General features: G+C 40.7%; 2 protein-coding genes across 7 annotated transcripts; both read right to left on the bottom strand.

Annotated features, from left to right (window-relative positions):
• Positions 1–23832: 23832 nt before the first annotated feature.
• LOC121519340 (hexokinase-2-like) lies at positions 23833–91595 on the bottom strand. 2 transcript variants are annotated; one of them, XM_041802241.1, is made up of 12 exons: positions 91383–91595; positions 59010–59117; positions 43697–43859; positions 39528–39676; positions 39071–39190; positions 38850–38945; positions 37008–37107; positions 36270–36453; positions 36012–36167; positions 28066–28299; positions 24378–24615; positions 23833–24233 (listed from the first exon to the last, which is right to left on the bottom strand). In XM_041802241.1, exons 2-11 carry the CDS (start codon positions 59115–59117, stop codon positions 24423–24425), a joined length of 1503 nt encoding a protein of 500 aa, XP_041658175.1. In that variant the 5' UTR covers positions 91383–91595; the 3' UTR covers positions 23833–24233; positions 24378–24422. The 2 variants fall into 2 exon arrangements, with proteins under 2 accessions (XP_041658175.1, XP_041658174.1); XM_041802240.1 differs by having other exon boundaries at positions 23833–24615; positions 91383–91594.
• Positions 91596–98708: 7113 nt separating this feature from the next.
• uimc1 (ubiquitin interaction motif containing 1) lies at positions 98709–134035 on the bottom strand. 5 transcript variants are annotated; one of them, XM_041802143.1, is made up of 23 exons: positions 133994–134035; positions 133569–133682; positions 131138–131262; positions 130661–130745; positions 130410–130528; positions 129721–129880; positions 129442–129602; positions 126791–127465; positions 125502–125553; positions 123876–123988; positions 122311–122435; positions 122014–122179; positions 120891–120995; positions 119009–119067; positions 112877–113052; positions 112550–112623; positions 111960–112074; positions 109104–109415; positions 104406–104487; positions 103425–103527; positions 99733–99781; positions 99372–99405; positions 98709–99257 (listed from the first exon to the last, which is right to left on the bottom strand). In XM_041802143.1, the coding sequence occupies exons 2-23, from the start codon at positions 133624–133626 to the stop codon at positions 99068–99070; spliced, it is 3138 nt and encodes a 1045-aa protein (XP_041658077.1). In that variant the 5' UTR covers positions 133627–133682; positions 133994–134035; the 3' UTR covers positions 98709–99067. The 5 variants fall into 5 exon arrangements, 4 of the variants coding, with proteins under 4 accessions (XP_041658077.1, XP_041658078.1, XP_041658079.1 ...); XM_041802144.1 differs by having other exon boundaries at positions 122311–122432; XM_041802145.1 differs by having other exon boundaries at positions 131138–131266; positions 133579–133682.
• Positions 134036–140468: the final 6433 nt, after the last annotated feature.

Here is a 140468-nt window from a genome sequence, read left to right as displayed (position 1 = left end):
CGTGAGACAAAGTTGAAGTTAAAACTATGAAACTATACATTTTTATTTTATTTTGCTCAGATGAGCGTTGGTTTGTTCTACGTGATGACAGACGAAGCTGTAGAGAATACAAATGTCTTCACAGCAATGCTAAAATAAAATCGATTATCAATCGTGGACCAAAGATGGTCCAAAGGTCGCCACACACCGTCTCCTCACTCTTCACTGCACTTTAATCCATCCTTATCTTTCACGTTGTAATTTAATTTGGGCACGTACGTTTCCTACCACTCTTCACAAAACTTTGGTCCTCCAGAAACGTTTTGTCAGAAACCCGGTCTGAGTCCTCTTACCATCTCTGACATTAATGTTTTCAAATGTGTGTATTTATTTACAAGATACTTTCAAGTGAGGGGAATATTCCTGAACAGTTCAAGATATATTTCAAAGCAAACTCACAGGTTCATTCTTACTCTACCCGTCATTCTTCTGATCTTCATCGTCCAAAAACTCTTACTCTCAGTTTTAACTCAGGAATAGAGGTACAAATTATGGAACCGCTTTTCTCATAGCTGAAGAAACGTTCCTCTAAAATTGTCATAAAAGATGTTTAAAGGATCATTCAATAACTGCTTTAAAATAGTTTCTCTTTTTCATGTCAGTCATGTGTACATTTTTTTATTATTTTTATTATGTTGGAGTCATCGGCGATACAATCCCTCATCAAACTCACACACACAGTTTCCATGTAATCTTTCTATTTTTTCTTCCTTTGTGTAATTGTTGTTGTATTTTGTTGCTAGTTTGTCATAACTTCTGAGTAACTTGTTTTTTTTTGTTTATTTTTTTCTTTTTTGCATATGTGGATATAAAATTGTGTAACTTTCATATCTTTAAGGTGGAGGCTTCAAATAAGCTCTTTGGGCTTTTCGCCTCTCCCTGCACCTCATATAATTTGTCATCTTTGTCTTTTGTATATTTCATAATTGTGAAAATGAATAAAATAAATAAAAATAAATTAAATAAATAAATAAAAGCAGCGGCACTTTATATTTATTTGATTTAAGTTTGACCATAAAAATCTCTGTAGTTTATAAGATTTCCCTGTTTGCCTCACACTCAGACTTGCCTCCATGATAACTTATCTCTATGTAAAATAAAAACTGTTAAAGTATTTTTTCTACATGTATGGAGGTCCATTCCTGCCAACTGAAAAATCATAAAATCAATAAATATGAAAAAAAAAAATCCAAAGTCATGATATTGACATAAAAATCAAAGTAATGAAATAAAAGTCATGACGAGATAAAACACCAGAATTTTGAAATAAAAGTCAAATTGTTGAAATAAAAAGTTATTTTTGTTTTGTTTTGTTTATTTTCAGGTGTTTTTTATTCAGAGGGAAATTGTTCTGAAGAAACGACAAAGCAGGAAAGAATATGGATCTCCTCTTTAAATGCTAAAATAAAAATTTAACAAGCTGCAAACCAAACATTTTTCATGTTAGCAGCGTACATACGTATGAAATCTGGTCAGATTTACCAACAGATTTATTTATATCTGTTTGCTGAAAGAAACCAGCCTGTTAATAAAAGCTGATGATGTGAGATCATCCAGATTATTGTTGGTTTGATTTCAGGGTCTGATTCTGTCTCACTCTGTTAAAAACACTTAAAGATCTAAAAACATGTAAATACCTGCTGTAATTCATCCTGTCATTATATCGAATCTATAGATTAGGTACAAGTATTGAAATTAAATTATATACAACACAAAACCCCAAAACTAAGGTCAGTGTGTAAAATCTGAATGAAAGCAGAATGTGATGATTGTCAGTAATAACAGAACATAAACAACAAATCAGACATTTTCAGGAAAAACATCAGCTGACTTTGAGTCTGATGGCAGAAACACGTCTCAAAAAAGTAGGGACAGGAAACACAGCGCTGGAATAGTAAGAGGTCTTAAAAACAGCAGAAGAATTTTAACTCTAATGAGGTTAATTATCAGCAGGTCAGTCACATGACTGGGTATAAAAGGAGACTTTTAGAGTCTCTCAGCAGTAAAGATGAGCAGAGGTTCACCAATCTGTGGAAAACTGAGTCTGAAAACTGGAACAGTTTCAGAAAAATGTTCCTCAATGTAAAATAGTGAAGACTTTGAGTCTCCTCCATCTCCAGTCCAGAATCTCATCAAAGATTCAAAGAATCTGGAGAAATCTCTGAGAGCAAGGGACGAGGCTGAAGGGGCCCTCAGGGGCCCTCAGGGGCCACTGCATTAAAAACAGACATGATTCTGTAGTGAAATCACTGCATGGGCTCAGGAACACTCCAGAAATCATCGTCTGTCAACACAGATGGCCGTGCCATCCACCAATGACAGTTAAAGCTGGATGATGGAGAGAAGAAGCCATATGTGACCAGGATCCAGAAACAGCGTGGTCCGTCTTCTCTGGACCAAAGCTCATTTAACATGGACTGAGGAAACATGGAAAACTGTTCTGTGGTCAGAGGAAACATGGAAAACTGTTCTGTGGTCAGAGGAAACATGGAAAACTGTTCTGTGGTCAGAGGACACATCATCAATATCTGGAAAGGAACTATCAATGCTGGAAAGTAGAGAGAGCTTTTAGAGACACATCTGCTCCCATCCAGACAACGTCTCTGTCAGGGAAGGCTGCCACTATTTCAGCAAGACCATGCTAAACCACAGACCACATCCATCACAACAGCATGGCTTCACAGGAAGAGAGTCCGGGTCCTGAACTGTTCTGCCTGCAGTCCAGACCTTTCACCATAGAAAACATTTGGAGCAAAGAAAAGGAAAAATCCAGCAAAGAAGACACAGCTAGAATCTTACATCAGACAAGAATGGGACAACGTTCCTCTCCATCAGCTGGTCTCCTCACTTCTCAGATGTTTACAGACTGTTGTTAAAGAAGAGAGAATGCTACACAGTGGTACACATGACACTGTCCCAGCTTTTTTGAGACGTGTTGCTGCCATCAGAGTCAGAATGATCAAATGTTTTCTCTGAAATGTTAAAAAGTCTCAGTTTAACCTCTGATGGGTTTATGAGATCTGACAATCACTGACTTCTGATTTTATTCACATTTTACACACTGTCCCAACTTTTTTAGAACTGAGGTTGTTTTTCTAACAGAAGCGCATTCATCATGAACCTGAGTGTTGTTGAATGTCCACTAAACTGTTAACCTGACACTCCTGGTAAACCTCTCAGAGACAGCGTTTGGGAAAGGGCGGAGCCTTTGAAAAAAACTCGGAGGGTGATTGGATGAACGTTCTGTCTGTCACATCTTTACGGGCCAATCAGAGCAACGAAACACGTGACGTAGCCGCTACTTTGAAAGGAACGGATCTTGTGGATCCGGCTCCCTTCAAAGAGTCGTTCAAAAAACGGGCTCATTTATATTTTATTATTTAAGAAGCTAGCCGGGGGGGGGGGTAACTCACTGATCCAGGAAATAATCACTGGAAGGACTGATAGGGGACACGAACCATTCAAACATAGACATCCCACAAATCTATATTCTATTGTTGATAAATCACTGAAAACGTCGGAGAAATCTAGTAAACAAGAGAAAAGTACAGACACCACCCACTGCACTGTCAGTATTACATGCATATATGTAGTACACCTGAGCGGGAAAACATTTCACACAGGGATATTTTGATAGAAAAACTCAATAATTTAAAAACAACTATATTTCAAGAATTAGAAAAACAGATAAAACTATAATAAATGAGAGAAAGATGTACATACAGCCTGCTAGTTGCACTGATATTTACACTGCTGAGCTGTTGGAGTGCGCACAGCTGCTTTGTGAAAAAGTTAAACCCTCGACTGTGGATCGGGTCCCGTCGTTCGATTAAAGAGCCGTTCAAAAGATTCGGATCGTTCACGAACATCACATCTCTAGAGTAAACGCCATAGAGAACTGCATAACGGTAACCATGGCGACTGTAGACATGTCAGTCCTCGACTTTTGTGGTTTCTGAAAAGAAAACAACTCACTGCTGATCTTTGTTCTTCTTTTAACCAAGAAATGTGGTCAGGTTCTGATAAACTGGCGCTCTAGCAGAGTCCACGCTGACCTCTTCCTCCATGACTGCACCGGCTCTGGCTGCTGCTCGCTAACATCACGACTCCGCCACACCTGAAAGTACCGCCCTACATCCCTGATTGGTCCTGTCACTTTCTAACCGGGCCCAAACAGTTCAGACGGGAGCTTTGAGAGATGGATTCACAGGGAGGAACAAGGAGACGGGCGAATCCATCTGCTTTGAAGGTTACTAGACTGTGACATCACTGGTCCATTTGTGAACGCTCTTATTCTGAAGGTTTCAGTTTGACATTTCCTGTTGTCTTCTCTTCAGGTGTGACAATATTTGCAGGATCATGATTTAGTGACTTTACTGATGCTGATAATACTTAGAATCATATGAAGGCAGAGTCTGGTTTCTGCTCAACGTTCAAGGACATCAGGAGATCTGACTCTGGATAACATCAGTGTTTGGAAGCTGCTGGAAGAGTTGTATTAGAACCTAACATTTATTTCCAGCCCTCTCCAACCATATCATAGATACTGACAGCAGTATTAGAGACATGCTGACCCAAAATGAAGCATGGCTATTTAGTAAGAGTTCAGAGCAGACGTGGATTTCCACTGGGAGCACATTTAGTCTGCACAGCTCAGGTTAAAAATACACATCAGCCTCCAAACACTAAAAATATACGTCTCTTTTTATAGCTGCCTCTACAGTCATTGTTAAACTCCATATATACACTGAAGCTCCAAGGTTAAAGGAATATTCCACACAAAGTCCTCTCAACTCAAATAAACATGGAAGAATCAGACAGAAGGCCTCAGACAGCAGAAGACCTGACAATGGTACAGCACATTTCAGTTAGAGTACCAGTAAAGGGCTGTGAGCACACACGCTGGTGGAGAAAGAGCAGAAAAACATCAGTTCAGCGTGCCTACAGTCAGATCACTGCCACACGTCTAGTTTATTAAACATGCTAAAATCAGCATTTAATATTAAAATACCCTGCATCACTTTAAAGCCATGTTTTCCTGATGTGTGCTCCAGCTGTGCAACATGAAGTCAGGTCTTAAACAGCTGTGGTGAAACGCTGTCCACGCACAACCATTACCCATGATTCCTCACATACAGACGTGAATTTAGGGCCTGAAAAAGCTACAAACAGCAAAAATGCTCTGGCCATCTCTCACACATTCAGGAGCTTCTCAGAAAACAACATCATGTAAAAGTTCATTGTTCTGTTATTGCTTCAAAAAGTTAAACTTTCATAAAGTCCAGTTTGCAAAAGTTTCCTGAGCTTCCATTCTCTCTGGTTCAGTTCACACAACCACAATCACGAGGAAGACCGCTGACTGGACTACAGTCCAGAGAACCATCACTGACATCCTCCATGAGCAGGGTAAGCCACAGAAGGTCAAAGGTGAAAGGTCAGGCTGTTCTCAGAGGCTGGATCAGAGCCATTTAAGGATGGTCAGCCACAGAAGGTCACTGCTGAAGGTCAGGCTGTTCCCCTAGGCTGTATCAGAGATTTTTAAGGAGGGTAAGCCACAGAAGGTCACTGCTGAAGGTCAGGCTGTTCTCAGAGGCTGGATCAGAGATATTTAAGGAGAGTAAGACACAAAAGGTCACTGCTGAAGGTCAGGCTGTTCCCCTAGACTGTATCAGAGATTTTTAAGGAGGGTAAGCCACAGAAGGTCACTGCTGAAGGTCAGGCTGTTCTCAGAGGCTGGATCAGAGATATTTAAGGAGGGTAAGACACAAAAGGTCACTGCTGAAGGTCAGGCTGTTCCCCTAGACTGTATCAGAGATTTTTAAGGAGGGTAAGCCACAGAAGGTCACGGCTGAAGGCTAGGCTGTTCTCAGAGGCTTGATCAGAGATATTTAAGGAGGGTAAGCCACAGAAGGTCACGGCTGAAGGCTAGGCTGTTCTCAGAGGCTTGATCTGAGATTTTTAAGGAGGGTAAGCCACAGAAGGTCACTGCTGAAGGTCAGGCTGTTCTCAGAGGCTGGATCAGAGATATTTAAGGATGGTCAGCCACAGAAGGTCACTGCTGAAGGTCAGGCTGTTCTCAAAGGCTGGATCAGAGATTTTTAAGGAGGGTAAGCCACAGAAGGTCACTGCTGAAGGTCAGGCTGTTCTCAGAGGCTTGATCAGAGATTTTTAAGGAGGGTAAGCCACAGAAGGTCACTGCTGAAGGTCAGGCTGTTCTCAGAGGCTGGATCAGAGATATATAAGGAGGGTAAGCCACAGAAGGTCCCTGCTGAAGGTCAGGCTGTTCTCAGAGGCTGGATCAGAGATATTTAAGGAGGGTAAGCCATAGAAGGTCAAAGGTGAAAGGTCAGGCTGTTCTCAGAGTCTGGATCAGAGATAATTAAGGAGGGTAAGCCACAGAAGGTCACTGCTGAAGGTCAGGCTGTTCTCAGAGGCTGGATCAGAGATATTTAAGGAGGGTAAGCCACAGAAGGTCAAAGGTGAAAGGTCAGGCTGTTCTCAGAGGCTGGATCAGAGATATTTAAGGAGGGTATGCCACAGAAGGTCAAAGGTGAAAGGTCAGGCTGTTCTCAGAGGCTGGATCAGAGATATTTAAGGATGGTCAGCCACAGAAGGTCACTGCTGAAGGTCAGGCTGTTCCCCTAGGCTGGATCAGAGATATTTAAGGAGGGTAAGCCACAGAAGGTCAAAGGTGAAAGGTCAGGCTGTTCTCAGAGGCTGGATCAGAGATATTTAAGGAGGGTATGCCACAGAAGGTCAAAGGTGAAAGGTCAGGCTGTTCTCAGAGGCTGGATCAGAGATATTTAAGGAGGGTAAGCCACAGAAGGTCACTGCTGAAGGTCAGGCTGTTCTCAGAGGCTGGATCAGAGATATTTAAGGAGGGTAAGACACAGAAGTTCAAAGGTGAAAGGTCAGGCTGTTCTCAGAGGCTGGATCAGAGATATTTAAGGAGGGTAAGCCACAGAAGGTCACTGCTGAAGGTCAGGCTGTTCTCAGAGGCTTGATCAGAGATATTTAAGGATGGTCAGCCACAGAAGGTCACTGCTGAAGGTCAGGCTGTTCTCCTAGGCTGGATCAGAGATATTTAAGGAGGGTAAGCCACAGAAGGTCAAAGGTGAAAGGTCAGGCTGTTCTCAGAGGCTGGATCAGAGATAATTAAGGAGGGTAAGCCACAGAAGGTCACGGCTGAAGGCTAGGCTGTCCTCAGAGGCTGGATCAGAGATATTTAAGGAGGGTAAGCCACAGAAGGTCAAAGGTGAAAGGTCAGGCTGTTCTCAGAGTCTGGATCAGAGCAGATTCATGGAAGTTGACTGAAGTTGAAATGTCGTGTTCCATGGGTGTCTAAAGTCCTTCTCTCGTCATGGTTTTTTGTGTGATGGAGTTGGTGGATCTTCTCTGACCACATGTAGACCACAGCTCTGGCATATTCTCATTTCTAAGGCTTTTCTAAATCCTCTTCCATCATATTTCTGCTCTCTGAGTCTAAAGTCTTGAAATGAGTACAGCAGTTCCTGCAGACCTTCTGTCGGGGGAGCTGGTCTCTTTAGATGTTTTTAGAGTTCAGTAAAGGTGTTGGAGGATCATCCATCTGGTTGTAGATGTTCTGATGGCGTCCTGCTCTGTGACGTGTGTTTGATCTGTGTTTGCTTTAGCTGCCTGGACACTCTAGTAAGAGAGACTGTTGATGTCAGTGAGCTTCTCCTGGTTAAATACATTTAAATAAATCCACCGTTTAGTGCACTAATGCCACTCTTAGACTTCTCTCTTAGACTGTTGCTCTGTGATGTTCTCATATTCTGAGAGTGGATTTCTGATTTTTGTGAGCTGTAACCATGGAGATTCAAAAGAAGAAGTGTATGAGCTGTATCTATAATATTCTAATGTCTTTATTACTGCCGTCAAATGATTAAAATGTTTTAATCAGATTAATCACAGGGTTGCTGTGGATTAATTTAGATTAATCATGATTAAATATCATTTATTTAATCTATATTAATCGCGTTTCATTTTGCATAAGCAAGCAGACTCAAGAAAGAAGGGAATATATGTGCCAGGGCTATTAATTACAAATTCATCTGGACCACATTTTTAAATCATAATGTAGACGGTCAGACCTGTTCAGCACCCAGGAAGCAGCTGCTAATGTCAAATTTCAAAACAAACAGATCAGTTTGATGAAAAATATTCACTTTTATTTATAGTCTCCCTTTTAAATTTGGCGTTCTGTGAGGGTGGTTTGTTGCAAGCTTGGCGACACGTTAGCCGAAGTGCTAGCAGAATCCCTGATGAACGTGTGCTTGGCCTTAAGGTGGTATTTTAAGCTGGAAGTGCTTCAGTGAAAAGAAAACTCCTTCCTGCAGCATGTGCAGAATACTTTATGTCGGTCGACTGTTCCGTCTTAATTTTTTTTGTACTCAAATTTCCCATTGAGAAGGCCGACGTGCTGTTTAGCGTCTTCCATATCGAGTTGGTTGGTCACTACGGGATCAACGGCCCATTTGCGAATGCGCGGCGGTAACCCTGCTCGGACAAACTGCTCAAACTGAGTCGCCAGAGACGTTTCATGGATTTTGAGTCATTCTGCGCTGTAGATGGGTTAATTGCATTAATTTTTTAATCAGATTAATCATGATGGTGGATTAATCCACGTTAAGGCATCCATTTTGACAGCCCTAGTCTTTATAGATGCACCTGCACACACAACTAGCAGCTAAATAATAACAGATGTCAGCTGGAGGCCCACCTGCCCTAAATTTCCTTTATTATTGAAAAGCTATTCCTGCTGTAACCAAGTGCATGTGTGTGTAGTATATATATGTATGTATTTATATGTGCCAGTCAGGAGCAGCTGGAAGAGAAAAGAGCACCATCAGGCTGAAGTTGGTCTGACTGTCTCTGAATGGGACAAAATCCCAGTGTGTCTTTGGCTTCAGCCTTAACGGGACACACCAGACTCCCTGGTGATCAGGAGCGTCTTTCAACACTACTGGAGAGTTTTATGTGTTCAAACAAACTTTGTCCTCTGCACACCGAGGGTTTTCATGAGTACAAAAGCATAGAAAGCTTTATGTCCACATGAAACTGCCTCTGGTGTGGGTGGATCTAGGAACAACTCTGAAGCCCACTCTACCCTCACGGCTGGGTCAGAGTGGAGTGCCGTTCATGCACGAGCCGGTTCAAAGATCCAGATCTTTAATGAGCAGATGTTTTCAGCCTTCCTGGGATTCCTTAGCAGGATTCATCTCACCTGTAAGACCATTCAGGGAGAGAGGAGATTTCTGATGATACTCTCATGAGATTACATTTCAAAATAAAATCATCTGAACAAATATCATTCATGAGCCTATCTGGTTGATCTAATGAAGCCTGAAGTGGACCTAATGAAGGGCCGTTAGGGACCCAACAGATCCAGATCACTAAGAATCCCCCTCACTATTGCACAAGACAAGCTCAAGGACACTCAATGTCACACTTTTTATGGAGCACACTCATATTTCTGCTTCAGGTCACCTTCAGGAGATCTCCAACCTCTCACAGACCAAACCTTTAGTTCTCACACCAAATATGTGAGCACGAACATGGAATAAATGAAACTTCTTCATGTGCACATTCAGCCTCCTCATGAGCATGGAGACCCTGAGAGTGAGGACAGGAAACCTCCTAGTGAGCCTGAATCATCTCTGTGGGCTTCAGAGGAAGCACTCCAGTATCTTCATGAGCACAGAAACCTTCTTGTTTCCACCTCAAACGTTCATGTGAACACTGAAATGAAGTGGAGCAAAAACGTTTAAGTTAAAGAACATTAAAATTCAGTTTTAAAGCTCCTGTGAAGAACTTTCAGTTTAGATGATGTGGCGCCCCCTGTGGTCAAAAAGGTTCATCTTGTCTCTTTGCTGATTCTGTCCTGTGCACTGGGACGTTTCCAGCTTTGTGGGGGCCCTAGGAGAGATTCCTGATCCAGTAGATGATCCACAAACATGCCAATGATGCATGATATGTGTGTTTACATCTTAAGTTGAGCCACTCAAGCAAGAGAACAAGGAAGACAAAAATCCTCTCTATGTCAATAAATAAAACATGTAGTGATTTTAAAAACAGTTTATTTTGAAAGCAAGAACAGAACTGACGTCACTAACTAGCATTCATCCGAGGCTAGCTGAGAACAAATAAACTATTTTTGTGTCAAAAAAAGGAAAACAGCCCATTTATTTTTATTTTTCAACAGGAAATGGATCTGCTAGAAAATACACTGACCCAGTCATTCCCACCTGTCGGTGAAGCTCACTCACTGTGTGACAGTGGAGTTCGACGATTTTGACTTAGTTTTGCCTCAGAAACACTTTCAGCAGCGTATCATTGCTGCTTATTTCATTCTGATTTCCTACTTTTATTTTGAGCAGACACAGTAAGGGATAGAGACAGGTCATCTTAATTCTCCTCAGATGAGGCTGGACATTCAGCTTTGGCGCCCCCTGTTGGCTGGTGGGGCCCTGTGTGTTTGCGTAGTCTACGTACAGCTGGAAACGGCCCTGCCTTCATGTGTGGGCTGTGCTTGATTTCAGTGCAACATACATCAGTTCAGCCAGCAGGGGGCTCTCTATCAAAACAATAACAAAAGACTTGTTGTCATTGTGGACGGTAGCTGGGGAAGACGAGGCTGGACTGGACCGAACCGCCACGCCCCCAAAGGTACAGAGAACTATAAACCTGGGTATGAACCCAGGCCGGAGAGGAAAGCAGTAACACTTCCTGAATTCTTGTCAAAATAAAAGCATGAAATTCTGTTAGATGCTGAGAGCCAGTGGCTCCCTTCAGTGTTGAAAATAAACCAATGAATAATCAAAAAGGTCCCTGAAGACCTGACTGATTTCATACTGAGGCATCAGTGTTTATTTAAACCAGTTAAAACCATCCTTACAGGAGCTTTAAAGCTGAATGTGGGCAGCTTTAACTCAGACTGGGAGTTTAATATCGATGCTCAGAGGAAGGTTGTTGTGTTGGGAAAATCACGAAAACTGGAATTACAGACATATTTTGGATTCTTCTCTGATATTTGCCACAGTGTTTGACCTTTAGGCCCTCAGAAACAGTTAAAGGGAAGAGAACGGACCACCCTCCTCTGATTGAAGCGCTCGCACGTTTGTAGATTTACACGCTGACTGTTAATGAGGAGTCAGCAGACAGTGCTGGGAGCTGGAACACTGACCAACATGTTTGGAGAGAAGGCTGGCAAAATATTCACCCCCCTGGATGCTTCACTCTCTTATAGATTTATAAATCAATCATTAAAAATACAAAAAAAAAAGCCTCTTAAATGTCAAAGTGGAGACAGAGTCCTACAAAACAATAAAAACTAAAAATATTTAAGGTATAATAGATAAAAGCAGGAATATTCACCCCCTTTAAAGCGACTGACCTCATTCACCCCGGCACTGAATGTGTCTCAGTGATTGTAGGATAAAAAACACCTGAGTCTGGAAGGTCCAGTCTCTGGTTCATCAGTATTCATGGCTACAATTACACCATGAAGACAAAATAACACTCAGAAAAAAGGTTAGTGAAAAGTCTAAGTCAGAGGATGGAGACAGAAACATCTCCAAGTCTCTGAACATCCCCCAGAGTTCAGTTAAATCATCATGAAGAAATGAAGGAATATGTCACATGTGTAAATCTGCCTAGATCAGACCGTCCTCACACACTGAGTGGGCGTGCAAGAAGGAGACTAGTGAGAGAGGACACCAAGACACCTATGACTACTCTGAAGGAGCTCCAAGCTTCAGCAGCTGAGATGGAGAGACTCTGCAGACAACAACTGTTGGCCGGGTTCTTCACCAGTCAGAGCTTTATGGGAGAGTGGCAAAGAGAAAGACACTGTTGAAGAAAACTCAGATTCAATCTGGACTAGAGTTCACCAGAAGGACTGTGGGAGACTCCATGGTCAAGAGGAAGAAAGCTCTTTGGTCTGATGAGACCAGAATGGAGCTTTGAGACCATCAGACAAGACGCCAAACACTGACATCACCACAAACACACCATCCCCGCTGTGGAGCACGCTGGAGGCAGCATCATGCTGTGGGGATGCTTCTCAGCAGCATCGTGCTGTGGGGACGCTTCTCAGCAGCATCGTGCTGTGGGGACGCTTCTCAGCAGCATCGTGCTGTGGGGACGCTTCTCAGCAGCATCGTGCTGTGGGGACGCTTCTCAGCAGCATCGTGCTGTGGGGATGCTTCTCAGCAGCATCGTGCTGTGGGGATGCTTCTCAGCAGCCGACCCTAAAGGCTTGTAAAGGTAGAGGGTCAAATGAATCCTGGGGGACAGTCTTCTTCAGTCTGACAGAGAACTACGGCTCAGAGTAGATTTATTCTCCAGTCAGATAATGAGCTGAAGCATCCAGAGAAAGCTCCACAGAAATGGTTTAAAGACAACAAGGAGAATGTTCTGGAGTGGCCGAGTCAAAGCCCAGACCTCAGTCCAGGAGAGGATTAGAGTCTGGACTTTAAAGGTCTGTTCAGTCCTGATCCCTGAGCAGTCCATCTAATAGTCTTAAACTTTAGCATTCATAATGGATGCTGTCCCATGATGCATTTGTGCTCTGGAGCCTAAACAGGAAGTAGTATTTAGATGGAGGCTGCAGAGGTGGGCCGTACCGAGCTGTGCTGGTCTTAACTCGCTGGAGAGCAGAGTACGGGGGTTTCTGTGTTAGAGAGAAAACTGATCACCCATGTCAGCTTCAGTAAAAGACACGTCCCACTGAAATCATGGAAATGAAGAACTTCTCTTTCTTCGAAAACTTTAGGAAATATTGAGATGCTGTACCTCAGTTAGAAAAATATGTAATATTTTAATGGATAAAGACGTTTCAGTGCAGACTCTGGTATCTCTAAATTTAAAGATGCAGCAGCTAAAAGAATGGAAATAAACATATTTATAACCAGAATAAAGAGCTGGACTCATAAACCCTGGCTTCCTAATAAATGTCAGAGCTCAGATGAAGTAAACCCTCAGCTCTGACGGCTGATTTTGAACAGAAACGTGATCTCTGTCCGGCCTCGTGGTTCCCGGTGTGAGTTCACAGAGGCTGCAGTTACCGGCTGTGTCCAGCAGGGGGAGAAGGCACGTGTCCTGTTGGAGCACCATGAGGCTCCAGCATGACTCTCATGTTGAAACAGGCCTCACATCAGACTGGAAGGTTCAGGCTCTAAATCCACAGACACAGGAGGAGCAGCGAAAATACAGGGTGAGAGATCAGACACGGTTGTAATAGAAATAAAATAAAATCATTTCTGACTGCAAAATAAAATATTCACAGATAAATAGATAGGTGTAATTGACCAAAAACAGCCATATTTCTCTCCTCAGATTAAATAAAATGAAATGTAAGGCAGCTTGAGATGGAGAAGTGTTTTGTTTTTTTTTTAAAGTCCACCATGAACAGATTTCTGAGACTGAACTTTTTTACTGGCCCAGCTGCAGATTCATGTTCATTAAAGCTCCTCTTTACTGCAGATTTAACTACAGCAGATGGATTTAGTGAAGGAGACGCTGGTGTCACTTCCACTGTGGGGGAGGGGCCTTCTGCAGGTTTTCTGCCCTTTTGTTTTGTTTCAGGCTACCATTGACTTCCTGTAGAGCTCGGCGGTGTGAAGAAAAGTCCTGTTAGTTTCTGTGTAGAGGATTTAACCGTGGAGGAACCATTGGAGGTCGAGCTACAGAGAGACAGCTGCTGTAGGACACACGGGGCTCTACATACCAACTTTAAAATACCCTGGTTTATTCACAGTGAAGTAACTACACTACCCATAATCCTCCAGTCCTTCAACAGTGTCTGTTATTGGTGGAAATGTTTATGACAGCTATACACAGACCACTTTATATTACTCCATTATTCTTAATTATATAAACACCACTAAACACATTGGATTGTGGGATATGTAGTTCCTGTAAAAAAAAAAAAAAAATCAGTTTTGTCCAAACCTGTTTTTTTTTTTGTTTGTTTGTTTGTTTGTTTGTTTTTTTTTTTTTTTTTTTTTTTGCATAAAATCAAAAACTTTAGAGCACAATGCTCAGGTAGCTCACTGCTGTGATTCCAGGATTGAAAATAATAATAACAGGATTTTCTGAAAGTGTCTGAATGAGGAAACTAACCTCAGAAACAAGAACTGCTGAAAAAGTGACTTTAGAAATTTAGATAGAGACTGCAGGCAAAAAGGAGGGTTTAAAAACACAAAAACATCAGTCTCACTATGGTTGAAGAGTATGTGGTAATTATATTTAAATACTTTATTAGCCTCAGTAGCTTTATAAATACAAGAACGACCTCACTGGTCAGAAAACCGACGTGTGACAGCTCTATATAAGACGAGAAGAGAGCTTTAATGATGAATTAAAACTAAGAAACAACAGTGAGACCGGGATCTGACACAGAATTTAAAATATTAGTTTAAAAAAACGTTTTCCTCACGAAAATACGTGTGGAGAACAAACTTTAGACGTGTAGTTTTACTGTGGGCTGATAAACAGGGAAATAGATGAGGGGTTAGAAAAGGAGGAAACAGCGCCATAGATCAGCTGTGGCCAATAGAGTGTATTACAGTTGGAATATGTTCATTCACTCCCATAAGTTCATGCTGGATTGTAGACAGACAGGCCTGTCTGAGCACAGATGTACTGATTTAGCAACATGGATTATAATACAGGCCTTTTACTGATCTATTTACTCATTTATCCATCTAGTATTCACTTCCTGTTTTGGCAACATAATCAGCTTACCAACCTATTCATTAAGAGTGATAGAAAAATAGACAGCAACAGATTAAAATATATTTTTCCTGACCAGGAAATGAAATAAAATTAAATATATGGACCTTAATCAAATTAGGGTTTGCCTCATAAACATATGGAAGCCCTGAGAGGACATACACCCAGACATTTTAATAAATATAATAGTTCAGAGCTGGCAAAAGCTTAATGTTGCTTCAGTTTTAATCATATGTTTGAACAAAATATATTTTAGTTATAACTGATATTTTCTGACATGTCCTTGCAGAGTTTTCATACGTCTTGGACTTTCATGGTTGAACTAATAAAAAGATGCAGTTAAATGCTATAGGCCGTTCCCTGTTTGAATGCATCAGGATAAAATCTTCCAACTTTAATATGTGATATCAAATCCAGTGCCACCTGCACTTTTAATGCTTTATTTCACCTAAAGAGTGTGTTCTTCTGTCAGTGTGTATTATTCAAGATGTTACAAACAACAGCGTGCAATATCCACAGAGAAAGATTATTCTGTTTTCATCATTAATATTAAAGAAATTTATTTAAAACAAAGGAAATCTGCACATCCTCCTTCCCTTCATCACTGGAAAGATTAATCCTCTCATTATTTAAATCTGGAAAAGCTAAAAACCACTAAAAAGAACAAAGTGACTCATTTTGAAAAAATATGGAGAAAATAAAACATAAAAATTACACATTTAACAAATGAATGCCTGTGTCTGACTGTTTCAACATCCTGGTACGCCCTGTCCACGAATGGTCTGTGCTAACATTTATTTATTTATTTAGTTGTTTATTTATTTATATATTTATTTATATATTTTTTTAATTTATGTATTTAATCATATGTTCATTTATTTATTTATTTTTTTCAGTCGGTTGAATAAATAGCAGCACCTGAATAAATGACCAGAGTGAATAGTTGAGGCAGACATGGGTTTAATTTGCTGTATTATTGATATTAAACTGATGATAGAGGAAATGACAGTAAGGAGGGTGTCTGCTCGCTGTGTGTTCTTCTGTGTTGTTTATTGTGATTATATTTTTGTCTAACTGTATGTTTACATTTACCGGGGTCGCCTTCATACTGATATAAAGTTCTGAGGCAGCGTCGTTAAGGCGAGTGCGTGCAGCTGCCGCTGTCACATGCTGCAGGAGACCTACAGTGAGTGAAAATCGGCCTCATCACTGCGTTTGACATACGACCCAAATAACTGCTCAGAACGTCCTGTTAAACAGGACATGCAGGAATTATTCTCTTTCTCATGCAGACTCCAAGCAGACTGCTACGTCTCCACTCTGCCGTCAGGCCTGTAGAGGGCTGCAGGGATGGTTCTCCTTCTAGAACTTTGTCCCATCTCCTCCAGGATCTCTGGAGCTCAGTCAGAGGGACCATCAGGTTCTTGGTCTCCTCTCTTACTGAGGTCCTTCTCCCCCCATGGTGACCAGTTCTAGAGGAGTCCTGGTTGGTCCAAACTTCCTCCAGAGAATTCTGGAGGCCACTGTTCTCTCTGGATCTTCAGAGCAGCAGAAATGTTTCTGTAGTCTTCCCCAGATCTGTGCCTGTCAACAATCCTGTCTCTGCAGCTCCTCTGACCTTTGACCCTTGGTTTCTGCTCTGATATCATTGTCAGCAGTGAGGCCTTCTATAGAGAGGGGCGTGGCTTTTGAATCAAGTCCAATCAGGTTAATTTAGCACAGGTGGACTCCAGTCAAGGAGTAGAAACACCTCAGCAAAGATATATATATATATTTATTCATTTATTTATGATTGTAGCATCAGGCTGAACAAAAGAAAACTGAAACAAACTACAGTATTTTCTAAATGCACATGCATAAAGGGGCAAAAATATGGAAGGACAATAAGACAAACAAAATCCATATCTTGAGAAAACAAAAACAGAAAAAGTTATCAGAGGAAAACAGAGCAGATCTCCAGATGCATGGCTGCTTAGGGCCTCCACATGTGCTGAATATTGTGAACGTTTTGCTGCTTGTTGCTATGAAAGGACAGCTGAACCAGTCTACTGTCGGTCTGAACAGAACTGTAGATCCGTCTGCTTCATGCTGGCCTCTTCAGTGTCCTGTATGGATCAGAGAGATTGCAGAGGCTGCATCCTCTCTGAGAGGAGTCTGCAGCAGACGCTCTGCAGAAACGCCGCTGCAGTTTGTCCTCTGAGTGTCAGTGAGAGCTGCAGCAGCACGCTGCACTGCTGCATCCATTTAATTACTCTGCAGCCAGGCAGAAATACAGGAAAAGACCAGGCTAGGATGTTTAAATCACTGTCAGTGTCTCAGATGTAAGAAAAGTCAACTATTGTTTCCTTCTACAAGAGAGAAATATTCATACTGAACCCCAGAAGGTGATTTAAATAGAGCTTACTCTGCTATACTCATGGTTGTTGGCTGTGATTTTATCTGATGTCTATATTTCATTCATATTTCTGATTATATCCTGTTATTTTCAGAGGCTGTATTGTGTATGAGAGCTTCTGTACTGACTGATCTTCCTCCTGGGCATAAACATAGCATTTCTGATTCTGATCCAGTTTCAGCTGAAATGGATTTTATTGACAGTGAAGGTCAAACAGCAGCTGCTTGGATCTACACAGTGGTTTCATCATCAGAAATGATTCATTCACCTGTTCATGCACATTTGAACTCTCCCCTGTGTTTATTAGTGAAGTCGGAGAGAGTGTCTGATTCAGATGCTACAGCGGTGTGGTCTGAGTCCAGGCAGCTTCAGAGAGCTTATTCTGTCACACACACTAAACATGAAGACATACGCAGGAGTGCATGTACAAAATGACTCTCAGACATCCAGAGCTCCCTGTGACCGCAGGAACATTTTTACCTTTAGTCGCGTCTTTGGACGTTTAGGGTTAGGCGCTGCAGCTGTAGCGAGCGCTCTGAGAAGGGTGAGAAGCTGCGATCTACCATCTCTCCATGAGGCGTGCAGGTTAAACTGTGGCTGACCGCTCTCACCCCCGACACTGAGGTCCATCAGGACCAAAACCTCCCACCAGGACAGTTTCTGCTCCTCTGCTGTCAGTCTGATGAGCAGTACTCTGGCCCTCACCCTACAGCAGGGCTCATCAAGTCCACCTGCACCAGGGCCAGATTTAGACTCAACAGAAACTCTGGGGGCCGGACTTTCAAATACACAAAAAATAAGTGAACATTTTGGTCTGACTGAAATATTACTGCAGTAGTATTTGTATTCTCCTTTAAACTACAGGACATTTTATTCATCACCAGTGAGATCTATCCCTGTTATCTAGAACGCAGCAGGCCTGACAACAGGATTGGCCAGACCCCCTAAAATCCCAGAGAGTGGGCCCTCCCTAATCATCATTTAGCACCAATATTAACTCATTCTTACACTTTTAACCTATTGTTGATACTTTTTGCCTCTTTCACCACATTTTTGCATTATTTTAACCCCTTTAAAACCACTTTCCCTGCATGTCTTATCCCCTTTGTGCCACTCTTTTATCCATTTTTGCCACTTTTTAACTCCTTTAATTACTTTTTTTGCAACTTTAAAACCATTTTTCCCACTTTAAATCCACTGTTGATACTTTTTGCATCATTAACCCATTTTTTGAAAGATTTTAACCCCTTTAAAACCACTTTCCCTGCATGTTTTATCCCCTCCATGCCACTCCATTATCACTTTTTGCCACTTTACTTCTGTTTTTGCTACTTTTTAACCCCTTTCCTTTACTTTCTTGTACTATTTTTTGTCATTTGTAACCAATTTTTGAAACCTTTTGCCCCTTTTTTTCTCCTTTACCATTTTTGACACATTTTAACCTCTTATCACAACTTTTTTCTGCCAATTTTTGCAGCACTTCTGCCAACTTTAACCATTTTTTAAATATCGTGTATGGATATATGAATGTATGAATGTATGAATGTATGAATGTGTGGATATATGAATGTATGAATGTATGAATGTATGGATATATGAATGTATGAATGTATGAATGTATGGATATATGAATGTATGAATGTATGGATATATGAATGTATGAATGTATGAATGTATGGATATATGAATGTATGAATGTATGAATGTATGAATGTATGAATATATGGATATATGAATGTATGAATGTATGGATATATGAATGTATGAATGTATGAATGTATGGATATATGAATGTATGAATATATGGATATATGAATGTATGAATGTATGAATGTATGGATATATGAATGTATGAATGTATGGATATATGAATGTATGAATGTATGAATGTATGAATGTATGAATATATGGATATATGAATGTATGAATGTATGAATGTGTGGATATATGAATGTATGAATGTATGGATATATGAATGTATGAATATATGGATATATGAATGTATGAATGTATGAATGTATGGATATATGAATGTATGAATGTATGGATATATGAATGTATGAATGTATGAATGTATGGATATATGAATGTATGAATATATGAATGTATGAATGTATGGATATATGAATGTATGAATGTATGGATATATGAATGTATGAATGTATGAATATATGGATATATGAATGTATGAATGTATGGATATATGAATGTATGAATGTATGGATATATGAATGTATGAATGTATGAATATATGGATATATGAATGTATGAATGTATGGATATATGAATGTATGAATGTATGGATATATGAATGTATGAATATATGGATATATGAATGTATGAATGTATGAATGTATGGATATATGAATGTATGAATGTATGAATGTATGAATGTATGGATATATGAATGTATGAATATATGGATATATGAATGTATGAATGTATGAATGTGTGGATATATGAATGTATGAATGTATGGATATATGAATGTATGAATGTATGAATGTATGAATGTATGGATATATGAATGTATGAATATATGGATATATGAATGTATGAATGTATGAATGTGTGGATATATGAATGTATGAATGTATGAATGTATGGATATATGAATGTATGAATGTATGAATATATGGATATATGAATGTATGAATGTATGGATATATGAATGTATGAATGTATGAATATATGGATATATGAATGTATGAAAATATGGATATATGAATGTATGAATATATGGATATATGAATGTATGAATGTATGAATGTATGGATATATGAATGTATGAATGTAGGAATGTATGAATGTATGGATATATGAATGTATGAATATATGGATATATGAATGTATGAATGTATGAATGTGTGGATATATGAATGTATGAATGTATGGATATATGAATGTATGAATGTATGGATATATGAATGTATGAATGTATGAATATATGGATATATGAATGTATGAATGTATGGATATATGAATGTATGAATGTATGGATATATGAATGTATGAATATATGGATATATGAATGTATGAATGTATGAATGTATGGATATATGAATGTATGAATATATGGATATATGAATGTATGAATGTATGGATATATGAATGTATGAATGTATGGATATATGAATGTATGAATATATGAATGTATGAATGTATGAATGTATGGATATATGAATGTATGAATATATGGATATATGAATGTATGAATGTATGAATGTGTGGATATATGAATGTATGAATGTATGAATGTATGGATATATGAATGTATGAATGTATGGATATATGAATGTATGAATGTATGGATATATGAATGTATGAATGTATGAATGTATGGATATATGAATGTATGAATGTATGAATATATGGATATATGAATGTATGAATGTATGAATGTATGAATGTATGGATATATGAATGTATGAATATATGGATATATGAATGTATGAATGTGTGGATATATGAATGTATGAATGTATGGATATATGAATGTATGAATATATGGATATATGAATGTATGAATATATGAATGTATGAATGTATGAATGTATGAATGTATGGATATATGAATGTATGAATGTATGGATATATGAATGTATGAATGTATGAATGTATGGATATATGAATGTATGAATGTATGGATATATGAATGTATGAATGTATGGATATATGAATGTATGAATGTATGGATATATGAATGTATGAATGTATGAATGTATGGATATATGAATGTATGAATGTATGGATATATGAATGTATGAATGTATGGATATATGAATGTATGAATGTATGAATATATGAATGTATGAATGTATGGATATATGAATGTATGAATGTATGAATATATGAATGTATGAATGTATGGATATATGAATGTATGAATGTATGAATGTATGAATATATGAATGTATGAATGTATGGATATATGAATGTATGAATGTGTGGATATATGAATGTATGAATGTATGGATATATGAATGTATGAATGTATGAATGTATGAATATATGGATATATGAATGTATGAATGTATGAATATATGAATGTATGAATGTATGGATATATGAATGTATGAATGTATGGATATATGAATGTATGAATATATGAATGTATGAATGTATGGATATATGAATGTATGAATGTATGGATATATGAATGTATGAATGTATGAATATATGAATGTATGAATGTATGGATATATGAATGTATGAATATATGAATGTATGAATGTATGGATATATGAATGTATGAATGTATGAATGTATGGATATATGAATGTATGAATGTATGAATATATGAATGTATGAATGTATGGATATATGAATGTATGAATGTATGGATATATGAATGTATGAATATATGAATGTATGAATGTATGTATATATGAATGTATGAATGTATGGATATATGAATGTATGAATGTATGAATGTATGGATATATGAATATATGAATGTATGAATGTATGAATGTATGAATATATGAATGTATGAATTTAGTCTGCAGTACAGCTCAGTTCTCTGAGGCTTAACGATGAAGATCAGAGATTTTCTCTACAACTCTTCTTTGTAAGGCTTTTACTTTGTAATTTTTCATACCTTAAGATGAGCACCATTTATTTCCTGTTTCTATTTAGAAAAAATAACTTCAGGATCAGGATGCCGGAAAAAGGAGAAGAAACTGAGACAACTTTAATAGAAAAGAATTTAATAATTGTGAAATTAGACCCCAAAAAATGGGTAAAACATGGGAAAGTGGGTTGAACTGTTAAGAAGACGTGGCAAAAAGCAACAAAAATAGGTTAAAATGGTAAAAAAAAAAAAAAAAAGGTTAAAATGAGATACATGAGTTAAAGAGAAGTGGCAAAAAAGGGCAAGAAGAGGGAAAATTGTACTAAATGTGGGGAAAAGTATGAAAAAATCTTCAAAATTAGTAAAAATTGGTGAAAAGTGGTACACTTGTGGTAAAAATCAGGAAAAATGGTTTAAAGTGGATAAAGAGAAATGGGTCACAACAGGCAGAAAGTGGCAAAAAGATAAAAATGGATTAACCAGCTCAGTTTTTGGGGGTCTCCTCTGTGGGAGGGGTTTGACATGAATCCAGCTGTTTTTGGTGTTTTTCAGTAAATTGTTGTTTGCAGCATGTTTCTGTCGTTGCATTTGTTTCTGACATTTCCACGTTCTTTTTAATTTGCAGAATATCTGAATATGCTGTGTTGTTTTATAGTCAGCTGTTTGGGGTTGTTTTGTCCTTCTCCCCCACCGTAGTATCCAGCTGCTGCCTCACTTTGATAGCATAACTACGATGTGTCTTAAAGGACAAAAAGGCACACCATAAATGTGATGAACATGAATGCACCATCAGAGCAGAGTCCCACTAACCCTAACGACTGTGAAAGCCTTAGATCTGATAGTGAATCTGTGTAATCATGTGATCACTAAACCTGGTCCTAGTCAGACCGTGCCTCTGCTAGCTCATGCTGTTTTTAATGCACCATGCAGATAAATCTGACCTCCATGAATAAAAAGGTGTTTCTGGTTGAAATGCTGCCCCATCACATCTGTGACAGCAGAAATCAATGAGCTGATTCCTCTCCTTTTTCTTCGTTACAGTTTTTCTGCTCTGACCTGGTCCTTTAGCCAGAGAAACACAAACCCCTGACTGGGACTGGCATTTGAGTTTCCTGTCTATAAATGACTGAATCTCTCTAAAAAAAACAAACAAAAAAAAAAAAAAAAAACAGAGAAAAATAATAACAGTTTAAACTAAATGTTGAGCAAAGAACCAGTGCTGCTGTTTCTCTGGCTCTGACAGTCTGTCTGAACAACAGGAGCAAATAAAACAGAAAATATGAAGAAAAATGCCTCAAAAAGTCATATTTAAGAAGCAAGTATTTAATATCTTCAACAGAAAAAACAGAGATTTCTATAATTATTATTCATGTCAGCAGAAATGACTCTGAGATCTCAATGTTTCATGAGTTCAAGCGATGAAATGAGATTCCTCAGGAGGGGGTCTGGGCTCAGACCTAGAGACGGGGGAGGAGCTCAGACATCCAAAAGGATCTGCTCCTCCATGTCTAAAGGAACCAGTAGAGGTGGTTCAGGTATCTGATCAGGATGCCTCCTGTGGAGGTCTGCTAGGCACGTCCAACGACCCCGGGTAGACCGAGAACCCACTGGAGGGATTAGATATCCATCTGACCAGATGGATGGATGGATGGATGGATGGATGGATGGATGGATGCATGGATGGATGGATGGATGGGTGGATGGATGGGTGGATGGATGGATGGATGGATGCATGGATGGATGGATGGATGGATGGATGGATGGATGGATGGGTGGATGGATGGATGGATGGATGGATGGGTGGATGGATGGATGGATGCATGGATGGATGGATGGATGGATGGATGGGTGGATGGATGCATGCATGCATGGATGGATGGATGGATGGATGGATGGATGGATGGATGGATGGATGGATGGGTGGATGGATGGGTGGATGGATGGATGGATGGATGGATGGATGGATGGATGGATGGATGGATGGATGGATGGATGGATGGATGGGTGGATGGATGGATGGATGGGTGGATGGATGGATGGATGCATGGATGGATGGATGGATGGATGGATGGGTGGATGGATGGATGGATGCATGGATGGATGGATGGATGCATGGATGGATGGATGGATGGATGGATGGGTGGATGGATGCATGCATGCATGGATGGATGGATGGATGGTAAACAAAGGGGGCTTCTTGGGCCATTGGAACAATCTTAGTGGTAGACCAGGTCTGATCCTCCCTCTGTGGACGCTGCAGCCTTAAACTGTAGCTGATTACTGTAGCTGTATAAATCGTTGATCTCTGATGATTAAACTTTAACAACCTACAGCTGTGACTGATGTAGCCGTTAGCATAAAAACCCTGGCATTCCTCCATTTATATAGAAACTGCTTTAAACCTGCTCATGGTGGATATTGTTTATTGAGGCTGCTCCTCTTACATTTCTCCTCAGAATGACAGCATCTCTGCAGAAAGAATATAAATAATAAAGAATAAGTGAAAAGTGAGAAACGTGCCGTACCAGCCCCTGAAAAGACCGGAGACACGTGTGTCACATTTATAAAATGATTAGATTATATTCAAAAATTTCAGCTGTTAAAATCAGGCACTTCTCAGACTCCAGTGCTGTTTTATCGTCTGCATCTTCTCTGCTTTTATAAATCCTCCTCTTCTTCGTCGTCGCCCTCGCCGTCACTGTCCTCCAACAGCCGGGACTGTTGAGCCAGCCGCTGCGCCACAGCCGTTACCATGGCAGCGCCCTTCCCGCTGCCGTCCTCAGAGACGAGGAAGGTGATGTCACACTGGGGGGCGAGGAGGTGCACGGTCTCCTGGAGCTCATCACTGAAGCTGAAGAGGAGGAAGAGGAAGAAAAGGGAAAGGATGACAAATGCAACATTCAGATTTTTAAAATATTTCTGAGGCTCTCATCAGCTTTTCCAGAAACATCAGTTTCAGCTCAAACACAAATGTTGAAAAGGAAAGAAAAGTGATTTTCTCTCCTCACAAAGACAGAATGTGAGTTTATGCGTCACCACGGAGCGCCGTCTGCTGTCTGCTCACACACTGACTCAGAAATATCTCTGATCTCTTTACAGCTGAGGAACAAAGGTGAAAACTGGAGTCAGAAACACCAGCATCTGCTCTAACACACCAACGTCTGCTCTAAAACACCAGCATCTGCTCTAAAACACCAACGTCTGCTCTAAAACACCAGCGTCTGCTCTAAAACACCAACGTCTGCTCTAAAACACCAGCGTCTGCTCTAAAACACCAACGTCTGCTCTAAAACACCAGCGTCTGCTCTAACACACCAGCGTCTGCTCTAAAACACCAACGTCTGCTCTAACACACCAGCGTCTGCTCTAAAACACCAGCGTCTGCTCTAAAACACCAGCGTCTGCTCTAAAACACCAGCGTCTGCTCTAAAACACCAGCGTCTGCTCTAAAACACCAACGTCTGCTCTAACACACCAGCGTCTGCTCTAAAACACCAACGTCTGCTCTAAAACACCAACGTCTGCTCTAAAACACCAGCGTCTGCTCTAAAACACCAGCGTCTGCTCTAAAACACCAACGTCTGCTCTAAAACACCAGCGTCTGCTCTAAAACACCAACGTCTGCTCTAAAACACCAGCGTCTGCTCTAACACACCAGCGTCTGCTCTAAAACACCAGCGTCTGCTCTAAAACACCAGCGTCTGCTCTAAAACACCAACGTCTGCTCTAAAACACCAGCGTCTGCTCTAAAACACCAGCGTCTGCTCTAAAACACCAACGTCTGCTCTAAAACACCAACGTCTGCTCTAAAACACCAGCGTCTGCTCTAAAACACCAGCGTCTGCTCTAAAACACCAGCGTCTGCTCTAAAACACGTCTGGTCTAGCTAAGCAGAGTTCAAATATGAAATGATTTTAGTTTTAGTCGAGTCTAGTCACAAACATGACTTTTCTTTCCTTCCTGTTTCAAACTTTTGCATTACAGTTTTTTTCCAATTGCTAAAACACAATTTTGCAAACTAGGCTGGTTTTATTAAAATACTTAACACAATTCACAAAACCACACACCCAAACTGCAAAATAGCTTATATATCCTGCAAATGAAGCACTGCAACCAAAACTACATATAGCATTATCAAAATCAAACTTTTGCACCAAATGGCTCACACTTCATTCACATCACCAGATTTTTGTCTAACCAATTACACACTGTTGGGCATAATGAAAAGCACTCTCATCTTTAGTTTGCTTTGCCATGATACTAAAAAAAGTTAGATTGTTCACATGCACAGAAATATTTGCAGATAAACACACATGCTGTTGAAACATTTATTTTTCTATTTTTCACCAAACAAGTCCATGCAACTCATGCACAGCAGATATATTTGAACAAAAATATGCTCACAAGAAGCAGTAACTTGAAAAATAAATTGTAAGTAAAAGTAAAAATGTGCAGAAAAATATATATAAAAAAAAGAGGCAAGAAAAATTGCACCCACATCGATTTCATCACATGCCTCTTCCATAGCCTGCACAAGCCAGCTAAGGTTGCTCTGATTTCATTTAAAAGTTGTTGTCTTCTTTGGCCATGAACTCCTCTACCAGCTCTACCCCTACCTCCTCAGCTCCTCAGCTCACCCTCCTTCTTCCTCTTCCTCTCTCTGCAGCATCTTCCATTGTTGTAAAAAAAAAAGGTGCTCACCTGTGGTCTTCTTGTAGTGCTTACTTCCTGTTTGAAGTGCTAACGATTAACCATTGAGGTGTTCAGCCAGGTGACACATATATTGGCCAATTAAGCTCATGTGTCATTTCGAATGGCAGTGTTTGGAAATGGCAAACATGTGACTTTATGTCAGATTGTTGTGTTCAGTGCATTTAAAAAGTGCCATTTTGAATTGCAACATGTGTGTAAAGCAGAAATGTGTTTAGAGTTTTGGAGACTTGAGAAGAGGTTTTGCTCCGTGTGTGTCAGTTTAAATAATTGTGCTATGCTTGTCATTTTAGTGTGTTAGCAATTGGAAAAAACTGTAACTCAGAGAAAACCTTTATCAAGGTGAAATATGGGGGATTTTTGCTCTGAAATGTCTTTATTTAAATTAAATGACTTCTGGTGTGTTGTATCTGTCAGCTGAGTACTAACATGAATAAAAATATTTCTGTTCATTTTCAGAGGCTGAGAAATCTTCATGTTTCTACGTAGCTGTAGCAGACATCATGTCCTGGACTAACACTGACCTAATGCTGTGTTAGTCCTGACAGAGGCGGTTTAACCTCAGCATACAGTCATCAGAGCTGTGCATTCAATATAAGGGGGGTCTCAGCAAGTCCTCTAATGAGTAAGAGCTGATTTTAACAGAAATAAGGGGCCAAGAATGAAAACAATGCTTTAAATAAACTTAGCATAAAAAGTGAGGAAATGAGGGGGAGGAGCCAGGCTGGTGACCAGCATGAGGGGGAGGAGCCAGGCTGTTGTGGGTGTGTCTGGTTCTTCTACTGAGGCTCCTGTTTGTTAATAAATAAAGTGTTAAATCACCAGTATGTCTTGTTTTTTAGGTTCAATCCTATTCACCAAACAAGAGCCAGCAGCAGAATCAGCTGTTTGGTATTTGCAGAGATCTGTCAGAGTTTAATCCTCAGCTCTGCTGCTCATCCCACAAATGCATGCTCCACACAAATGTGAAACACTGCCAGCCCATCAAACCATCCTGAGAGTCTGGACCTGGATTATGTTTAGAGGAGTCCAACATTTGTTCATCCAGAATAATCTAAGTAATAATCTTTGATTTACCTCAGCTTTAGTGAATTAAAATGAGAAAAAACACAACCAAAAGTAGGTTTAGATGCTGATTGAATATGCTTAAAGGTAAAACGCCTACATCCCAGCGATTAATGGCTAATAAGCCAATCATATTAAAGCATTTGGTGGCCTATCAGATTCCCTCGTTGGCCACCAACAGCTCCACTCCTGGTCAGGATGGGAATGGGAGGGGAGACCCTAACCCTAATCCTCCACATTCAGACCCAGAGAACTGTTCCTGCAGACTCTAGAGAGTCGGAGCTGAGTGTGACTGGAGCTTTAACACCAAGCCTGAGAGCAGACAGCAGAGCTAATGAGCTCTGTTTGTAAAGTTTTCTTTATTCACGAGGGATTTATGGATTTAGATTTCAGTATCAGGTTTACGGTTTATGGTGTTGTCTCAATCACAGGTCAGAATGTTTGTTTATCAATGGAAACGTGGAATGGATGGTAACGTCATGTTTCTACATTAAAATCCCACATATACCCTCATATTCCCTCTTACTTTGGGTGTTTCTTGTACACTGTCCCGTCCACCCCCACGGTGGTCTTCAGATGGTCCAGCCCGCGGTTCTCTCGTATGCGGGTGACGATGGTGGCGAGGGCAGCGGCGCAAAGACGGGCGGAGCGAGAGGAGACGGTGTCACAGACCAAACGCACCACACGGGAGTCGACTTCATCCCAGTCCAGACCCAACTCGGTGAGAATCCTCTGGGCGTTCTCCAAACCGGTGTCCGGCCTGAAGCAGAGACACGGAGACCAAAACCATGAGGAGAGGACTAAAGAGGTCACAAAGGTCACATGATCTCAAAACATTTAGTTTAATAAGGAGGAAACAAACATGAGCTGTGCTTTTCATGCTCCGTCCATAAATCACAGCTGTTATATTCAGATAAATAAGCTTACTGTAACTGAAGCTACTGTAGCTAAATGTAGCTAGCTGTAAGCTACCTGTATCTATTACTGTGTAAACTGTAGCTAGCTGTCAGCTACCTGTATCTGACTGTGTAAACTGTAGCTAAATGAAGCTAGCTGTCAGCTACCTGTATCTATTACTGTGTAAACTGTAGCTAGCTGTCAGCTGCTAGCTGTGAGCTGTGCTTTTTATGCTCCGTCCATAAATCACAGCTGTTATATTCAGATAAATAAGCTTACCTCCACTTTTTAAATATTCAATCAACAAACCGTCAGAAACTTCAAAAACTAAAGTCACAATAATTCCAGAAGCTTCTTCATTCAGCTCTCTGCAGAGGTCTTTTCTCCTCCTCAGGTTTCAGGTTGTGTGTTGTGAATGTGTGTTAATATAACAGAAGCTTGATGGTAAAGGTCTCTGCAGACTTTCTGAGGTCAATGACGGTAACTAAGAGCTCAGGTTACAGGTGAGCTGTCGGACAGGTTTATCAGTGAAGGTAAGGAACTAGAGAGCTGACTGGAGTCTGTCTGTAAACTCTGTAAAATCGCAGCAAACGTTAAAACAGCAAAAGGCAAACTGTAGATTCCACACCTTTAAGTCACCAAGCAGGTTACAGAATTCACACGCACACCACACCATTGAATCCTGAAGCAGTGAGAACAATCCAGGATTCACGTCATCATCACAAAGCCTGCAGAACTTCAACTACATTTCACCCTAGAGCCCAAAGATTTCCTAAATTCAGCAAATGTGAGAGTCCACTCTCAGCTACAAACTCTGACAACAGTTCTGTTTTTATCATGTGGAGAGCAACGACGACTTCACCTTCAAAACAGGAAACCTTCTGCCATTAAATGCTACTATAGAGAACACAAGCTACATGTAGCTAGCTGTCAGCTACCTTATCTATGACTGTGTAAACTGTAGCTAAATGAAGCTAGCTGTCAGCTACCTTATCTATGACTGTGTAAACTGTAGCTAAATGTAGCTAGCTGTCAGCTACCTGTATCTGACTGTGTAAACTGTAGCTAAATGAAGCTAGCTGTCAGCTACCTGTATCTGACTGTGTAAACTGTAGCTAAATGTAGCTAGCTGTCAGCTACCTGTATCTGACTGTGTAAACTGTAGCTAAATGTAGCTAGCTGTCAGCTACCTGTATCTGACTGTGTAAACTGTAGCTAAATGAAGCTAGCTGTCAGCTACCTGTATCTGACTGTGTAAACTGTAGCTAAATGTAGCTAGCTGTCAGCTACCTTATCTAGGACTGTGTAAACTGTAGCTAAATGTAGCTAGCTGTCAGCTACCTGTATCTGGCTGTGTAAACTGTAGCTAAATGTAGCTAGCTGTCAGCTACCTGTATCTGACTGTGTAAACTGTAGCTAAATGAAGCTAGCTGTCAGCTACCTGTATCTGACTGTGTAAACTGTAGCTAAATGAAGCTAGCTGTCAGCTACCTTATCTATGACTGTGTAAATTGTAGCTAAATGTAGCTAGCTGTCAGCTACCTGTATCTGACTGTGTAAACTGTAGCTAAATGTAGCTAGCTGTCAGCTACCTGTATCTGACTGTGTAAACTGTAGCTAAATGTAGCTAGCTGTCAGCTACCTGTATCTGACTGTGTAAACTGTAGCTAAATGAAGCTAGCTGTCAGCTATCTTATCTATGACTGTGTAAACTGTAGCTAAATGTAGCTAGCTGTCAGCTACCTGTATCTGACTGTGTAAACTGTAGCTAAATGTAGCTAGCTGTCAGCTACCTGTATCTGACTGTGTAAACTGTAGCTAAATGTAGCTAGCTGTCAGCTACCTGTATCTGACTGTGTAAACTGTAGCTAAATGTAGCTAGCTGTCAGCTACCTGTATCTGACTGTGTAAACTGTAGCTAAATGAAGCTAGCTGTCAGCTAAATGTATCTGACTGTGTAAACTGTAGCTAAATGTAGCTAGCTGTCAGCTACCTGTATCTGACTGTGTAAACTGTAGCTAAATGTAGCTAGCTGTCAGCTACCTGTATCTGACTGTGTAAACTGTAGCTAAATGTAGCTAGCTGTCAGCTACCTGTATCTGACTGTGTAAACTGTAGCTAAATGAAGCTAGCTGTCAGCTACCTGTATCTGACTGTGTAAACTGTAGCTAAATGTAGCTAGCTGTCAGCTACCTTATCTATAACTGTGTAAACTGTAGCTAAATGTAGCTAGCTGTCAGCTACCTGTATCTGGCTGTGTAAACTGTAGCTAAATGTAGCTAGCTGTCAGCTACCTGTATCTGACTGTGTAAACTGTAGCTAAATGAAGCTAGCTGTCAGCTACCTGTATCTGACTGTGTAAACTGTAGCTAAATGAAGCTAGCTGTCAGCTACCTTATCTATGACTGTGTAAATTGTAGCTAAATGTAGCTAGCTGTCAGCTACCTGTATCTGACTGTGTAAACTGTAGCTAAATGTAGCTAGCTGTCAGCTACCTGTATCTGACTGTGTAAACTGTAGCTAAATGTAGCTAGCTGTCAGCTACCTGTATCTGACTGTGTAAACTGTAGCTAAATGAAGCTAGCTGTCAGCTATCTTATCTATGACTGTGTAAACTGTAGCTAAATGTAGCTAGCTGTCAGCTACCTGTATCTGACTGTGTAAACTGTAGCTAAATGTAGCTAGCTGTCAGCTACCTGTATCTGACTGTGTAAACTGTAGCTAAATGTAGCTAGCTGTCAGCTACCTGTATCTGACTGTGTAAACTGTAGCTAAATGAAGCTAGCTGTCAGCTAAATGTATCTGACTGTGTAAACTGTAGCTAAATGTAGCTAGCTGTCAGCTACCTGTATCTGACTGTGTAAACTGTAGCTAAATGTAGCTAGCTGTCAGCTACCTGTATCTGACTGTGTAAACTGTAGCTAAATGTAGCTAGCTGTCAGCTACCTGTATCTGACTGTGTAAACTGTAGCTAAATGAAGCTAGCTGTCAGCTACCTGTATCTGACTGTGTAAACTGTAGCTAAATGTAGCTAGCTGTCAGCTACCTTATCTATAACTGTGTAAACTGTAGCTAAATGTAGCTAGCTGTCAGCTACCTGTATCTGGCTGTGTAAACTGTAGCTAAATGTAGCTAGCTGTCAGCTACCTGTATCTGACTGTGTAAACTGTAGCTAAATGAAGCTAGCTGTCAGCTACCTGTATCTGACTGTGTAAACTGTAGCTAAATGAAGCTAGCTGTCAGCTACCTTATCTAGGACTGTGTAAACTGTAGCTAAATGTAGCTAGCTGTCAGCTACCTGTATCTGACTGTGTAAACTGTAGCTAAATGTATCTAGCTGTCAGCTACCTGTATCTGACTGTGTAAACTGTAGCTAAATGAAGCTAGCTGTCGGCTATCTTATCTATGACTGTGTAAACTGTAGCTAAATGTAGCTAGCTGTCAGCTACCTGTATCTGACTGTGTAAACTGTAGCTTAATGTAGCTAGCTGTCAGCTACCTGTATCTGACTGTGTAAACTGTAGCTAAATGTAGCTAGCTGTCAGCTACCTGTATCTGACTGTGTAAACTGTAGCTAAATGTAGCTAGCTGTCAGCTACCTGTATCTGACTGTGTAAACTGTAGCTAAATGAAGCTAGCTGTCAGCTATCTTATCTATGACTGTGTAAACTGTAGCTAAATGTAGCTAGCTGTCAGCTACCTGTATCTGACTGTGTAAACTGTAGCTAAATGTAGCTAGCTGTCAGCTACCTGTATCTGACTGTGTAAACTGTAGCTAAATGTAGCTAGCTGTCAGCTACCTGTATCTGACTGTGTAAACTGTAGCTAAATGAAGCTAGCTGTCAGCTACCTGTATCTGACTGTGTAAACTGTAGCTAAATGTAGCTAGCTGTCAGCTACCTGTATCTGACTGTGTAAACTGTAGCTAAATGTAGCTAGCTGTCAGCTACCTGTATCTGACTGTGTAAACTGTAGCTAAATGTAGCTAGCTGTCAGCTACCTGTATCTGACTGTGTAAACTGTAGCTAAATGAAGCTAGCTGTCAGCTACCTGTATCTGACTGTGTAAACTGTAGCTAAATGTAGCTAGCTGTCAGCTACCTGTATCTGACTGTGTAAACTGTAGCTAAATGTAGCTAGCTGTCAGCTACCTGTATCTGACTGTGTAAACTGTAGCTAAATGTAGCTAGCTGTCAGCTACCTTATCTATGACTGTGTAAACTGTAGCTAAATGTAGCTAGCTGTCAGCTACCTGTATCTGACTGTGTATACTGTAGCTAAATGTAGCTAGCTTTCAGCTACCTTATCTATGACTGTGTAAACTGTAGCTAAATGTAGCTAGCTGTCAGCTACCTGTATCTGACTGTGTAAACTGTAGCTAAATGAAGCTAGCTGTCAGCTACCTGTATCTTTAACTGTGTAAACTATAGCTACATGTAGCTAGCTGTCAGCTACCTGTTTTTAACTGTGTAAACTGTAGCTACATGTAGCTGGCTGTCAGCTACCTGTTTTTTTACTGTGTAAACTGTAGCTTAATGTAGCTAGCTGTCAGCTACTTGTATCTTTAACTGTGTAAACTGTAGCTAAATATAGCTAGCTGTCAGCTACCTGTATCTTTAACCGTGTAAACTGTAGCTAAATATAGCTAGCTGTCAGCTACTTGTATCTTTAACTGTGTAAACTGTAGCTAAATGTAGCTAGCTGTCAGCTACCTGTATCTTTAACTGTGTAAACTGTAGCTAAATGTAGCTGGCTGTCAGCTACCTGTATCTTTAACTGTGTAAACTGTAGCTACATGTAGCTAGCTACCTGTTTTTAACTGTGTAAACTGTAGCTACATGTAGCTAGCTGTCAGCTACCTGTTTTTAACTGTGTAAACTGTAGCTAAATGTAGCTGGCTGTCAGCTACTTGTATCTTTAACTGTGTAAACTGTAGCTAAATGTAGCTAGCTGTCAGCTACTTGTATCTTTAACTGTGTAAACTGTAGCTAAATGTAGCTAGCTGTCAGCTACCTGTTTTTAACTGTGTAAACTGTAGCTACATGTAGCTAGCTGTCAGCTACCTGTATCTTTAACTGTGTAAACTGTAGCTAAATGTAGCTAGCTGTCAGCTACCTGTATCTTTAACTGTGTAAACTGTAGCTACATGTAGCTAGCTACCTGTTTTTAACTGTGTAAACTGTAGCTACATGTAGCTAGCTGTCAGCTACCTGTATCTTTGACTGTGTAAACTGTAGCTTAATGTAGCTAGCTGTCAGCTACCTGTATCTTTAACTGTGTAAACTGTAGCTACATGTAGCTAGCTGTCAGCTACCTGTTTTTAACTGTGTAAACTGTAGATACATGTAGCTAGCTGTCAGCTACCTGTATCTTTAACTGTGTAAACTGTAGCTACATGTAGCTAGCTGTCAGCTACCTGTATCTTTAACTGTGTAAACTGTAGCCACATGTAGCTAGCTGTCAGCTACCTGTATCTTTAACTGTGTAAACTGTAGCTACATGTAGCTAGCTACCTGTTTTTAACTGTGTAAACTGTAGCTACATGTAGCTAGCTGTCAGCTACCTGTATCTTTAACTGTGTAAACTGTAGCTAAATGTAGCTAGCTGTCAGCTACCTGTATCTTTAACTGTGTAAACTGTAGCTAAATGTAGCTGGCTGTCAGCTATCTGTATCTTTAACTGTGTAAACTGTAGCTAAATGTAGCTAGCTGTCAGCTACCTGTATCTTTAACTGTGTAAACTGTAGCTACATGTAGCTAGCTGTCAGCTACCTGTATCTTTAACTGTGTAAACTGTAGCTACATGTAGCTAGCTGTCAGCTACCTGTTTTTAACTGTGTAAACTGTAGCTAAATGTAGCTGGCTGTCAGCTACTTGTATCTTTAACTGTGTAAACTGTAGCTAAATGTAGCTAGCTGTCAGCTACCTGTATCTGACTGTGTAAACTGTAGCTAAATGTAGCTAGCTGTCAGCTACCTTATCTATGACTGTGTAAACTGTAGCTAAATGTAGCTAGCTGTCAGCTACCTGTATCTGACTGTGTATACTGTAGCTAAATGTAGCTAGCTTTCAGCTACCTTATCTATGACTGTGTAAACTGTAGCTAAATGTAGCTAGCTGTCAGCTACCTGTATCTGACTGTGTAAACTGTAGCTAAATGAAGCTAGCTGTCAGCTACCTGTATCTTTAACTGTGTAAACTATAGCTACATGTAGCTAGCTGTCAGCTACCTGTTTTTAACTGTGTAAACTGTAGCTACATGTAGCTGGCTGTCAGCTACCTGTTTTTTTACTGTGTAAACTGTAGCTTAATGTAGCTAGCTGTCAGCTACTTGTATCTTTAACTGTGTAAACTGTAGCTAAATATAGCTAGCTGTCAGCTACCTGTATCTTTAACTGTGTAAACTGTAGCTAAATATAGCTAGCTGTCAGCTACTTGTATCTTTAACTGTGTAAACTGTAGCTACATGTAGCTAGCTGTCAGCTACCTGTATCTTTAACTGTGTAAACTGTAGCTAAATGTAGCTGGCTGTCAGCTACCTGTATCTTTAACTGTGTAAACTGTAGCTACATGTAGCTAGCTACCTGTTTTTAACTGTGTAAACTGTAGCTACATGTAGCTAGCTGTCAGCTACCTGTTTTTAACTGTGTAAACTGTAGCTAAATGTAGCTAGCTGTCAGCTACCTGTATCTGACTGTGTAAACTGTAGCTAAATGTAGCTAGCTGTCAGCTACCTGTATCTGACTGTGTAAACTGTAGCTAAATGTAGCTAGCTGTCAGCTACCTGTATCTGACTGTGTAAACTGTAGCTAAATGAAGCTAGCTGTCAGCTACCTGTATCTGACTGTGTAAACTGTAGCTAAATGAAGCTAGCTGTCAGCTACCTGTATCTGACTGTGTAAACTGTAGCTAAATGAAGCTAGCTGTCAGCTACCTTATCTATGACTGTGTAAACTGTAGCTAAATGTAGCTAGCTGTCAGCTACCTGTATCTGACTGTGTAAACTGTAGCTAAATGTAGCTAGCTGTCAGCTACCTGTATCTTTAACTGTGTAAACTGTAGCTAAATGTAGCTAGCTGTCAGCTACCTGTATCTTTAACTGTGTAAACTGTAGCTACATGTAGCTAGCTGTCAGCTACCTGTATCTTTAACTGTGTAAACTGTAGCTAAATCGAGCTAGCTGTCAGCTATCTGTATCTTTAACTGTGTAAACTGTAGCTAAATCTAGCTAGCTGTCAGCTTCCTGTATCTTTAACTGTGTAAACTGTAGCTACATGTAGCTAGCTGTCAGCTACCTGTATCTTTAACTGTGTAAACTGTAGCTACATGTAGCTAGCTGTCAGCAGTGGTTCTCCTCCATCAGGATATCTGAAGGTAAATGTTGAAGCTGTTTTTTATCGGTGACAGTGAAGCTGCTCTGGTCAGGGACGGTTAAATCCCTCTACCCTGCTGCACAGATTTCTCTGAAGGTTAGGGCTCAGGTCGCCCAGTATTCCTGGCCGGTTTCATGTTCCTAGCATGTTCCAGTCCCAGGACTTGGACTCAGACTGGTTTAAGAAGCAGCAGCAGACACTCACTCTTCAATCTCTGAGATGAACCTGGTCTCGAATCTTTCCGGCGTCTTCAGTGCGTCTGACTTCCGTCCTTGGAACAGAAGGTTGTCCTCTGTCAGCTTCAGCAGCAGCAGCCGGACGATCTCTCCGAGGTACATTCCACTGATCATCTTCTCAAACCTACGGGCAGAGAGGAATCGTGGGAGGAAGAAGATCTTAGGACCCTCTTAGGACCTTGTTTAAAGCCAGTCCTTTAATCTGATAGGTTATCTGCATCCCTACGTGTGGACTCCAGGGTTGATGGACGTCTTGTCCACCTCCACGTCAAACTCGGTCTGGATTTCTCTGAGGGAGCCGTCGTCTCCAAAGCCGCCCCACTCGGTGTTGATGCACATCCGGCCGTCCTCGCCCTGCACCCGCTTTATGTTCTTTATCTCCTCCATGTAGCACGCGTTAGTCCCCGTACCTGCAGAGGAACACATCTGATTGGTTACCTGGTTTCACTGCTCTGATTCAAACAGGGGTGTTTGATTTAGTGGTCAGTTTAACCTGAAATCAGACAAGCTCAACTGTAGTCGCCTCATCCATTTAACTGTTCACTCACAAACAAACGTACTCAGAAGCATTTAATCACTTCCAGAGGGAGAACGTTTGCTTCATACAGCCAGATCTGAGACTAACGAGAGCAGAGAAGAGGAGACGCTTCACTGCAGCAGCATCCTCATTATATCTGACAACAAACCGCTACTGTTCACAGGATAAACACGCCGACGGCCTTAAACCTACATGTCCTCTAACACCTGAAGAAGAGACTCATGTGTGATGAGTTTAGGTCTGAGGAACAATAAAGACGATCTCTGAGTCTATACCGTTATCAAATGTAATAAAATAAACACATCTGTGCGTGGTTAAGGCTTCTGGAGCTTTCTCCTGTTAGGAGGAATGGTTATCTAACCACAGAGGTTACTGTCAGCTGTTTCTGAGAGCATCCATAGATGTGGAATAAAACTGATGGATTACCAATGATCATGCCGATCTCACAGCTCTGGTCTCTGTAGCCACAGCTCATCATGGTGCCCACCGTGTCATTCACCATGGCAACGGAGCCGATATCAAAGTCCTGCAGAGACAGAGAGATAGGTGTGTTTACGTTCTTCCTATTTATAAAAACTGGAGAGAAACGGAGTTAGGATGAAGATGTTTGTCTCACTGAGATGTTTCAGTTCATCACACTGATTTAATATTAGACACAAATTAAAGTCACTTTTTAAGTGAGGATTTCATTTATTTATTATTTTATTAAGGGAAAAAAGCCATCCAAACCTACCGGACCCTTTGTGAAAAAGTAACACCCCCATGTAAGGAAAGCTGACTACCATCACCCAGACCTGGTGGTTCAGGAAAACCCTGAACCAGAACCTGACAGTGAAGTAGGCCACAAGATCTACAAAAGCAACACAAGAAACTCATGATCAGATGAGGAACAAAGTCACTCACATCTATCAGGCTGGAAGGGCAGGACTCCAGCAAACCACACTGAGAGCCATTACCCACAAACGGAGAAAACTCTGAACAGTGGTGAACCTTCCCTGCCAACATGACTCCAAGAGAACATGGACGACTCATCCAGGAGGTCCAGAAGAACCAAGAACCACATCTAAAGACCTGCAGGCCTCACTGACTCAGTCAAGGTCAGAGGTCATGACTCAACCATCAGAAAGAGACTGGGCAACAACGGCATCATGGGAGAGTTCAAAGGCCAAACCCACTGCTGACCAACAAGAACACAAAGGCTCGTCTCACATTTGACTAAAAACATCCTGATGATCCCCGAGACTTCTGAGGACTGACCAGACAGAAGAGGAACTTTCTAGAAGGTCTGGTCCCGTTCCATCTGGAGTCAGACTAACCCAGCATTTCATCAGGAGAACATCAGACCAAAGTCAGACATGGTGGTGGTAGTGTGATGGTCTGGACCAGGACCTGGACCACTAGAACCATGAATTCTGCTCTCTAGCAGAAAATCCTGAAGGAGAATGTCCGGCCATCAGTTCATGACCTCAAGATCAAGACCACTTGGGTTATGGAGCAGGACCATGATCCCAAACACACCAGCAAGTCCACCTCTGAATGGACTAAAGACTAGATGAAGGTTCTGGAGTGGTCCAGTCAAAGTCTGGACTTAGATCTGACTGAGATGCTGTGGTTGACCTTAAACGGGCCGTTCATGCTGGAAAACCCTCCAATGAGGCTGAATGAAAACTATTCTACAGAGAAGAATGGGACAACATTCCTCCACAGTGATGAGAAAGACTCAGTGACCACAACTGCTAATGCTTGCCTCAGGTGTAGGGATGGAAGAACCAGTATTAGGGTTTAGGGGGCGATGACTTTCTTCTCTCATTAAATGAAAACATTTAAAAACTGCTGGACTCAGGATATCTCTGTGTAATACTACAATCAGTTTGATGATCTGAAACATCTACGAATGAAAAATATGCAAAACTCAGAAATCAGGAAGGGGCCAAACGTTTGGGCGCAGTGTTCATGGCTGTGGCTGAGAGTCTGAGCTGCTTTAAAACCACTTAGAAATAAAAGAAACGGTGAAACATGAACAGCCATTAAATATGAATGAATCCAAATAAAGGCTGGAGGAGCAGAAGGCCAAAGCAGAGCTTACTGTGGGTATGATAATAATGATGTATTTTCTGTGTCTGTTTTTAAGAGAAGCTGGATAAAATGTTCAGAATATGAGCTCGAAGGTGATTGTAGTGCTGGGCTCCAAACGTAGACAGGAGCCTTCCTCTGAGAGAAATATGAGCGTGGATTATTTTAATGTGAGCCTCAACATGTGGTACTGACCCCTCTCCTGTGGATCGCCTCCTTCAGCAGCTTCACCACGTCTTCACCCTCCACACCAGAGCAGTTGAAGCCTTTAGTCCAGCGGATCAGGATGCTCTGAGCAGAGAAAGCATCAACTACAACGTTTAAAAGTGTTTTTAACCCTTAAAGACAAAGATAGACCAGTGAAATCCTTCAGTTCTGCCCAAACTGTACTGGTTTATAAGGGTGTTTGAACGTACCTTGTCGATTTCTTTTTGTTCACAAGGAAAGGAGAAGGTGAATCCCAGAGGAAGAGTTTTTCCTTTTAACTTCTGAGAGTCCAGGAACTCACTGAGACACGCGGCGATGTGGTCGAACAGCTGCACGACAAAACAGACGACATTTAACAGAGACATCCATCCAGGGGGAGACAGGGACATGGCCCCGTCAGCCAGCAGAGCAAAAATATATTCTAACACCTATTTTTGCTACGGGTCAATGAGATGTACTTTTATTATTTCCTTCACATTAGATTATCTGTTTAGTAGCCTCATCTTCATCTCTGTCCCTGCCTCCTCCCCCTCATTCTGAACAGCTGATGTGCCTCTGCTGCGCTCAGCGTTTTAGAGAGAAACCAGGAGGAAAACTCAGAGGGTCGGATCCCAAACAGGGGTCTCACAAACACAGGTATTCAAAATAACAGCACGTCTGATCCACCTGCTCTCCCGTCCCCAGCATCATTTCTTTGGGGATGGCACAGATCTGACTGTCCATCTTCAACACTCTCTGCTCCTCCTCCTCCACCCGCACATGAAGCACCCGGAAGTTTGTTCCACCCAGATCCAAGGCCAGGTAGTCACCGTTCTCTGCAGGAAGTGGAAGAGAGGAAGCTGGTAGATGTAGAAAACACAGAACTACTCAGCAGTTACAGTCCGCTATGAACACTGTATACTGTATCTATAGTCATAGATCTACGGGGATCAGGTTTATAATAGCTGTATACTGTATCTATAGTCATAGATCTACAGGGATCATGTTTATAATAGCTGTATACTGTATCTATAGTCATAGATCTACAGGGATCATGTTTATAATAGCTGTATACTGTATCTATAGTCATAGATCTATGGGGATAAGGTATATAACTGCTGTATACTGTATCTATAGTTATAGATCTATGGGGATAAGGTATATAACTGCTGTATACTGTATCTATAGTTATAGATCTATGGGGATAAGGTATATAACTGCTGTATACTGTATCTATAGTTATAGATCTATGGGGATAAGGTATATAACTGCTGTATACTGTATCTATAGTTATAGATCTACAGGGATCAGGTTTATAACTGCTGTATACTGTATCTATAGTTATAGATCTATGGGGATAAGGTATATAACTGCTGTATACTGTATCTATAGTTATAGATCTACAGGGATCAGGTTTATAACTGCTGTATACTGTATCTATAGTTATAGATCTATGGGGATAAGGTATATAACTGCTGTATACTGTATCTATAGTTATAGATCTATGGGGATAAGGTATATAACTGCTGTATACTGTATCTATAGTTATAGATCTACAGGGATCAGGTTTATAACTGCTGTATACTGTATCTATAGTTATAGATCTATGGGGATAAGGTATATAACTGCTGTATACTGTATCTATAGTTATAGATCTACAGGGATCAGGTTTATAACTGCTGTATACTGTATCTATAGTTATAGATCTATGGGGATAAGGTATATAACTGCTGTATACTGTATCTATAGTTATAGATCTACAGGGATCATGTTTATAATAGCTGTATACTGTATCTATAGTCATAGATCTACAGGGATCATGTTTATAATAGCTGTATACTGTATCTATAGTCATAGATCTATGGGGATAAGGTATATAACTGCTGTATACTGTATCTATAGTTATAGATCTATGGGGATAAGGTATATAACTGCTGTATACTGTATCTATAGTTATAGTTCTATGGGGATAAGGTATATAACTGCTGTATACTGTATCTATAGTTATAGATCTATGGGGATAAGGTATATAACTGCTGTATACTGTATCTATAGTTATAGTTCTATGGGGATAAGGTATATAACTGCTGTATACTGTATCTATAGTTATAGATCTATGGGGATAAGGTATATAACTGCTGTATACTGTATCTATAGTTATAGATCTACAGGGATCAGGTTTATAACTGCTGTATACTGTATCTATAGTTATAGATCTATGGGGATAAGGTATATAACTGCTGTATACTGTATCTATAGTTATAGATCTATGGGGATAAGGTATATAACTGCTGTATACTGTATCTATAGTTATAGATCTATGGGGATAAGGTATATAACTGCTGTATACTGTATCTATAGTTATAGATCTACAGGGATCAGGTTTATAACTGCTGTATACTGTATCTATAGTTATAGATCTACAGGGATCATGTTTATAATAGCTGTATACTGTATCTATAGTTATAGATCTATGGGGATAAGGTATATAACTGCTGTATACTGTATCTATAGTTATAGATCTACAGGGATCAGGTTTATAATAGCTGTATACTGTATCTATAGTTATAGATCTACAGGGATCAGGTTTATAATAGCTGTATACTGTATCTATAGTTATAGATCTACAGGGATCAGGTTTATAACTGCTGTATACTGTATCTATAGTTATAGATCTACGGGGATCAGGTTTATAATAGCTGTATACTGTATCTATAGTTATAGATCTATGGGGATAAGGTATATAACTGCTGTATACTGTATCTATAGTTATAGATCTACAGGGATCAGGTTTATAACTGCTGTATACTGTATCTATAGTTATAGATCTACAGGGATCAGGTTTATAACTGCTGTATACTGTATCTATAGTTATAGATCTATGGGGATAAGGTATATAACTGCTGTATACTGTATCTATAGTTATAGATCTATGGGGATAAGGTATATAACTGCTGTATACTGTATCTATAGTTATAGATCTACAGGGATCATGTTTATAATAGCTGTATACTGTATCTATAGTCATAGATCTACAGGGATCATGTTTATAATAGCTGTATACTGTATCTATAGTCATAGATCTACAGGGATCAGGTTTATAATAGCTGTATACTGTATCTATAGTCATAGATCTACAGGGATCAGGTTTATAATAGCTGTATACTGTATCTATAGTCATAGATCTACAGGGATCATGTTTATAATAGCTGTATACTGTATCTATAGTTATAGATCTACAGGGATCATGTTTATAATAGCTGTATACTGTATCTATAGTTATAGATCTATGGGGATAAGGTATATAACTGCTGTATACTGTATCTATAGTTATAGATCTATGGGGATAAGGTATATAACTGCTGTATACTGTATCTATAGTTATAGATCTATGGGGATCAGGTATATAACTGCTGTATACTGTATCTATAGTTATAGATCTATGGGGATAAGGTATATAACTGCTGTATACTGTATCTATAGTTATAGATCTATGGGGATCAGGTATATAACTGCTGTATACTGTATCTATAGTTATAGATCTATGGGGATAAGGTATATAACTGCTGTATACTGTATCTATAGTTATAGATCTATGGGGATCAGGTTTATAACTGCTGTATACTGTATCTATAGTTATAGATCTACAGGGATCAGGTTTATAACTGCTGTATACTGTATCTATAGTTATAGATCTACAGGGATCATGTTTATAATAGCTGTATACTGTATCTATAGTCATAGATCTACAGGGATCATGTTTATAATAGCTGTATACTGTATCTATAGTCATAGATCTATGGGGATAAGGTTTACAGTCACTGTATACTGTATCTATAGTCATAGATCTACGGGGATCATGTTTATAATAGCTGTATACTGTATCTATAGTCATAGATCTACGGGGATCAGGTTTATAATAGCTGTATACTGTATCTATAGTCATAGATCTACAGGGATCATGTTTATAATAGCTGTATACTGTATCTATAGTCATAGATCTACAGGGATCATGTTTATAATAGCTGTATACTGTATCTATAGTCATAGATCTACAGGGATCATGTTTATAATAGCTGTATACTGTATCTATAGTCATAGATCTATGGGGATAAGGTTTATAACTGCTGTATACTGTATCTATAGTCATAGATCTATGGGGATAAGGTTTATAACTGCTGTATACTGTATCTATAGTCATAGATCTACAGGGATCATGTTTATAATAGCTGTATACTGTATCTATAGTCATAGATCTATGGGGATAAGGTTTATAACTGCTGTATACTGTATCTATAGTTATAGATCTATGGGGATAAGGTATATAACTGCTGTATACTGTATCTATAGTCATAGATCTACGGGGATCATGTTTATAATAGCTGTATACTGTATCTATAGTCATAGATCTACAGGGTTCAGGTTTATAATAGCTGTATACTGTATCTATAGTTATAGATCTATGGGGATAATGTTTATAATAGCTGTATACTGTATCTATAGTCATAGATCTACAGGGATCATGTTTATAATAGCTGTATACTGTATCTATAGTCATAGATCTACAGGGATCAGGTTTATAATAGCTGTATACTGTATCTATAGTCATAGATCTACGGGGATCAGGTTTATAATAGCTGTATACTGTATCTATAGTCATAGATCTACGGGGATCAGGTTTATAATAGCTGTATACTGTATCTATAGTCATAGATCTACGGGGATCAGGTTTATAATAGCTGTATACTGTATCTATAGTCATAGATACGGGGATCAGGGTCCAGTCTTAGTCTGGATCAGAGGGAGGTTAAAGCAGAGGTAGACTCTGGTTTCTTCTGTGATAGAGGACCTCCTACCTGTGCCGTCTGGTGTGGCTCTGACGAAGGTCGGCAGCATCTTCACGGGTGCTTTGTGGTGTGTGTGTTTCCCCAAACCTTTGATCATGTCTCTCTTCAGCTGAGCAGAAACCTGATGCAGCTTCTCCTCAGACAGACAGAACGGATCCAGGTACACCTGAACCTGCACAGGTACACAAAGAATACAATGGTTTCCTCCCAAACTCCAGTGACTGTAGTAGAAAGACACCTGAGTCTGGAAGGTCAAGTCACTGGTTCATCAGTATTCCTGGCTACCATTACACCATGAAGACCAAAGAACACTCCATCTAAGACAGAAACCTCTCCAGGTCTCTGAACATCCCCAGAGTTCAGTTAAATCCATCCTGAAGGAGAGCAGAGCTGGAGGAGTGATGCTGCCTCCTGCTTTACATCAGCATTAAAGAGTTTATCCAGCAGGTGGCAGTATTTCCGCCTCTACTGCTTCAGCTGACTGAACTGTGAGGTTGTGCTGAAATGTCAGAGACTACAAACATTAGCATTGATTAGCATGGTCTGGTTTGGTTCACCTTTGTTTCAGTCCCTGACCACAGGAAGAGCCCAGCTACAGCAGCTACTCTGATAACTATTATCATCTGTTATCATCATGGCGCTCTGCAGACGTTCGGCTCACACACGTGGCAGAAAACACTAACAGCTGAATGAGGACGTGGTCCTTCCAGTTACAGGTCCAGGTTTTTAAAGACCCTGAGGCTGATGAGGATCCTAACAGCACTGAGAGGTAGTGTTCATGTCTGAGGTAAAATCAGCTAACTAGATGTGAGACCTGTGGCATCAACATCTCTGTTTACAGTGACGCTTTAGACCAGGGGTGTCAAACCCAAGGCCCGGGGGCCTAAATCGGCCCAGGGTGCAGTTATACCCAGCCCACCAGATCATATCCTATTTTTATTTCAAAAGGTAAACATGCTAAGTTAAAAACTCAACATCTGAGTTAAATAGTCAAACTTACAAGTTTTAAAGGTAAAAACACGACATTTAAAGTCAAAATAATGTTTTTAAAAGGCAAAATATGAGATAGAATTCTGAAACCATGATTTTAAGTCAAAATATGAAATAAAATTCAAAATCATGAGTTATAAAGGTAAAAAAAAAGAGCTAAAAGTCAAAGTTAGAAGTTGAAATGGTCAGCAAAACTGAGAAAAAATTGAAAGTCATGACATTTAACAATCAAAATGTGAGATAAATATAGAAATTGTGAGTTTAAAATGTTAAAATATGGATTAAATTCAAATTCATGAGTTTTAAAAGTCAAAATATGAAACAATATTATAAATCATGGGTTTTAAAGGTAAAAAAAAATTGATAAAAGTCAAAATTAGGAGTTGAAAAAGGTCAAACATGAGATACAAGTCAAAGTCATGACTTAAAAAGGTCAAACTAGGATTTAATGTCAAATTCTGAATCTAAAACTTTTAGTCATAACTGTGAGATGCAAAATTGAAACTATAAAGAAAACAGATTCCTCCTTCGTTCCTGACTTTTATTTTCACTCTTTTCTTTCTCTGTTTTTATGGCTCAGCGAGGATGTAATCATCCAGGTTTAGTTCACATTTTTATACTGGAGGAAATCTGCAGACCTCATACTGGTGGACCAGTTCTAATAGAAATATGATAGGATCTGGTGGGCCGGGTAGAACTGAACCACGGGCCAGATTTGGCCCCCGGGCCTTGAGTTTGACACCCCTGTTTTAGACTCTAAAATAAATATCACTGAATTACTCTGGGACTGATTTTATATGTAAAAAACAAAAACAAAGCCTCGGTTACTCCTGATAAAAAGGAGGCCTGATCATAGATATTTAACAGGTAGATCTGCTGTTATCTGTGTTAAACACAAACGAATGTCAGAGTCAGTAGGAGAAGCGACACATTATTAATTTGCTGATGACTCTGATTGTGTCTCTTCTCTCTAACGATGATCCAGATCATGGTCCTCTTTTAACTGATTTCATTGAATGGTGTGACAAATCCTTTTTAAAGATTAATGTTTTAAAAACAAAAGAAATGGCTGGATTTTAGGAAGAATCCTGCTGCCATCTCTCCTGTGTTGATTAATGAACAGTCTGTGGAGAGGGTGAGCCAGTATTGATACCTGGGTACTGTTGTGGATGACAGAATGAGCTTGGAGCCTCAGGGAGATGCTGTCTGCAAGAAAATTAACCAAAGAGTGTATTTTTATCATAAGCTTAGGAATTTTAACGTGGACAGTGTTTTTCTGAAAATGTTTTATTCTTGTTTTATTGAATCTGTTCTTACATTCTCTTTTTTCTGTTTTCATGGTTCACTTCATCTGAAAAACAAAAATCGGCTGCTAGGCTTAGTTAAAACCTGCTGCAAAATTGCAGGCACTACTCTGAGTGATCTGACTGACGTATTCAAACTCAGATCTCTTAAAAAAGCCCAGTCCATCCTTGGTGAACCAGACCATCCACTCTTTAAGGAGTTCACGCTGCTCCCTTCTGGACGCAGGTATGTCCTTCATACGAGACAATCAGACTGAAGAAAGCTTTTATCCTGACTGCCATTAGCCTTTTCAAAAGTTCAAGGTGAAATTTGCCCAGGACTTATTTATTTTGATGCCATTGCCAGTGTTTCCTGTGTCTTTGAATGTTTCCTATGTGTATGAACTTTTATTTTATTCCTTTTGTGGGTGAAATTGCTTGTATGGTACTGCTGGCTGTGAAGCAAATTGCCCCTCAGGGATAATAAAGATATCCTTGATGATGCGGTAGCACAGAGATCTTTGACTCCGTGCTGATGATGGGTAACATTTCAGGCTGCTGGTTTCCTCCTCCTGAACATCACAGCTGAGTCTCCTCTCTCTGTAGGAGAGCTTCAGGATGAGCCCAGCTCCCAGCTGCTTTAGAAATGGAGTTATTAAAGAAATCCAAGACTTTTTCAGCGTTTTAATCATGGAATAAAAGTTTATCTGGGATAGCTGAGAGAAAGTGCTTTAATGAGAAGTTTTCAGCCAGAATTCAGACAGACTGGCTCGGACGTGTGTGGTTCTGCTCCTGCTGCTTCAGCAGATTTTAGAAGGTTTTTCTGCAGGAAGAGGCCGCGGCCGGTTCAGTCTTTAATGATTCTCTGGAGATGGCAGCAACAATCCACGCTTCTCTTCCTGTTTTTCTGCTTCCTTTAAAAGTGGAAAATCCCAGCCCTGCAGCCTGCCAGGGTTCTCCTGATAGCAGAGGTCTAAACTCTGGGATTTGGTCCTGTTCTGGTTCCACACAAACAAAGATGCAGTCCTGGACCCCCTCTACTGGTTTCAGTCTGAGTGGTGATGAAGGACTCTGCCCGCTCCTCTGACTATTTATTCCTCTCCTCCTAATGACAGATGGACTGTTAGTTGAAGTTTTGTACTTTTGATAAAATAAATCTCTAAAATAAAGATTTTAGGTCCTGATGACTCACAGCCATGAAACCGACTGACCCAGGAATATTTACAGCAGAGGTTTCATGGTTTCTGATCATTTGTTTTAATGCCTGCATCAGATACTGACTCTAACAGCCAATCACATTCCTCCCCCTCAGACCTTTTCTTAGCCCCTCCCCTTGTTTTTGCAAGTCCACATCAGCTGAAGGGTGTCCCAGTTCTCTTTTAAACTGAGGGCTAATGCTAATGCTAAAGGCTAATGCTAATGCTAATGCTAATGCTCACTTGTGAAACAGCACAGCAGACATAAACGTAAACACTGATAAACGGAGGAGGATGTCATCTTCAGGGACGGAGGCTGATGGTGTTTTCAGTCAGAGCGAGTGTAAACCAGGACTACATGCAGAGGACCAGAGGACCAGTCCAGAGGACCAGTCCAGAGGACCACAACAGAGGACCGGCACAGAGGACCGGCACAGAGAACCGGCACAGAGAACCACAACAGAGGACCGGCACAGAGAACCACAACAGAGGACCGGCACAGAGAACCACAACAGAGGACCGGCACAGAGGACCAGCACAGAGGACCACAACAGAGGACCGGCCCAGAGGACCGGCACAGAGGACCGGCCCAGAGGACCAGCACAGAGAACCACAACAGAGGACCGGCACAGAGAACCACAACAGAGGACCGGCACAGAGGACCGGCACAGAGGACCAGCACAGAGGACCACAACAGAGGACCGGCCCAGAGGACCGGCACAGAGGACCGGCCCAGAGGACCAGCACAGAGAACCACAACAGAGGACCGGCCCAGAGGACCGGCACAGAGGACCGGCACAGAGGACCGGCCCAGAGGACCAGCACAGAGAACCACAACAGAGGACCGGCCCAGAGAACCAGCACAGAGAACCACAACAGAGGACCGGCACAGAGGACCAGCACAGAGGACCACAACAGAGGACCGGCCCAGAGGACCGGCACAGAGGACCGGCACAGAGAACCAGCACAGAGAACCACAACAGAGGACCGGCACAGAGAACCACAACAGAGGACCGGCACAGAGAACCACAACAGAGGACCGGCACAGAGGACCGGCACAGAGGACCACAACAGAGGACCGGCACAGAGGACCGGCACAGAGAACCGGCACAGAGAACCACAACAGAGGACCGGCACAGAGAACCACAACAGAGGACCGGCACAGAGAACCAGCACAGAGAACCACAACAGAGGACCGGCACAGAGAACCACAACAGAGGACCGGCACAGAGGACCGGCACAGAGGACCAGCACAGAGGACCACAACAGAGGACCGGCCCAGAGGACCGGCACAGAGGACCGGCACAGAGAACCGGCACAGAGAACCACAACAGAGGACCGGCACAGAGAACCACAACAGAGGACCGGCACAGAGAACCGGCACAGAGAACCACAACAGAGGACCGGCACAGAGGACCGGCACAGAGGACCAGCACAGAGGACCACAACAGAGGACCGGCCCAGAGGACCGGCACAGAGGACCGGCCCAGAGGACCAGCACAGAGAACCACAACAGAGGACCGGCACAGAGGACCGGCCCAGAGGACCAGCACAGAGAACCACAACAGAGGACCGGCACAGAGGACCGGCCCAGAGGACCGGCCCAGAGGACCGGCACAGAGAACCGGCACAGAGGAACGGCACAGAGGACCGGCCCAGAGGACCAGCACAGAGAACCAGCACAGAGGACCGGCACAGAGGACCGGCCCAGAGGACCGGCCCAGAGGACCGGCCCAGAGGACCGGCCCAGAGAACCGGCACAGAGGAACGGCACAGAGGACCGGCCCAGAGGACCAGCACAGAGAACCACAACAGAGGACCGGCACAGAGGACCGGCACAGAGGACCGGCCCAGAGGACCGGCACAGAGAACCGGCACAGAGGACCGGCACAGAGGACCGGCACAGAGGACCAGCACAGAGGACCAGCACAGAGGACCACAACAGAGGACCGGCCCAGAGGACCGGCACAGAGAACCGGCACAGAGAACCGGCACAGAGGACCGGCCCAGAGGACCAGCACAGAGAACCACAACAGAGGACCGGCACAGAGAACCAGCACAGAGAACCGGCACAGAGGACCAGCCCAGAGGACCAGCACAGAGGACCACAACAGAGGATCGGCCCAGAGAACCGGCACAGAGGACCAGCCCAGAGAACCAGCACAGAGGACCAGCCCAGAGAACCGGCCCAGAGGACCGGCACAGAGAACCGACACAGAGAACCGGCACAGAGAACCGGCACAGAGGACCAGCACAGAGAACCACAACAGAGAACCAGCACAGAGAACCGGCACAGAGGACCAGCCCAGAGGACCAGCCCAGAGGACCAGCACAGAGGACCAGCACAGAGGACCACAACAGAGGACCAGCCCAGAGAACCAGCCCAGAGGACCAGCACAGAGGACCACAACAGAGGATCGGCCCAGAGAACCGGCACAGAGGACCAGCCCAGAGAACCAGCACAGAGGACCAGCCCAGAGAACCGGCCCAGAGGACCGGCACAGAGAACCGGCACAGAGAACCGGCACAGAGGACCGGCCCAGAGGACCAGCACAGAGAACCACAACAGAGGACCGGCACAGAGAACCAGCACAGAGAACCGGCACAGAGGACCAGCCCAGAGGACCAGCCCAGAGGACCAGCCCAGAGGACCAGCACAGAGGACCACAACAGAGGACCAGCCCAGAGAACCAGCCCAGAGGACCAGCACAGAGGACCACAACAGAGGACCAGCCCAGAGAACCAGCCCAGAGGACCAGCACAGAGGACCACAACAGAGGATCGGCCCAGAGAACCGGCACAGAGGACCAGCCCAGAGAACCAGCCCAGAGGACCAGCCCAGAGAACCAGCCCAGAGAACCGGCACAGAGGACCAGCACAGAGGACCACAACAGAGGACCGGCACAGAGAACCAGCACAGAGAACCGGCACAGAGGACCAGCCCAGAGGACCAGCCCAGAGGACCAGCACAGAGGACCAGCACAGAGGACCAGCACAGAGGACCACAACAGAGGATCGGCCCAGAGAACCGGCACAGAGGACCAGCCCAGAGAACCAGCACAGAGGACCAGCCCAGAGAACCAGCCCAGAGGACCAGCACAGAGGACCACAACAGAGGATCGGCCCAGAGAACCGGCACAGAGGACCAGCCCAGAGAACCAGCACAGAGGACCAGCCCAGAGAACCGGCCCAGAGGACCGGCACAGAGAACCGGCACAGAGAACCGGCACAGAGGACCGGCCCAGAGGACCAGCACAGAGAACCACAACAGAGGACCGGCACAGAGAACCAGCACAGAGAACCGGCACAGAGGACCAGCCCAGAGGACCAGCCCAGAGGACCAGCACAGAGGACCAGCACAGAGGACCACAACAGAGGATCGGCCCAGAGAACCGGCACAGAGGACCAGCCCAGAGAACCAGCACAGAGGACCAGCCCAGAGGACCAGCCCAGAGAACCAGCCCAGAGAACCGGCACAGAGGACCAGCCCAGAGGACCAGCCCAGAGAACCAGCCCAGAGAACCGGCACAGAGGACCAGCACAGAGGACCAGCCCAGGTCTAGAGGAGGACCAGGTTGTGGAGCAGACATGTCTGCAGGTTTCAGGTGTTTCCACAGACGGAGCCTGTTTCATCATCTGAGGGAGTTTACATCTGAGTCTGCACCAATAAAACCCTCAGACAAGTCTCAACAGCCCTGAGAACTCTGATTCACACGATGATAAAAGCAGTGAGGAATTCTGGGAAATAAACTCCCTGTGCATGTACAGCACAGAGGTGATGACTAGGAGGTGAGGAGGACTGCAGCTTCAGAGATGGTCAAAGTCAGGAGCTGGGTCTGTCTTCATCTCTGAAGTCTGAGAGGAAAAAAAGATTAACGAGGACAGTCAGACTGTTGCAGACTCTAGTCCTGATTCTGGTCTTTCATCTCTTCCTCTTTACCGCTTTTAACTTCTTCTACCGTCTTAAACTGAAGAAGACTTCCTGTTCAGAACCAGACCTGATCTTACAGACTGAAGACTGGACGTGGACTGGACCCCAGATAAAGGACCTAGTTCTGGATATGAGGGACGGTAAAAAGGTGGAACATGGTTCTGTGTCTCAGAGCGCTTCAGCCCGTAGGACTGTACCCAGGATCTCCAGCTCTGACCCGGCCTTTAATGGGGTTGGATCTGGGTCTCTTCCTGCTCAGGCCCCTTAGCACAGTTAGACCCGGTCCACCAGATAAGGTTTTAGTAGAACTGGTCCACCAGGTCAGGGTTTTGGTAGAACTGGTCCACCAGTGTGCAGATTTGTGTTTTCTCACGTTTTTGACCTTCAGTTGAGGTTTTGACCTCTAAATTCATGTTTTAATTTCCAGCTCATATTCTGATATTTTCAACTCCTAACTTTGAATTTTAATCCTAAATATTGACCTTTTGGATTTAAAATCTTAGATTTTGCTCTCATCTTTGGACATTTATAATTCAATATTTTTAATTTTGTCTCATATTTTGATATTAAAAACTCATAATTTAGAATTGTTTCTTATATTTTAAACCTTTAAATCTCTTGATTCTTAATTCTGTCTCATATTTTCACCTTTCTGATCTCTTGATTTAGATTTTTTTCTCAAATCTTAACATTTTCACCTCAGAATCACTTTAATCCCAAACATTGCCCTTTTTGATTCATAAATGTAAATCTTATGATCTTATATTTTCACCTTTTAAACTCTAAATGTTGGATTTATCTCATATTCTGACCTGGTAAACTCGTGATTTTGAGTGTTATTTTTTATGTTAGAAATCATAATTTTAAATTTAGACTTTTATGTAAGCCAGAATCATTATCAAGTGTTTAGTTTTTTATCCTATCATTTGTCAGCGGTGAAGATGAGGTTGACAGTCTCTGTGAACTTTTGGTCCAGTTAGGCCCTCAGGTTAGACCCGGATCCAGAATCCGGCCCCTGCTGTGACTGAGTCTGACGTCCCTGGTCTAGAGGAAGCAGGGTAGAAAATGTACGGATGGTTTTGGTCATTATTTCAGCGATCATAGCCCAGAAACGTTGGGGTCTGTCTACAGGGCTACCCTCTAGTCCAGGACGGGTGTCGGCTCTGCTCAGGGTCCCGTACGTGGCGCTGAACTCAGACAGCAGCTGTTTCCAGTGGTTGCTGTTGTTAAATGAACTCTACAGATAGTTCTCCCTTTATTTCACAATAATCCTGGACTTAATCCCAGCGGCAGCCTCAGGATCAGGTCTGGGACCGGCTCAGGGTTCAAACAAACACCACCCCTCTCTATCCTGGTCTCTAGTGAGCTGCAGTGATTTTCCACTGACATGCTGGCTCAGGTCTCTCTCTGTGTCGTCACTCTGTTCCCGCCTCCTCCCATGATCCTCTCTGTCAGCCTCTTGTCCCTACATGCTGGTTCAGGGCGGACTTCATTCCTCCATCAGGACTCTGAAGCTGCAGATTTCTGCAGCAGCACTAAAATCAGACGAGTTCCTCTAGAAACTTCACTGAGAGGCTGATCTGAAGGTTTGCTCTTCTTTTTCTGCAGGAGTCGTTAAAACATGCTGATGAGTCTTTAGGTCAGGAAGTTTGGGTCAGAAAAACATCACATGAGGCTCAATAACCTTGACCTTTGACCTCCAAAAATCTAATCAGTCCATCCTTGAGTCAGAGCGGACATTGGCGCAAAGTTTGACGAAACTTCCTGGAAGCATTCTTCAGATATCAGGATAAAGGTGGAGGATGGAGCGGCGTAGACGGTGGTCAGGACCTGGATTACAGGAACCAGACCACAGAGACAAAGACTCAGATCCTCCTTCATGACTCAGAAATAAAATCTGTCATTTCCTCATCTGAGAATCCTCCCTGCAGCAGCTGGGACTCCCTGACACATGATTCTTCACACGAGGGGACACGGCGGCGTCCAGGAAGTCAGAGAGATCACGCCATTTATAAAGTTATGACTTCTGATGAATGTTCTTCTTTAAAGCTACAGTAAATCTCAGATGCAGAAGGCATGAGTCTAAAAACGTTAAAATTTCAGGATTAAAGGGAGTGAAAACCTGATATTTTAGTTCTCTAAGGTTTGAAAGTAAAAGCAGTCAAAGAAGAAAATCCCTGCATTTAAAGGACAGAATTCACTGGTAAAAAATGGAGAAATAATCAGAATAATCTCTGATAGTTTGACAGTAAAGATGAAAATAGTCGGCAGTTATTTACAGATTTAACCTTTGAAAAGTTCTGGATAATTTCAGACTTTAATCTCAGGATAACCCCACATAGATTATAGATTATGTGCTACTTCACAGATTTAGACGTTGTCTGTGTAAAATTAAGACTCTACATTTTTAAATAAAATGTTTAAATCTTAATCTGATAAATTAACATCTTTCATCCTGCAGTTTTACAAATTTATTCTCCAAACCTCTAAAGGTATAAATGTAAAACAACTAAGGCTTAAAGAAAAGATAAGTCAGAATTTCATCTGATAAATTTAAAACTTAACTGTCTTAGCGTTAGGATTTAATCCTGGAGATTTGCACTGTTAAAAAGTGAAATTTGGCATTAATCTTGTAAAATTATGGATTTAAACAGAGAAATCAACTCTCAGAGCTATCGATGAAAATTCAGCAGAATCCTGGAGGAGGAAAACGTTCATCTCATGATTTTCATCCAGTTTTACAATCTTAAAATTATCATTTTAAAAACAACTTTTAAAATTAAAGCTGCAAGCAGCATTGGACGGGTCCTCGGTCTGTCGCACGTCCCTCATGCCCGTTTGACCTCCACTTTGAGGGTTTCGTCCCTCTTTGACCCTTTGACCTGCTCAAAGTCAGACTGAGGTGTCCCTGCAGCTCTGTCAGGAGCCTCAGACTTTATCATGGGTGTGTTTTACACATTACATTTTCCCGCCTTCAGTGAGTCACATGACCAGCTGCACTGAACTGTCAATCAGTGAGTGACATCATCACCTGTCCTCATCCAGAGTGAAAATTACTGCAATTTTTTTAAACCTCACCTCACAGTAAGCTGAGCGGTAAGCTTATTGTAATGTTCAAACAACCTGCATCTGTAAGACACACAAACACACACTCATGTGCGCTTTGTGCGCTAACACACACACACACAAATGCACCATCTCTCCCATTCACGTCATATGGGATATATGTGTGGCTCTTTATGGGGGACTGTATGTGGATGAGAAGCCACCCACAGTCTCATTCCTCTTAAAGCCTTGCTTAAAGGGACAGTGTGTAGAATTTGGCATTTTAGCGTCATCTAGCGTTCAGATTTTAGAATGAGCCGATCTGTTACCAAAACGTCACATCACTAGGCGACGAGAGCCTGTGAAGACCAAAAAGGATGGTGAGCCGGACATCATTTACAGCAGTGACGAGGTGAGGGTTTATTCATTCATTTTTGTAACCATTATTTTTATAGGTCATAGGTCAGTCTTCTTCTCCAGCTGCCTTCCAGGTAGCTTTCAGGACCGGCGGGCAGGTTCGTATTTAAAAATCGCGTTTCGCTCTTTCTGTCCCCAAAACGTTGCCGTAGACAACATGGCGGTTCAATATGGCAGCCTCCGTGAGGGCGACCCGTGGTAATGTAAATTTATAAAACTTTTTTCTAATTTTGTAAAAAGAAAACTTAAGTTTAAAGGGGATGATTGTGCACTGATTTTAACATCCTTCACATAGATATATAAACATTATATCCCATGTACACTTTTCTGTTCGGCCAAATGCAGCCAAATTCTACACACTGTACCTTTAAATGGGCTGCTTTATTGGAACAGCTCCGTGTGTGTGCGTGATCAGAGCTCATGAGCTCAGCCCCGCCCTCTGTGTCTGCCCGGTTGCCATGGTAACTAATGCCTGCATACTAGCTGCTTTCATCTGTCAATCAGTGGATGACATCATCACTAACTGCTGTCTTGATCAGGAGTGAAATTGACTGAAATTTTTTTGAATCTCCCCTCACAGATGCCACAATTTGGACCAAATCTCTCTAAAAATAAGATATTTTTGTGGTAAATTTTGTAAGGAATCCATCCATGTCATTTTTAAAGCTGTAGGACCTTTGGTTTTTTGTGTAGAGGCCTAACTACCACAGGTTGTGTGGAGCTGTATTTTATCCCCCCCATTCATTTGAATGGGAGCAGCAGGGAGGGCTCCTTGGGGTTGACCAACTTTGAGGGCTTGGTTTTCGGAAACCGTTCGAGAAACAAATTGGTTCAGAACTTTTGATCAGCATGGCCTAGTGTGTCTTCTCTGTGAGTTTCAAGCTGGTACCATTTACGGCCTAGGAGAAGATATATTTTGTTCGGAGCCCTTTTTTCCTGGAAAATTTTATTTTGAAAGGCAAATTGCCGGCTTCCTGTTTGAGATAGGTTAGGGGTATCAGTGCGTGATTTGTGGGTCTCGATGAGACGAACGTTTCAACGTTGGTTTGATCTCTCTACGACATTCCTACTGGCCGTGAGGGCCGTTTTAGTGTGCCTAGGTGGCGCTAGAGAGCACATTTTGGCATGTTTGGGGTTAATTTTTTTATTTTATCACATAAAATAAATCGCCAAATCGCCAAATCTGAGGTGTGTGCCAATTTTGGTGAGTTTTTGAGCATGTTTAGGGGGTCAAATTAAGATTCAAAGAGCTGGTGAAATAAGAAGAAGAAGAAAGAAACGGAGCAGATACAACAGCTAGAAGGAGTCTGAGGACCATAATTATAACTTAAATCTGACACAATTAAGACTTCAATCATGTAAAACTAAAACTTTAATCTAATAAAAGGACAACTTTATTCATCTAAATGTATGACACTAATCTTATACAACTGAGACTTTAACCTCATTAAATCCCAGATTTAATCTGGTAAAATTATGGCCTTAAATATCATTAAATCCCAACTTTTATCTGGTAAAATTATGGTCTTAAATATCGTTAAATCCCAACTTTTATCTGGTAAAATTATGGTCTTAAATATCATTAAATCCCAACTTTTATCTGGTAAAATTATGGTCTTAAATATCATTAAATCCCAACTTTTATCTGGTAAAATTATGGTCTTAAATATCATTAAATCCCAACTTTTATCTGGTAAAATTATGGTCTTAAATATCGTTAAATCCCAACTTTTATCTGGTAAAATTATGGTCTTAAATATCATTAAATCCCAACTTTTATCTGGTAAAATTATGGTCTTAAATATCGTTAAATCCCAACTTTTATCTGGTAAAATTATGGTCTTAAATATCGTTAAATCCCAACTTTTATCTGGTAAAATTATGGTCTTAAATATCGTTAAATCCCAACTTTAATACGGTAAAATTAAGGCCTTAAATGGTAAAAATAACCACTTAAATTTCATTCATTCTCAACTTTATTTTATTAAATTAAATTTATTCAACTTTAATCTTGTCCACACACAAATCTCTAAACATTCTGTTGTTGTTGTCTCCATGGTAACGATAAATTCCTGGAAATAACTGATTGGTTTATTAGATGATGTGTAAATGTGTGCTGAGGCTTTAATATTTATGGGAGTTCATCTTTAGTGTTGAAACTGTTTTATGTGCTGATGTCATTGTTTCTAACCTTCTCTGGTCTGAAACGCTTCCTTCCTGATTTTAGACAAATGCCTGATTTCAGACAAACGCCTGATTTCAGACAAACGCCTGATTTTAAACAAACGCCTGATTTTAGACAAATGCCTGATTTTAGACAAATGCCTGATTTTAGACAAACGCCTGATTTTAAACAAACGCCTGATTTTAGACAAACGCCTGATTTTAGACAAACGCCTGATTTTAGACAAACGCCTGATTTTAAACAAACGCCTGATTTTAGACAAACGCCTGATTTTAAACAAATGCCTGATTTTAGACAAACGCCTGATTTTAGACAAACGCCTGATTTCAGACAAACGCCTGATTTTAAACAAATGCCTGATTTTAGACAAACGCCTGATTTTAGACAAACGCCTGATTTCAGACAAACGCCTGATTTTAGACAAACGCCTGATTTCAGACAAACGCCTGATTTTAAACAAATGCCTGATTTTAGACAAACGCCTGATTTCAGACAAACGCCTGATTTCAGACAAACGCCTGATTTCAGACAAACGCCTGATTTTAGACAAACGCCTGATTTTAAACAAATGCCTGATTTCAGACAAACGCCTGATTTTAAACAAATGCCTGATTTCAGACAAACGCCTGACTTTAAACAAACGCCTGATTTTAAACAAATGCCCGATTTTAGACAAACGCCCGATTTTAAACAAATGCCTGATTTTAGACAAATGCCTGATTTTAGACAAACGCCTGATTTTAATGAAAACGCCTGATTTTAAACAAACGCCTGATTTTAAACAAACGCCTGATTTTAAACAAATGCCTGATTTTAGACAAACGCCTGATTTCAGACAAACGCCTGACTTTAAACAAACGCCTGATTTTAAACAAATGCCCGATTTTAGACAAACGCCTGATTTTAAACAAATGCCTGATTTCAGACAAACGCCTGATTTTAAACAAATGCCTGATTTCAGACAAACGCCTGACTTTAAACAAACGCCTGATTTTAAACAAATGCCCGATTTTAGACAAACGCCCGATTTTAAACAAATGCCTGATTTTAGACAAACGCCTGATTTTAGACAAACGCCTGATTTTAGACAAACGCCTGATTTTAATGAAAACGCCTGATTTTAAACAAACGCCTGATTTTAAACAAACGCCTGATTTTAAACAAATGCCTGATTTTAGACAAACGCCTGATTTCAGACAAACGCCTGACTTTAAACAAACGCCTGATTTTAAACAAATGCCTGATTTTAAACAAACGCCTGATTTTAAACAAATGCCTGATTTTAGACAAACACCTGATTTTAAACAAATGCCTGATTTTAGACAAACGCCTGATTTCAGACAAACGCCTGATTTTAAACAAATGCCTGATTTTAGACAAACACCTGATTTTAGACAAACGCCTGATTTTAGACAAACGCCTGATTTCAGACAAACGCCTGATTTTAGACAAATGCCTGATTTTAGACAAACACCTGATTTTAGACAAACGCCTGATTTTAGACAAACGCCTGATTTCAGACAAACGCCTGATTTTAGACAAACGCCTGATTTTAAACAAACGCCTGATTTTAAACAAACGCCTGATTTTAAACAAATGCCTGATTTTAGACAAACACCTGATTTTAGACAAACGCCTGATTTTAGACAAACGCCTGATTTCAGACAAACGCCTGATTTTAGACAAATGCCTGATTTTAGACAAACACCTGATTTTAGACAAACGCCTGATTTTAGACAAACGCCTGATTTCAGACAAACGCCTGATTTTAGACAAACGCCTGATTTTAGACAAACGCCTGATTTCAGACAAACGCCTGATTTTAAACAAACGCCTGATTTTAAACAAACGCCTGATTTTAAACAAACGCCTGATTTTAAACAAATGCCTGATTTTAGACAAACGCCTGATTTTAGACAAACGCCTGATTTTAGACAAACGCCTGATTTTAGACAAACGCCTGATTTCAGACAAACGCCTGACTTTAAACAAACGCCTGATTTTAAACAAATGCCTGATTTTAGACAAACGCCTGATTTTAGACAAACGCCTGATTTTAAACAAATGCCTGATTTTAGACAAACGCCTGATTTCAGACAAACGCCTGATTTTAGACAAACGCCTGATTTCAGACAAACGCCTGATTTTAGACAAACGCCTGAGCTGATTGATCTGTAAGTCTGTAGTTTCTCCTCCTCTCTGTTGTAGAGACCTCATGACTCATCGACCTGTCGATCGATCTTAAATAAACCAAACATCCTCTGACGAGGCCTACCTTACTGAGCGTGTGCGGGGGGATGCCATCCAGGTGGAGGTGCGCTGTTTCGCCACTCACTTTGGCCTTTTTGGATGTGACACCACCGTTAGCTTCTCTGCTGCTCATCTAAACAGAAGAAGAAGACAGAGATGAGAAGAAGAAGAAGACAGAGATGAGAAGAAGAAGAAGACAGAGATGAGAAGAAGAAGACAGAGATGAGAAGAAGAAGACAGAGATGAGAAGAAGAAGAAGACAGAGATGAGAAGAAGAAGACAGAGATGAGAAGAAGAAGACAGAGATGAGAAGAAGAAGACAGAGATGAGAAGAAGAAGAAGACAGAGATGAGAAGAAAAAGAAGACAGAGATGAGAAGAAGAAGAAGACAGAGATGAGAAGAAGAAGACAGAGATGAGAAGAAGAAGAAGACAGAGATGAGAAGAAGAAGAAGACAGAGATGAGAAGAAAAAGAAGACAGAGATGAGAAGAAGAAGAAGACAGAGATGAGAAGAAGAAGACAGAGATGAGAAGAAGAAGACAGAGATGAGAAGAAGAAGAAGACAGAGATGAGAAGAAGAAGAAGACAGAGATGAGAAGAAAAAGAAGACAGAGATGAGAAGAAGAAGAAGACAGAGATGAGAAGAAAAAGAAGACAGAGATGAGAAGAAGAAGAAGACAGAGATGAATACAGCAGACCAGCGGTCCTCATAGGAAACTAAAGGATTCGAATGTATCCCATAAAAGTTGACATTCTGAGCGGACTTAAAGATCCAGCAGAGAAACAGACATGAACAATGACAGTGGCACTAGAGCAGCAGAACACTGACTGAGGGCTGACAGTGATCCTCACAGTAATGTTAACAGGAACTAGCTAATTAGCTTTCTCTCCTAACGTCCTAAAAATCACCATTGTTGAGCCAAACCATCCCAAAAACATCAAACTACTTTTCTAGACCTTCCTCCTGGAGGAGAACTCTCTACTGTAGGTTCATAAACATCACTAAGCTAACCTCTGTCCGGGACTACCTTTAAAATACTGATCCAGGTTCTGTGTCAGGGTCCATGAGACCAAACCTTCTAGTTTCATTCATGTTTCATGACGTGTTATTTTAGAGAGACTAAAACGGCTGTAGCTCCACATAGTGGTCAATGCTAGCTGTTCAGTCTTTTGGCCCTCCAGGCCTCCATAGAAGTCATGTGACTGCAGGTCCTGAAAAAAGTAAATAAAAGAATCACTCACTAATGTAAGGTTTTTTTATAACTCACTGAAACCAGTTAAAACCAGCATATTCTAAATGTTTAGGAGCATAAAAAGGTAAATAATAATCTTAAACAGAAGGAATAACTCTGTAGATCACTGTAGAAATGTAAACCCTCTCCTGAAAGCCTGGAGAGGTCAGAGGTCAGACTGGCTCTTTCAAACATCGTCCTGTAAACCCAGCTAGAATCCGTGATCAGCTATAAATCAATAATCTATCCACAGACACACACAGCTCCACTTCCTGCTAGACTAAATGATATAAAGACTCTTTATTGATGCGATCTCTCAGGTCAGACGCTCTTATATGACGCTCAAATATTTGTTGTGCTCCAGCAGCTGTTGGACTCACCTTGGATCAATATTGGCTCTACAGCCTGAAGAGGGTCCAGTTATTTTACTTTCTCAAGCTCAGAAATGTGGCCTAACCCTGCAGGAAGGGCCTCCATTCCTCTCTAGTCTCCTTCAAAAGGCCAAAAACAGGACCTGACTGCTTTAACTGTTAGCCACATTAGCCATTAGCGGTGTCTAAATGGAAGTAACTCAAGAACTATGGGCAAGATTGCCATAAAAGTTGGTACACATCTTCATTTAGCACTAAAGAAAAACCAGAAAGACTTTGAGATATTTCTCTTCAGCATCACAGACAGACATTTTAATTCATTTCAGAGTTTATACAGCTGAGATATATGATGCCTACAAATGTAAACACCCCAAGATCTTCTCCTAAACTGGAGTTCTCTGTCAGAATGAAGAACACTGTCCTCCGGGATCTTCCTCTATTTTTCTGCTCTCATTTTACCCTCTACCTTTACAAGCCTTGAGGGCCAGCTGCTGAGAAGCACCCCCACAGCATGATGCTGCTGAGAAGCAGTGGCGTCTTGTCTGACGGTCCAAAGCTCCCCTCTGGTTGTTTCAGTAGAGATCAGACTAACAGAGCGGTGTCGATTGATTGGAACATTGATCTCTATTCTCCTCTGAGCTAACGGCTTCCTCATTTCTACTTCTGCCTCTCTCTTCCATCTTTATGACCCAGATTCTGCTTCCTTTTTCACACGAAGGATGACACATTTCTACCAAGTCTGTCTTTAAATGCCGCCGGATGAAAGCAGAGAGGGATGAAGGCGTGCTCATGGAGCTAACAGGTGGGTATGTGGTAGAGGGGAGGAGCTTCCATTGTGTATCAAAAGTGTTCAAACCTGGCGTCAGCGTCCCTGTCCATGTTTACATGACCAGGCTGTGGATGGTCCTAACCCACAGCTGCCGTCCCTCTACACCTCTGGACCCTTCATAACCATAAATCTGACACGCTGGTCCAGGTACATGTTTCATTGGCTGTTTCATTTGCATTTTATTGTTCTGCTCTTTGTTTAATGTTCAGTACACATCAGACAAAGGACCGTCAGTGCTGTCAGACAGTGTTAGCCTGTGGCGCCGATGGCCGGGTGGTTTAAGGGCGCCGCGTGTACGAGAGCAGCCCCTGTTCAAATCCAGCCCGTGGGCCTGTCCTGTATGTCTCTCCCCACTATCCCACCCCTGCTTCCAGCTCTATCCACTATCCCCCTCTGTCAAATAGGCCCCCCCCCCCCCCACACACACACACACACACACACACACACACACCACAAACTTAAAAACAAACTTTAGCTCCTGGCTTCTTTTGGCTTTTTTATCCTTCTGTCTGATTTTATTGATCCGTTTAGGTCCTCCAGTTTTTACTGCGTTTGTGTTTAATAGTTTTTAATGTCTACTCTCACATCCTCACGCTGGAGCAGCTCAGCAGAAGAGTGAAAACATCTTTGCCAGCATGAGAAGCTTTTAGTGATGTTTGAATTCTGTGTCCTACAGAAACGTGGAACAGGACGCCACGCTAAAGCTCGCTCTGAGGTGTCTGAGGTAGAAGTGATTTCTTCACCCCAGAGTACAGCCAGACGTTTTCACTGTGTGTTCTTTAAAGCACAGGTGTCAAACTCAAGGCCTGGGGCCCAAATCCGGCCCATGGAGCAGTTAAACCCGGCCCACAGGAGGATCTGATATTTCTGTTCTAACTGTCCCGTCAGTCTGAGGTCTGCAGATTTACTCAGGTATGAAAATGTGAACTTATCCTGATGGTTTAAGATTTCCTTGTTAAGTCACAAAATCTAAAAATATTTAGATGAGAAGTCAGGAATGTAGGAACAGGAAATAATGTGTGTTTAAATTTCATATTTCCATTCAGCATCTCACAATCAGGACTCAAACTGAGGATTTTGACTTTTAATTTCATACTTGAGCATTTCAGCTCATAATTTTCACTTCTTCTGTAATATTTTGATCTTTAAGATTCATAATTCTAAATTTTAAGTCATATTTTGACCTTTTTAATCAATTATTTTGTATTTTACCTCATATTTTCAACTCCAATCCCATAGTTTGACCTTTTAGACTCACAGTCTAAAACTGAATCATATTTTGACTTTTAATTTCATGATTACAAATTTTATTTCATATTTTGACTTTTAAACTCATGATTTTGACTTTCTTTCTGATATATTTGCCTTCAAAAACATTATTTTTCAATTTCAACTTGACGTTTTTGAACTAATAAATGTACTCTCATCAGCGCTAGGTTTATTTTTTTATATGTTATTCCTGGTGAAACAAGGTTTACAGTTTCTGGTTAAAAAGGTGACCCTGTTAGACCCTCAGGTTAGTCCTGAATCCAGAATCCGGCCCCTGCTGTGACCGAGTTGGACACCTGTGCTTTAGAGCTTCTCAGGAACAGTAGGGCAGGGTCGATGCTGCCTGAAAGACTAAACCCAGGGCAAACACTTCACAAAGACTTGGTTTTCATGTCTCGGCATTATTCAGGTCACTGTTCAGGTTCAGATTTCAGTTTCTGACTAAATGGAAGGAGAAGAAAGGAGCATAAAGATAAAACTCTCCTCTGTCTGCAGAATCATCAGGTGGTTTTTAAAGAGACTACGGGAACGTTCAAGAGGAACAGTCTCCTTTCACTTCCACCTGTTTAAAATCATCTATTACTTTAATAGATCTCAGATACAGAAATACACCCCTATCCAGAGGACAGCCATGATTATTTCATAGATTTGATGATTGAACACAGCGGAGAGTTGGAGATCTGCGAGTTTTGTTTGAAACCAGCTTCTTGTTCTGGGATCTGCTCTCTCAGGGAACCAGGTCTAGAAAAATCCCCACAAACTGAAGTCAGGAGGAAGTGAGGTAGTGAAAATGCTGACTAAGGACTTCCAGCTTTAGTGGCTGGACCCATGGCCTAAACTTCACCTTCAGATATGACAGCATAGAGTGATGGAGAGGTCATGTTCCTGTGAGGTCCCACTCAGGGTCAGACGTTCACATGTGGTTATGTACTTCTATATTTCAGGTCATCTACCAGGAGTTATCAGGGGTGAAATGATGACGGATGGTCTGATAGAAGCCTCCTCATTTAAAGGTCCCATATTTGACCCTTTAAGACGAGTTTATATCGTCTCAGAGGTCCTAAAACATGCCTGTGAGGTCTGCTGCAGGAAAAACGCTCCAGTATTGATCTGTGCATGTCTAAAAACCCCTCCGTTACAAGGTGGCAAGTAATGGCCAAACAGCAGCAAAACAGTGGCAACAAGAGGCGAAAAGGAGCAAGGCAGGCATAAAAAGGCAAAAAGTGGGTGAAAAGTGGAAAAAAAGGGAGGAAAAAGTGGCAGAAAGTGGCAAAAATGGGTGAAAAGTAACCAAAAAATGAGTAACAGGTGGCAAAAAACAGCAAAAAAGGGAGTGTAAAAGTGACTGAAAGGACAAAAATGTGGGAAAAATGGTCAAAAAGCTGCAAAGAGTGACAGAATGCTGGAAACAATGGTGTTTAATGGCAATACGGCTTACATGGGTGAAAAAATGGCAAAAAAGGGAAAAAGACTGCAAATAGCAAAAAGCAGGATAAAAAGCAAAAAAATGGTGGCAAAAATGTGATAGAAGAAGTAAAAATGGGTAAAAATAGATGAAGAAAAGTGGGCTTTAAGCAGGAAAAATGGATTAAAAGCAGCAAAAAATTTGAAAAAGGCAAAAAAAAAAGGCAAATAAGTACAATGGAAATTTACAGACAAAAATAAAGGTTGAAAATTAAAGCCAACTGTATGAATATGGGGATAAAAAACTGATCTATGTGACTAACAATGGATCATTTCTGAGGTCATAGTTTCCCTTAATAAAGGGCTACTGAGGAAATATATTTCAGATTAAGACATAAAAGAGCCACAGGTTGAGCACCACTGCTGTAGGGTGTTTAAATCTCGGCTCTGTTAAGATTTCATGCATACATCTTTATATTCTGTTGATTTCATACATACATCTTTATATTCTGTTATGATTTCATGCATACATCTTTATATTCTGTTAAGATTTCATGCATACATCTTTATATTCTGTTATGATTTCATACATACATCTTTATATTCTGTTAAGATTTCATGCATACATCTTTATATTCTGTTATGATTTCATGCATACATCTTTATATTCTGTTAAGATTTCATGCATACATCTTTATATTCTGTTGATTTCATGCATACATCTTTATATTCTGTTAAGATTTCATGCATACATCTTTATATTCTGTTGATTTCATGCATACATCTTTATATTCTGTTAAGATTTCATGCATACATCTTTATATTCTGTTGATTTCATGCATACATCTTTATATTCTGTTATGATTTCATGCATACATCTTTATATTCTGTTAAGATTTCATGCATACATCTTTATATTCTGTTATGATTTCATGCATACATCTTTATATTCTGTTAAGATTTCATGCATACATCTTTATATTCTGTTATGATTTCATGCATACATCTTTATATTCTGTTAAGATTTCATGCATACATCTTTATATTCTGTTATGATTTCATGCATACATCTTTATATTCTGTTAAGATTTCATACATACATCTTTATATTCTGTTGATTTCATACATACATCTTTATATTCTGTTATGATTTCATGCATACATCTTTATATTCTGTTGATTTCATGCATACATCTTTATATTCTGTTGATTTCATACATACATCTTTATATTCTGTTAAGATTTCATGCATACATCTTTATATTCTGTTATGATTTCATGCATACATCTTTATATTCTGTTGATTTCATACATACATCTTTATATTCTGTTATGATTTCATGCATACATCTTTATATTCTGTTATGATTTCATGCATACATCTTTATATTCTGTTGATTTCATGCATACATCTTTATATTCTGTTGATTTCATACATACATCTTTATATTCTGTTATGATTTCATGCATACATCTTTATATTCTGTTAAGATTTCATGCATACATCTTTATATTCTGTTGATTTCATACATACATCTTTATATTCTGTTATGATTTCATACATACATCTTTATATTCTGTTGATTTCATACATACATCTTTATATTCTGTTATGATTTCATGCATACATCTTTATATTCTGTTATGATTTCATGCATACATCTTTATATTCTGTTGATTTCATGCATACATCTTTATATTCTGTTATGATTTCATGCATACATCTTTATATTCTGTTATGATTTCATGCATACATCTTTATATTCTGTTGATTTCATGCATACATCTTTATATTCTGTTATGATTTCATGCATACATCTTTATATTCTGTTATGATTTCATGCATACATCTTTATATTCTGTTATGATTTCATGCATACATCTTTATATTCTGTTATGATTTCATGCATACATCTTTATATTCTGTTGATTTCATACATACATCTTTATATTCTGTTATGATTTCATACATACATCTTTATATTCTGTTGATTTCATACATACATCTTTATATTCTGTTATGATTTCATGCATACATCTTTATATTCTGTTAAGATTTCATGCATACATCTTTATATTCTGTTGATTTCATGCATACATCTTTATATTCTGTTATGATTTCATGCATACATCTTTATATTCTGTTATGATTTCATGCATACATCTTTATATTCTGTTGATTTCATACATACATCTTTATATTCTGTTATGATTTCATGCATACATCTTTATATTCTGTTATGATTTCATGCATACATCTTTATATTCTGTTATGATTTCATGCATACATCTTTATATTCTGTTGATTTCATGCATACATCTTTATATTCTGTTATGATTTCATGCATACATCTTTATATTCTGTTATGATTTCATACATACATCTTTATATTCTGTTATGATTTCATGCATACATCTTTATATTCTGTTGATTTCATGCATACATCTTTATATTCTGTTGATTTCATACATACATCTTTATATTCTGTTATGATTTCATGCATACATCTTTATATTCTGTTATGATTTCATGCATACATCTTTATATTCTGTTGATTTCATACATACATCTTTATATTCTGTTATGATTTCATGCATACATCTTTATATTCTGTTATGATTTCATGCATACATCTTTATATTCTGTTGATTTCATGCATACATCTTTATATTCTGTTGATTTCATACATACATCTTTATATTCTGTTATGATTTCATGCATACATCTTTATATTCTGTTAAGATTTCATGCATACATCTTTATATTCTGTTGATTTCATACATACATCTTTATATTCTGTTATGATTTCATACATACATCTTTATATTCTGTTGATTTCATACATACATCTTTATATTCTGTTATGATTTCATGCATACATCTTTATATTCTGTTATGATTTCATGCATACATCTTTATATTCTGTTGATTTCATGCATACATCTTTATATTCTGTTATGATTTCATGCATACATCTTTATATTCTGTTATGATTTCATACATACATCTTTATATTCTGTTATGATTTCATGCATACATCTTTATATTCTGTTATGATTTCATGCATACATCTTTATATTCTGTTAAGATTTCATGCATACATCTTTATATTCTGTTGATTTCATGCATACATCTTTATATTCTGTTATGATTTCATGCATACATCTTTATATTCTGTTATGATTTCATGCATACATCTTTATATTCTGTTGATTTCATACATACATCTTTATATTCTGTTATGATTTCATGCATACATCTTTATATTCTGTTATGATTTCATGCATACATCTTTATATTCTGTTATGATTTCATGCATACATCTTTATATTCTGTTGATTTCATGCATACATCTTTATATTCTGTTATGATTTCATGCATACATCTTTATATTCTGTTATGATTTCATGCATACATCTTTATATTCTGTTGATTTCATGCATACATCTTTATATTCTGTTATGATTTCATGCATACATCTTTATATTCTGTTATGATTTCATGCATACATCTTTATATTCTGTTGATTTCATACATACATCTTTATATTCTGTTATGATTTCATGCATACATCTTTATATTCTGTTATGATTTCATGCATACATCTTTATATTCTGTTGATTTCATACATACATCTTTATATTCTGTTATGATTTCATGCATACATCTTTATATTCTGTTATGATTTCATGCATACATCTTTATATTCTGTTGATTTCATACATACATCTTTATATTCTGTTATGATTTCATGCATACATCTTTATATTCTGTTGATTTCATACATACATCTTTATATTCTGTTATGATTTCATGCATACATCTTTATATTCTGTTATGATTTCATGCATACATCTTTATATTCTGTTATGATTTCATGCATACATCTTTATATTCTGTTGATTTCACACATACATCTTTATATTCTGTTATGATTTCATACATACATCTTTATATTCTGTTATGATTTCATGCATACATCTTTATATTCTGTTATGATTTCATGCATACATCTTTATATTCTGTTATGATTTCATGCATACATCTTTATATTCTGTTGATTTCATGCATACATCTTTATATTCTGTTATGATTTCATGCATACATCTTTATATTCTGTTATGATTTCATGCATACATCTTTATATTCTGTTATGATTTCATACATACATCTTTATATTCTGTTATGATTTCATGCATACATCTTTATATTCTGTTATGATTTCATGCATACATCTTTATATTCTGTTGATTTCATACATACATCTTTATATTCTGTTATGATTTCATGCATACATCTTTATATTCTGTTAAGATTTCATACATACATCTTTATATTCTGTTAAGATTTCATGCATACATCTTTATATTCTGTTATGATTTCATACATACATCTTTATATTCTGTTGATTTCATGCATACATCTTTATATTCTGTTATGATTTCATGCATACATCTTTATATTCTGTTAAGATTTCATGCATACATCTTTATATTCTGTTATGATTTCATGCATACATCTTTATATTCTGTTATGATTTCATGCATACATCTTTATATTCTGTTAAGATTTCATGCATACATCTTTATATTCTGTTATGATTTCATGCATACATCTTTATATTCTGTTAAGATTTCATGCATACATCTTTATATTCTGTTAAGATTTCATGCATACATCTTTATATTCTGTTGATTTCATGCATACATCTTTATATTCTGTTAAGATTTCATGCATACATCTTTATATTCTGTTGATTTCATACATACATCTTTATATTCTGTTAAGATTTCATACATACATCTTTATATTCTGTTGATTTCATACATACATCTTTATATTCTGTTATGATTTCATGCATACATCTTTATATTCTGTTGATTTCATGCATACATCTTTATATTCTGTTGATTTCATACATACATCTTTATATTCTGTTAAGATTTCATGCATACATCTTTATATTCTGTTATGATTTCATGCATACATCTTTATATTCTGTTGATTTCATACATACATCTTTATATTCTGTTATGATTTCATGCATACATCTTTATATTCTGTTATGATTTCATGCATACATCTTTATATTCTGTTGATTTCATGCATACATCTTTATATTCTGTTATGATTTCATGCATACATCTTTATATTCTGTTATGATTTCATGCATACATCTTTATATTCTGTTGATTTCATGCATACATCTTTATATTCTGTTGATTTCATACATACATCTTTATATTCTGTTATGATTTCATGCATACATCTTTATATTCTGTTGATTTCATACATACATCTTTATATTCTGTTATGATTTCATGCATACATCTTTATATTCTGTTATGATTTCATGCATACATCTTTATATTCTGTTGATTTCATGCATACATCTTTATATTCTGTTATGATTTCATGCATACATCTTTATATTCTGTTATGATTTCATGCATACATCTTTATATTCTGTTGATTTCATACATACATCTTTATATTCTGTTATGATTTCATGCATACATCTTTATATTCTGTTATGATTTCATGCATACATCTTTATATTCTGTTATGATTTCATGCATACATCTTTATATTCTGTTATGATTTCATGCATACATCTTTATATTCTGTTGATTTCATACATACATCTTTATATTCTGTTATGATTTCATACATACATCTTTATATTCTGTTGATTTCATGCATACATCTTTATATTCTGTTATGATTTCATGCATACATCTTTATATTCTGTTATGATTTCATGCATACATCTTTATATTCTGTTGATTTCATGCATACATCTTTATATTCTGTTATGATTTCATGCATACATCTTTATATTCTGTTATGATTTCATGCATACATCTTTATATTCTGTTGATTTCATACATACATCTTTATATTCTGTTATGATTTCATGCATACATCTTTATATTCTGTTATGATTTCATGCATACATCTTTATATTCTGTTATGATTTCATGCATACATCTTTATATTCTGTTGATTTCATGCATACATCTTTATATTCTGTTATGATTTCATGCATACATCTTTATATTCTGTTATGATTTCATGCATACATCTTTATATTCTGTTATGATTTCATGCATACATCTTTATATTCTGTTGATTTCATGCATACATCTTTATATTCTGTTATGATTTCATGCATACATCTTTATATTCTGTTGATTTCATACATACATCTTTATATTCTGTTATGATTTCATGCATACATCTTTATATTCTGTTATGATTTCATGCATACATCTTTATATTCTGTTATGATTTCATACATACATCTTTATATTCTGTTATGATTTCATGCATACATCTTTATATTCTGTTATGATTTCATGCATACATCTTTATATTCTGTTATGATTTCATGCATACATCTTTATATTCTGTTGATTTCATACATACATCTTTATATTCTGTTATGATTTCATACATACATCTTTATATTCTGTTATGATTTCATGCATACATCTTTATATTCTGTTATGATTTCATGCATACATCTTTATATTCTGTTATGATTTCATGCATACATCTTTATATTCTGTTGATTTCATGCATACATCTTTATATTCTGTTATGATTTCATGCATACATCTTTATATTCTGTTATGATTTCATGCATACATCTTTATATTCTGTTATGATTTCATACATACATCTTTATATTCTGTTATGATTTCATGCATACATCTTTATATTCTGTTATGATTTCATGCATACATCTTTATATTCTGTTGATTTCATACATACATCTTTATATTCTGTTATGATTTCATGCATACATCTTTATATTCTGTTATGATTTCATGCATACATCTTTATATTCTGTTATGATTTCATGCATACATCTTTATATTCTGTTGATTTCATACATACATCTTTATATTCTGTTATGATTTCATACATACATCTTTATATTCTGTTATGATTTCATGCATACATCTTTATATTCTGTTATGATTTCATACATACATCTTTATATTCTGTTATGATTTCATGCATACATCTTTATATTCTGTTGATTTCATGCATACATCTTTATATTCTGTTATGATTTCATGCATACATCTTTATATTCTGTTGATTTCATACATACATCTTTATATTCTGTTATGATTTCATACATACATCTTTATATTCTGTTATGATTTCATACATACATCTTTATATTCTGTTGATTTCATACATACATCTTTATATTCTGTTATGATTTCATACATACATCTTTATATTCTGTTGATTTCATACATACATCTTTATATTCTGTTGATTTCATACATACATCTTTATATTCTGTTATGATTTCATACATACATCTTTATATTCTGTTATGATTTCATACATACATCTTTATATTCTGTTATGATTTCATGCATACATCTTTATATTCTGTTGATTTCATACATACATCTTTATATTCTGTTATGATTTCATACATACATCTTTATATTCTGTTATGATTTCATGCATACATCTTTATATTCTGTTATGATTTCATGCATACATCTTTATATTCTGTTGATTTCATACATACATCTTTATATTCTGTTATGATTTCATGCATACATCTTTATATTCTGTTATGATTTCATGCATACATCTTTATATTCTGTTATGATTTCATGCATACATCTTTATATTCTGTTGATTTCATGCATACATCTTTATATTCTGTTATGATTTCATGCATACATCTTTATATTCTGTTATGATTTCATGCATACATCTTTATATTCTGTTATGATTTCATGCATACATCTTTATATTCTGTTATGATTTCATGCATACATCTTTATATTCTGTTGATTTCATGCATACATCTTTATATTCTGTTGATTTCATACATACATCTTTATATTCTGTTATGATTTCATGCATACATCTTTATATTCTGTTATGATTTCATGCATACATCTTTATATTCTGTTATGATTTCATGCATACATCTTTATATTCTGTTATGATTTCATGCATACATCTTTATATTCTGTTAAGATTTCATGCATACATCTTTATATTCTGTTATGATTTCATGCATACATCTTTATATTCTGTTGATTTCATGCATACATCTTTATATTCTGTTATGATTTCATGCATACATCTTTATATTCTGTTATGATTTCATGCATACATCTTTATATTCTGTTGATTTCATGCATACATCTTTATATTCTGTTATGATTTCATGCATACATCTTTATATTCTGTTATGATTTCATGCATACATCTTTATATTCTGTTGATTTCATGCATACATCTTTATATTCTGTTATGATTTCATGCATACATCTTTATATTCTGTTATGATTTCATGCATACATCTTTATATTCTGTTATGATTTCATGCATACATCTTTATATTCTGTTAAGATTTCATGCATACATCTTTATATTCTGTTGATTTCATGCATACATCTTTATATTCTGTTATGATTTCATGCATACATCTTTATATTCTGTTATGATTTCATGCATACATCTTTATATTCTGTTATGATTTCATGCATACATCTTTATATTCTGTTGATTTCATGCATACATCTTTATATTCTGTTATGATTTCATGCATACATCTTTATATTCTGTTATGATTTCATGCATACATCTTTATATTCTGTTATGATTTCATGCATACATCTTTATATTCTGTTGATTTCATGCATACATCTTTATATTCTGTTATGATTTCATGCATACATCTTTATATTCTGTTATGATTTCATGCATACATCTTTATATTCTGTTATGATTTCATACATACATCTTTATATTCTGTTGATTTCATGCATACATCTTTATATTCTGTTATGATTTCATGCATACATCTTTATATTCTGTTATGATTTCATGCATACATCTTTATATTCTGTTGATTTCATACATACATCTTTATATTCTGTTGATTTCATGCATACATCTTTATATTCTGTTATGATTTCATGCATACATCTTTATATTCTGTTATGATTTCATGCATACATCTTTATATTCTGTTATGATTTCATGCATACATCTTTATATTCTGTTATGATTTCATACATACATCTTTATATTCTGTTATGATTTCATGCAAACATCTTTATATTCTGTTGATTTCATACATACATCTTTATATTCTGTTATGATTTCATGCATACATCTTTATATTCTGTTATGATTTCATGCATACATCTTTATATTCTGTTATGATTTCATGCATACATCTTTATATTCTGTTATGATTTCATGCATACATCTTTATATTCTGTTGATTTCATGCATAAATCTTTATATTCTGTTGATTTCATGCATACATCTTTATATTCTGTTATGATTTCATGCATACATCTTTATATTCTGTTATGATTTCATGCATACATCTTTATATTCTGTTATGATGTCATGCATACATCTTTATATTCTGTTGATTTCATGCATACATCTTTATATTCTGTTATGATTTCATGCATACATCTTTATATTCTGTTATGATTTCATGCATACATCTTTATATTCTGTTATGATTTCATGCATACATCTTTATATTCTGTTATGATTTCATGCATACATCTTTATATTCTGTTATGATTTCATACATACATCTTTATATTCTGTTATGATTTCATGCATACATCTTTATATTCTATTATGATTTCATGCATACATCTTTATATTCTGTTGACTTCATACATCCAGTGGTGTGACAAAGTATTTCCTCCTCTCTGGTTTCTGAGTTTTTGCATGTTTTTCACACTTAAATGTTTCGGATCATCAAACCAATGTCTTTATTTCACAACGACAACCCAAGTAAATGGAAAATGCCGTGTTTGAAAGATTATTTCATTTTTTCAGGGGGGAAAAATCCAAACCTCTCTGTCCCTGTGTGAAAAAGTAATTGCCCCCCTTGTTAAATCATCAGTTAACTGTGATTAACCACAGTTCTTGGAAAGCTGAGTTCAGTTTCTCTGGCCACACCCACGCCTGATTACCGCCAGATTAGTTGAACGTAGAAATCCCTTAAATAGAAGCTGTCAGACAAAGTGAAGTAGGCTACAAGATCTCAGAGAGAAACGCATCATGGCACCATCCAAAGAAACTCAAGAACAAATGAGAAACAAAGTGATTGGACTCTATCAGTCTGGAAAAGGCTACAAAGACATTTCTGAGGCTTTGGGACTCCAGAGAACCACGGTCAGAGCCATTATCCACAAATGGAGAAAACTGGGAACAGTGGTGAACCTTCCCAGGAGTGGTTGGCCAACCAAAATCACTCTGAGAGAGCAACCACAACTCATCCAGGAGGTCACAGAAGAACCCAGAACCACATCCGAAGACCTGCAGGCCTCACTGGCCTCAGTTAAGGTCAGAGTTCATGACTAAACCATGAGAAAGACACTGGGCAACAGCGGCATCATGGGAGAGATCCAAGGCCAAAACCACTGCTGACAAAAAAGAGCACAAAGACTCATCTCACATTTGACTAAAACATCCTGATGATCCCCGAGACTTCTGGGAAATATTCTGAGGACTGACCAGACAGAAGAGGAACTTTCTGGAAGGTTTGAGTCCCGTTACATCTGGAGTAAAAATAAGAGCATTTGATAAAAAGAACATCATGCCAACAGTCAGACATGGTGGTGGCAGTGTGATGGTCTGGACCAGGACCAGGACCACTGGCTGTGATTGATGGAACCATGAATTCTGCTGTCTACCAGAAAATCCTGAAGGCCAACGTCCGGCCATCAGTTCATGACCTCAAGATCAAGAGTACTTGGGTTATGCAGCAGGACAACGACCAGAAACACACCAGCAAGTCCACCTCTGACTGGATCAGGATAAACTAAATGAAGGTTCTGGAGTGGCCCAGTCAGGGTCTGGACTTAAATCCAACTGAGATGCTGTGGTGTGACCTTAAACGGCAGTTCATGCTGGAAAACCCTCCAATATGGCTGAGTTGCAGCAATTCTGTGAAGAAGAATGGGACAACATTCCTCCACAGTGATGAGAAAGACTCATCAGCAGTTATCACAAATGCTTGATTTCAGTTATTAGGTTCAGGGGGTGATTACTTTTTCACACAGGGACAGAGAGGTTTGGATTTTTCCCCCCTTAAAAAAATGAAATAATCTTTCAAACATGGCATTTTCCATTTACTTGGGTTGTCTTTGTGAAATATAAAAATTGGTTTGATGATCCGAAACATTTAAGTGTGAAAAACATGCAAAAACTCAGGAATCAGAGAGGAGGAAATACTTTTTGACACCACGGTACAACTTTGTATTCTGTCTTAAATCTTCATGTTGTGAATGAAACCACAGCGACAGAAGAGAATCAGCATCACATCAACAACTCTCTCTATGCAACACAAAAGCAGGGACATGTGAGGATAATCCTGCTGATGTCAACACTCTGGATGAAGCTTTTGTTTGTTTTTGGGTGGAGTGTCCCTTTACAGAGACACCTGAGGCTCTTTAGCCCCGCCCACTGATTATGTCAGCGCCTATGTGGCTCAACCATGGACGTTTTAGTCGAGGCCTCAGGCCAACCTCACACACGTGTCCCTCCTCCACTGAGCTCAGAGAATGAATGAAAATTCAGAGAATCACAAACATGGAATATAAAAATCCAAACATCCAGGAGCTCTTCATCATCTGTCAGAAAAACCTCAGAGCTCAAAGTCACCACGCCATCACGCCATCACGCCTCCAGGCCGCTGGAATCTATGTCCATAAAATAAGAACATGTTTACTAAGGTGTAAAATCTGTTCATTTACTGTTTCTATGAATCTGTCTGTCCAGCTAAGGTTACCTGATCTGAGGACATCTGGGGGATTTGTGGGGGGACCTGGTCTTGCTGTTCGGACCAGGGGTCCTCCCTCGGCACGTTTGGATAGTTAATCTCTATTTTAATGCTTCGTTATCTACCCTCAGCCTCTTTTTAACATGAATATGTGTCTGAATCACTGAGGGTAATTTTAGACGTGTCCTCAGTGAGGCACGCCTACATCACCGTTATTCTGAGGCTGATCCACCAATCAGAATAATATCTTGGATTTATATAGCGCCTTTCAAGAAACCCAAGGACGCTTTACAGGAACACACAGACTTTTAAAGCCATTAAGGACAAAAACGTCCACTTCCAAAAGCAGAAATATAAATAGCATACATTAATATTTTTATCTGCGTTTTTTTGGTCAAATCTTTTGATCAACTTCAGTTCTAATCAAAACAATCAATTATTGAATAATTTTCATGATTTTAACCCTTTAAGTGGCAGTTTGATTACAGGATGGTCATATTTTTTCAATTATTTTCCAGCTAACTAATGTTGGGGGGGTGAGGGGTGTTTTTTAAAGCAGCCCTGGGTTTGTCCAACATTAGCTAAAATACTGACTTTGATGCATTTTTAGTTTTTGTGTAGCGTCTGATTTAAAATTTACTACTCTTTAAGGACAAAAATGTCCCATTGACTCCCATTCAAACCACATTTTTTGATCTTTAAGTAATCAAACTGGCATTTAAAGGGTTAAAATCCTCAAAATGATTGAATGTTTGGTAGTTTTGAGCACAGCTGGAGTTGTTTAAGAGATTTATGCAAAAAAAAAGCAGAAAAAAGTTTTTATAGCAGTTTTTTTGGAAGTGGACATTTTTGTCCCTAATGGCTTTAAAGGGTACTAAATGAGTTTCACGGCGCTCCCCTGACCTGTTGGAGACGTTGAAATTTGAATTCAAAAATTCTCTGTTACAACAAATGAGCCCATGTGGGCTAACACAGAAACAATGAGAGCAGAGGAACAGGAAACATGAGCCCAAGTGGACCAAAAGGTCCCTCCAGATGCCTGAGGGTTAAAGCGGTGCTAGGGACGTCCAACTCATGATATCCACATCATGATCTCGTAATCCAGGAGTATTTTTCCTCCTGTTTCCTAAACCGAAGGTTAAAGGTCATCAGCACACTCAGATGTTCACGGATCTGAAATTTCTGACACTCAAACCTTCGTTTCTGTTTTCTGACTGAAAGCGCCGTGCATCAAAAAAGGAGAAACACGTCTTTATGTTGAGGAAATCATGTTTGCACCCTGGCAATGAAACCTTGATTTATCTTTATCAGCAGGTTAGACTGTCTGCTCTGCCTCCTGCCCCCCTCTACACCTGTGGCTGTCAGAGAACGTCAGCGGGCCTGTCAGCACCAACGTCAGCCCTAGAGCCCCTCACCCACAGCTGAGGGACGACTGAGAGCGGAGGAAGACGCCAGGACTGACTCCTAAACTTTACACCTCCTCCTCTCACAGGGAACTTCAGAAACACGCTTTAAAGATGAACAGCCCAGCTGCAGAGACTTTAAGGTGGAACGGCAGGTTTAAAGAACAGCCCAGCTAAAGAGACTTTAAGGTGGAATGGCAGGTTTAAAGAACAGCCCAGCTGCAGAGACTTTAAGGTGGAACGGCAGGTTTAAAGAACAGCCCAGCTAAAGAGACTTTAAGGTGGAATGGCAGGTTTAAAGAACAGCCCAGCTGGAGAGACTTTAAGGTGGAACGGCAGGTTTAAAGAACAGCCCAGCTGGAGAGACTTTAAGGTGGAATGGCAGGTTTAAAGAACAGCCCAGCTAAAGAGACTTTAAGGTGGAACGGCAGGTTTAAAGAACAGCCCAGCTAAAGAGACTTTAAGGTGGAACGGCAGGTTTAAAGAACAGCCCAGATAAAGAGACTTTTAAGGTGGAACGGCAGGTTTAAAGAACAGCCCAGCTGGACAGACTTTTAAGGTGGAATGGCAGGTTTAAAGAACAGCTCATCTAAAGAGACTTTTAAGGTGGAACGGCAGGTTTAAAGAACAGCCCAGCTGGACAGACTTTTAAGGTGGAACGGCAGGTTTAAAGAACAGCCCAGCTGGACAGACTTTTAAGGTGGAACGGCAGGTTTAAAGAACAGCCCAGCTAAAGAGACTTTTAAGGTGGAACGGCAGGTTTAAAAAACAGCCCAGATAAAGAGACTTTTAAGGTGGAACGGCAGGTTTAAAGAACAGCCCAGCTGGAGAGACTTTTAAGGTGGAATGGCAGGTTTAAAGAACAGCCCAGCTGGACAGACTTTTAAGGTGGAATGGCAGGTTTAAAGAACAGCTCATCTAAAGAGACTTTTAAGGTGGAATGGCAGGTTTAAAGAACAGCCCAGCTGGACAGACTTTTAAGGTGGAACGGCAGGTTTAAAGAACAGCCCAGCTGGACAGACTTTTAAGGTGGAACGGCAGGTTTAAAGAACAGCCCAGCTGGACAGACTTTAAGGTGGAATGGCAGGTTTAAAGAACAGCCCAGCTGGAGAGACTTTAAGGTGGAATGGCAGGTTTAAAGAACAGCCCAGCTAAAGAGACTTTAAGGTGGAATGGCAGGTTTAAAGAACAGCCCAGCTGGAGAGACTTTTAAGGTGGAATGGCAGGTTTAAAGAACAGCCCAGCTAAAGAGACTTTTAAGGTGGAACGGCAGGTTTAAAGAACAGCCCAGCTAAAGAGACTTTTAAGGTGGAACGGCAGGTTTAAAGAACAGCCCAGCTAAAGAGACTTTTAAGGTGGAACGGCAGGTTTAAAGAACAGCCCAGCTGGACAGACTTTTAAGGTGGAATGGCAGGTTTAAAGAACAGCTCATCTAAAGAGACTTTTAAGGTGGAATGGCAGGTTTAAAGAACAGCCCAGCTGGACAGACTTTTAAGGTGGAATGGCAGGTTTAAAGAACAGCCCAGCTGGACAGACTTTTAAGGTGGAACGGCAGGTTTAAAGAACGGCAGGTTTAAAGAACAGCCCAGCTGGACAGACTTTTAAGGTGGAATGGCAGGTTTAAAGAACAGCCCAGCTGGACAGACTTTTAAGGTGGAACGGCAGGTTTAAAGAACAGCCCAGCTAAAGAGACTTTTAAGGTGGAACGGCAGGTTTAAAGAACAGCCCAGCTAAAGAGACTTTTAAGGTGGAATGGCAGGTTTAAAGAACAGCCCAGCTAAAGAGACTTTTAAGGTGGAATGGCAGGTTTAAAGAACAGCCCAGCTAAAGAGACTTTAAGGTGGAATGGCAGGTTTAAAGAACAGCCCAGCTGGACAGACTTTTAATGTGGAACGGCAGGTTTAAAGAACAGCCCAGCTGGACAGACTTTTAAGGTGGAACGGCAGGTTTAAAGAACAGCCCAGCTGGACAGACTTTTAAGGTGGAATGGCAGGTTTAAAGAACAGCCCAGCTAAAGAGACTTTTAAGGTGGAACGGCAGGTTTAAAGAACAGCCCAGCTAAAGAGACTTTTAAGGTGGAACGGCAGGTTTAAAGAACAGCCCAGCTAAAGAGACTTTTAAGGTGGAATGGCAGGTTTAAAGAACAGCCCAGCTAAAGAGACTTTAAGGTGGAATGGCAGATTTAAAGAACAGCCCAGCTGGAGAGACTTTAAGGTGGAATGGCAGGTTTAAAGAACAGCCCAGCTAAAGAGACTTTTAAGGTGGAATGGCAGATTTAAAGAACAGCCCAGCTAAAGAGACTTTAAGGTGGAATGGCAGGTTTAAAGAACAGCCCAGCTAAAGAGACTTTTAAGGTGGAACGGCAGGTTTAAAGAACAGCCCAGCTAAAGAGACTTTTAAGGTGGAATGGCAGGTTTAAAGAACAGCCCGGCTGGACAGACTTTTAAGGTGAAATGGCAGGTTTAAAGAACAGCCCAGCTAAAGAGACTTTTAAGGTGAAACGGCAGGTTTAAAGAACAGCCCAGCTAAAGAGACTTTTAAGGTGGAATGGCAGGTTTAAAGAACAGCCCAGCTGGACAGACTTTTAAGGTGAAATGGCAGGTTTAAAGAACAGCCCAGCTGGACAGACTTTTAAGGTGGAACGGCAGGTTTAAAGAACAGCCCAGCTGGACAGACTTTTAAGGTGGAACGGCAGGTTTAAAGAACAGCCCAGCTAAAGAGACTTTAAGGTGGAACGGCAGGTTGAAAGAACAGCCCAGCTGGAGAGACTTTAAGGTGGAACGGCAGGTTTAAAGAACAGCCCAGCTAAAGAGACTTTAAGGTGGAACGGCAGGTTTAAAGAACAGCCCAGCTAAAGAGACTTTTAAGGTGGAACGGCAGGTTTAAAGAACAGCCCAGCTGGAGAGACTTTTAAGGTGGAATGGCAGGTTTAAAGAACAGCCCAGCTGGAGAGACTTTAAGGTGGAACGGCAGGTTGAAAGAACAGCCCAGCTAAAGAGACTTTTAAGGTGGAACGGCAGGTTTAAAGAACAGCCCAGCTGGACAGACTTTTAAGGTGGAACGGCAGGTTTAAAGAACAGCCCAGCTGGACAGACTTTTAAGGTGGAACGGCAGGTTTAAAGAACAGCCCAGCTGGACAGACTTTTAAGGTGGAACGGCAGGTTTAAAGAACAGCCCAGCTAAAGAGACTTTAAGGTGAAATGGCAGGTTTAAAGAACAGCCCAGCTGGACAGACTTTTAAGGTGGAATGGCAGGTTTAAAGAACAGCCCAGCTTGTCAGACTTTTAAGGTGGAACGGCAGGTTTAAAGAACAGCCCAGCTAAAGAGACTTTAAGGTGGAACGGCAGGTTTAAAGAACAGCCCAGCTAAAGAGACTTTTAAGGTGGAATGGCAGGTTGAAAGAACAGCCCAGCTAAAGAGACTTTAAGGTGGAACGGCAGGTTTAAAGAACAGCCCAGCTAAAGAGACTTTTAAGGTGGAATGGCAGGTTTAAAGAACAGCCCAGCTAAAGAGACTTTTAAGGTGGAATGGCAGGTTTAAAGAACAGCCCAGCTGGAGAGACTTTAAGGTGGAATGGCAGGTTTAAAGAACAGCCCAGCTAAAGAGACTTTAAGGTGGAATGGCAGGTTTAAAGAACAGCCCAGCTAAAGAGACTTTAAGGTGGAATGGCAGGTTTAAAGAACAGCCCAGCTAAAGAGACTTTTAAGGTGGAATGGCAGGTTTAAAGAACAGCCCAGCTGGACAGACTTTTAAGGTGGAACGGCAGGTTTAAAGAACAGCCCAGCTAAAGAGACTTTTAAGGTGGAATGGCAGGTTTAAAGAACAGCCCAGCTGGAGAGACTTTAAGGTGGAACGGCAGGTTTAAAGAACAGCCCAGCTAAAGAGACTTTAAGGTGGAATGGCAGGTTTAAAGAACAGCCCAGCTGGAGAGACTTTAAGGTGGAACGGCAGGTTTAAAGAACAGCCCAGCTGGACAGACTTTTAAGGTGGAACGGCAGGTTTAAAGAACAGCCCAGCTGGAGAGACTTTAAGGTGGAACGGCAGGTTGAAAGAACAGCCCAGCTAAAGAGACTTTTAAGGTGGAACGGCAGGTTTAAAGAACAGCCCAGCTAAAGAGACTTTTAAGGTGGAACGGCAGGTTTAAAGAACAGCCCAGCTGGAGAGACTTTTAAGGTGGAATGGCAGGTTTAAAGAACAGCCCAGCTGGAGAGACTTTAAGGTGGAACGGCAGGTTGAAAGAACAGCCCAGCTAAAGAGACTTTTAAGGTGGAACGGCAGGTTTAAAGAACAGCCAAGCTGGACAGACTTTTAAGGTGGAACGGCAGGTTTAAAGAACAGCCCAGCTGGACAGACTTTTAAGGTGGAACGGCAGGTTTAAAGAACAGCCCAGCTGGACAGACTTTTAAGGTGGAACGGCAGGTTTAAAGAACAGCCCAGCTAAAGAGACTTTTAAGGTGGAACGGCAGGTTTAAAGAACAGCCCAGCTAAAGAGACTTTAAGGTGGAATGGCAGGTTTAAAGAACAGCCCAGCTAAAGAGACTTTAAGGTGGAACGGCAGGTTTAAAGAACAGCCCAGCTAAAGAGACTTTAAGGTGAAATGGCAGGTTTAAAGAACAGCCCAGCTGGACAGACTTTTAAGGTGGAATGGCAGGTTTAAAGAACAGCCCAGCTTGTCAGACTTTTAAGGTGGAACGGCAGGTTTAAAGAACAGCCCAGCTGGACAGACTTTTAAGGTGGAATGGCAGGTTTAAAGAACAGCCCAGCTAAAGAGACTTTTAAGGTGGAATGGCAGGTTTAAAGAACAGCCCAGCTGGAGAGACTTTAAGGTGGAACGGCAGGTTTAAAGAACAGCCCAGCTAAAGAGACTTTTAAGGTGGAATGGCAGGTTTAAAGAACAGCCCAGCTAAAGAGACTTTAAGGTGGAATGGCAGGTTTAAAGAACAGCCCAGCTGGAGAGACTTTAAGGTGGAATGGCAGGTTTAAAGAACAGCCCAGCTAAAGAGACTTTTAAGGTGGAATGGCAGGTTTAAAGAACAGCCCAGCTAAAGAGACTTTAAGGTGGAACAGCAGGTTTAAAGAACAGCCCAGCTAAAGAGACTTTTAAGGTGGAACGGCAGGTTTAAAGAACAGCCCAGATAAAGAGACTTTTAAGGTGGAATGGCAGGTTTAAAGAACAGCCCAGCTGGACAGACTTTTAAGGTGGAACGGCAGGTTTAAAGAACAGCCCAGCTGGACAGACTTTTAAGGTGAAACGGCAGGTTTAAAGAACAGCCCAGCTAAAGAGACTTTTAAGGTGGAACGGCAGGTTTAAAGAACAGCCCAGCTAAAGAGACTTTAAGGTGGAATGGCAGGTTTAAAGAACAGCCCAGCTGGAGAGACTTTAAGGTGGAATGGCAGGTTTAAAGAACAGCCCAGCTAAAGAGACTTTAAGGTGAAATGGCAGGTTTAAAGAACAGCCCAGCTAAAGAGACTTTTAAGGTGGAATGGCAGGTTTAAAGAACAGCCCAGCTGGACAGACTTTTAAGGTGGAACGGCAGGTTTAAAGAACAGCCCAGCTAAAGAGACTTTAAGGTGAAATGGCAGGTTTAAAGAAGAGCCCAGCTGGACAGACTTTTAAGGTGGAACGGCAGGTTTAAAGAACAGCCCAGCTAAAGAGACTTTTAAGGTGGAATGGCAGGTTTAAAGAACAGCCCAGCTAAAGAGACTTTTAAGGTGGAATGGCAGGTTTAAAGAACAGCCCAGCTGGATAGACTTTTAAGGTGGAATGGCAGGTTTAAAGAACAGCCCAGCTGGACAGACTTTTAAGGTGGAATGGCAGGTTTAAAGAACAGCCCAGCTACAGAGACTTTTAAGGTGGAATGGCAGGTTTAAAGAACAGCCCAGCTAAAGAGACTTTTAAGGTGGAATGGCAGGTTTAAAGAACAGCCCAGCTGGACAGACTTTTAAGGTGGAACGGCAGGTTTAAAGAACAGCCCAGCTAAAGAGACTTTTAAGGTGGAATGGCAGGTTTAAAGAACAGCCCAGCTAAAGAGACTTTTAAGGTGGAATGGCAGGTTTAAAGAACAGCCCAGCTAAAGAGACTTTTAAGGTGGAATGGCAGGTTTAAAGAACAGCCCAGCTGGACAGACTTTTAAGGTGGAATGGCAGGTTTAAAGAACAGCCCAGCTAAAGAGACTTTAAGGTGGAACGGCAGGTTTAAAGAACAGCCCAGCTAAAGAGACTTTAAGGTGGAATGGCAGGTTTAAAGAACAGCCCAGCTAAAGAGACTTTAAGGTGGAATGGCAGGTTTAAAGAACAGCCCAGCTGGACAGACTTTTAAGGTGGAATGGCAGGTTTAAAGAACAGCCCAGCTGGACAGACTTTAAGGTGGAATGGCAGGTTTAAAGAACAGCCCAGCTAAAGAGACTTTTAAGGTGGAATGGCAGGTTTAAAGAACAGCCCAGCTAAAGAGACTTTAAGGTGGAATGGCAGGTTTAAAGAACAGCCCAGCTAAAGAGACTTTAAGGTGGAATGGCAGGTTTAAAGAACAGCCCAGCTAAAGAGACTTTAAGGTGGAATGGCAGGTTTAAAGAACAGCCCAGCTAAAGAGACTTTTAAGGTGGAATGGCAGGTTTAAAGAACAGCCCAGCTGGACAGATTTTTAAGGTGGAACGGCAGGTTTAAAGAACAGCCCAGCTAAAGAGACTTTAAGGTGGAACGGCAGGTTTAAAGAACAGCCCAGCTAAAGAGACTTTAAGGTGGAATGGCAGGTTTAAAGAACAGCCCAGCTAAAGAGACTTTAAGGTGGAATGGCAGGTTTACAGAACAGCCCAGCTAAAGAGACTTTAAGGTGGAATGGCAGGTTTAAAGAACAGCCCAGCTGGACAGACTTTTAAGGTGGAACGGCAGGTTTAAAGAACAGCCCAGCTGGACAGACTTTTAAGGTGGAACGGCAGGTTTAAAGAACAGCCCAGCTGGACAGACTTTTAAGGTGGAATGGCAGGTTTAAAGAACAGCCCAGCTAAAGAGACTTTTAAGGTGGAATGGCAGGTTTAAAGAACAGCCCAGCTGGAGAGACTTTAAGGTGGAATGGCAGGTTTAAAGAACAGCCCAGCTAAAGAGACTTTTAAGGTGGAATGGCAGGTTTAAAGAACAGCCCAGCTAAAGAGACTTTTAAGGTGGAATGGCAGATTTAAAGAACAGCCCAGCTGGAGAGACTTTAAGGTGGAATGGCAGGTTTAAAGAACAGCCCAGCTAAAGAGACTTTTAAGGTGGAATGGCAGGTTTAAAGAACAGCCCAGCTAAAGAGACTTTAAGGTGGAATGGCAGGTTTAAAGAACAGCCCAGCTAAAGAGACTTTTAAGGTGAAACGGCAGGTTTAAAGAACAGCCCAGCTAAAGAGACTTTTAAGGTGGAAAGGCAGGTTTAAAGAACATCCCAGCTAAAGAGAATTTTAAGGTGGAATGGCAGGTTTAAAGAACAGCCCAGCTAAAGAGACTTTTAAGGTGGAATGGCAGGTTTAAAGAACAGCCCGGCTGGACAGACTTTTAAGGTGAAATGGCAGGTTTAAAGAACAGCCCAGCTGGACAGACTTTTAAGGTGGAACAGCAGGTTTAAAGAACAGCCCAGCTAAAGAGACTTTTAAGGTGGAACGGCAGGTTTAAAGAACAGCCCAGCTAAAGAGACTTTTAAGGTGGAACGCGGCAGGTTGAAAGAACAGCCCAGCTGGAGAGACTTTAAGGTGGAAAGGCAGGTTTAAAGAACAGCCCAGCTCAAGAGACTTTTAAGGTGGAACGGCAGGTTTAAAGAACAGCCCAGCTCCACAGACTTTTAAGGTGGAAAGGCAGGTTTAAAGAACAGCCCAGCTGGACAGACTTTTAAGGTGGAATGGCAGGGTTAAAGAACAGCCCAGCTGGAGAGACTTTTATGGTGGAATGGCAGGTTTAAAGAACAGCCCAGCTAATGAGACATTTAAGGTGGAATGGCAGGTTTAAAGAACAGCCCAGCTGTACAGACTTTTAAGGTGGAACGGCAGGTTTAAAGAACAGCCCAGCTGGACAGACTTTTAAGGTGGAATGGCAGGTTTAAAGAACAGCCCAGCTGGACAGACTTTTAAGGTGGAACGGCAGGTTTAAAGAACAGCCCAGCTAAAGGACAGACTTTTAAGGTGGAATGGCATGTTTTAAGAACAGCCCAGCTGGACAGACTTTTAAGGTGGAATGGCAGGTTTAAAGAACAGCCCAGCTTGTCAGACTTTTAAGGTGGAACGGCAGGTTTAAAGAACAGCCCAGCTAAAGAGACTTTAAGGTGGAACGGCAGGTTTAAAGAACAGCCCAGCTAAAGAGACTTTTAAGGTGGAATGGCAGGTTTAAAGAACAGCCCAGCTAAAGAGACTTTAAGGTGGAATGGCAGGTTTAAAGAACAGCCCAGCTAAAGAGACTTTTAAGGTGGAATGGCAGGTTTAAAGAACAGCCCAGCTAAAGACAGACTTTTAAGGTGGAATGGCAGGTTTAAAGAACAGCCCAGCTGGACAGACTTTAAGGTGGAATGGCAGGTTTAAAGAACAGCCCAGCTAAAGAGACTTTAAGGTGGAATGGCAGGTTTAAAGAACAGCCCAGCTAAAGAGACTTTAAGGTGGAATGGCAGGTTTAAAGAACAGCCCAGCTAAAGAGACTTTTAAGGTGGAATGGCAGGTTTAAAGAACAGCCCAGCTAAAGAGACTTTTAAGGTGGAATGGCAGGTTTAAAGAACAGCCCAGCTAAAGAGACTTTTAAGGTGGAATGGCAGGTTTAAAGAACAGCCCAGCTGGAGAGACTTTAAGGTGGAATGGCAGGTTTAAAGAACAGCCCAGCTAAAGAGACTTTAAGGTGGAATGGCAGGTTTAAAGAACAGCCCAGCTGGAGAGACTTTAAGGTGGAATGGCAGGTTTAAAGAACAGCCCAGCTGGACAGACTTTTAAGGTGGAACGGCAGGTTTAAAGAACAGCCCAGCTAAAGAGACTTTTAAGGTGGAATGGCAGATTTAAAGAACAGCCCAGCTAAAGAGACTTTAAGGTGGAATGGCAGGTTTAAAGAACAGCCCAGCTGGAGAGACTTTAAGGTGGAACGGCAGGTTTAAAGAACAGCCCAGCTAAAGAGACTTTTAAGGTGGAACGGCAGGTTTAAAGAACAGCCCAGCTAAAGAGACTTTTAAGGTGGAATGGCAGGTTTAAAGAACAGCCCAGCTGGACAGACTTTTAAGGTGGAACGGCAGGTTTAAAGAACAGCCCAGCTGGAGAGACTTTAAGGTGGAACGGCAGGTTTAAAGAACAGCCCAGCTGGACAGACTTTTAAGGTGGAACGGCAGGTTTAAAGAACAGCCCAGCTGGACAGACTTTTAAGGTGGAACGGCAGGTTTAAAGAACAGCCCAGCTGGACAGACTTTTAAGGTGGAACGGCAGGTTTAAAGAACAGCCCAGCTGGACAGACTTTTAAGGTGGAATGGCAGGTTTAAAGAACAGCCCAGCTAAAGAGACTTTTAAGGTGGAACGGCAGGTTTAAAGAACAGCCCAGCTAAAGAGACTTTAAGGTGGAATGGCAGGTTTAAAGAACAGCCCAGCTAAAGAGACTTTAAGGTGGAATGGCAGGTTTAAAGAACAGCCCAGCTAAAGAGACTTTAAGGTGGAATGGCAGGTTTAAAGAACAGCCCAGCTGGACAGACTTTTAAGGTGGAACGGCAGGTTTAAAGAACAGCCCAGCTAAAGAGACTTTTAAGGTGGAATGGCAGGTTTAAAGAACAGCCCAGCTGGACAGACTTTTAAGGTGGAATGGCAGGTTTAAAGAACAGCCCAGCTAAAGAGACTTTTAAGGTGGAATGGCAGGTTTAAAGAACAGCCCAGCTAAAGAGACTTTAAGGTGGAATGGCAGGTTTAAAGAACAGCCCAGCTAAAGAGACTTTTAAGGTGGAATGGCAGGTTTAAAGAACAGCCCAGCTAAAGAGACTTTAAGGTGGAATGGCAGGTTTAAAGAACAGCCCAGCTGGAGAGACTTTAAGGTGGAATGGCAGGTTTAAAGAACAGCCCAGCTAAAGAGACTTTTAAGGTGGAATGGCAGGTTTAAAGAACAGCCCAGCTAAAGAGACTTTAAGGTGGAACGGCAGGTTTAAAGAACAGCCCAGCTAAAGAGACTTTTAAGGTGGAACGGCAGGTTTAAAGAACAGCCCAGATAAAGAGACTTTTAAGGTGGAATGGCAGGTTTAAAGAACAGCCCAGCTGGACAGACTTTTAAGGTGGAATGGCAGGTTTAAAGAACAGCCCAGCTGGACAGACTTTTAAGGTGGAATGGCAGGTTTAAAGAACAGCCCAGCTAAAGAGACTTTTAAGGTGGAATGGCAGGTTTAAAGAACAGCCCAGCTAAAGAGACTTTAAGGTGGAATGGCAGGTTTAAAGAACAGCCCAGCTGGAGAGACTTTAAGGTGGAATGGCAGGTTTAAAGAACAGCCCAGCTAAAGAGACTTTAAGGTGGAAATGGCAGGTTTAAAGAACAGCCCAGCTAAAGAGACTTTTAAGGTGGAATGGCAGGTTTAAAGAACAGCCCAGCTGGACAGACTTTAAGGTGGAACGGGCAGGTTTAAAGAACAGCCCAGCTAAAGAGACTTTAAGGTGAAATGGCAGGTTTAAAGAACAGCCCAGCTACAGACTTTAAGGTGGAATGGCAGGTTTAAAGAACAGCCCAGCTAAAGAGACTTTTAAGGTGGAATGGCAGGTTTAAAGAACAGCCCAGCTAAAGAGACTTTTATGGTGGAATGGAAGGTTTAAATAACAGCCAAGCTGGATATACTTTTAAGGTGGAATGGCAGGTTTAAAGAAGAGCCCAGCTGGACAGACTTTTAAGGTGGAACGGCAGGTTTAAAGAACAGCCCAGCTAAAGAGACTTTTAAGGTGGAATGGCAGGTTTAAAGAACAGCCCAGCTAAAGAGACTTTTAAGGTGGAATGGCAGGTTTAAAGAACAGCCCAGCTGGACAGACTTTTAAGGTGGAATGGCAGGTTTAAAGAACAGCCCAGCTAAAGAGACTTTTAAGGTGGAATGGCAGGTTTAAAGAACAGCCCAGCTAAAGAGACTTTTAAGGTGGAATGGCAGGTTTAAAGAACAGCCCAGCTAAAGAGACTTTTAAGGTGGAATGGCAGGTTTAAAGAACAGCCCAGCTGGACAGACTTTTAAGGTGGAATGGCAGGTTTAAAGAACAGCCCAGCTAAAGAGACTTTTAAGGTGGAATGGCAGGTTTAAAGAACAGCCCAGCTAAAGAGACTTTAAGGTGGAATGGCAGGTTTAAAGAACAGCCCAGCTAAAGAGACTTTAAGGTGGAATGGCAGGTTTAAAGAACAGCCCAGCGGGAGCGACTTTTAAGGGGGAATGGCAGGTTTATAGAACCGCCCTGCTGGAAAGAGACTTTAAGGTGGAATGGCAGGTTTAAAGAACAGCCCAGCTAAAGAGACTTTTAAGGTGGAATGGCAGGTTTAAAGAACAGCCCAGCTAAAGAGACTTTTAAGGTGGAATGGCAGGTTTAAAGAACAGCCCAGCTAAAGAGACTTTAAGGTGGAATGGCAGGTTTAAAGAACAGCCCAGCTAAAGAGACTTTTAAGGTGGAATGGCAGGTTTAAAGAACAGCCCAGCTAAAGAGACTTTTAAGGTGGAACGGCAGTTTTATAGAACAGCCCAGCTTCAGAGACTTTTAAGGTGGAAGGGCAGGTTTAAAGAACAGCCCAGCTAAAGAGACTTTAAGGTGGAATGGCAGGTTTAAAGAACAGCCCAGCTAAAGAGACTTTAAGGTGGAATGGCAGGTTTAAAGAACAGCCCAGCTAAAGAGACTTTAAGGTGGAATGGCAGGTTTAAAGAACAGCCCAGCTAAAGAGACTTTAAGGTGGAATGGCAGGTTTAAAGAACAGCCCAGCTAAAGAGACTTTTAAGGTGGAATGGCAGGTTTAAAGAACAGCCCAGCTAAAGAGACTTTAAGGTGGAATGGCAGGTTTAAAGAACAGCCCAGCTAAAGAGACTTTTAAGGTGGAATGGCAGGTTTAAAGAACAGCCCAGCTAAAGAGACTTTAAGGTGGAATGGCAGGTTTAAAGAACAGCCCAGCTAAAGAGACTTTTAAGGTGGAATGGCAGGTTTAAAGAACAGCCCAGCTGGACAGACTTTTAAGGTGGAACGGCAGGTTTAAAGAACAGCCCAGCTAAAGAGACTTTAAGGTGAAATGGCAGGTTTAAAGAACAGCCCAGCTGGAGAGACTTTAAGGTGGAACGGCAGGTTTAAAGAACAGCCCAGCTAAAGAGACTTTTAAGGTGGAATGGCAGGTTTAAAGAACAGCCCAGCTTAAGAGACTTTAAGGTGGAATGGCAGGTTTAAAGAACAGCCCAGCTGGAGAGACTTTAAGGTGGAATGGCAGGTTTAAAGAACAGCCCAGCTAAAGAGACTTTTAAGGTGGAATGGCAGGTTTAAAGAACAGCCCAGCTAAAGAGACTTTAAGGTGGAATGGCAGGTTTAAAGAACAGCCCAGCTAAAGAGACTTTTAAGGTGGAATGGCAGGTTTAAAGAACAGCCCAGCTAAAGAGACTTTAAGGTGGAATGGCAGGTTTAAAGAACAGCCCAGCTAAAGAGACTTTTAAGGTGGAATGGCAGGTTTAAAGAACAGCCCAGCTAAAGAGACTTTTAAGGTGGAATGGCAGGTTTAAAGAACAGCCCAGCTAAAGAGACTTTAAGGTGGAATGGCAGGTTTAAAGAACAGCCCAGCTGGACAGACTTTTAAGGTGGAATGGCAGGTTTAAAGAACAGCCCAGCTGGACAGACTTTTAAGGTGGAACGGCAGGTTTAAAGAACAGCCCAGCTGGACAGACTTTTAAGGTGGAACGGCAGGTTTAAAGAACAGCCCAGCTGGACAGACTTTTAAGGTGGAACGGCAGGTTTAAAGAACAGCCCAGCTAAAGAGACTTTAAGGTGGAATGGCAGGTTTAAAGAACAGCCCAGCTAAAGAGACTTTTAAGGTGGAATGGCAGGTTTAAAGAACAGCCCAGCTAAAGAGACTTTAAGGTGGAATGGCAGGTTTAAAGAACAGCCCAGCTGGAGAGACTTTAAGGTGGAATGGCAGGTTTAAAGAACAGCCCAGCTAAAGAGACTTTTAAGGTGGAATGGCAGGTTTAAAGAACAGCCCAGCTAAAGAGACTTTTAAGGTGGAATGGCAGGTTTAAAGAACAGCCCAGCTGGACAGACTTTTAAGGTGGAACGGCAGGTTTAAAGAACAGCCCAGCTAAAGAGACTTTAAGGTGGAATGGCAGGTTTAAAGAACAGCCCAGCTGGACAGACTTTTAAGGTGGAACGGCAGGTTTAAAGAACAGCCCAGCTAAAGAGACTTTTAAGGTGGAATGGCAGGTTTAAAGAACAGCCCAGCTGGAGAGACTTTAAGGTGGAATGGCAGGTTTAAAGAACAGCCCAGCTAAAGAGACTTTAAGGTGGAATGGCAGGTTTAAAGAACAGCCCAGCTAAAGAGACTTTTAAGGTGGAATGGCAGGTTTAAAGAACAGCCCAGCTAAAGAGACTTTTAAGGTGGAATGGCAGGTTTAAAGAACAGCCCAGCTAAAGAGACTTTAAGGTGGAATGGCAGGTTTAAAGAACAGCCCAGCTAAAGAGACTTTTAAGGTGGAATGGCAGGTTTAAAGAACAGCCCAGCTGGACAGACTTTTAAGGTGGAACGGCAGGTTTAAAGAACAGCCCAGCTAAAGAGACTTTTAAGGTGGAATGGCAGGTTTAAGGTGTTCAAACAGAGAAAACACAGAGTAGATGTTTAGAGCAGCTCCAGCAGGAGTAGCAGAGGAGGATCAGAAGAACTCAGACAGTCGGAGGTAAACCAGACTTGCTCAGGAGAAATCACACTCACATCAGAACCAAACATCCGGTTCAGTGCTGGAATGTTCCAGGGTTGATTTTAGAGTGAAGCAGAGATGATGAGGCTGAAGGAAAGCAGCTGTAACACTACAGAGTCAGGGTTAGGGTCAGAACTAACACTTCCTGTATGTTTCTGACCGGCTCTTTAGAAAATCAGAGGAGTTTCTGTGAATGAAGTCTCTCACCTTTGCGTCCTGCTGCGTCGCTCTCTGACAGAAGTGAACTTCCTCAGTGAAGAAGAGCAGAAGAAGGTGTGAGAGAACTCTGGGAGCGTTGACACCCACTCAGTGCGAAGCAGAAATGTCGCAACACGGCGAGACGCTGCGTCTGTTTGAGGTCTGAGCGCGCGCAGGTGGAGGATGTCATGTTTTTCGCGCGGTCCCAAACAGCTGATTTTGGACAGAAGAGACCGAGGGGGACGGACGCAGCCGAGCTGAGAGGAGAGGAGAGGATGTTTTAGAGGATATGAAGAGGATCGGACGGTAAAGGAGAGCTGGTGGCGTCTGAAGGTCGAGGTGTGTCCCGGTGCGTAAAAGCGCACGAGGAGCGCAGAGTCAAACTTCTGGGATCAGTCCAGACCAAAGAAAACACCAAAGTGGATCTGAGCTTTAAGTCTGAGTGTGTCAGATCCAGTCTGTTCATGCTAATCTGACCCTGAATCAGTTTAACAGTCAGAGATGAACTGTGACCTATACGTGATGGTTCCCACCTTCAGATCCAGGGACAGAAAGATTTACAGTCAGAGGAAGATTTATTCACTAAAATCAATCAGAGCCAGTGAAGAAAATGTCCAACATCTCTGTTCTGATTGGCTCTGGGACGCTGGAGCCTTCTTCAGGTGTCCTAACAGGAAGAGGGTTCAGGGACTTCCTCAGTCAGCGTTTATCCTCTCAGACTTGAATATTTTATTCTACTGAGGATCAGAAAACACACTTGAACACATCAGAGTTCATCATTGTGACATTTTACATTTATTTCTCTGATCTTCTCTGCAGTGGTGTGGGGGTGGGGGGGGCTGGTGGTTCATGGGAGCCAAAACATGTGCTAAAGTGCCCTCTAGAGCAGAAACACACTAAACTCCAGAAGACCATTAGGACCAAGAACCACTCTGAGACATTACTGTGTCAGTGACTTTTATGTTGGGCCCTTTTCTGATCTATACTGAGCCAGAACTACATCTGACAGAACCAGTCTGGATTATCTGGTGCTAATATGGTGTTAAAATGCACTAGAATACAGGAAATGGCATCGACCCCCAGACCCCCAGACCCCCAGACCCCCTAGGGATTTATTGATTTATTTCTGTGTGTTCTTCACAGTCCTGCGTTGAGTCTACACAGTTCTTGTGGATGCTGGTCCTAACTACAAACTAACTTAGTAGTCTGTCTAGTTAGTCTGTTTTAAGGCGATATAATGTGCCATTTGTAGAACATAAATGTGTCTAAAGGGCCCTCTTCAGAGGTGAGAACACGCTGTATGTGCCCTTTTTTCTCTTTCGCCCCTGCCCTTAAAAACGTCTGTGCACGCCACTGCTCCTCCAGACTCTGTCACTAAAACCGACCACACTTGTACTACAGTGTATGCCATGAATATTAAAGCTCTGTCTGTGTACACGGGGTGCTCTGAGGATGTAAATTAGATCTGGACCAACAGGTTGTATGAGTCCACTCCTTTTATCTGTATGTGAATCTGTCTGCAGAGGAATTACAGCTATGAACCAGTGGATTTAAACAGCAGTGATCTCTCTGTAGCCACAGCTGTGGCTTAGAGACGGTCTGAGTGTGTGTGCTCAGATAGAAGAATAAAATCTTCTGATGTCACTTAAAGACCCTGATAAAACAGGTGAAAGTGGCCTACAGATGTTCTAACCCTGCATGTTCATACTAACAACCTTTTAAAGTAACCCGACAGACTGACAGCGTGCTGCTAGTCCACTTAGCTTCATTCCTAAAGACTTAAAGAGATGCTAACGTTCACTCTGAATGTTAGTGCCACAGTAAGATACATGCAGCCTGAAACAGCCAGGAAATCAGAGATTAGAATTTTTGGGGTGGCCAATCAGGTTAGGGTTACTGAGGTTACAGGGGATCCTAGAGTCACCGCACCAGTATCTTCCCTCCAGGGGCGGTTCTAGTCATTTAGAGGTCCTCAGGTCTGTAGAGACCACTGTGAGGCCTTTTAACAGTGAGCCAAATATCTGCAGAACCTGAAAACAACAGGATGAAATATAAAAACCAAAATACCCCCAAATACCCGTCATAATCCTCTGGACCTGAAGCTTGAATGTTTCTAGGAAAAAGACTAAACAGGATCCATGATGAAGAAAGGCTGACCTCCTGAATATAAAGCTCATTTATCTCCCAGTGCTTGGTCTGACCTCCTTTTTCATGAGTTCCTGCATCTCTGCTCGTGTCATGGAGCCGATCAGTCCGTGGTCCTGCTGGGGGGTCATGGAGCCCAGATTCTCTGATAGCAGCCTTCAGCTGGTCTGGATTGTTGAGTCTGGGGTCTCTCATCTTTCAGAGATCCTCTATGGGGGTCAGGTCAGAATCAAACCCAGTAACACCAGGGTCAGTAAACCAGTTTCTGGTAGCTCTGGTTTCACTGGGGGATAGTGGAGAGGAGATCAGGATCTCCATAAATCTTCATGAAGGACTCTAAAACCTCCTGGTAGATGGCTGACAGCTTGGATTCTGGACTTGATAAAGACCAGAGGACCAACATGGACCCCAAACCATCCCTGACTGTGGAGACTGGAAACACTGGACTTCAAGACCTGAAGGATTCTGGACCTCTCTGATCCTCTTCCAGACTCTGGGACCTGGATTTAGTTTCATCTGTAAACAGGACTCTAGACCACTGAGTCAGTCCAGATCTTGTTCTCCTTAGCTGGGGTGAGGCTCTGATGCTGTCTGTGGTTCAGGATTGACTCAGTACCTGGAACATGGCATTTGTAGTCCATCTCCTGGACCCGTCTGTGTGGTGGATCTTGATCCACTGACTCCAGTCCTAAGTCTTGAATCTGCTCTGTTTGACAATCCTCTGAAGGCTGAGCTCCGCCCTGTTGGTCTCCTTTTCTTACTTTTCCCTTCAGCATGGCTGATCGTGAAAAAAATCCTGAGCCTGAACTTTTTCCCAGGTGGGGGACGTAAACATAGAAAGGCCAATAGCGACAAAAGTACTGGATCTTAAACCTATATCTGCAATATAGTAAAAGTTAATGGTCACTAAATGACGTAACTGCCTAATTTGCATAATCAGCAGTATGCATTTAATTGTAATGGACGCTGCAGGAGAGAGGAAAAACGTCCTGAGGAGAGAAAAAAGTGACTTAAAAGAACTTTATATGTGTAGAACTACAAATGAACGCGCTTCTGTTGATTCTTGTTTTTATAACGTCACAATTCCAACCCTCCTCCTTTATCTGGGCTCGGGACCGGCAAAATGACTGCAGAGGTACTCTGGCAGAGTTACTTTAATTTTTATTTTTAGTTACTGTTTTATTTTTCTTAGAAAGTTAGTTTTCTTATGTTTGGTTTAGTTTCAAACCTTATGGTCCACTTAAAAGCCTACACCAAATCCCAGTGAAACAATTACATTTTTGACCACACCACTTATAATATGTATATATAAATATATTTATATATAACGTCTTCATTAACAATTTTAAATTGACCAAAAAGAGACAATAGAAAAAACAGTCATGGGGCCTTCACAGCGCAGTTAATGTGTAGCCTGGACATGGAGGCGTAAGCATCTCCTGCTACAACTGCAGCTGAGTCTTACCCTCCTCAAAGATCTCTGATCCAGCCTCTGAGAACAGCCTGACCTTTCACCTTTGACCTTCTGTGGCTTACCCTCCTTAAAGATCTCTGATACAGCCTCTGAGAACAGCCTGACCTTTCACCTTTGACCTTCTGTGGCTTACCCTCATCTAATAATCTATGATACAGCCTCTGAGAACAGTCTACCCTATAACACATTGACCTTCTGTGGCTTACCCTCATCTAATAATCTATGATACAGCCTCTGAGAACAGTCTACCCTATAACACATTGACCTTCTGTGGCTTACCCTCATCTAATAATCTATGATACAGCCTCTGAGAACAGCCTGACCTTTCACCTTTGACCGTCTGTGGCTTACCCTCCTCAAATATCTCTGATCCAGCCTCTGAGAACAGCCTGACCTTTCACCTTTGACCTTCTGTGGCTTACCGTCCTCAAATATCTTTGATCCAGCCTCTGAGAACAGCCTGACCTTTCACCTTTGACCTTCTGTGGCTTACCCTCCTCAAATATCTCTGATCCAGCCTCTGAGAACAGCCTGACCTTTCACCTTTGACCTTCTGTGGCTTACCCTCCTCAAATATCTCTGATCCAGCCTCTGAGAACAGCCTGACCTTTCACCTTTGACCTTCTGTGGCTTACCCTCCTTTAAGATCTCTGATCCAGCCTCTGAGAACAGCCTGACCTTTCACCTTTGACCTTCTGTGGCTTACCCTCCTCAAAGATCTCTGATCCAGCCTCTGAGAACAGCCTGACCTTTCACCTTTGACCGTCTGTGGCTTACCCTCCTCAAATATCTCTGATCCAGCCTCTGAGAACAGCCTGACCTTTCACCTTTGACCGTCTGTGGCTTACCCTCCTCAAATATCTCTGATCCAGCCTCTGAGAACAGCCTGACCTTTCACCTTTGACCGTCTGTGGCTCACCCTCCTCAAATATCTCTGATCCAGCCTCTGAGAACAGCCTGACCTTTCACCTTTGACCTTCTGTGGCTTACCCTCCTTAAAGATCTCTGCTCCAGCCTCTGAGAACAGCCTGACCTTTCACCTTTGACCTTCTGTGGCTCACCCTCCTTAAAGATCTCTGATCCAGCCTCTGAGAACAGCCTGACCTTTCACCTTTGACCGTCTGTGGCTCACCCTCCTTAAAGATCTCTGATCCAGCCTCTGAGAACAGCCTGACCTTTCACCTTTGACCTTCTGTGGCTTACTATCCTCAAATATCTCTGATCCAGCCTCTGAGAACAGCCTGACCTTTCACCTTTGACCTTCTGTGGCTTACCCTCCTCAAAGATCTCTGATCCAGCCTCTGAGAACAGCCTGACCTTTCACCTTTGACCTTCTGTGGCTTACCCTCCTCAAAGATCTCTCATACAGCCTCTGAGAACAGCCTGACCTTTCACCTTTGACCGTCTGTGGCTTACCCTCCTCAAAGATCTCTGATACAGCCTCTGAGAACAGCCTGACCTATCACCTTTGACCTTCTGTGGCTTACCCTCCTTAAAGATCTCTGATACAGCCTCTGAGAACAGCCTGGCCTTCAGCAGGGACCTTCTGTGGCTTACCCTCCTCAAAGATCTCTGATCCAGCCTCTGAGAACAGCCTGACCTTTCACCTTTGACCTTCTGTGGCTTACCCTCCTCAAAGATCTCTCATACAGCCTCTGAGAACAGCCTGACCTTTCACCTTTGACCGTCTGTGGCTTACCCTCCTCAAAGATCTCTGATACAGCCTCTGAGAACAGCCTGACCTTTCACCTTTGACCTTCTGTGGCTTACCCTCCTCAAAGATCTCTGATACAGCCTCTGAGAACAGCCTGACCTTTCACCTTTGACCTTCTGTGGCTTACCCTCCTCAAATATCTCTGATCCAGCCTCTGAGAACAGCCTGACCTTTCACCTTTGACCGTCTGTGGCTTACCCTCCTCAAAGATCTCTGATCCAGCCTCTGAGAAAAAAATGTTTGATTTTTGGAGCTGTGAGTCAGGATCATGAAAGTTAAAGACAAATCTAGAACTATTCCACTTTGTGTGAAATGAATCCAACATTTATGGAAATGTGATATTCTGAATTAAAGTACATGTAAAACTTAACCTCACATGATATTCTAATTTTTTGAGTTGCACTTGTATTAAAGGTTAATGTGAAAACTGCAGAGGAGGAAAAATCTTCTAAATAGTTTAAAGAATTAAAAACAGAGTATAAATGTGCAGTAATCTGGTGATCCTGTTCCAGCGTCTCCTGCTGTGAATCTGATGATCATCTAAAGCTGCTCTGCGTGTCCTCAGATGTTTAAAGTCTGTTTCAGAGATCTTTCTAGAGTTCAGGATGTCAACACTTCCTCCATCCTGGCTCTGACTGATGACCGTGAACGCTCTGATTCAGGATCACCAGGTTTGTGTGAGTCTGCTGTCAGAGCTTTACAGGAAGGTCTGATGTGAAGTAACCAGGTTTCTCCTCCCTCTGTTGGTGTAACAGGATGTAGAGTTGAGACATCAGTCTCAGAGGAAACGCCGCCGTCAGAGCGTCCGTTTAAAGGTAAGAAACACAAAGTCTCTGCAGAGAGACGCTGAGGGACTTGGACTAGAAACATCTTTAACATTCAAGCTCCTTAAAAAGGAAAATTTTACCTCAGAAATTATCCATAGTTAGTCACATTATCAGTTTGTTTCCCAGTCTGACACAGTAGCTTTAACTGTCAAACTCTTTTATTGTCTGCATATTTCCATCGCCCTTATTTGCATTTTTGCTACTTTAGTTCCATTTCTACTGTTTTTAGCCCATTTTTGACACTATTATTCAGCTTTTTGCAATTGTTGCCACTTTTTTCATCTGTTTTGCCACTTGTACATTTAAGCCACCCGTTGCAATTAAATGCCCCATTTTGCCACTCTGTGATACTTTTTGTCCAATTTAGTCACCTTTCACTCATTTTTCTCCACATTTTTGTCACCCTTAACTTATTTTTGGCAGTCTTTGAAACATAAAGAAATTAACAAAAAAGAAAAAAAAACCTTATTAAATAAGTTGTATAATACCAGAATCCATTTGGATGAATAATCTGATAACATTTAAGAAGATCCACAATTACTGGATTTAATAGAAACAAATTAGAGACAGAAACATACGATCTGAGAATGATAGGTAAAGGTAAAACATTTATGAAGTATGGTGAGAATCTATCATCCATCCATCATCCATCCATCATCCATCATCCATCCATCATCCATCCATCCATACATGCATCTGAAAATTCCAGGGAAAAGCTGAGATAATTACTGGTGAAAATTCATCAGATTCTCCTGTGAAAATTTTTTCTCTTATAGTAAAAGGTTCAAAGTGCTGAAAACAAATTCTGGGAAAATGCCCATATTGGTCTCCCAAAAAGTCGCGGAAAATTCCCTAAACCTTTTGTTAAAATTATCCCTCAACGATTTCTTATCTATAAGGTTCAAAAGGAAAAATAAAGAAATTATCCGGGGTAAAATTCTTTAAAGCTTTTTTTGTTTCCTTTCTGCTTTCAAAAGCTTTAACTGATTTAAAGCCCTTAATCGACTCTGAAAAAAAACCATTGAAAACAGCGTCGTGACCCACCAAAGGACCCCGACCCTCCAGTTGAAACCCTGCTAGACAGGACCTTTTTCAGCACGTTTGTCTTTAGTTTGATGACGGTCCATGGAACAGTCTGAGATATTTCTGAGGAAGCATGGCAGCCTGGATGTCAGTTTTAAATAAAAACTAGCATTCTTTATTCTGGTTAAAGGGAAGAATGTTGGTGTGACAGTGGATCCATGATGAGTGTTCTCAAAGTTAGACAAAGCTACAGTAACACAAGGAAACACACAAACCAGAGGTAGTCAGAAACACCTACCACATTTACAAAGTCAAAACAGAAACGGCACAAAGAACAGGTGACCGTGAAAATATCTCAGATTTTTATTGTTCAAGTGCTCCGTTTGTTCCATTCGCTGCTGGAAATCCCAGAATGTGACGTCTGAATGACTGAAGTGAGTCTTTTCTCTTGGTAATGCCCCGTCGGATCGTTTTAAGGCTCTGGTTTTCAGGGTTCAGTCTTCAGTCGTCCTCATCTTCGTCTTTGGCTCGGCTTTTTCACTCTTCTCTGATTTTTGAAGTCAATAAGGCAGTCGGTGGCCTCAGAGATGGGAGTGAAGGCTCTGATAGGAGAGTTACTGATCCTGAGAGCTGAGACAGCGTTGTTCTCTCCATCATCATCATCATCATCATCGTCGTCATCCAGCAGCTCGATGACTTCTCTAAAACAAAAACATTAGATCCATGTGTAGTCGGTAAAACCAGAAAACCAACAAATCCATGCTTACTTTGATGGTTTTTACTCATTTTTAAGAGTTTTGTGATTTTATTCTCACCCAGTCTGAGGTTTGGATCCAGACGCTCCAGCATCTGTGAACATCAGACATAGAAATACTGTAAGAACATCACAGTGTGTTTCTAAAACCATCCTCTGACTGATGAATCAATAAAGACTTAACAGGGTAACAAACTGCTACTGTGAATTTAAGAATCATTAAAGGCTCTATTTTAAATCAGCTGACCTGTTTTAAAGTACTGTGACATCTTTGATTTTTGATGATCTCAGCACAAAAATCATTCTGACTGTTCTTGAACCACTCTGGTCCACAGTGAAATGTGTTAAACAGCTCCTTAATGCAGTTTGATTATATTCTGTAGGAGACAGCTCCATCCTGTGGATGTGCCTCCATGGCTCACCTGAATCTCTGCTGTCCGTTTGCTCCAGAGCTGACAGCAGGTTTCCTTTCTGGAGGTTAAAAATGAAGAAAAGAAAGTTACCGTCTTTCCTCAACCACTCAGATTATGATCAAAAATACCAAAAATATGAAGAGGAACTAGATCAAAATGGCAATTTTAGCTGAAATTGTGTGGGGATGCTGAGGGCTGAATTGTGAAAGAACTGCTGAAAATAGCATAAAAATAGCAAAAAATGCAACAGAAGTACCTGAAAATGGTATTCAGTAGCTAAAAAGGATTTAAAAAAATGCTGAAAGTGGCCTCAAAATAGCTGAAAGAAGCTTGAGAATACCTGAAAGTAGCCCAAAAAAGCTGAAAATAGCATAAAAATAGCTGAAAGTAACCTTAAAGTGGCTGAAAATAACATAAAAATAGCTGAAAATAGCCTAATCGTAGCTGAAAATGGCATCCAATGGCTGAAAAAGCACAGAAATAGCTTAAATAGCATGATAATAACTGAAAATAGTGGAAAAATAGCTGAAAGTAACCATAAAAGCTGATAAGTGCAATACATGTTTTGTGAAGAATATGAAATCATTGCTCAAATATAGAATTAAGTTAACAAAAAAATTGAACACTGTCTTTTTGACAGAGTAGCCTCTTGAGTCTAAAGGCTGAAGGTGTGTGAGATTGTGCTAAAGATGGTGGAGATATTGTTCACAGCAGTTTTACTTAACCCTGAGCCAAATTGTTGAAAAATACCTTTGCAAGAGCCACAATCAAAACAGTGAAGAAAAACAGCTTGAAGAACAAGAACAACGAGTTAAAGGAGGCAAAAATGCTCAAAAAGCCACAAAAATGGTTCAGAAGGTGTGAGAATGGGGAGGTAAAGTGGAAAAGGGGTCAGAAAGTAGCAAAAAATGGGTGAGAAGTGACAAAAAATGAGTTACAGGTGACATAAAATGGTCCAAATGTGGCAAAAAATTGAGTGAAAAGTGACTCAAATGGACAAAAAGCAGTGAAGAGTGGCAAAAATGGGCAAAAAATAGGAAACAAGTGGTATTTAATGACAAAAGGTAGCTGAAATGGGTGAAAAGTGGCACAAAAAATGGAATACAAAGTGGCAAAAAATGGGTAAAACATTGCAAAAAGTTGTCAAAATGGGTAAAAAAAGTAGGAAAAATATGGTATTTAATGACAAAAGGTAGCTGAAATGGGTGAAAAGTGGCAAAAGTTGGTGAATGGAGACATGGGCATAATTCAAACACGTCCTAGATTTATCTAGAACTCCTGCTCACACTGAACTACACTGGGTAGGATCAGTCGACTAGTAATGTCTGCAGGCATGCTGTGTGCACCAGAGAAAATGCAGAGAACAGATTTAACAAATCAACCTCCTATAAAAACATCAGACATGCAGAGCTGTTACATCAGCAGGAACTAAACAGACATGTTTATGTCAGGAGCATGTACAGGAGCATCTCAGAATGTTCCAGAATAGATCAGCAAAAGGTGGATTTATTTCAGTCATTTAAGTCAGAAAGGTAAACTCAGACATCTCACAGACTGATTTATTTCAGTGTTTGTTTCTGCTGATGTTGATGATTCTGGCCTATAGCCGATGAAAACTAAAATTCACTTCAAAGCAGTAAAAAGATTTTTAACACAGAGGTGTTGGACTAGGTCTGAACAGCCCTCAGTGCTTGGTCTGGCCTCCTTCTGCATGAACTCCTGCAACAGTGCAGCGTGGCATGGAGGCCATCAGCCTGAGGCACTGCTCAGGTCTTATGAAGTCCAGGTTCCTCTGATGGCGGCCTTCAGCTCTTGGGCGTTGTTGGTCTGGTGTTTCTCAGCTTCCTCTTTACAATCCCCCACAGATCCTCTATGAGGTTCAGGTCAGACCAGTTTACAGGGGTACCAGGGTCCTTAGACCAGGTGTTGGTACTTTTGGCAGTGTGGACAAGAACCAAGTCCTGCTGGAAAATGGAACCAGATCTCCAGAAAGCTGGTCAGCAGAAGGAAGCATGAAGCTCTAAAACTACCTGGGAGACAGCTGTGCTGACCTTTGACCTGATAAAACACAGTGGACCAACACCAGCAGATGACATGGACCCCTAAACCACCACTGACTGTGGAGACTTTACTCTGGACCCCTAGACCTGAAGGATTCTGGTCTTCTCCTCTCTTCCTCCAGACTCTGGGACCTGGATTTACAAATGAAATGCTAAATGTTCTTTGGACCACTGAGAACACAACAGTCCAGTCCTTTAAGTCCAAAGTCCAGGAAAGACTCTGATGTAGTCTCTGGTTCTAGAGTGGTTTGACACCAGGACTGGGACAGCTGAAGTCCATGTCCTGGATCCGTCTGTGTGTGGGGGCTCTTGAAGCTCTGACTCCAGTCTTGGTCCAGTCCTCATGAAGATCCTCCACATTCTTGAATGGGCTTGGTTTCTCAGTCCTCTCAGGGTCCTGGTTCTCCCTGCTGCTGGTGCATCGTGAGCCAGCCTTCCATGAATGTTCTTGGATCCAGGACTCTGAGAACCAGCTTCTTCAGCAGGGACCTTCTATATCTGACCCTCCTTTCAGGGTGTCAGGGATGGTCTTCTGGTCTCTGTCCAGTCTTCCCCATGATGGTGCAGCTGCTGATCCAGACTGAGGGACCGTTTAAAGGCTCAGAAACCTCTGCAGGTGTTTGGGGTTCATCAGAGACTCCAGGAGTCTCCAATCCTGAACTTTTTCCCTCTATTTTCATTTCCTGAGATCCTGAGTTTTGGCTTTTATCAGCTGTAAACCATAATTATCAGAACTAAAACAAGAAATAAAGAGTCTGTGAGGAATAAATCCACAGAAACAGGAGTTTACCTTGTTGAACTGAATGGCTGAAACTAAGATGAACCTGTGTAACTCTTTATTTTTACGGTTAAGTTCATTGTAGTCTAAATGTTCATTATTTTGGTCTCATTTTAGTCGTTTCTGACCTTTAATCTTCAATCATGGATTCTGAATGTCTGAGTGTCCAGCACTAATGGTTTTGTCTCAGTCTTCTTCATAAAAACTGAGCCTACTGTAGTCAGTTATTGTTATAAAGATAATATGATAGCTAGTCTTAGTCTGAGTCTAGCCTTCTCATGGAAAAAAGCTCGCTGAAAAACATTTTTAGACAAAGTTTAACTCCATTAAATGAACGCTGTTATATCCTTCAGCTTAATAGCAACAACAATAACACCAAAAATAATTCACGGATGGTCCATTTCTTTATCTATCTCTGAAATACTCATCATATCAGACCGAGCGTTCCCAGCCTGGTTTTCCTTAGAATCCACTTCTGGATCTAAGAAAAGCTGAGCCCACCAGGACCAACAAAAAGAGGTCAAACATTACTGACAAAAATCAGCATCAATTTTCGCTGTCTGACAAAACTCAAAGAGAACAGGTCTACAGAAAGTTCCTCTGATAAAAGAGCTTTGTATAAACTCTGAAGTGTTTTAGTGAAAATTTGCCAACTGTAGATGCTGCTGTCAGTCAGTACAGTTCAGAGGTCACCACTAGATGGCAGCACACATAAATCAGTCTGAGCATTCATCCACAGTCAGGCTGTGAACATGAGAAATAAATCTTTATGATGTTCTGTATTTATCCCTTTTTCTGAGTGAGCTTCATCATCATCAGATGAAGACCCTCTGAGATGTTGGAGCGTTGATGCTGAGTCTCACCCCTGCTCTCTTGGCTTCCTGCCGCTGGATGCAGAGCTCCGTGTGTCGGCTGTAGTCTCTCAGAGGAACGGCTTTCTGACAGATGTAACACTTCTCCTGATTCCTGTGGAGAAAAACCACATTTAAACCACCAACACACCTTTACAACATGGATTGAATAAAAACAACGACTTCCAAAGGGAAACCTGCTGACCGGCTGCAGCGGGGGTCATTAGTGTCACCCCTCCATGTTAACAGATGGGAGCTTTTATCTAATGGTGTCTGCCATCATAGCAGGTTCTTATGCTAATTAATGTCCAAGCGTTAAACGTGTCAGCACTGAGATAGAACGAGACAAACCACATGCCCTATGGGCTGTGCCATGATTGGTTGATGGCACACCACCAGGGGGCGGAGCATGCACGACTCACCTGTCATTAACACCTATTCTCTAAGATCATTAGGATTAAAGTGGGACTACAGACTCTCTGCTACCAGTCTGTGAGGCTGCAGCGGCTATGAAACGTGTTTTTAAGCAGATTCTGGCACATCTGAATACTGACAGGAGTCAGAGGCTACGGTGGCCCTGACGGCCAACAGGATTAAGATTTCAAAAGTGCAAAATAAATTTCACAAAACACAAAAACATTTTACAATACACAAAATATATTTCACAGGGCACAAAATATATTTTTGTGTTTTTATCATGTTTTGTAAAATATTTTTGTGTTTTGTAGAATATTTTTGTGATTTTTGCATTTTGTAAAATAATTTGGTGTTTTTTTCGTCTTGTGGAAAATATTTTTGTGATTTTTGTGTTTTGTAAAATAATTTTGTGTTATTTTGCTGTGTAAAATATTTTTGTGTTTTTTGAAATGTATTCGTATTTTGTGATTTATTTTACACTTTTGAAATATTAATCATGTTGACCTTCAGGGCCACCGTACAGACAGATGTTTCTTTTTTATTTTACTGTCAGATGAAGCAGCCATACCTACTTACTTGCCAGAGTTGGAGGGTTCATTGGTGTCTTCTTCTTCTTCTCTCATCTCTGTTCTTCTTGTCCTCTTCCTACGTGTCTTCACTGTGAATAAACACTGGCGTTATTAGAGCTGATGTTAAAATGATCATTTCATTATTTCAGACATTGGTCTTTAAAAAGAAAAAGCTACCCCAACATTGTTCTTTGACTTGCAGCCATTAAACCAGAGACCTCTTTATCTGGCTGCTATGTAGATGTGGTGATTGTCATGTTTCTGTCCGATGTCTCGGCTTTACACATCCTCAGAAATGAACGTGACACTGATACTGATAAAGCAGAGCAGGCACAGAGAGGACAGAGTCAACACAGCAGCAGGAACAACCCCCACTCAGAGTTCTGGAGACAAACTGATGAATCTGAGTCAAACCTACAGACGTCCTGCAGTCCCAGGCAGGGGCGCAGCTAGGGCTCTGAGGCCCCCATATATAATATTTGTACTTTGGTTAAGTCAAATTTACTTGCATTATTTTGCAGTGTTGGACTACACCATTTGGACATTTTTAAGAGAGGAGGGGGTCCCCAGTATTTTACTTATTCTATTTAATACAAATTTGAGTCCGTCGAGTGACTCATTTAGTAGCTTCTGATTCAATAATGACACTTATTACTAAGAAGGAATAAACAAAAACACACTTTTCAAACACTGGGATTAAAGGGATTTTAGTACACATGCTTCTGAGCAAAATGTAAGAAATTTAACTTTGAAAATTGTACAGTCATCCCAGCGCTCATTACAATAGTGAGGTTGTTAAAATGGTTCTGGAATCCAGTCATCATGAGATCACTTCCATTCAGAGAAATACCTGAAACTAAATCAAATGTAGAAGGTACATTTAAGAAATAAAGTGTGGAAAGAAAGGTCAAGATTGGTGTTAATATGATTGGACAAGATAAAAGATGCATGCAAAATAATGCATCAAAATGAACTATTTTTTCAACCTAAAACTAAAGTTGATGAGGCCATTAACGGCCTCTATGATGGACCATGTGGACTAACCAGGTCTAGCTCTGGTCTTCTGTCTGTGAGGGTGCTGAGACGTGGCTCATCCTCATTATTCCAGTCGCTCAGAATGACAGACTGACTTCAAAATTCTCCGTCATCAAAAAAAAATCTGTGAATGATGGAGAACTTTCTGTCAACGCCCTCTGGATGAAGCCAAGAGCTTCAGTGGCTGCATGTGAATCTCTTGTTTTTTATTAGCTGTATTACTGAGAAGCATATGATATGAAATGATCCCATACTAACACAGAAAACCAGGACGGTTGTGTCTGTACTCAGAGGAACACGTTTGAGAAAGTCTAGGTGGAGCTGCTCCCTGATCACTGATGTTAATATTCATTAGTAATGTTAGAGTTAGATTAGCTCCATAAGGTAGATGTACATGGAGCTCTCTGGTGAGCTGCTGCAGGTATCCTACAGTAACACACATCACACTTAAGTAAGTATATTTACTATGATGCTCACAGAGCCAGGTGACTACATGACTGCAAGGTTAAAGACTGTGAAGTAAAATAAATCTGTATTTAGGTTTGTTGTATGACAGCTCACTGTGTTCTGATCGTCCAGGTCAAATTTCAGTCAGATAAAACATCTCTAAGTTTATAAAATTAAACTTCAAAATCATGAAAAATGAGGAAGTGAAATCTGCTCCAGAATGGCGTGGGCGTGTCTGTTGAATGAGCTTAGCCACGCCCACTCAGGAGAAATACAGTTATCTCAAATTTTTAAAAAAATGTTACAATCCTAATTGAGGAAATCACTCACACAATTAGCCTAATCTTGACCTTTTGTTGACCTTAGAAGAAGAGCCAAAGTCTGTTTTCTGTCTCCAGTCTCTGTTCTGATGCTTTCAGTGATCGATAGACCACTGTGGCTGCTGGATTTGGTAAATTTACCTCAGAATGAAGTAAGAAACAGCATTTAATTGACTGTTAACTTTAATAAAGGCAGAGACATCAGCTAACAACAGACTGGACTGAGATGAACTGCTCTGTGGTTTTAGATCAGTGTTACTCAACCCTGCTCAACCAAAGAGGCAAATAGTTGAAAAATACCTTTGCAAGAGCCACAATCTAAGTGGTGAAAGGTGGCAAAAACGGACTGAAGTTCAACAACAGTAAGTGGCAAAAATGGTGTTAATGCAACAAAAATGGGTGAAAGGGGTGAAAATGGGGAGGAAAAGTGGAAAAAGGGTCAGAAAGTAGCATAAATGGGTGAGAAGTGACAAAAATGAGTTACAGTTGGTGTAATTTGGTCCAAAAGTGGCAAAAATGTGGCAAAAAAATGAGTGAAAAGTGACTCAAATGGGCAAAAAATAGGAAACAAGTGGTATTTAGTGGCATAAGGTAGCTTAAATGGGTGAAAAGTGGTGAAAAAGGGCAGAAATTGGATAAGAGTGGCAAAAAGAGGAAGCAAAAATGAGCAAAAAAGGAGGAAACAAGTTGAATTTAATGGCAAAAGGCAGCTTAAATGGATGAAAACTGAAAAACATGGTAAAAGGGGCAATAATGGGATAAGAGTGGCTAAAAGAAGTGGCTCAAAATGGGCAACACAAGGAAAAAAGTGGTATTTAATGACAAAACGTAGCTTAAATGGGTAAAAATGGGGAGAAAACATGGTGAAAAAGGGTAAAAATGGAATAAAAGTGGCAGAAAAATGAGTGAACAGTTGCAAAAAAAGGTTTCAAAATGGGCAAAAAAGTTGGGAAAATAGGGGTATTTAAAGGGGCTCTATGTAAGATTTTTGCTTTAAACTTCCCACTTTTGAGTATATAATGGTGCACTTTATCCCGTTGTGAAGAATGAGGCTCTTTATGTCTCCCTTATTTGCCTGTATGAGCCTGTGGAGTTATTTCTCTGTGAAGAATTCGGGCTGAATTTTCCGCGAAATCTCAACAGAAGTGGCGTCAGGTACTACGTCATGCGCGCACCCCCTTGCTCTGTTTATACATGACAACAGCGTGTTAAATGGAGAAGGCTGCTTCTGCGAGTAAACGACCGGCTAGCTCAGCCCAAACACCCACACAAACTCCTGGAAAACATAAAAAACTAAGACAGTTTTATCTGCTGAAGCCCATCAAACTAAAAGAGAGTGAGACCAACGCAGGGGGAAATGGAAGATAAATATCTGTGGAGCATTTGAGAAATAGAGGGAGCTACGCTCGGCGCTCGGGATAAATACTGAGATGGCCATCTTTCTGTGGAAAAGGTAAAGCATCACTCTGGACCATGAAATACAGTGTAGTGTTTTATTTTGTGTAAACCATGCTACATCACGTTAGCTTGCTTACAAAGATGCTATCCAAACAACGAGAATGTCACGTTGCTCATTTAGTGTTTTCCAGATAATATTTCATCTTTTTCTTGCTTCCTGGCACTGGACTCAACTTACTGAGTTTATGTTTTGATTCTTAGTTTGTAAAATATCTTCAACACATAATGTCAGCTATCTGATATCCGTGGTCGAGGCTCCATTATCAGAGCTAAGCAACGTTAGCCCTGTTGCTTCTGCTCTAAAACGCGTCCCATTCAATACACATCACACATTACACACGTAAAAAGACAATTAAATTGGTCAGTGCTGCACTGAGTTGCTAAGTTGTTCATTCATAGAAATGGTCGCGAAAATATCGTCCTTTTTTAACAGCCTTTGTGCCGTGTCTGCACTAGAGGTTCAAATATGCTTTATTCATTTTAATTTTTAGTTGGTGGAACTTTTAAGTGTTACTTCACTTTCCTCCTCTGTATACATGATGCCGGTAAATCACCTTGGTCTGCGTGTGTATCAGCTGATAAACTGGAGGCTCGTTCATGAAAAAGGAGCACGCCGTCGTGGACGAGCAACACAATGTTGTAGTTCGCCTAATGGCCGGCGGTGTCGCTGCACTGATATCTTTCTAAATTTTGCATAGAGCCCCTTTAATGGCAAAAGACAACTTAAATGGGTCAAAATGGGATTAAAGTGGCAAAAATTGAAAAAGTGGGAAAAATGGGCAAAAAGTGGGGAAAAAAGTGTTATTTAATGGCAAAGCGTTGGTTAAAAGGGGTAAAAAGTGGCAAAAAATGGTGAAAAAGGGCAAAAAAGTTTCCCTTTTTAAGGCTCATCCACTTCATATCTCCGTCAATGAGCAAAGAAACAACCGTGGTGGATGGCTCCTATCCCTGCGCTGCAGTACAGAAAGATTTAGAAAATCTTTCATACCATCAGCTATTAGACTGTATAGTTCTAAAGTAGACAGATGAGAATCCCAGATGATTGAATTTCCCTTCAGGGACAAATAAAGGTCTTGTATTGTATTGTATTGTTTTCTGGAGGAACTTATTTAAATTAAGACATAAAGAGCCACAAATCATCACAAAAGAGCCACACATTGAGTTTCACTGTTTTAGATTGGAGTGTTAGAGGGGCGGGGCCATTCCCCACTGTGAGCTGATGACACCACCAGCCCACATACTGGCCCCGCCCACATCAAACCCAGCCAGGAAAGAGGTGAAAAACTGTGAAAAACAGTCTAAATCCAGAATTCAGTCACATGTAGATCTCAGCGTTTTCACATGTTTACAGAAACCAGATTCACACATTTCTAGAGGGCTAGGACCCAAATTTTGGAAACAGATAGTCATCTCTACCCTTTATCTCAAAATAAAGTCTCTGTTACCTTGGTAACAGTCAGCCTTTGGCCTCCTCTCGTGGACCACGGAAACTTCTCCATCACAGTATGCTGCGTGCATCTCGATCTGAGACACGGGGAAAGAGCCCAGACAGATGGGACAGTCCACGTTGGTTTCGGAGCTTGGAGGGATTACGTCTGGTTCAAGTTCAGGAGACGCCGACCTCTGAAGCCGACAGCTGTTCATCTCCTCCACGCCGGCGTCCCCATGGTCCTCCTCTGCCTCATCTTCTCTCACGTTATGACCTCCCACACTGTCGCCAACAGAGGAGATTCCCTTCATCTCTGAGTCCACGGGAGCTAAAAACACACCAAGATATTTTAAATAACCTGCAACTGCATGAAAGTCTGTCAGTCCTTACTACTTTTCAATACACTTCCTGACAAATCTCTTGAGAAGATATGAATTTCAGCCATATTTTTACATTACATCTTAAAAGAGAGCTCTGCATGAATTACAATACTTTAACACAGCGTTACTCAACCCTGCTAAACCAAAGAGCCAAACTGTTGAAAAAAACCTGTGCAAGAGCCACAATATAAGAGGTGAAAAGAGGCAAAAATGGGTTAATGTGGCAAAAAAAAAAAGTTAAAGGGGGCAAAATGGTCAAAAGGCAGCAAAAAGGGGTGAAAAGAGCCAATATTGGCATAAAATGCCATATACTGGATTAAAAGTGAAAAAAATGAGGAAGAAAAAGTAGCAAAAAAGGGCAGAAAATGGCAAAATCTGGTGAGAAATAAAAAATGAGCTACAGGTGGCAAAACTGATCAAAAAGGCGGTAAAAACATGAAAAAAAATGAGTAGAGAGGCAAAAATTTGGAAAAAAAGTGTCATTTAATGGCAAAAGGCAGCTTGAATGGGTAAAAACTGGACAAAATGGGTAAAAAGTGGCAAAAAGAAGTGAGAAAAGTGGGCTTTAGTGGCAAAAAATGCAAATAAGGGCAATGAAAATAGACAGACAAATTTAAAAGTTGAAAATTAAAGCCAACTGTGTAAGTGTGAGAAACAAACTGATTAATGTGACTCATAATTTCTGAGGTCAAAGATACCCTTTATTTAAGTTTTTCTGGGGAATAATATTTCAGTTGAAGACATAAAAGAGCCACACATTGAGCATCACTACTTTAACAACATATTTATGCAGTTTAGACAGTGGGACAAATTTTGCTAACTCAACTTTTGGTGATTAAAATAAGAAAATATGCAGTCTTGGTAGCTAGGACTTATTTTGGCTGCTGTGGAATCTAAAGAGTTTTAATGGTTTTATATCACCGTTTATAATTCTGGTATCAAACAACCCTCCCGTCATGCATGCCCCGAAAAAGCAGAGAGCTGAGGTACAAAGGTCCAATATGTCACCCAACAGCCCACAAAGCTTTCTGGGCTTTTAACCTTTGACTTGTATTGTAGCCGTGCAGTTGACTTTTTTTTTTTTTTTGTTTACAGCTGTATTGCTGTTTTTAAAAACTCTGAAAACCTATCTTTGACTGTTTATCCCCATTAACCTCACTGAATAGTGTATGTAACACCACCTACATCCACTGGGTGGCGCTGCTGTACATAAATATCATTGTCTGAAAACTGGAAAAAAGCGGAGGTGTCTCTGTGCTGCACTGCTCCTCGGAAATCTCACAGAGCTAGAGCAAATGTCCAGGTAAGAAAGAAATATTTTCAAATTTTTCTGGACCCGCTAACAATCATGTTTGAGTTTAAAAAACATAAAATATACATCCATCCATTTTCCATAGCCCTTATTCCGTTCCGGGTCGGGGGGGGGGCTGGAGCCTATCCCAGCTGTCACTGAGCGAGAGGCGGGGTACACCCTGGACTGGTTGCCAGTCAATCGCAGGGCTGACAACTAGAAACAGACAACCAGGCACGCTCACATTCACACCTACAGCCAATTTAGAGTGATCAATTAACCTAATGAGCATGTTTTTGGTGGTGGGAGGAAGCCGGAGTACCCGGAGAGAACCGTGCATGGGGAGATCATGCAAACTCCACACAGAAAGGCCCTGACTGGGAAGTGAACCAGCGACCTTCTTGCTGTGAGGTAACAGCGCTTACCACTGTGTCGCCGTGCCACCCTTAGTGCTTAACAAATGTATTAGACCACCCTAACCCTAACCACAGTCAGGTTTCTGCCACAGCTGCCCTAAATTATAAGCATTGGTAATTACCAAAACCATTTTTATGTTTCTGCAATGGTTAATACACCAAAATGTAGAAGCTCTTTAACCCTAATGATATTTTTAATGCTAAAATAGAATTATTATTGTTATCCATGAATTTTCAAATTTACTGCTTTACAAAAAAACTAAAAAAATAGTAAAGCACAATAATATTTCTTGATTAATATGTCAAATTATAGTTATTTACTGTCATTCCTGAAGAGAAAAATGAGTTTTAGTGGTTGAATGTTATGCTTGATTCATTTCTGACTTCTCAGAGAAGCCCAGTGAGCCAGCTCACATTTGGGTGAATTTATTTCGAAATTCCTCATTCCTGCATTATGTCAGGATTATAGGATATGAAAAATATGTGGTTATAATGGGAGTCAATGTGGCCAATTTGGTCACGAGGTGAAAGAGTGTCGGTGTGATGCAAATCTCCTATTCTACACACTTCTAGTAGACAGGATTTTGGAATTAGGGAATAAAAATGAAAAAAAAAAAAATTGTGGCAAAATTTCATACAGTTAGCCTTTAAACTGATCGGTATATTGAGAGCCAAACAAAAAAACAGCCAAAATTTCACTTTTGGTCCCCAAGACGCTACGAGGGTTAAATGAAAAGGGAACACGATTGTGGATTTGTTAGAAATGTTTAGGTGAGCAGCTTTACCATCTGCCTCCAGCTCCATCTCCTCCTCCACCTCCTCCGCCCGCTCGTCCCCGGCTGGAGAATCGTCTCGGAGAATCATGTCGACATCCACCGGCTCGGGGCTTTTAGGATCCAGCTGTGAAGAAACCATACAAGGTGAGCAGACCAAGGTTATTACAGTCAACTAAAACTAACTAAATAACTAAAACTAAAATTCAAAAATCATTTTAGCTAACTGAAACTAAATAAAAACTAAACTTTACCAAAAAAAAGAAAACTGACTAAAACTGTATAGTGCGCTTACAAAACTAACTAAACTAAAGTAAATGGAGACAAAATCTCCTTAGTTTTAGTCTTTGACACAACCAGACTGACTGGAACCTACACGAGTCTGGGAAGGGTAAAATGGCCTGATCTGATTGGTCTAGACTTCACACAATGGTAGTTTTATGTCAGGAGTTTTATTCAAACATCATCATTAAATAAATAAATGAAAAGTGAAGAGCAGCCTGTTAGAATATGTTTTTAAAAAAGGGTTAGGTCACTTAATTTCACACCATCTCTTCAAAGGTCTTAAGGCTGAGGATTTACACTAAAAGATTCAAACTCACCTCTGCTCCAGCGTCAGCGTCCATCATCAGAACTTGTGTCTGATCGTCGTCATCGTTGTTACTCAGCTGGGTCTCTGAAATACACACAAGCTTAACTAGAATAAAATGGGTTTTTTTTGAAGGGAAAAGTAGAAGAGAAGAGGGTAGTTTGTGATTACATAGCAGGCACTCTTTCACAGAAAATCTAGAAAATAAAAACTCGTTTGCCTTTTCAGAATATATAAAATAATATATATATATATATATAAATATATATATATATATATATTTTTCAGTTCTTGTATGAAAAAATTGAAACGGTGTGAAGAGAAGCTGAAGCTTCAGTACCTGGACAGACTTCACAGTCATCTAAATCCACCGGCTCTCCTCCTCCTCCTCCTCCTCCTCCTCCTTCGTCTTTCTTCTGCTCTTCCTCTCCGTCCATCTTCTCTTCCTCCTCTTTTCCTTCAACAGCAGAGTCATCGTCTTCATTTAGCCGTTTTCCTCTCAGTCTGAGGCCACGGCTGCAAAAATGTTCACAAACACATAAAAATGCCATGGTGTCAAATCTGGAGTTTCCTTCATCACCAGTCTCTTCTAGCTGTTCCTCTGACAGGAGGACATCTTTATCTCCACCAGCTCTCAGCCAAACAGATGACTAAAGCTGCAGACTCTTCAGCAAGTACACTTTCACTCACAGGGTTGGTTTGCTTTTCCAGGACATTCTGGATTAATTTCAAGAGTGTAAGAATCCAGAATAAATCACTCCTGGATCATCTGTGTCTCTGCAGCAGAAACCTCAGAAACAGAAATCTCTCGCTGTGTTTGGCTGCCATGCTAGGTTTGTGATGGAAGTGTTAAACTCTAACATGCTGGTTTATAATCTAAATTCTCTCATCAGGTTATTTTTTACACAACTTTATAAAAAACAACTAAATAAAACTTGCAACCAGTGAGCTTTATGCATGTAGCAGCGGATTTTTCTTTTGTTAATTATTAATTATTAATAGCTTTGTATTTTATTTAAACATGAAAAATCTTTCCACAAACTGTAGCCTGAATATTCACCAGACAGTAGGGAAATGATGGTTCAACATTTCTTGGAGGACTACATTCTAGTCTGTCAGACCGAACCGTTCTGGAGGACTACGCTCTGGTCTGTCAGACCGAACCGTTCTGGAGGACTACGCTCTGGTCTGTCAGACCGAACCGTTCTGGAGGACTACACTCTAGTCTGTCAGACCGAACCATTCTGGAGGACTACACTCTGGTCTGTCAGACCGAACCATTCTGGAGGACTACACTCTAGTCTGTCAGACCGAACCGTTCTGGAGGACTACACTCTGGTCTGTCAGACCGAACCGTTCTGGAGGACTACGCTCTGGTCTGTCAGACCAAACCATTCTGGAGGACTACGCTCTGGTCTGTCAGACCGAACCGTTCTGGAGGACTACACTCTAGTCTGTCAGACCGAACCGTTCTGGAGGACTACGCTCTGGTCTGTCAGACCGAACCGTTCTGGAGGACTACGCTCTGGTCTGTCAGACCAAACCGTTCTGGAGGACTACGCTCTGGTCTGTCAGACCAAACCGTTCTGGAGGACTACGTTCTAGTCTGTCAGACCGAACCGTTCTGGAGGACTACGCTCTGGTCTGTCAGACCAAACCGTTCTGGAGGACTACGCTCTGGTCTGTCAGACCAAACCGTTCTGGAGGACTACGCTCTGGTCTGTCAGACCAAACCGTTCTGGAGGACTACACTCTGGTCTGTCAGACCAAACCGTTCTGGAGGACTACGCTCTGGTCTGTCAGACCGAACCGTTCACGATCATAAATAAAAACTTCATTGACTTTTCTGAGCTGATAGAACGGGTCTTTAGTTTGAAGTAAACCGTGTTTTAAGTGCTTCTGTCATTGTACTCAGGTTATTTTGACAATCAACCCTTAATCTGAAGAGTTTTCCCAGAATGCCTTTGGGGTTAGACACTTCGGCACCATGAGTGAAGTTACTGACTCAGTTAGAGACGTCCCACCTGTGGGAGTGACTGCAGTCCACCATGTATGACAGGCTGAACATGATGGAAGAGAACTTCCTGGTCCAGTTTCAGTTATTCTCACTCCTAGTCCCTTAATTTGGCCTTGAGTGGTAAAAATGTTCAATATTAAAGTCTGTGATAGAAATAAGGGGCAGATGCAGAGGATGATGAACACATAGCTTTAAAAGAGCACAAAATCATGTTTTCAGTCGGATTTAAACAGAGTTTAAGTGCAGGAAACTTTCAGTTGGTTTGGCAGTGTGTGTGCTTATCTAATGAAAGATGGGGGCCGACATTTCAGACACTCTTATTGGCTGCTGAAAACTCCACAAAACAAACACAGACATGTTTAAAGGTAATTCAACAGTTCAAAGATAAAAACAGACAAATGTATGAAATTAAAAAAAATCTACAATTTAAGGAAACCAAAGAGCTAAAGGATTTATTTTCTAGCATTAACTGCTTCAGATTTAAACAAAAACCCCAGAAAGAAGCCTGCAGTTAAATTACTCACAGTTATGAGATCAGATGGTGACATCTAGTGGAAAAAGACAGTACTGCAGCACTGTGCAGCATTCATAATCACTCTATCAGACCCAAATACCCCGTCTAGACCAGGGGGTCTCAACATTGGGGTCAAGACCCCATTAGGGGTCATGAGAAACTAAGAGGAGATGCCTCCAGATGCCTTAAAAAAATATATTTTCATCACATTTTAAACCTGTTTTCATCACATTTTAAACCTGTTTTCATAACATTTTAAACCTGTTTTCATCACATTTTAAACCTGTTTTCATCACATTTTAAACCTGTTTTCATCACATTTTAAACCTGTTTTCATCACATTTTCCCACCAATTTTATCAATTCAAATACATTTTTGAAACTTAAAACCCATTTTTGTCAGTTTTAAACCCTTTCCACCACTTTTTTCTGCCCCTTTTTGCTGCTGCCATACCAAATCTCACCACTCTCTGCCTATTCTTGGCTCTGTTGACCCATTATTGCCACTATTAACCCCTTTTACCACTTTTCAAGCCACATTTCACAATTAGGAATGCTCATTTTTGACAGTTTCTGACTTTTTTGCCTCAGCTAAGCCTTTCTGCCAATTTATATCAATGTTCATCCCATTTTACCAAATTTGCATCTATTTTTGCCACTTTAACTCCATTTCAGACACTTTTGAATCCCATTTTACCACTTAATATGCCCATTTTTGCTTTTTTTATTTTGCCGCTTTTATCTAACTTTTGGCATTTCTAACTCATTTTTGCTAGTTTTAAAATCTAATTTCTACACCTTTACCACACTTTGTTGCCATTATTGACCCTTTTTTGGTTATTTTTAATGTATTTTAATTATGTTTTTAACAAAAGGATTTACATTTTTAAAAGAGGGCTGCTTACTACACAAATGAATTAAAATGTGTTTCTTTGATAAGAGTGGTTATTATTCAGGTTAAATATAAAATACCACAGCTTAACTTTACAATGGACCAGGATTTTGCTGGTCCCAGCTTGGCTGGGCCCCAGACAGCTCTCCCATTTCCCCCTCTAATGGACGGCCTTGTCTCCACATGACTATTCTTGAATGTTCATGGCTGTGTTCAACCACTTTCAGGTCCAGTGGGGGTCCCCGGTCTCTGGCCCCTTTATCTTGGGGGTCACGGGCTGAAAAGGTTGAGAACCCCCGGTCTAGATAATGCATTAACAGGCATTCATATCTGTTTTGGATAACGTGGTGATCCTTAATGCCTGAATGCAAACTCAGAACCGTTTCTCTCTGATAGCTCAGAGTGCATATGGAGATGGTTAGAGAAGTCTTCATCCAGATTAGAGAGATGTAACCAGGGCTTGACATTAACACCCGCCAACTAGCCAAATGCGGGTGGATTTCGGCCGTGGCGGGTAGCAGCGTGACTCTAACTAGCCACAATGGCGGGCTGAATTTATCAGTGTCACATTCTGCTTCACTCTGAAAGTGCTTGTCAGTTAGCCCTTATGATTTTGATGCTGTAAGACACACACAAACGTGACACTCACAGACACACACTCGCACTGACGTGTTGGTTAGGCTGAAAGCTTTTAACTGTTTAGGGAAAATGTTTCAGAATTTGCAGGATAAACTCAGACCTGAACTTTCTCTTTCTGCTTTAAAGCGCCTCTCTGTCCATGTGCGTCAGCGCTCCAGCTGTGTCTCTGTCGCTCATGCGAGCCAGGGCGGGCGGTGTGTCTAAATATTGTTTAATTCATACTCCATCTATATTCTTTGTTTGTTGAGGGTGATCTAAATGATAAAAAACTCTGTGAAGGTGCGCATACTTTAAATGTCGTTGAAACTTAAACGTGTGTATATTCAGGGTTAATTATAAATTTGCCATAAATCGATAATTAATGGTTATAAAATACGAGAGAAACTCAAAAACGTTCAATCGGTTCGGTGAGGCAGTGAGGAACGGAGGCAGAAGGATAAAAGTCTGTAACTGATCATTTAGAGTCCAAGAGAATTAAACTAAACAGTGATTTTTTTTCTTCTTATATTATACATCTGTTGTTTAATGTTCTCCAAATGTGAGCTTCACCACCAAATGTAAGTCATCTATTATTTAAAGATATTTTAATCATCGGACACAGGTATGAAAACATTTCCTCCATACAGTAGAGAGCAGAGGACAGGAGAAGTTGGACACTGAATATTCTCTGGTGGAGATTTGTCAGAGTGAAAATTAGAGATGTTTTTGTAATCTGCTGTAGTTTTTTCTAATAAACAGCCGGTTAACAGTATTTTAATTTTAGCATAAACTTCATATCCATTAAGAAAATAAAATCTAAGAGTCTTGACTCTGAGCTGACTGTCTCTGACAGTCTGACCCATGTCTCAGTAGTGTGCTGTGTACAGGCAGAAGTGCTTTATTAAGAGGAGAGCTGATGTTGATCATATTGGTGAGGGAAAGTAGAGCACGTGTGTCGTATCATACCCTTTGTCCCAAATTTGGCATCTAGCTCAGAGTTACCAAACACCAAAGCTGTGGCTAGTGAAAATACTGAGTGGCTAGTAAGTGTGCAGAACCACTAGCCACCGTGGCTGGTGAGCAAAAAGTTAATGTCAAGCCCTGGATGTAACACCTACTGACACGCATTAAAGACTGACCTGACAACTGATGAGATCTACTGAGTGTCCTCCTAGTAAACAAAAGCATGGCTGTATTTCAGAGATGTTCCTGGACCATGTTTTCTGATACCAGAGCTTTGGGTATCTGCTGACAGAGAGTACTGGTCCAATACTGGTGTCAACCTTCTGGTCTGACTGTGCTGTGGAGAAGTGGCACACTATTTTAGCCTTAGAGTGAATTCAGAACATGGTTGAACAGGTGGAACTGTAATGCACAGCCTGTCTGAGACACTTCTAGTTAGTTTTTCCTGCTAAATATTGAAATAACAACGACACAGAGGGCCATCTTCATAATGACCTGTGTGTTTAAGCATGCATAGTTTGACAGCATGATGTGATAGCAGAACAGTTTGCCATTGATTGACAGCCCCTCATAGCATTCTGGGAAAACATAATGCCATTAGCATTGAAGCTAGCAGCAATAAATGATCTGCAGTAGATGAAAAAAGGATAAAAAGAGGCTCAGTATGATCTACCAGTGTGGACTTAAACTTTTAAGTCCCTCAAACATCCTCCAAGTCCCAGACTCACTAGAACCACTTCTGTAACGGCTCCTAAGACATGGATAGCAACTTTGGAATGGCGCAGCAGCTAGCTTCAAGAGGGAAAAGGAAAGAGGCTACGACTTATGGTTCAACAGTTATCAAACCCTCAATGACCTGTACCACTCCTCAGTGCATAAACGTGTACTCACTGACACCAACACCTGCAGGTTCAGTGATAACCAGTGAGTTTCTGATACTGGTTTAGGAATCAGAACTGCTGTGAGGTGCAGCTCTTTTTACAGATCTGGATTATCTGGCCCAGCTTGGTAGTATTCAGCTCTCTAACGGCTCTTTATTTGGTGCCAGTTTTACCCCTTTAAAAAGGCAAAAATGGCTAAAAGGAAACCCTCTCTCCTATGGGAGATTCCTTTATAACCTGTCATCTTGTAATGAGTTAAGTTTAACGACTACCCAGCCAGCTAAATAGAATATCAGCATGTCCTTTAAAAGTTCATGACAAAATGAAGGAGAAAAGCTGTTAAAGAAGGCACTGCTAGCCTCTGCAGCATCAGTCTGCACACAGCAGGAGGGACATGAAGCCGGGGTAGAGAGCCACAGAAATGATCTGTGGTCTGTTTGAGTATAGGAGAGTGAGCTCTGATACGTCAATGCTCCATGGATGCACACACTAAAGCAGTCACTTCACATCTGCACGCCCAAAACGCTTCATTAATGCAAAATCTCAGACATTTTCTCTGCTGTAGAAGAAAATCTATTCAGATTTTACCTTCGAGGAGCGTCCTGTTCAGAGGATTCAGGAGACTGTGACTCAGGTAGAGGAGATTTCTGAGGAAATAAGAGGATAAAACTGAAAAATGACAGATTCTGAATCATAGTAAACAAACAAACCAACAAATGTCACATTCTGCAGATCACTGTTCATCAACTGGCGGCCCGAGGGCCATTTCAGGCCCCCTAAAGCTTTCTGTCTGGCCCCCAGAAGATTATTAAAGTCAACAAGGAGATGGTGTCCATCTTTTGGCTTTAAAAGCCTGCAGCTGTTAAATCCACCTCAATAATGATTAATACTAACATAGTTTTAGAGATTTAACATTTGATCTTTATTAGTAAATATCTAAAATATATATCTATAAATGTCTTAAGGCTAAGGTTGCAAAAAAGGCCAGAGAACGTGGTAAAAAGGGGTTAGAGTAGCAAAAAATAGGTGATAAGTGCTGAAATGGGTTGTGGAGTGGCACAAAGGGACAAAAATTAGCAGGAAAGATGGTGAAAAGAGGAAAAGAGTGGCACAAAGGGACAAAAAATAGGTTAAAAATGGCAAAAATGGATGAAAGAGTGGCACAAAGGGACAAAAAATAGGTAAAAAATGGCAAAAATGGATAAAAGAGTGGCACAAAGGGACAAAAAATAGGTAAAAAAATGGCAAAAATGGATGAAAGAGTGGCACAAAGGGACAAAAAATAGGTAAAAAATGGCAAAAATGGATGAAAGAGAGGCACAAAGGGACACAAATTAGCAGGAAAAATGGTGAAAATGGATGAAAGAGTGGCACAAACGGACAAAAATTGGTTAAAAATGACAAAAATGGATGAAAGAGTGGCGCAAAGGGACAAAAAAAAGGTTAAAAATGGCAAAAATGGATGAAAGAGTGGCACAAAGGGACAAAAAATAGGTAAAAAATGGCAAAAATGGATGAAAGAGTGGCACAAAGGGACACAAATTAGCAGGAAAAATGGCAAAAATGGATGAAAGAGTGGCACAAAGGGACAAAAAATAGGTTAAAAATGGCAAAAATGGGTAAAGAGTGGCACAAAGGGACAAAAAATAGGTAAAAATGGCAAAAATGGGTAAAGAGTGGCACAAAGGGACAAAAAATAGGTAAAAATGGCAAAAATGGATAAAGAGTGGCACAAAGGGACAAAAAATAGGTAAAAATGGCAAAAATGGATAAAGAGTGGCACAAAGGGGATAAAACATGCAGGAAAAGTGATAAAAAAGGGTTAAAGGCAAAAAGTATCAAAAATGGGTTATAAGTGGCAAAAATACAGCAAAATCAGCCTGGCAAAGTAGTGATGGGGTTAAAGAGTGCCACACTGGGGCAATTATTGTCAGGGAAGAGGCAAAAAGGGGCTTCATCATTACTGGTCATCTCTAGTTAGTAGAAACAAGATAATTCTGATTGTTTTCCCGGAGATGAACGCTGAAATGCCATCTTCACGTCCCTCAGAAAGCTGAAATAATGACACTATCGTTGATCATCTCTGAAGAACAGCACCTACTTCTATACAGGAGGACTCTTCATGAAGACAGAGCCTTTTTACTGTCTGCTTCTGATTTTATCCCACAGCTAAACTTTTTCACTTCTAGATGAGCTAAAACTCTGCAGTCCTTTACGTTGTTGTCAGAAACAAAGTTTCATAGATTCATGATAGAGGAAAAATGTGAACAGCTTCATTCAGACACAGATGTTAGAGATTCTGCTGTAGTAACTCCAGAGACAAAGACTAAAGCTATGATAGTAAAGAGCTCCCATCATTCCTAGATTTGTGTGAGAGGAGATGGAATAATTTATCTCAGACCTGATCTTGGATTAGACAAATGTTTTAGTGAGATACCACCCTCCAACTCTTCCCCTGATGTGTCTCTACCTCCTCCTGCGGCAGGACGGCCTCCCCCCACTCAGCCTTCCTCAGCAGACTCCTCTGGGCCGTCCTCAGACTCTTCTTGTACACCTCCATCTGAGCCAGGATCACCTGAGTTAAAGGGACAGGTAGACATAATGTTTATGTATCCAGACTGTGCATGTGCTAGCACGAGTTAAGGCAGGGGTCCTCAACCTTTTCAGCTCGCGACCCCAAAAATAAAGGTGCTAGGGACCAGGGACCCCCACTGTACCTGAAGGCGGTTTAACACTGCCTTGTAAAATGAAGAAAATTCATGTGCAGACGAGGCTGCCCAAATGGGAGAGCTTTCCGGGGGCACAGCCAAACTGGGGGCCCATGGAGGTCAGCAAAGTCATGGACTATTGTGAAGTTAGCTGTGATATTGATATACTATGTTTAACCTGAAAAAATAACCACTCTTATCAAAGAAACAAATATCTTTTTTTAATCATTTGTGTAGTAAATAACCTTCATAAAAATGTAAATCCCCTTTTAAAAAAATAAATGAAATGGTTAAAAAATTGCTAAAATTGGTTAATAATGGCAAAATCATGGTAAAAAAGGTGATGAAATTGGATTTTAAAAGTGGCAGAAATGGGTTAGAATAGGGGAAAATTAGTAAATTTGCAACGGCAAATGGCAAAAATGGGTTACAATTAATGGAAAAAACTGATAAAAAGGGTTAAAATTTAGCAAAATTGGTGTTAAGTGGCAACAGTGTAATTTAAAAAGTATTCTTAGTCCTTTTTTAGGGAATCTGGAGACCCTCTCTCAGTGTCTCGTGACCCCCAGGGGATCCCGACCCCAAGGTTGAGAACCACAGAGTTAAGGTGCAGCTCCTGAGAGGCTCTGCAGGCTCACAATACATAAGGTTCCCATGACCTTTGACCTCCAAAATCTAATCAGTTCATCCTCAAATTCAAGAGTAGCTTTGTGCAGAAAACGGTTCATTCTTGAAATCTTGTGTGCCAAGCTCGCTCCCCTCAAATAGAACCAGTTGGTTCCTAAAGCCGGCTGGGACAAAGTTTGAACAAAGTCTGAAAGTGTTCTTGGACTGATAACCCAACAACACAACGCTCTGACTATTTCAGCATGAAAACAGTCTCACCTCTGTGTAGGAGTCTGGGTCCAGGCCTCGTGGACAGAAGGGAACCCCCCAGTAGTAATGCACCGTTGCTGCAGCGGCAGGTTCAGCAGGCGGGGCTGACAACCTGCTGACTGATCCCTGATTTCTGATTGGCTGAGCGTCTGGCTCCGAGGGTGAGATCTGCTGACTGTGAGGAGATGCAGAAGAAAGAACCATGCAGAAGAACGTAGTAATGAGAAATCAAACACAGAACCCTGCTGTGATGGTTTCAGTCACTAATTCTTTTATAGATGTGTTAAAGAAACTCCAATTCTCTACCTGCAGTTTGGTCTGTTGGTTCCTGGAGACGCTGCAGAGATGTGATTCTGGGAGGCCGTCTGACTGCTGGTCTGATGAACACTTCTCTCCTGTGGGAAGACTGGGCTGGGGGAGGCGGCCGGCTGCTGCACACAGAAATAGGAAGGTAAAAACACAGGAGGCAGCTATTACATGTGCATGCTTCAAGGTTTCCTCTCAGATTTATCCTGAATTTTTCCTGCCAGCCTCCTGAGTAAAGTTTCTGAGTCCAGCTAAAGAGAGCCAGAGGTAATGGTGCTAGTAACACACAGAGCCTCGATATAAAGGAAATAGATACTGATATCTGAGGGTTGTTTAAACAGCTACTAGACGTGAAACTGCTGCTTTCTTCACCTGAACATTAAAAACTGCATCTTTTAACAAACTGAAAGTGAAACTCGACAGAAAAATTACTCTAAAAGCAGACAATAATGTCATTTATTCAAGTCATTTGATCTTTACAGACTTTTGTCAAACCTGAAGGACAGCATTCATGTTTAAAATATCTACAAATGTATAGTTTGGTATTTCAGAAGCAACCATGGATTACCAAAGACAACTAGTCACTTTAGTTTATGAAGCAGAGGGAAATATTATTTTTAGCAGCAGATGAATCCACATGAGGCGCTCTTTAGGGCAGAACGATGGAGCTGCAGAGTCAGTTATTACTGTGTAGACTGAGAGGCCTGCGGTGTGTTATCTAATGTGTGTTTAAATCAGTGTTACTCAACAAAAGAGCCAAATTGTTGAACAGTACCTTTGCGAGAGCCACAATCTAAGAGGTGAAAAGTGGCAAAAAATGGGTAAAAGGAACATTAAAAATGAGTTAAAGGTGGCAAAAATGTAAAAGAAAAAAAAAAAGAAAATGCCAAAAAGTGACAAAATGGGTTAGAGGGGGCAAAAATGGATGAGAAGTGACTAAAACAGACTAAAAGCGGCAAAAATGGTGGGAAAAAGAGCATAAAGTGGCAAAAATTGGGGGGAGGGGCATTTAATGGCAAAATTCAGCTTAAAGAGGGGATATTATGCCTTTTTTTCCAGGCTTTACACCAACCTAAGATGGTGATGATGATCTCAAATAATTTCACCACAATGTATAATTGTTTTCATTGATCATGCTTTCTTGTCTCGTTTTTAATTTGTTCTTAACGTGTCTCTGTTATAAAATCTCTGATGCCCACGGAGTAGCTTCACATGATTTACAGCTCACAAAACTCCTCATGTTTCTCACACTGGCGTCCTGAAAAACCCTTATTTTAACCTCCGTCTGAAACGCTTCGTTTTCACTGCTGTCTCTTTAACACCCCCCACAAACTGTATAATTGTGGGAAATAAACAGATTAATGTGACTTGCAATGGATAATTTCTGAAGTCAAAGTTTCTCTTTTTTCTGGTTTTGTGGGGGGAATAACATTTGAAATTAAGACCTACAGAACCACATTTGGCTCTAGAGCTACATGTTGAGTATCACTGGTTTAAATAAATAAAAGCATGTTGAAGCAGAGCTGATGGTTTAAACTGAAAGATTAGAGTCCATGTTTCTGTACCGTGACGTTGTCCTCATCGTCATCAGACCAGAGCAGCTTCATGTCGCTGCTCAGCTCCATCTCTGCAGGATTACAGCCTTTAGAAAGCTCGATCAGCTCCTCCTCTAACTCATCTATGGAAGTACACGTGTGCAAAGGAGGACCAACAGACATTTCATTAGTGACTTTAATATATTCTCATATGAGTATCAATCTATGCATGAGTGCAGCTGCAGACACACATTTATGTGCTGCTACAGAAAAAGAACCAAAGACATGTTTATATGTAAACCGTATATGACTGGACGGAGAGATACTTAACCCTCGGTCCCTACTATGTCCGTTTTGAGGACATTCATCATTTTAATCATCGTTTTTTTTAGTTAATAGTCACATTTTTATAGATTGAGGCATCAAATTTGGCCAAAGTTGTTATTTTTCTTCATATTAAAAAAAATAGAACAATGAAAACCGTGTCTCCCATAGAACAACCATGACACCAAATAGCTCCATCCATCCTTGTTTGTCTGAAATCAGACACATAGACTTCCATTACAAACAGGTTTTTTTGACTGTGTGTCTATGGCACCTAAACAACTTATAACAACTGTTTTATTGCAATTAGTCAATCACCAGGGATCTAAATTGCTCCATTCCACAGTGATCCAGCAGATTGTGCCAGCGCACCATTTTAACCCTTTCAGTTGCGCAGACATGGTTTACCATGCGCTCAGAGTGTTTGAAGCGCTATTTCACCCACTAAACATCATCAGAATTAAATGAACCGATTCATGCCACTAGATATGGATGTCTGAGAGTGGGCTACATGTGTAAGGAAAAGTGTGTGTGCTCCTACGTGTGTGCTCGGGTGTGAATCTGCGTCTATGTTTACAGATGGACAGGCCGTAAGTGGAGTGTTTACAGTCAAAAATGTTACCTCTGAGTTCTGCAGTCTGGGACTAAGAAAGGGGGACATTTGGACAATTTCAACTTTGCCCTCACTTCATAGCAAGTGGATGGACATGCATGAGGATGCACAGGTCCTTTCCATCAATAGGAGAGAATATGTCATATCTCAAATATGCAGTACATTTATATATGAGCGTAATTGGCATATTTGTGGTCACATTTTGGTTAGAGGTGGAAATGCGTGTGTTCATGATTCATATCCGGCACATTTCCTCTGATTCTTTATGCCTGTACATAAAATAAACCTAACATGAACAAATGCATTCGCTCACATATGATTTGGTAGAGGAGGAGGCTGAGAAAAGGAGGGTAAAACTGGCGTGTTTTACGCACGGATGGACTCATCTGTTCAGCATGGACAAATCACAGTCATAGGTATAGTGGACAATCAGTGGCATAAAAAGAGTGTAACATGGAAATTAAAAAAAAAAATTCAGTAGTCAGTGTTGAAGTTGTTGAAGAGATCTGAAGCAGTGAAAGTTAAAAAAAAAAGTTGAAAATGAGTATTTTATTAACACCTTTCTGCATGTCTGTTTTCTGGACAAACAAGGACAGATGGAGATAAAAATTACAAGCATCTGAGGGTTAAATATTTAGCATGCCTGGTGTGGAGTATAGAGTGGAGTGTAAATAAGTGAATCAGAAAACTTTAACGCTAAGATTTAACAGCAACGTTACCTGTTACAACCGTCGTGTTACACCTGATGTCAGGATTTTCACTGGTCTGATCCTGAAATTTCAAACAAGCAAGACTTTAGAAAATCATTCACTTCAATAAAAATGTAAAAGTCCTGAGAACAAAGTTAAAGAAACACTTAGGAGTCAATACAACACACTTCAGCCATCCATCCATCCATCCATCCATCCATGCATCCACCCATTCATGCATCCATCCATCCATCCACCCATTCATGCATCCATCCATACATCTATCCATGCATCCATCTTTCCATCCTTCCATGCATCCATCCATCCATGCATCCATCCATCCATGCATCCATCCATCCATCCATCCATCCATCTACATATCCATCCATACATCTATCTTTCCATCCTTCCATGCATCCATCCATCCATCTATCCATGTATCCACCCATCCACCCATCCATGCATCCACCCATCCATCCATCCATGCATCCATCCTTCCATCATTCATCCATCCATCTTTCTTCTTCTGATTCAGGCTGGGTGGCAGAGGCAGCAGGCTGAGCCAAGCCTAGACATTCCTCTCCCCAGTGACATTTTCCAGTTCTTCCTGTGGGATTCTGAAGCATTTCCAGGCCAGATGAGATATATAAAATCCCTCCAGCGAGTCCTGAGCCTATCCCGGGGTCTCCTACCGATTGGACGTGCCAGGAAGACCTCCACTGGGAGGTAACCAGGAGGCATCCTAATCAGAACAAATCATGACGGCTCGCCACAGCGGCCCTGGAACCCCATATCCCTGCAGTATCCCCCCACGGGAAATGATCATAAGCCTTCCTGAGGTCTAGAAAACTCATGTAGACTGGATAAGCAAACTCCAACACTCCCTGGTCCACTGTCCCAGGACCAGGATGAAATCTGCACTGTTCCTCCTGTACCTGAGGTTCAACAATCAGCAGGACTCCCCTTTCCAGCAGCCTAGAGTAGACTTTCCTAGGGAGGCTGAGTAGTGGGATACCCTAGTGGGAGCACAGAGTCTGGTCCCCTTTTTAAAAATAGGAACCACCACTCCAGTCTGCCTCTCTGTAGATACTGTCCCAATCTTCCACGTGACATTTAAGAGGCATGTCCACCAGAACAGCCTTACAACATCCAAACCTTCAGCATCTCAGGGCAAATCTCATCTCCACCCAGTGTCTCTCCTCTGAGCAGCTTTAAAACCTAAATGTAATCTAAACATAGGTATCTGTACTCGTCCTGATCTGGAACAACGTGTTATGGGTGCATCCCTAATATCAGGATAAAGTAAGACTTAAACTCACCTCTTTTAGACTCTGGAAACAGTCTCTGATTTCTGCAGGACTCTCGGAGCGTGTCTGCACACTGACAGGACTCTTTGAGGGCTTTTCAATCCTGTTGAAAACCGGGCTGCGACTACAAACGTAACTCTGCTCAGTCTGTTCATCAGTCTTTGAGAAAACCGGACTCTTACACCTTTCAGGTGGGGGGACAGACTCATGAAAGGCAGGGCTTTTTGGGAACACAGGGCTCTGAGGTGGACAGGATGCAGACTTCATAGAGGAGGATAAACTCTCCTGAGAGGAGGATGTGAACCCTGAGTTAAAGATGTGAGGTCTGCAGGCCTTTGGAGACTTGCCCTGCTGAGTGGTCCTTCCAAACACCGGGCTTTTTAACTCGTCTGCACTCAGCTGGGTGTCAGAGTCGTCTCCTTGCTCTGTCTCTGAGAACACAGGACTCCTGGACCGAAGGGTGTCTCTGCAGTTTTGGGGGCTTTTGGAAAAAGTGGGGCTCTTGGATTGAGCTGGCAGAGACTTTTGAGAGATGTGTGAAGAGTCCTGAGAGCACAACTCAAACCCTGAGGTCCTGCACGAGTCCAGCAGGTTCTCCTTCAGACCAGGGACCTGGACCTCGGCTCTGCAGCCGGTCAAGGGGAAGACGGGGGACTTACAGTCCTCAATCTGAGTCGAGTCACAGCTCTGATTTATGGGAGGAGACAAATACAAACATGGTCATTAATGTGGAGGAGATTTTTGTCAATACTTACATATTTTAGTCCAACATTCCCACCTAAAACAGGGCTAAGGACTGGATAATACACTGCTAAAAAAGGCCAAAACACAGCAAAAATACAGCTGAACAGGGGCAAAAATACAGCTATAAAACAAGACTAAAACTATCTATATATAATATAAATTATATACTATATAACACAGCTAAAACAGAGCTAAAAGGAATGCTAAAACACGGCTAAAAACACACCTACAACACAGAAAAATACAGCTGGAACATCACTAAAACAGTCCTAAAACAGGAGTGTCAAACTCAGTCACAGAAGGGGCCGGATTCTGGTTTAAGGTCCCACCTGAGGACCTAACAGGGCCCACGTTAAGCCAAACCATCAACCACATTTTCACAGGTAATATATTATGGAGAAAAATAAGCACTGATGATGAATGATTTTAAGATTTAAAAAGTCAAAATGATGTTAAAAGGCTCAAAATCTCAGATAAAAATTCAAACTTATTAGTTCAAAAGGTAAAAAATTAGATGTTAAGATAATGATTTTAAATGGCAAATATATAAAAAAGAAAGTCATAATCATGTTTTAAGGCCAAAATATGACTTGAAATTTAAAATTGTGAACCTAAAAGGTCAAAATATGAGATAAAAAGTCAATTATAAATAGAAAAAGCCAAAATATTAGACAAAAGTCAAAATAATAAATTGACAAAGTCAAAATACAGGATAAGAAATCTATATAATAAATTGAAAAGGCCTTAATATTAGCTAAAAGTCTAAATAATAAATGTAAAAGGTCAAAATATGGAATAAAAACTAATAAATATGCAAAACTAAAAATATGAAGTAAAAACACAAATGAATTTCCCACATTTCTTTTTATCTAATTATTTTTACTCTTTATATTTTTTTACATTTTTATGACTGAAGGATATTTGATATCATCAAGGTTAAGTTTACTTTTTTATACTGAAGGAATCTGCAGACTTCATATTTTAGGGCCAGTTATAATAAGAACATGATATTATAATGTGGGCCGGGTATAACTGAACCACGGGCCAGATTTGGCCCCGAGCCTTGAGTTTGACACCCTTGTCCTGCTTACACATGGTTTTAAGAAGGTAAAAATGCAACCTAAGCAGGTCTTAAAACAGTACGACTTATGTTAGGGTGTGAAACACTTCTGAAACAAAACAGAACTAAAACTAGGGCTAAAAATCCAGCCTGACCATTAATCTGGTTTAAAAATGCACTTGAACCAGGAATAAAACAGCTAAAACCTGACCATTAATATAGTTTAAAAATGCACTTGAACCAGGAATAAAACAGCTAAAACCTGACCATTAATATAGTTTAAAAATGCACTTGAACCAGGAATAAAACAGCTAAAACCTGACCATTAATATGGTTTAAAAATGCACTTGAACCAGGAATAAAACAGCTAAAACCTGACCATTAATATGGTTTAAAATGCACTTGAACCAGGAATAAAACAGCTAAAACCTGACCATTAATATAGTTTAAAAATGCACTTGAACCAGGAATAAAACAGCTAAAACCTGACCATTAATATGGTTTAAAAATGCACTTGAACCAGGAATAAAACAGCTAAAACCTGACCATTAATATGGTTTAAAAATGCACTTGAACCAGGAATAAAACAGCTAAAACCTGACCATTAATATGGTTTAAAAATGCACTTGAACCAGGAATAAAACAGCTAAAACCTGACCATTAATATAGTTTAAAAATGCACTTGAACCAGGAATAAAACAGCTAAAACCTGACCATTAATGTGGTTTAAAAATGCACTTGAACCAGGAATAAAACAGCTAAAACTAAAGCCAAGGCACGGCTAACAGTGCCTTTTCATCAATGCTAACTGTAATTTCACAGATTATAAGTGAAAAGGTCTGAAATCTTTGCAGAGAACCTGTGGTGAGTCCAGCTGCAGGTTCAGAGGCTCTGAGGTGCTCTGTGAATCCTGAGAGATTTTCTGAGTCTGAGATAAATCTGGCATGATCAACAGAGGACTTCCTTCTCTTTTTCTCCGCTTTTTACTTCTCTGACTCTCATCTTCAGGTCCGTTAGACTCTGGGGACAAATGAAGCACAATTTAGATTGATGGGAGTTTCATTCGTAAACTAGTAGTAGTAATTCTTAAAGCTGTGCAGGAAGTGACCTCCGCACCATTTCTAACACGATTTCTCACCTCCGTTTGGGTCCATCTCCGAAGAGCAGCCTTCCTCTGACGGCTGCTTCCTGTTTGAGTACGAGAGTTTCCGACGAGAGCAAAGTTTGAGGGATGCTTCAGCGTCAGAGAGCAAACTTTGACTCCGTAGAGGGGCGCAGGGTTGTGTCTGACTCACCATCTATAACAGGAACAACACAAAATAACCTCCATGGTTTCAAATTAGCAAATCCTTTTGAACTACTTTATAGTCTGTAACGATTTTACTCTGAGCTGTGAATTTGATGTCAACACCATAATCTGGGACTAAACACAGTGTTTAAACAGGGCTACAACACTGTTAAAAACACCGCTTACAGAGGCCTAAAACAACGCTGTAAAAGTGTGAAAAAAGCTCAGTAAAACAGGGCTAAAACACCATAATATGGGACTAAACACAGTGTTAAAACAGGACTACAATACTGCTAAAAACACTGCTTATATTTTTCTTCTTCTATTTGTAAAATTCTTTTAAAGCAGAATTTAAACTTTTGGATCTAGCTAAAACAGACAGGCTCTGGTCTAAAAACTCTTTAGAGATGAAGTCTGTGCTGCTCCTCTGTGATTTAGCTGTAATTTTAGCCATACTGGACTATAACCAGTAGAGCAGAGCTCAGACCCGTCCTGACAAAGGTGAAAAAACTAAGATGAGAAAGGAGAGGTGTCCTCACACTCTCTTGGATGGCCTTCATCACGGCCTCTTCCTCTTTCTGCAGCCTGAGCGCCGTGATGCTGGCTTCCTGTTCGCTCAGACGCAGCGCCATGTCCATCATCTCCTCCTCCGTCATCTCTGAAAGCAAAGCCAGCAAACATCCAAAATCAAGGATGAATTTTTGACTTATTACTAATTAAACAATGTTTTTTTTTCTGTTAAACATGTAAAACTGCTGCTGTTTATTGTTTTTGGTGACATGCTTCTTACCTTTAGGTTTGGGTTTGCTCTCTCTCTCTCTCTTGCGTCTCTCTCTTAATGATATCGGAGGTAAAAGTGATGTTGAGAGCTCATCCTAGAAGGAAAAAAACATGGAAAGTAAGTTTAAGCACTGACATTTCCCAGAGTTCATGAAAGCCTCATGTTTCATGTATTAAGATCACTGAAAGGTGAATTTATATGACCTTTGATTTGAGGAAGAACTCCTTCATAAAATAAATCTGCTCTGAACAAGAAAGTCGACAGTCCAAATCTAGGATCTGTGGCTAATCTGTCCATGTTTCATAAAAAATCTGATCTCTTTTGTTATAGTGATGACAGTATTGAAAAGTATGAGAACTAAAAAACACATAAAATCTGAGGTCAGACTTTCAAAATAAAGCTACAATTTGTTTTGTGTATTGTTTGCAATCAAACCCTGACAGCGATGGGGGTGAACCTGAATCTTTATTCGTCCAATTTCTTCACCTTGTCGTCTCGATCGTCAGGAGCGCCGTCGTCCTGAGTGTCGTCGTCGCTCTGCTGGCTTCCAGACTCGCCAACATCCTTCATAATCTGCTTCCTCAGAGCCATCCTGCCCTGCTGCTGACAAACTGAGACAAAAACACCAAACCGTTGAATTCACATGCAGCCGTTTTAGATCCGCCTTCTCAGAAATCAAACCTCTGCACACGTTAAAGGAGTGCTGCCATGAAGAGGTTCAGAAAGTATTCAGACCCCCTCATGTTTTGATGTTGCAGACTGATGCTACAGTCAAAATGATTGTTTATTCTCATTCATCTCCACCCAGCACCATGACAAAAGGAAAACAGAATAACAGACATTTTTATAAATGCATTAAAAATAAAAAGATGAAACATCACATTGACATCAGCATGCTGAGTCCAGCTGCGGTAAAATAAATGTTTTTAACTTGATTTGGAAAGACACACATCTCTAGAAGGAGCTGTGTTGGTTAACGGCAGAGACTTCTCATCCAAATTTGCTTTTTTTGGGCCCACGCTGAGAGATTAGACTGTTGTACAAAATAATGCAAACTAAACCTGTTGTACTTGTTGATGGAAACAAACTGAAGACAGCCACACTGATCTCACAGACATTCTACTATATCCCCAGCTTCCCAATTTAAAGAATTCAGTGTGTATGGAAAAATTAATGTGACTTGGGAAAAGTTTGCTTGGCAGCAAAGTACACTTAGAGATGAATATCAGGGAAAAATAAGGCTTTCTGCAGAGATTAAACAAAACAAACTGGCAGTGACTCAGTGATTCTTCTACAAACACTGAGGAATGTTAATGGAGCAAAGAAATAGCATTCCAGAAAATATGATAAATAAAAGGTTAATATCTGGCCCTAGTATTCTGGTTGTTCAAGAGTTTTTGGTGGGGCCCAGAAGAAGACCAGGTCTTAAATCAGGCACAGCTAAGTTTGGTAAAGGCTGTTAGAGAACCGTCTGAAGGCTGACGGTCAGCAAAACATCAGCAACTAATTCTGTTTGTTAAATTGTAAAATCTAAAATGTTGAAAATATCATATGAAAATGAACTGATCCACCCTAATCCTAGCCCCCGTGATACTTTTTGAAAATATTGGTGCAACTTCTGGTCCTCGGGATTTTGCAAAGGAAAGAGATTAAAGTAAAGAGATTAAAATATGTAGACTTCATGTGTTACACCTCAGACTTGACAATATTATTATTTCTCTGCCCTCTACTACAGAGGACAAAGAGAAGATAACCCAGACAAGCATATTCAGCTAACTTTATCAGCTTCATATCAGCACAGTAACAGAAGATCACGTTCTGTTTGAGGACTTTGGAGACCACCTTCAGCTGTCGAGCCCAAGACAGACCTTTAAAACTGCTCTATTTAGTTTTTGGGGTTGCTGAAATTCTTATTTCACCAACTATTCCCTCTTAAAATCTGGGAATTATATTTATATTACTATCCCTGACCGGAGTTGTTAACTCTTTAGTTTGGCATATCTCTAATTTTGTAAGAATCAAAAATAAAAATACTGAATGAACCACATCCCTGAGGCATTTAGACCATGAACAGCAGATTTAACACCGTTATTAAAGACATTTATTTAACTTTGACACATAAATGAACCAGAGTCCATTAGAGCTGATATTTATATGTCAGAACAGCCGCTGTTGATGCTCAGCGTGTGGCTCTGTTATGTCTTCATTTTAGATATTATTCCCCAAAAGGCAACATTTTTGCCCTTTTTCACCATTTTTGACACTTTTCATTCATTAAAGCTACCTTTTGCCATTAAATACAATTTTTGCCCATTTTGACACTTTTGTTTGCCACTTTCACCCATTTTTTGCCACTTTATGCCATACTTGCCCTTTTCCACCATTTTTTCTTCCCATTTTCACCCATTTAAGATACCTTTTGGCCTTTTGGCATTAAAACACTTTTTTCTTAGTGTTTGCCCATTCTGTCAGCTTCTTTTGCCACTTTTATCCCATTTTTGCCCTTTTTCATCACTTTTCACCCATTTAAGCTGCCTATTACCACTTACTACCACTTGTTTTCTATTTTCTGCCTCCCTTAACTTATTGTTATTGGTACTTCAAGCTTTTTTTGCCACTCTTCACTACTTAGATTGTGGCTCTTGTAAAGGTATTTTTCTGTGGTTGAGTAACACTGGAGTTCAGCCTTAGAAAAATGGTGATTTTGCTGTTATTACTGTACCGAAGTTCCCCCCATGTATCATGTATGAAACACATACAGATCCTGTGAGTGTCAGTTATGTGCTGCAGGTCTGGTTTACTATCAGCTATCAGTCTCTAACCACAGACTGAGACTCAGTCAATGTAAAAGCTCAGCTACATCCTAAAGCAGATGATGGACCCAGCACTAACTCACAGCTGCAGGTAGCTCATTTACCTGATGATGATGATGATGATGATGATGAGGGTGAAGGTCGTCTTCTTCTTCCTCTCATCTGTCCTGCTGCTCTGTCTGACGTAATGGACCCCAAAACCAGCTAAACCAGCTAACCTGTGAGTTTGGGTCAAAAACAAAGCCGTCAGAGAGAATAAAAGCAGACAAACTCATGAGCTGGTCCCTAAACCTCCTCTAACGGTCCGTTCATGAGTCCTGGCTGACAGATGCGACGGCGCGAGCACATCGGTTGATATGGTAACAAAGACGAGAAAGGGACAAAAACTGCCGATAAAGTTCATATTTCTGCTTCCCAGTTAAATTAAAAGAACACCACACCGACAGGACCGCTTTCTGAGTGTCCCTCCTGTTTAACAGCGACACTAAACTGAACTATTCTGAGGAATATCCGAGTCAGAAACACTCACTGCAGACTTCTCCTCAGTTTCGCGGCGCCATGTTTGTTTCTGTTTACGCGTGACGTAATAAACGTAAGGCACGTCTTTCATGCTGCCTTCAGGGACCGTCGGTTCGTTTTAATTTTGTCGTGCCTTTAATGTATCGACAAGTTTCAACTCTTGACAAACAGCTGGAAAAACAGTGAGAACTTGCAGACCCTTAAAATAAAGGTTCCAGAGACCGGGGACCCCAAAAATAAAGGTTCCAGAGACCGGGGACCCCCAAAATAAAGGTTCCAGACACTGGGGACCCCCAAAATAAAGGTTCCAGAGACCGCAGACCCCCCCAAAAAAAGGTTCCAGAGACCAGGGGACCCTTAAAATAAAGGTTCCAGAGACCGGGGACCCCCCCCAAAAAAGGTTCCAGAGACCAGGGGACCCTTAAAATAAAGGTTCCAGAGACCGGGGACCCCCCCAAAAAAAGGTTCCAGACACTGGAGAACCCAAAAATAAAGGTTCCAGAGACCAGGGACCCCCAAAATAAAGGTTCCAGAGACCAGGAGACCCTTAAAATAAAGGTTCCAGAGACTGGGGACCCCCAAAATAAAGGTTCCAGACACTGGAGACCCCAAAAATAAAGGTTCCAGAGACCAGGGACCCCCAAAATAAAGGTTCCAGAGACCGGGGACCCCCCCCAAAAAAGGTTCCAGAGACCAGGGGACCCTTAAAATAAAGGTTCCAGAGACCGGGGACCCCCCCAAAAAAGGTTCCAGAGACCAGGGACCCCAAAATAAAGGTTCCAGACACTGAGACCCCAAAAACAGAGACCAGACCCTTAAAATAAAGGTTCATGAGACCAGGGGACCCTTAAAATAAAGGTTTCAGAGACCGGGGACCCCAAAAATAAAGGTTCCAGAGACCGGGGACCCCAAAAATAAAGGTTCCAGAGCCCGGGGACCCCCCCAAAAAAGGTTCCAGAGACCAGGGGACCCTTAAAATAAAGGTTCCAGAGACTGGGGACCCCAAAAATAAAGGTCCCTTAAAATAAACGTTCCAGACCCCGGTGACCCACAAAATAACGGTTCCAGACCCTGGTGACCCCCAAAATAAAGGTTCCAGACACCAGGGACCCCCAAAATAAAGGTTCCAGAGACCGGGGACCCCCAAAATAAAGGTTCCAGAGACCGGGGACCCCAAAATAAAGGTTCCAGACACTGGAGACCCCAAAAAAAAGGTTCAGAGACCAGGGGACCCTTAAAATAAAGGTTCAGAGACCGGGGACCCCCCCCAAAAAAGGTTCCAGAGACCAGGGGACCCTTAAAATAAAGGTTCCAGAGACCGGGGACCCCCCCAAAAAAGGTTCCAGAGACCAGGGACCCCCAAAATAAAGGTTCCAGACACTGGAGACCCCAAAAATAAAGGTTCCAGAGACTGGGGACCCCCAAAATAAAGGTTCCAGAGACCGGGGACCCCCCCCAAAAAAGGTTCCAGAGACCAGGGGACCCTTAAAATAAAGGTTCCAGAGACCGGGGACCCCCAAAATAAAGGTTCATGAGACCAGGGGACCCTTAAAATAAAGGTTTCAGAGACTGGGGACCCCAAAAATAAAGGTTCCAGAGACCGGGGACCCCAAAAATAAAGGTTCCAGAGCCCGGGGACCCCCAAAATAAAGGTTCCAGACACTGGGGACCCCAAAAATAAAGGTTCCAGAGACCGCGGACCCCCAAAATAAAGGTTCCAGACACTGGGGACCCCAAAAATAAAGGTTCCAGACACTGGGGACCTCAAAAATAAAGGTTCCAGAGACCGGGGACCCCCCAAAATAAAGGTTCCAGAGACCAGGGGACCCCCCAAAATAAAGGTTCCAGAGACCGGGGACCCCAAAAATAAAGGTTCCAGAGACCGGGGACCCCAAAAATAAAGGTTCCAGACACTGGGGACCCCCAAAATAAAGGTTCCAGAGACCGGGGACCCCAAAAATAAAGGTTCCAGAGCCCGGGGACCCCCCCAAAAAAGGTTCCAGAGACCAGGGGACCCTTAAAATAAAGGTTCCAGAGACTGGGGACCCCAAAAATAAAGGTTCCAGAGACCGCGGACCCCCAAAATAAAGGTTCCAGACACTGGGGACCCCAAAAATAAAGGTTCCAGAGACCGGGGACCCCCGAAATAAAGGTGACCGAGACCGGGGACCCCCAAAATAAAGGTTCCAGAGACCGGGGACCCCCAAAATAAAGGTTCCAGAGACCGGGGACCCCAGAAATAAAGGTTCCTGAGACCGGGGACCCCCAAAATAAAGGTGACCGAGACCGGGGACCCCCAAAATAAAAGTGCCAGAGACTGGGGACCCCAGAAATAAAGGTGCCAGAGACCGGGGACCCCAAAAATAAAGGTTCCAGAGACCGCGGACCCCCAAAATAAAGGTTCCAGACACTGGGGACCCCAAAAATAAAGGTTCCAGACACTGGGGACCTCAAAAATAAAGGTTCCAGAGACCGGGGACCCCCCAAAATAAAGGTTCCAGAGACCAGGAGACCCTTAAAATAAAGGTTCCAGAGACCGGGGACCCCCAAAATAAAGGTTCCAGACACTGGAGACCCCAAAAATAAAGGTTCCAGAGACCGGGGACCCCCAAAATAAAGGTTCCAGAGACCGGGGACCCCCAAAATAAAGGTTCCAGACACTGGGGACCCCAAAAATAAAGGTTCCAGACACTGGGGACCTCAAAAATAAAGGTTCCAGAGACCGGGGACCCCCCAAAATAAAGGTTCCAGAGACCAGGGGACCCTTAAAATAAAGGTTCCAGAGACCGGGGACCCCCAAAATAAAGGTTCATGAGACCAGGGGACCCTTAAAATAAAGGTTTCAGAGACCGGGGACCCCAAAAATAAAGGTTCCAGAGACCGGGGACCCCAAAAATAAAGGTTCCAGAGACCGGGGACCCCCAAAATAAAGGTTCCAGAGACCAGGGGACCCTTAAAATAAAGGTTCCAGAGACTGGGGACCCCAAAAATAAAGGTTCCAGAGACCGCGGACCCCCAAAATAAAGGTTCCAGACACTGGGGACCCCCAAAATAAAGGTTCCAGACACTGGGGACCTCAAAAATAAAGGTTCCAGAGACCGGGGACCCCCAAAATAAAGGTTCCAGAGACCGGGGACCCCCAAAATAAAGGTTCCAGACACTGGGGACCCCCAAAATAAAGGTTCCAGAGACCAGGCACCCCCAAAATAAAGGTTCCAGAGACCAGGGACCCCCAAAATAAAGGTTCCAGACACTGGGGACCCCCAAAATAAAGGTTCCAGACGCTGGGGACCCCCAAAATAAAGGTTCCAGAGACCAGGGACCCCCAAAATAAAGGTTCCAGAGACCGGGGACCCCCAAAATAAAGGTTCCAGAGACCGGGGACCCCAAAAATAAAGGTTCCAGACACCCGGGACCCCCAAAATAAAGGTTCCAGACACTGGGGACCCCCAAAATAAAGGTTCCAGACACTGGGGACCCCCAAAATAAAGGTTCCAGAGACCGGGGACCCCAAAAATAAAGGTTCCAGACACTGGGGACCCCCAAAATAAAGGTTCCAGAGACCGGGGACCCCAACAATAAAGGTTCCAGACACTGGGGACCCCCAAAATAAAGGTTCAAAATACTGGGGACCCCCAAAATAAAGGTTCCCATCTGTAGGATGGACATCATTGTGGCATGTCAAGGACATAGAGAACCAGACTGTCATGTTGCAGAGATGTGATGACCCATCTGCATTTCATGGTAAGAACAGGAAAACTGCATTTTCTATCAGTGACATACAAAGTTATGCAGATTTTATTTATTTGTATTTTTTGTGGTTGGGGCTGATATTTAGCATGCAAATATGCTTTTTTTATTTTTAGGACCTTTGGACCTCCTCCATGTTGCTGGGATGAGCATAATTGCCCTACAGGGACCAGGACTAATGACAGCCTCACTAACACATGGGGGCTAAAGATGTCCAAGTTCCTGAACTTCAGGTAAAATGTGTTTCTGTTAGTGATTGTTGTTGTTTGCAGATGGTATTGTGCAGGAGTCCAGTCTGTTTCTTTGTTTGAAGTAACGGGTGAATCAACCAAATCACAAAGCCTAGAAAACACAAATAGATGTTACATTAGATTTCAGATTGTATATTGATGCTGCTCAAGGCTGATCCATACAGTTGTCTTGTGTAAATGGAAGGTTAACCCTTAGAGCTCACGCAGCATGGATCAGTGCCACGGGCACTTTATCCTCCTAAGACCCTGCATGCACGTATGAGGACATTACATTCTGGCTTTACTACTAAACAGTAAAAATTTCTACTTTTGGAACTTTTTAGAAAACTGTTTGGACTGTCCTGTCATGTTGAAGTTAATTCACTAGAAATACTGGGAGAATTTGCTACCAGATTTTTAGGTATTTTCATGGAAAATTTGGGATGTTTGTGTATTTTTGGGAGTTTCAAGGGAAGTGTTTTTGCAACAAGTATTTGCATGGAAATCTTTTTTGGTTTTTGTTTGTTTGTTTGTTTTTAAATTTTAAGTCATTTTTGTGTTTATTTGGGACATTTTTTGTAATTTGGGGGATTTTTTGTTTGAGTTTTTTGGGGAAAATTCTCTTAAGTTCTTAGGTGTGTGCACAGAACTTAAAAAAATGTAATTTTGGGAATTTAAGCAAGATATTTCTAGAACTTACTGGGATTTTCAGGGAATTTGTTGGCATGTTAAGAGGAATTTTCCATAATTTTTCAGTAAATCATGGGGAATTTATTTGTACATTTTGGTTTTTTTTTTTTTACATTTTCAGAAATGTAAGTAGAATTTATTTAGAGTTTTTAAAATTAAATTTAGGCTTCAATTACAAAGTTTCATTGAAAAATTTAGGGATTATTTGAAGGGCCTTTTTATGAGAAAATTTAAAAATATATTTAAGAATTTTTCACAGAAATTTTAGGGATTTTTTTATTGATATTGAACTTCATTTTTGATCAAAATTAATTCCTGTTCAAAGACAAGGCTGAGCTTTTAACCTTAGGTCCAAATTATCCCAAATAATGGGGAGAAACTAAAAACGCATTTCAAACAGAAGCTCAGGTCTCAGGAGGTTAAAGATCACTCGGTTTGAGGCGTAGGTCATAGACACTTTGTTTTTGTTTTTTTTTAAAGCTCTCCGTTATGCCTTTCTGACTGTCTTCTCCGTGCATTCGTAGCTCTTACAGAACATTTTCTAGTGAGCCCAGAACTTGGCCGACTTTCCGGGGTCTCTGAGGACGGTGTCGTCATAAATAACGAGAAGTGACAAGTTTATAAAAACGATGATAACTTTTGAAAAAGAAGTCATAGCCACTTGTTTGTTTTTTTCCCTCTGAAAGCTGACTTTCCTGTCATTTGTTTGCTAACCTCAATGTCTGTAGCCCTAAAGGACGCTATTTTTAATCCATTTTCGATCACTTACTTCGGCTTTCTGCCCAGGGCATTGCCATGTTGTTTACCGCAATGCATTGTGGGAGTTGTAGTCAACCAGTTGCATCTCTGCTGCTTTGGGACTGGCACAAATGAATCTAAGTGCAAAAAAAATGCATGGATTTTTCTTTGTCCATAGATATTTTGAAAAGCGTTAGTCATAAAATGTTTTTTTTTTTTTTTTTTTTACTGTTTTGTCCCCAAGAGATGGAGAACAAGTGTGTGCTAAGAAAAGGTTTAGTCACTAATGTTTTCTGTGTTATAAAAAAAAATCGCTGGGTTTCAAATTCTGATGATCTTTTCTTTTATCTTTAGAGTCCTCTAAGTTGTTAAAAATTCAAGTGACATTACTGTAGTAGATATATTCTTCAAGCCCTGGTTGTCCTGAAAAAACAAATGTTTAGAGCTTGACTGTGCACCACAGGGTCGATGTTTGACAAGCTTTTTAAGACAAAATGTCCAGGCGAGACATGATGGTGACAAAAATGTCAGTGAGCTCTAAGGGTGAACAGCACTGTACCCTCTTGTTGCTTCTGCAGGATGGACATCATTGTGGCATGTTAAGGACAGAGTGAACCACTGTTCCTCTGTTCTAGTAAGAGAGTAATGAATCAGTTCTGCTGTGTTTTGCAGAGTTAAGACCATTGACACAGAGAGGGAGACTGCCTTTTTAAACCTGTGAACACATGAATGAGGAAAAGCAACAACCTTGATAAGAAGTGACTTCCAAGACCACCTTGACACGCATTCATGCTGTCCAGAGTTCCTGCAGCGCTGCAATCCTTCTCATCACAGTGACACATTTTGGGAATTATCCCTAAATGCTTTCCTGGAGTTCCACTGCCAGAGCTGCAGCTGGAGCCCTGAACTTCCCATGCCAACGGGTCCTTCAACTCAGAGGAGGAAGAGACACCAAGGATGGCGGGGGAGGCCTTTGTCCAAGCTGAGGTCTGGAAAACACTCCGCTCCTCGCCCACATACAGGCGCTGGACGACAAAATCAATGATGGTAACTGCTGGGACTGACTTTCACACTACA

This window comes from Cheilinus undulatus, linkage group 12, assembly GCF_018320785.1.
Source record: "Cheilinus undulatus linkage group 12, ASM1832078v1, whole genome shotgun sequence".
Taxonomy (NCBI): domain Eukaryota; kingdom Metazoa; phylum Chordata; class Actinopteri; order Labriformes; family Labridae; genus Cheilinus; species Cheilinus undulatus.
The sequence above is the reverse complement of the archived record's forward strand: the minus strand, read 5'-3'. Positions and strand labels throughout refer to the sequence as shown.

Excerpts from the sequence above, each read along its gene's own strand:
- LOC121519340 (XM_041802241.1), bottom strand. The coding sequence starts at position 59,117 with ATGAGCAGCAGAGAAGCTAACGGTGGTGTCACATCCAAAAAGGCCAAA. Across the intron at positions 37,108-38,849 it reads AGGCGATCCACAGGAGAGGG|GACTTTGATATCGGCTCCGT; the intron begins GTCAGTACCACA and ends CTGTCTCTGCAG. Across the intron at positions 28,300-36,011 it reads TTCATCTCAGAGATTGAAGA|GCCGGACACCGGTTTGGAGA; the intron begins GTGAGTGTCTGC and ends TCTCTGCTTCAG.
- uimc1 (XM_041802143.1), bottom strand. The coding sequence starts at position 133,626 with ATGAGAGGAAGAAGAAGACGACCTTCACCCTCATCATCATCATCATCA. Across the intron at positions 125,554-126,790 it reads GTTTCCAGAGTCTAAAAGAG|GATCAGACCAGTGAAAATCC; the intron begins GTGAGTTTAAGT and ends TTGAAATTTCAG. Across the intron at positions 109,416-111,959 it reads GATGGAGCTGGAGGCAGATG|CTCCCGTGGACTCAGAGATG; the intron begins GTAAAGCTGCTC and ends GTGTGTTTTTAG.